Source organism: Dama dama, chromosome 10 (genome assembly GCF_033118175.1).
Source record: "Dama dama isolate Ldn47 chromosome 10, ASM3311817v1, whole genome shotgun sequence".
Classification (NCBI taxonomy): Eukaryota; Metazoa; Chordata; class Mammalia; order Artiodactyla; family Cervidae; genus Dama; species Dama dama.
In genome coordinates this window covers 5,761,922-5,903,239 of record NC_083690.1, presented here as the reverse complement: position 1 = coordinate 5,903,239, position 141,318 = coordinate 5,761,922, and the positions used below count along the sequence as shown (strand labels likewise).

General features: G+C 49.6%; 5 protein-coding genes and 1 pseudogene across 6 annotated transcripts; 5 read left to right on the top strand and 1 right to left on the bottom strand.

Annotated features, from left to right (window-relative positions):
- The first annotated feature begins 43,839 nt into the window (after nt 1–43,839).
- On the top strand, nt 43,840–79,711 carry LOC133063426 (ectonucleotide pyrophosphatase/phosphodiesterase family member 7-like). Its single transcript, XM_061152790.1, has 6 exons — nt 43,840–44,138; nt 62,857–63,002; nt 71,168–71,794; nt 75,949–76,186; nt 77,564–77,687; nt 79,463–79,711. The coding sequence occupies exons 1-6, from the start codon at nt 43,889–43,891 to the stop codon at nt 79,515–79,517; spliced, it is 1,440 nt and encodes a 479-aa protein (XP_061008773.1). The 5' UTR covers nt 43,840–43,888; the 3' UTR covers nt 79,518–79,711.
- Nucleotides 79,712–82,132: 2,421 nt separating this feature from the next.
- On the top strand, nt 82,133–93,707 carry EEF2KMT (eukaryotic elongation factor 2 lysine methyltransferase). Its single transcript, XM_061152788.1, has 8 exons — nt 82,133–82,242; nt 84,240–84,302; nt 85,644–85,724; nt 86,309–86,410; nt 89,553–89,686; nt 89,771–90,066; nt 91,234–91,383; nt 93,445–93,707. The coding sequence occupies exons 1-8, from the start codon at nt 82,147–82,149 to the stop codon at nt 93,543–93,545; spliced, it is 1,023 nt and encodes a 340-aa protein (XP_061008771.1). The 5' UTR covers nt 82,133–82,146; the 3' UTR covers nt 93,546–93,707.
- ALG1 (ALG1 chitobiosyldiphosphodolichol beta-mannosyltransferase) lies at nt 92,878–106,860 on the bottom strand. 2 transcript variants are annotated; one of them, XM_061152787.1, is made up of 13 exons: nt 106,631–106,860; nt 105,591–105,668; nt 105,151–105,254; nt 103,794–103,942; nt 101,552–101,641; nt 100,811–100,921; nt 99,947–100,068; nt 99,756–99,794; nt 99,388–99,447; nt 98,140–98,250; nt 96,533–96,647; nt 95,558–95,676; nt 92,878–94,466 (listed from the first exon to the last, which is right to left on the bottom strand). In XM_061152787.1, exons 1-13 carry the CDS (start codon nt 106,839–106,841, stop codon nt 94,378–94,380), a joined length of 1,398 nt encoding a protein of 465 aa, XP_061008770.1. In that variant the 5' UTR covers nt 106,842–106,860; the 3' UTR covers nt 92,878–94,377. The 2 variants fall into 2 exon arrangements, with proteins under 2 accessions (XP_061008770.1, XP_061008769.1); XM_061152786.1 differs by having other exon boundaries at nt 95,601–95,676.
- LOC133063425 (large ribosomal subunit protein eL33-like) lies at nt 102,806–103,779 on the top strand (annotated as a pseudogene).
- Nucleotides 106,861–110,531: 3,671 nt separating the features above from the next.
- On the top strand, nt 110,532–125,029 carry C10H16orf89 (chromosome 10 C16orf89 homolog). Its single transcript, XM_061153948.1, has 8 exons — nt 110,532–110,739; nt 114,374–114,523; nt 115,668–115,818; nt 117,538–117,655; nt 119,964–120,099; nt 121,106–121,210; nt 121,809–121,895; nt 124,562–125,029. Exons 1-8 carry the CDS (start codon nt 110,532–110,534, stop codon nt 124,690–124,692), a joined length of 1,086 nt encoding a protein of 361 aa, XP_061009931.1. The 3' UTR covers nt 124,693–125,029.
- Nucleotides 125,030–125,697: 668 nt separating this feature from the next.
- Nucleotides 125,698–134,398, top strand: NAGPA (N-acetylglucosamine-1-phosphodiester alpha-N-acetylglucosaminidase). The gene is made up of 11 exons (XM_061152785.1): nt 125,698–125,851; nt 125,954–126,409; nt 127,368–127,507; nt 128,465–128,573; nt 129,619–129,747; nt 130,199–130,404; nt 130,509–130,556; nt 131,606–131,734; nt 131,895–132,026; nt 132,113–132,176; nt 133,598–134,398. Exons 1-11 carry the CDS (start codon nt 125,766–125,768, stop codon nt 133,806–133,808), a joined length of 1,710 nt encoding a protein of 569 aa, XP_061008768.1. The 5' UTR covers nt 125,698–125,765; the 3' UTR covers nt 133,809–134,398.
- Nucleotides 134,399–141,318: the final 6,920 nt, after the last annotated feature.

The window sequence follows — 141,318 nt, the reverse complement described above, 5'->3', positions numbered from 1 at the left end:
AATTACTAGTTGAATAACTGAGTGAATAAGTGGATGCTTGAATAAATGAGTGAATGACAACAACAATAAAAGCCTTTGTTTGTCCTCCTTCCTCTCTCCTCCAACTCCTGACTTGGAGAGGCTGAGTCTCATAATAGCTAAGAGGGCGTCCTGTGACCCTGCGAGGGTTCAAACCCCAGCTCTACCATGTACTAACCGTGTGACCCTGAGCAAGTAACCTAGCCCCTCTGCGCCTCTGTCTCCCCATCTGAGGATACCCATATGAGGGTATTAATTGTGACTTCCTAGTGAGACTGTGAGATCTAGATGAATTCATATGTATAAAGCACTTGGAAGTGTCTGGCACACAGCAAGCACTCAAAACAAGTATTAGCTGTTATTACCATACTGGCTTTTCTCTGTATGTTTATTATTTTCAGCCTTTATTTGATTTGCCTCTTGCTATAAGCTTTCTTGAGCCCTTTTGGGGAAGAAGCAGAACACAAATCAATTTAATAAATGAACTACTCAAATATAACATTTACAGGGTGGACTTAATCTAACAGATTTTCTCCTAATAAGACACACTTGCAAATTAAACTGTCTAATTTGGTAATATCTTTCAAAATGTTAAATGCTCATACCCTCTGCCCCAGAAATCTCACTTCCAGGGACTGATCTTGGAGATACATTCACTTGAGTGAGCCAAGGTGGCGTACAAGGAAATTCACTGCAGCATCATTTGAGAAAGCAAACAGCCAGAAACAGCCTACATGTCCATGCATGGAAGATTGGCTAAATGAATTTATGGTGTAGCCTAAAGCAGGATGTATGCTGCTACTAAAAAATGGAGCAAAGTTTTATGCACTGACATGGAAAGATCTCCAAGATATATTGTTTATGAAAAAAAAAAACGTTTCAGAATGTTGGAGAGAGCTTGACTTCATTTGTGTCTCTAAGCACACACACATACACAGACACACAGACATGTACACAAACAGATGTGCGTACACACACACATACACCAGTCATTATGCACATTTTAAAGATGAAGAAACTGAGGGACTTCCCTGGTGGTCAGTGGCGAAGACTCCTCGCTTCTAATGCAGAGAGCCCAAGTTCGATCCCTGGTCAGGGAACTGGATCCCATATGGTGATGACAGTTTAGTTGCTAAGTTGTGTCCAACTTTTGCAATGCCTTGCGTTGCAGCCCACTAGGCTCCTCTGTCCATGGGATCTCCCAGGCAAGAATACAGGAATGGGTTGCCATTTCCTTCTCCAGAGGATCTTTCTGAGCCAGGGATCCTGAGGTCTCCTGCCTTGCAGGCGGATTCTTTACTGACTGAGCCACCAGGGATGCCCCTAGATCCTGCATGTCACAACTAAAAAAGATTCCAAATGCTGTAACTAAAAGATTCTGCATGATGCAATAAAGAATAAAGATCCCACGTGTGGCAGCTAAGACCTGGCACAGTCAAATAAATAATTTTTTTTAAATGATGAAGTAACTGAGTCTCAGAACCCTAAGATTCCACAGCTGGGAGATGACAACCTACACTCTTTCCCTCTCTGCCTAGTGACAGAATCTCAGCACAGATCAGAGCACAGCAGCAAGAAGCCATCCTGGTAACAGATAAAAAGAAGCTGAAACAGCCAGAAGTGCTGACATTGAGCAGTGTGTGTGTGCTAAGTCACTTCAGTCATGTCTGACTCTTTGCAACCCCATGGACTGTAGCCCTCCAGGCTCCCCTGTCCATGGAATTCTCCAAGCAAGAATACTGGACAAGGTTGCTATGCCCTCCTCCAGAGGATCTTCCCAACCCAAGGATCAAACCCAAGTCTCTTTACATCTCCTGCATTGGCAGGTGAGTTCTGTACCACTAGCAGCACCTGAGAAGACTTCCCTGGTGGCTCAGATGGTAAAGAATGCAATGTGGGAGACCTGGGTTCGATCCTTGGGTTGGGAAGATCCCCTGGAGGAAGGCATGGCAACCCACTCCAGTACTCTTACTTGTAGAATCCCATGGACAGAGGAGCCTGGTGGGCTACAGTCCATGGGGTCACAAAGAGTCAGACATGACTGAGCGACTAAGTACAGCACAGCGCAGCGCCACCTGGGAAGCCCACTGAGCAGAGTCTGGAGGTAAGAACTGGCTCTTTTTTTCTCTGCTAGTTCCAGTGTCTTGCTATTTCTCTCTCTTTCTGACCTCAGCATTTTGGGATAACACTTTCTAAAAACTACCATTCCCCAATACAGAAATCAATAAAATAAAAAGGTAAAAATAAAAAACAAGCAAAATGTAGTATATGAACATATGAAATATTATTCAGTCTTAAAAAGAAAATAGAATTAACACATGCTACAACATGGATGAACCTTGGGGACATTATGCAGCAACATAAGCCAGACAGAAGAGGAAAATTGTTGCATGAACATACTTATATGAGGTTCTGAGAGCAGTCAAATTCCTAGAGTTAGAAAGTAGAACTGTGGAAAACTGGTCAACCACTTGTAAAAGAATGAAACTAGAACACTTTCTAACACCATACACAAAAATAAACTCAAAATGGATTAAAGATCTAAATGTAAGACCAGAAACTATAAAACTCCTAGAGGAGAACATAGGCAAAACACTCTCCGACATAATTCACAGCAAGATCCTCTATGACCCACCTCCCAGAATATTGGAAATAAAAGCAAAAATAAACAAATGGGACCTAATGAAACTTAAAAGCTTTTGCACTACAAAGGAAACTATAAGTAAGGTGAAAAGACAGCTCTCAGATTGGGAGAAAATAATAGCAAATGAAGCAACAGACAAAGGATTAATCTCAAAAATATACAAGCAACTCCTGCAGCTCAATTCCAGAAAAATAAATGACCCAATCAAAAAATGGGCCAAAGAACTAAACAGACATTTCTCCAAAGAAGACATACAGATGGCTAACAAACACATGAAAAGATGCTCAACCTCACTCATTATTAGAGAAATGCAAATCAAAACCACAATGAGGTACCATTACACGCCAGTCAGGATGGCTGCTATCCAAAAGTCTACAAGCAATAAATGCTGGAGAGGGTGTGGAGAAAAGGGAACCCTCTTACACTGTTGGTGGGAATGCAAACTAGTACAGCCGCTATGGCAAACAGTGTGGAGATTTCTTAAAAAACTGGAAATAGAACTGCCATATGACCCAGCAATCCCACTTCTGGGCATACACACTGAGGAAACCAGATCTGAAAGAGACACGTGCACCCCAATGTTCATCGCAGCACTGTTTATAATAGCCAGAACATGGAAGCAACCTAGATGCCCATCAGCAGATGAATGGATGAGGAAGCTGTGGTACATATACACCATGGAATATTACTCAGCCGTTAAAAAGAATTCATTTGAACCAGTCCTAATGAGATGGATGAAACTGGAGCCCCTTATACAGAGTGAAGTAAGCCAGAAAGATAAAGAACATTACAGCATACTAACACATATATATGGAATTTAGAAAGATGGTAACGATAACCCCATATGCAAAACAGAAAAAGAGGCACAGAAATACAGAACAGACTTTTGAACTCTGTGGGAGAATGTGAGGGTGGGATATTTCAAAAGAACAGCATGTATACTATCTATGGTGAAACAGATCACCAGCCCAGGTGGGATGCATGAGACAAGTGCTCGGACCTGGTGCACTGGGAAGACCCAGAGGAATTGGGTGGAGAGGGAGGTGGGAGGGGGGATCGGGATGGGGAATACGTGTAAATCTATGGCTGATTCATATCAATGTATGACCAAAAAAAAATTATAATAATTAAAAAAATAATTAAAAAAAATAAATAAACTAAAAATTTAAAAAAAAAAAGAAAGTAGAACTGTGATGGAGGGAGGGGAGAGTGGGAATTAGTGTTTGATGGATAAGGAATTTGGGAAGATGAAAAAATTCTGGAGATGGATGGTGGTGGTGGCCAAACAATGTGAACGTAATTAACGTCACTCAACTATACACTTAAAAATGATTAAAATGGTAAGTTTTATGTTACATCTATTTTACCACCCAGAAAAAAAAATTTGATTCTGCTATTCTCTTAAACCACATAGAAAACCTATATGGGAAAAAACCTGAGGGAGATGAGTAGGATCAGAGTTGGCGACAGGGCTCAGCTGTGAGAACCACTGGCTCACCCCTCATCCCAGGTATCTCTACCCTCCCCACTGCCTTCAACCTAAACCAGTTGGTTGAAACCTTTGGTTTTGACTTTCTTCAAGAAAGCATCTCATCCTGAAATCAGTAGATCCATGACAATTATATGCTACTTTCAAATTTAGTCGATAAATCAGATAGATGGTGGAGCTGGTGGCTCTATGACAACACCCACAGGTCCCAAATTGACACTTTGCGGCTCTGAGCATATTTCCCACATGACAGGAATTTCCACCCAGCTATGGGGCCTGGTTCGGGGTAGCTTGAAGGATGTGTAGCTTCCCCTCATGACGTCACCCTCAAAAGTTTCAGGCCCTGCCCCCCAGCCCACTCAGCCTCACTCAGTGACTCATGAGGTAGACCCATCCAGTCTCCTTGAAGCTTGTGTTAGTTAGATTGCTTTTGGAGTCAAGTAACAAGAAAATCTGGACTTGAGCTGGTTTGCCCAGTAAAGAAATGTATTTTCTCATACAGGTGGCAGGCCAGAGGGAGGGCAGGGTTCAGCTGCTTTATACATCTGGATAATTCCATCAAGATCTAGGCTCTTTCCGTTTGTCTCCTCTGTTGTTGTTTGTTGTTGTTTAGTCACTAAGTTGTATCTGACTCTTTACAGCCCCATGGACTGCAGCATGCCAGGCTTCCCTGACCTTCACCATCTCCCAGAGTTTGCTCACATTCATGTTCATTGAGTCGGTGACGCTATCCAACCATCTCATCCTCTGCCGCCCTCTTCTCCTTTTGCCTCTACCAACCTCAATCTGCACTTCCTCCTGAGGCTGGTTCCCATCCTGGTCAATAAAAAAATTAAATAACCAAAATGCTATTGACTTATGTACCCAGGAAGCTTGAGGGAATGATCCTAGCTTCAATGCTCAGCTGGATCCAGGTTCAAACAGTGTCATCGGGGCTATCTGTATCTCTCTCTTCTTATCCCTCACCTCTGCTGCTGCTGCTGCTGCTAAGTCGCTTCAGTCGTGTCCAACTCTGTGTGGCCCCATAGGCGGCAGCCCATGAGGGTCCCCCGTCCCCGGGATTCTCCAGGCAAGAACACTGGAGTGGGTTGCCATTTCCTTCTCCAATGCATGAAAGTGAAAAGTGAAAGTGACGATGTTCAGTCGTGTCCGACTCTTCGTGACCCCAAGGACTGCAGCCCACCAGGATCCTCCATCCAGGGGATTTTCCAGGCAAGAGTCCTGGAGTGGGGTGCCATTGCCTTCTCCGATCCCTCACCTCAGCTCTGCTTTATCAGATGAGCTCGACCCAGGTGGACACAAGATGGCAGTTCACAGCCTCCAGCCTACATCCCAGATACAGCTCCCAGTGCCAATTCATGAAGAAGTGTCTTTCCCCAAACCTCTAAGAAAAGATTTGTGGGACCCCATGATGGGCCCCATTCTTATAATATGCCATTCCTGAACCCATCAATAGCTGTCAGGATCAAGCCTTCTTGTTGGACAAGCTTGAGTCACATGACTACTTTGGACCAGAGGAACTCCAGCCAGGGTAGAGGTGCTGACCTATCTTTCACACCCAGAGGCCGACAAGCATGATCTGAAGAAGTCAGGAGACCATGAAGGGCTCTAAGATAAGCATCAAGTTATGCTCCAGGACCCCAAAACCACAGCTGTTCCCAAAATCCAAAATGACAGACAGTAGGGTGAGCCGCTGGTTTGTTCATCGGTTTTGATTCAGTAAAGAAAGATGTGAGCTCCAGGATCTCTTGGGAGGCTGCCAGACAAAGAACTATGTGGTTTTTAAAACTCTCTCTTGGAGCTCACACTCATGACAAATGCAATCATGGTTCTATATGTCTGGCATCAAGAGACAGTAATCTTTCAGCAAGTTTGAAATCTCACTTGGTGTATTTTTTCTCAGCCTTATCACTAGAATTTCAAAGTTAACCCAAAGATACTCCCGAGTTAGTAGGAAGCTCAGCAGTATTTCTTTCCTGACAGATCTTTGAGCTCCAGCTCCAGCAATCTCCGGGAATGCAAGGTGACTCCTCGTTGGGAAAATACTGCATTTGTCCCTTCCATAGGAAGGGCTGTTGCTCACCATATGGAGTGAGGCTTTTCCAAATCCAAGAAAGAAATATGTCCCCTTTGCTCCATAACCCAAGAAGAAAATAAAACACAGATTCTCACAAATAGGAGAGGGTTGAATTGTGTTTGTTATTCTCAGCTTCGAGGCAGCATTGATTACTTCTAAACAACAACAACAAAAAAAAAGTTCCATTTCTAATATACAGTCACTCCACATCAGATTTATATACTTGAGCTTAAAGGAAGCCAAGTAAGTTATCTGTTCTTGTTGTACCTGATTAACCTCAATACACAAATCCTACAAATCAATAGTTAATTAAAAATGTGGCACTGCCTCTGTAGTTCAGTTACCTCATCCCTCTGCAAACACTACCCACCTTGTATATTATGAAGCTAAAAGCCACATGGGCCACTTCTAGGGCAATGTAGAATTGTACAAACAAGAAAATAAACATATTTCCAAAACATTTCTACTCAGGGACTTCAGATGTCATTTTTGGGCTGTATTCGCAACTCGAGGCTTCCCATAGAAGCTGCTTCAGGCGTTCTGCAGAGCTGCCCAAGCCTTAGAATCACCCTCATATGGACATGAAGCCCATATTCTCTGCACAGTCAGGGTTTGTAAAGATGCTCCCATGGCGATTTGAAGTCCTGGGTTTCCATTTTTCAAGCTGTCTCCAGGCTGAGAGCCTAAGAACTCACCCGCACCTCATATTCACCCACGCCTTCTAAGCTAAAAATAATCAAGAACAATAAGGCAGACCTGATTTATTTGTCATTTCCTGGTTACTGGTAACTCTTTGTTGGGTTTGTTTTTCACTTCACACTCTTTTTTGCTATAACTAAATCATCTATTTTTTTTTTTTTTTTTTTATAAATGCATGGGTGCCCTACCGTATTCCAAAGGGGAATTGGAATGGCTAAGAAAACAGTGCAGCGGAAATAGCTTTGCCAGGACCACCCACTGAAGTAGACTCAAGTCACACACTGATTTCACAAATGATTTCTTCTGGGGGTCTTGCCTGTGCTCCCCCACAACCCCCACCAGCCTTCTGGTAACAGGCGTATCCACTGCCCCTGGACTCAAGTCGAGCCAACCATAGTATCTCAAACCCCTGGTCTACAGGTGGACAAGCGACCCAGTAGAGTCCATCACAACCCTTTCCTGGGAGTTTTCATACTGGAGCTGGAAAGAAGCAGCCAATTTTCTTCTTGGTGACAAAGCCGTCAGAACGAATGGCCAAGACACATCTGCCAAGATCCCCATCAAACACAAAAACTCCATCTACGGTAGGAGGACAGAAGCTAAGATATAAAAGGGAGAGATGGAAAGACAATGGACAAGAGAGAGATGCTCCATGGCCTGGTTATTTCAACCAACACGTTCCCTTTTCAGCTTCAGTGAGTCAAATGCTTAAGCCTGGGAAAAATACCCCATGAGGAGATGAAGACAAGACACCCGCCCCTCTGGCCTTTACTGCAGTTGATGTTTATATACTTTAACCTCAATTCCCAACATAGGTGACAGAATCCAAAAGACCAAGAACCTCAGCAGCCAAGAGCAGAGGCTGGGACTTCCCTGGTGGTCCAGTGGCTAAGATTCCACACTCCCAATGCAGGGAGCCCAGGTCCAATCCCTGCTCAGGGAACTAGATCCCACACGCTGCAACTAAAGAGCCCACATACCACAATGAACATCGAAGATCCCACGTGCCACAGCTAAGATAGACAAATAAATACATAAAAAATATTTTTAAAAAAGAGCAAAAGCTGTTGGTTCCTCCTATTGTTCCTTCTGTTGTCCATCCTCCTGGGTTGCAGGAACTGGAAAAGATTTCACTCGTTTTTATAAACCAACCCCCACCCAGGATCTGGCAGTGAGGGGGACCTGGCCACTCCTCTTGGGTTGCCTGGGGTTAGACTTTCAAGAACAGGAACTTGGCACTTGGTGGGCACCCTTAGCCAACAGGCTACCTAAACAGAAGCAAAACGGTGGGAGGCAGGGAAACAAATTGGGTCTCCAAAGAGTCTAGGCAGAAGGAAGGGATCTGAGGATCCAGGGCAGGGGCGGGGGGAGTATCAAAGAGAAATGGGGGGCTGTCCATGGAGATGAGATAGTGGTTGTAGCCATTTTACAGGAAGCCTGCAGCCTCAGAATGGGCACTGGAGGTGTCAATGCAGTTTGGACAAATGAGCTCAGATTATCAGCAGTGGTTCCTGGAAGCCACCTTGCAGATGGAGAGTTAACTGTAGTGGTCCTGAGATAAGCCAAGAGCATCCACTTTCATGCCCAGCAAGTGACAGCCTTCTCAGTCTTTACTAACAATAATTAACATGTTTTGAGCACTTTCTAGGCACCAGGAACCATGGTAAGAGTTTAGCAGGCATCATATTGATTATTTCTTGCAATAAGCCTATCAGGTAAAGATTCCACTTTTATCTCCATTTTACAGGTGAGGAGAATTTATAGTCTTACAATTCAAAGAAATTAAGTCAGTTTCACCAAGTCAATGGCACAGCCAGGATTCTGAATGAATTCTTTCTGACTCCAAAACTAAGATGCCAGGGTGCTCTTCTGCCTGACCTTCCCTGTTCTCCTCCAAGACACCGATCTCTACCGCTGACACCCACACCTTCAAGCCCTGGACAGCACCTTTGCTCCAATTCTCAGGCCACCAAAATTGGATCAAGGATCGGCACTGATTCAGAATTGCAATTGCTGGCTCTATGCCCATCGCTGGACCACTTTGGATCGCATCAAGCCCCACAAAAGCCTGCCTACATCCCCCACCCTCTCTTTACATAGTAATGAGAATAATGGGGTTCACAGCCCACTCATTAAAGTTGACTCAGTTCCCCCAGTCCCACTCTGCTCAATCTCCCTGCCCTTCCCCATCAACCCACCCCAGGGAGGCCCAGAACACCTCATGGTCAAATCCACCTATGTATTGACAAAGGGTCACAATTCTCCATCTTAAGTTCAGAGCCAAGGCCTGTGCACTGGGCACAAAGGAGAGAACGCTTTGGATTATTTCCAACGAAATGAAAGTAAAGAGCAGAGAAGCAATGAGGGAGACCAGGCCTGACACTGCACTGAGTCCCATAAAATGACAAATGCTGTACACTCATGTCAGGAAGCCAAGGCTATAAAAGTCACAAGTGAATTAGGAAGGAGTCCAAAGCAGTGATGTCATGTGAGAACACTGCTGCCTTGCAACAAGGCTGGTGCTCACTTCCTGGTCAGACAAGTTCTCAGACCCTGACGGTGCCACTCGTCAGGAGAAGGTGGGGGAAAGGCAGAAATGCATCCCGAATAAATTCTGGAGTCACTGCTTCCCTCAGGGAAGCCAGGGTGACCAGGGGGACAGCCACCCTCTCCTCCATGAAAAGCATTCCAAGAGAGATGTGAGAGTGGACATTTGTCAGTCTGTGGCCAACATCCCCATGAGCATCCTGTCTGTCATTGTGTACAGCCCAGTTGTTGTCATTCAGTCATGTCTGGCTCTGTGACCCCACGGACTGCAGCACACCAGGCTTCCCTGTCCTTCACTATATCCTAGAGTTTGCTCAAACTCATGGCATCATCATGAGTCAGTGATGCCATCCAACCATCTCGTCCTCTGCCACCCTCTTCTCCTTTTGATTTCAATCTCCCAGCACCAGGGTCTTTTCCAATGAGTCGGCTCTTTGCATCAGGTGGCCAAAGTATTGATGTTTTAGCTTCAGCATCAGTCCTTCCAATGAATATTCAGGGTTGATTTCCTTTAGGATGGACTGGTTGGATCTCCTTGCAGTCCAAGGGACTCTCAAGAGTCTTCTCCAGCACCACAATTCGAAAGCATCAATTCTTCAGGGCTCAGGCTTAAAAAACCACATAATTTGTTCAGAGCTCCAAAAGGCTTATTTCTACTCTTCACAGTATCAGCTGGGATGACTTCAGTGGGAGTGGAGGGGCCATTCTCAAGACAGCTCATTCTGTGGCTGGAGAGTTGATGCCAATGTCAGCTAAGAGCCCAGATGGCGCTGTGAGCCAGAGGCCCCAGCTCTTCCACGTGGGCCTTGCCGTGGGCTGCTTGGTGGCTGGGTTCCAATTGTGAATTTGCAGAGAACTTGGGCTCCAAAGTCACAGAGAGCTACTACCACTGTGTCCTATTTGTGGAAACAGATTCAAAGGTACTCCACCTCCCCGTGGAGGTGTGACAGGTTTCTAGAAGAATCCCTACGATGGGAGATAGCATTGATGTTACAATCCGCCACAGCCAACAGGGTATTTCATGACTTCACCAGGCTGTCCTAACTTACAAAGTGAAAATGAAAGTATTAGTCATTCAGTTGTACCTGACTTTTTGCGACCCCATGGACTGTCGACCACCAGGCAAGCCAGTAACTTACAAACCAGACTTTAAAATAACCACTTCAACCAACCACCCACAAAGACCCCAACTAAGAGTTTTAGAAAACCACTGGACTCAAAGAAAGGAAACCAGAGACAGTAAAAGTCACTCATGAAGCAGACTTAGAGAAGGAAAACTTCCCCAAGATATTCACATATTTTCACTTCATTTCCCTACAATGCCTGAAGCTGTCCTCATTAGAAACTCATTTGAGATAACTAGTAACCAATTAAAAAATGCAAACACCTCGGGGTCTAGCCTGAGTCCTCCAAACTGTCCTGTAATTGGGATTCATCAAGGATTTCATCCTGCCCCCCACTGAGAGGTAGCTACAAGGGGAGACTGGAGAAGGGCAACTGTTGCTGAAAGCCCTTACAGACAGAGACCTAGGGTAAAGGAGCACGTGAAGCTCAGCAGAGGATGTAGGGAGGTAAGTTTTGTTATGCATCGGAACAAGCACCCTGGTTTGGGGCTCTACAACTGATGCTTTCGAACTGCTGGGCTGGAGAAGACTCTTGAGAGCTCACTGGACGGCAAGAAGATCAAACCAGTCCCTCCTAAAGGAAACCAACCCTGAATACTCATTGGAAGGACTGATGCTGAAGCTGAAGCTCTAATACTTTTGCCACCTGATACGAAGAACCGGCTCATTGGAAAAGACCCTGATGCTGGGAAAAATTGATAGCAGGAGGAGAACGGGATGACAGAGGATGAGATGATCAGATGGCGTCATCAACTCAATGGACATGAGTTTGAGCAAACCCTGGGAGACTGAAGAACAGAGAAGCCTGGCGTGCTGCAGTTCATGGGGTCACAAAGAGTCGGACACAAACGAGCAGCTGAGCAACAAAATCTAGCCCCATCAGGCTGCGAGATCCGTCGCTCCTGGTAGGTCAAGTCACTTTTCAAAACCCCCTTGCACAGCTCTGCTGATGGCCAGCTCCACTGGCAGCTGGTGGAGCCATGACTCACGCTGGCACCACTCTCCCCAAACCTCTCCTGTGAGCACGTTGAATCAACCCAACAGGAATGGACTTTTGCTGCAAATTGGCGTGTGCTGCCAAGAGCATGGTTCCTCTCTGCTCAGAAAGGAACACCCTCTAGAAGTTCACACATACAAGAGACCACCAGAAAATATTTTTATTCTGCTATAGCCGTTAGGCTGGACACATTTTCTCCAGGGGGTGCGTTTCTCTCTCAAGAGTTAATTTGCACTCTGAGGTACCATCTGTCTGTTCTCCAGTTGACTTTTCAAGGCATCACTTCTCCCTAAATGGTCACCAGCCCTGCCCTGCAAGCCCCCAGGTGATGCTGAACTTAGGTGAGAAAGGAGGAGGTTTCAGGGAAATTCCATTAGGCATCTTAGAATCTCAGTATGCGATGAATTTTTTTTTTCCCCAAGCTCTGGGCCAAACCAGAGGTTGGGAAAAATTACTTACAAAGATTATTTGTTTGTAATCTGCTTTGGTTGTTGGAAAGTGCTAGGGTAAGGATCTGCACAGGCAGTGGAAAGGGGCCCCTAATTGAGTATCAGGTGGTTTTCTGAAATACTTCCCCCATCAGACAACCCTTAAGTTAAAAACTAGAATGTGATACACGAGTTATCTAGGTGATGAGGCAGATGGTGGAAGATTCTTCCAAGCAGAGAACCAGCAAAGACTGAGAGGTGAAAAAGTGTTTGAGGAGCTGAAAGAAGTTCAGATAATTGTTGGAATAAGGGGTGAGGGATGTAGAAGTAAGCTGGACCCAAACCAAAAAGGTTCTTACCAGACATGTTCATCATGTGGACAAAGGGAGCCAGAAGGTGCCCTTAAGCAGAGGAGTAAAATCCTCTTTGTACTATAAAAAGAAGAATCTGGGAGCTCCCCTGGCAGTCTAGTGGTTAAGACTCTGTGCTTCCACTGCAGGGGGCCCAGATTCAATCCCTGGTCAGGCAAGTAAGATCCCACATGCTGGGGTGCAGCCAAAAAAAATTAAAAAAGCAAAAATCTAAGAGAAATCTCAGACTCCCCTGGTGATCCAGTAATTGAGAGTCTGCCTGCCAATGTAGACAGTCTTCCCTGGTCTGGGAAGATTCCACAGGCTATGGGGCAACTAAGCCCTCACACAGCAACTAATGAAGCCCATGAGATGCAGCACATGCTCTTCAACAAGAGAAGCCACCACAATGAAAAGCCCATGCACTGCAACTAGAGAGCAGCTCTGCTCGTCACAACTAGAAAAAGCCTGTGCACAGCAGTGAAGACCCAGAACAGCCAAAAATAAAAGTAAATAAATAATAAAAAGTTTTTAAGAAGAGAAATCTTGCTAGAGTATGGAGAGGAAGGCAGGATACCAGGTGGGAGGCTGCAATAATCCAAGTGAGATGAGATAGTTGGCCAAACCAAGGTAGCAAGGTAGATGGAGGGAAGAAGGTGGATTAACTTGACAGAGGTGGAGTTGAAGGAAGAACGTAGGATGGTGTCTAAGCTTTCTGGAAGCGTGATGAATGGTGGGGTGAGTTGGACCTGATGAACCCAAGCATAAAAGGATGTCAGGAAAGGAAGGGTAAGCTGAGGTTGGTGCAAGAGGGACATTCAAGTGGAGGTGACTCAAGTACTGTTTGATACACAGAGTGGGGTCATGTGGAAAGTTCCAGAAGGTAAATGAAGAACCTTCCCTACCTATTAGGGAACTGTTGACCAAAACCACCCACCTTGGCCAGGCACAATGATAACCACTTATGTGAGCTTTCTCGCAAGGGGTTCCAACAGGAAACACCGTACTGCAAGAACTAACATGGAGAATTCAGGAGTGGGGGCAGACACCAGGCTGTATGTTCTACCAGCTTCCCAGGATCCTTCTCCCTGGAATCTGTCTAGGCTAAGAGATGCCCTCACCACCAGAAAGGACCCTGAGTCAGACCAAAGGTGTAACTAGCAAGATAACTGGCAAGAGACAACCCAGAAACTAGCACCATTACAATAAAACAAACAAACAAAACAACCTGAGGCTGTGAGCCCGCTGGCAGAGCAGTTCCCCTGGTTTCCCTTACGCTGCTGCCCTCCCCCAGACCCTTCCCAATAAGGTCTTTTTTTGGTCAATGGTTGTTTATCCTCGGACAATTGATTACCAAGTGTTAGATAAGAGCCCACTCTCAGGCCCTGGAAGGGGTCCCTCTTCCTGCAACAGAAGGACCCTGGGAGTAGGTGATCCCCCAGAATAAGGTTCAGAGGAATAAGAATAGAACCCAGGGGACAAGTGAAGGGACCTGTGATTAAAACCAACCAACCTTCAGACACCGTCCCCAAAAGACCCACTGATTGTTGGTTTCCTCAGTATGAATTATTCAGGACCATATTTAAATATCACATTCAAAATAACTCAAAACATCTAATCCTGCCTTTTTTAAAATTAAATCTAAAAAACAGGAGTTCAACTTATTGCACAGACCCTGAAGCAATTTTCTGGCAAGTGTCTATCAAACAAAAATCTGATCTGACTCAAGAGGGTGTCACATCAAGTGTAAGAATCCAATTCCATTGTCTATAAGAGCCTTTCTGCCAGGTACAAGACCCTAATCCAGTTGAAGTGATTTTCCATTGATTAACAGGCTGGGAATACACACATTGTTGGTTTTTTGAGATTCCTTCCCTCTGTCTTGATGCAAGCTGTGTATAATTTTCACAGTCAAAAAGCTCCCAAACGTCAAAATAAAAATGACACTTGGTCACTGGGGAGGCAGAATATAGGTCAATAACCTTGATTATTTTTTAACTGTAAGAAGCCATTAATGTTAGTGAATAAGCAAATCTGTTTGCATAACCAGATTTTTATAGGCTACTGGGAATAAAGGTTTTCCTAAGTGGATGATTTGTACAACGATAGCCTTTGGGTCTCTGATGGTACAGCTCTGATGAGGAAATGTTCCTTTAATTATGTGGAAGGCCAATTACCATGTTATAGCCACATTGTTTTGCAGATTGCATACAATTTCACCATTTCCTTAGCTTCAGCACTATAATTCTAGAGAAAATGCAGGCACCAAGAAGACACTTGAGGCACATTATGCTGGAGATGAAGATGTTTTAGCGAATTCAATTTAAGCTACAGCATTAAAGTTATTTTGTTGAATAAAACATAACGCAATAATGAGCTTGTGTATGTCAACTCTATAGTGGAGGTAATAATAGCTCAAGAGAGAGAGCGTCCTCTCTCTCCTTTTTCATGCTCATTAGAGTAATAGATAATGCTATGGAGAGAACCTTGCTCTAATATGTGCTTCATCTCAGGTTAAGTGTGTTTCTTGCAACTACACTTCATGGGGGGGAAAAAAACAGTAAAGGGACTAATTTGGGAGCCATTCACATAAGTGCTACAACTTGGTATTTTTTATCCACTGAGATTTCTTGTTCCTGAGGCCAACTAGTAACGGACTTTCTTTAGAAGCGCAGATTAATCACTGTCTTACTACTCAGTATTGGGAGGTCTGCAGAGGGAAATTTAAGAACTCAGTAGAGTGGAGATGGGGAAGAAGATGACGGCAGAAGGGTGAAATGATTGCAGCCTTGATCTCCGTCCTGCCACTAAGCAGTGGAACCAATGACTTCCCTTCTCAAACCCAGTTGTTCTTGTCTGTGAAATGGAGGAGTAGGAGGGTCTTCAAGGCTCCCTTCAAGTGCTACCATTCCATGATCACATCCTGAACATGCAGGAAGACTACATTTCCCAGCAGCCCTTGTGATTACCATGTGACTGCATTTCCACCAACAGGAATGTAAGAGATCCCATGTTGCTTTTGAGCCAAGGTAACTAAAGGCAAGTGTGGGCTCTCCATGGTTCCTCTCTCTCCCATCCACATGGCCACAAGAGATGGCAGACTTACAGGATGGAAACCCCCCAGATCCCTGAAACACTGTTGGAGGAGGGCCACCAAAAGGCCCCTGACTTGCACTGGACTGTTATATCAGTGATATTAAATGGTTATTGTGGGAAACCTCCGACTTTCCAGGATTTCTTTGTCACAACAGTACTGTCTAGTGTTATCCTGACTATCACATAAGGTTCTGAGAGATCTAACGACAGAGAAAGAAGTTAGACTTCAATTATACTGCTAATCTTGACTACATATTTAAAAATTAAACAGATCGTCCTATAAAACAGATCATCCATATTCCTTTTAAGCATGCCTGGCACATATGCAAAATATTAAGCACATATAAAGCCATAAGAGAAATCCCAACCAAACCCCCATAACTGGCATCATACAGATGACATTTTCTGACTATAATGCAGCAAAATTAGAAACTGACAGTAAAAAGACAGTTAAAACACAAGCATACATTTGGAAAGTTAAAGATACTCTTCTGAATAATCTGTAAGTTAAAGAAGAAATCACAATAGAAATTACTAAATATCTATAACTGAAAGACAACAAAACTATATATTTATGTCTTTTTTCACATGGACTCATTCAGCTACTTGGCTTTCACTTTCATCATGTCATTCTAGGAGGCAGTGGTGGCTTTATTTCAACCCTACCTACTTTTATAGCAACTTGTAATTGATAAGAACATTCTTATTTCTTCCAGAGAGCTAAACACTGAGCTGGATTGTGCAGCAATACAACCATGGAAGGAGCAATTATGTGTTACTGGCGGGCAGGACAGCAGGGGCAGGGGCGGGGGGCAGTAAGCATGCACATACTTGCAAACTTGTGCAGTGACAGACACAGATAAGCCCCTTGGCAGCTCTTTTGCTATGTTGAGCATCCAGACAGAAACTAAAAATCAATCACTGAGCTATCTCAACACTCATTTTAACTTTCGGCAGCAAGTTGCAACTAAGAAGATAGGAAAGAGACACGAGTTAAAACAATGTATGTGTGTTCATGCATGCTCAGTCGCTTGGGTCAGATCCAACTCTTTGCACCCCTAGGGACTGTAGCCCTCCAGGTTCCTCTGTCCATGGGATTCTCCGGGCAGTTCTACTGGAATGGGTTGCCATGCCCTCCTCCAGGGGATTCTCCCAACCCAGGGATGGAAACAGCGTCTCCCGCATCATTCTTTACCCACTGAGCCACCTGGGAAGCCCAAAATAATGTACACACATGTGTAAAAGAAAATGATGAAACCAACTGTATATTTATATCTTTTTAGCTCTCAGGTCAGTTGTCCCATCATATACCAAGGGGCCACATACAAACTTGTTGCTGGGGCAGTGTCCTTGCTAGAAGTCACCACACGGGTTAGCCTGTGGGGCAAGCATGTGCTTGTGGAATCATGTGCAGGAAGGAGCTTTTCAGAAGGTGGTTCCCTCCGGGAAGGAGAGATACAGGATCAGGTGAGATGGCTTGACTGTATCTGTGATGTTGTTTCTTAAGAAACCAGAAAAGGTCTGAACCAAATATTGCAAAGTTGTATTGTTAATGAGGGTATTATTTCCTTATTGTCTGGGGTTTTTTCCTACATGGGCTTATTACTCTCAGAAAAAATGATGCGAAAATTTGATAAGGCAAGATACCAAAGTTCTGGTGTGTAACAGGGAGGGCTCTCTCTTGCTGATAACATGTGGACACAGCAGGTCAAAAGTACTTTTTTATTGTTCCGGAGTCGCTCAGTGTCAGAGTTCCACAGCAGCGGGCTGAGTCAGCTCGTTCTCAGCCACTCCACCTTCCAGAATATCATCTCTGCAAATCTGCAGTGCAACGCTGATTTCTGAGATCACCCTCTGGGTGAAAATGAACCATCTCTGGGGGTGGGATGGGATGGGATGGGCCACCATCTCCACAACAAGCAGCAACAACAGGAAATGCCCAGGCTTTCCCAGGTGGGGCGGGGGGTGGGGAACTGTCCTAGGAACACAGGTGTTCCAAATGTAACACCTGTGAAGGATTCTCTTCTCTGTTCCATCCCACACAGGAATCTCATTAACAGATGTTCCCATCTTTTACTGTATACAGTGAGGCAAGTCAAGAAGAGGAAAACAAATACCGTATATTAACGCATATGTATGGAATCTAGGAAGACGGTACTGACAAACCTATTTGCAGGGCAGCAATGGAGGTGCAGGCATAGAACAGACTTATGTCATGGGGTCGGGAGCGGCGGAGGTGCGTGCCAAGGAGAAGGTGGGGCTAATGGAGAGAGTAGCATGGAAATACATACACTAACATATGTCAGAGAGAGAGCCAGTGGGAACTTGCTGTGTGAACCAAGAAACTCAATTCAGGGCTATGTGAAAACCTAGAGGGGTGGGATGGGGTGGGAGGTGGGAGGGAGGTTCCAGAGGGATGGGACATATGTACAACTATGGCTAATTCACATTGATGTATGGCAGAAACCAACACGATATTGTAATTATCCTTCAATTAAAAAATAAATTAAGGAAAAAGAAAAAAATGCTACCATGTTTAAAACTTTAAAATCTCTCCTTTGGCATATATGATGTCTGGGTTTTACTTCTGTATGATAGAGGCTACAGGGGTGGGAGTGGGGGTGCAGATAAAACAAGGTTGGCCACAAGCTAGGAATTGTTGGATGGCATCACGGATACACAGCAGGCATTAAGCTACTCTACTTTCTAGATATTTGAAATTTTCTGGAATAGATTTTTAAACATTTTAGAGCAATTTGGCAATATCTAATAAAATTACATTCCCTTTGACACAGCAATTCCACCTCTTGAAATTCACCAGATACACTAGCGAAAGTGCCAAATAAAGTGTTATTCCTTGTAGCACTGGTTCTAAGAGCAAGACGCTGGAAACAAGTTGTGTTCTTCAGGAGAGGATTGGTTAGGGACTTCTCTGGTAGTCCAGTGGCTAAAACTCCATGCTGTCAATGCGGAGGGCCCAGGTTCGGTCTCTGGCCAGGAAACTAGGTTCTGAATGCTGCAACTAATAATTCGAATGCCAAAACTAAAAAAATTCCGTGGGCCAAAACTAAAAGACCTCGAATACCACAACAAAGACCTACAGCAACCAAATAAATAAAATATTCAAAAAAAGAGGGGGTTAATTAAATTATAGCCCATCAAACAATGGGATAGATCTGTGCAGCAGATAAAAAGAAAAGAACTTTCTAGGTCCTAACATGAGACAAACTCCAAGATAAAAGGTAATGGGCAGAATAACGTGCCCCCCCAAAAAAAGTCTATGTTTTATTCCTGGAACCTGAAAATATGTCCCCTCACACGGTAAAAGGGATTTTACACATAGGATTAAGTTAAGGATTTTGTGATCAGGAGATTATTTTGGATTATCCAGGTGAGTCCAGTGCATCTTCAGAGACCTTAAAATAGGGAAAAAGAAGGGTCAGTGGCAGAGAGGGATCTGAGGATGTTGCACTGCTGAGTTTGAAGGGGCCCCGAGACAAGGAACACAGGCATGTCTAGAAGCTGCATAAGGCAAGGCAGCAACTTGGTTTTAACCCAGGGAGACCCATTGGGGATTTCGGGCCTCCAGAGTACACAAAAAATAATTGGTGCTGTTTTAAGTACTAAGCTTGCAGTGATTTGTTATAGCGGAAGGAGGAAATCAACAAATCATGGAAAAAATAAGATGCAAAACAGGTTTATAGCTTCATTTATAGGAGACGGTATGTAGAGGTGTAGATATAGTTATAAATATACTTTCTGGAAGGAGACAAGAAACTGATTGTCTGTGGGGAGAACTGGAGGCAGAATAAAAGGGGTGGAAGTGGGCCCTTCCATGTGTCCCCCTGTCTAAGTCCGTTCAGACTGCCACAACAGGATCCATAGGCTGCGTGCCTTACAAAGAATAGAATTTCTTTCTCACAGTTCTGGAGGCTAGGAAGTCCATGGACAAGGCGCCAGGATATCTGGTGTCTCCTGGCTCACAGACAGGTGTCTTCTGGCCGTATCCTCAAATGGCAGAAAGAGGTGAGGGGCTCTCCGGGGTCTGCTTCGTAAGAGCACTAGTTCCATTCAGCAGAGGTCCACCCTTATGACCTGATCACCTCTCAAAGGCCCCACCTCCTAATACCGTCACATTAGGGGGTAGGATTTCAACAAAAGAATTTGAGGGGTGGTGGTGCAGGACAGGACACACACATTCAGCCCTTTGTATTAATACCTTTTTGAGTTTTGTACCATTTGAATGTTCTGGCTAGGGAAAACAATAAAATTTCAATTAAAATAAACTTCCCTAGGGAATTCCCTGGTGGCCCAGTGGCTAAGACTCCACACTCCCAGCACAGGGGACCCTGGTTCAATCCCTAGTCAGGAAATGAGATCCCACAGGCCACAACTAAGACCTGGTGCAGCCAAACAAATAAATAAATTTTTTAAAAAGAACAAAAAATTTAAAACCCTCCCTCCATTACCATGACATGCAGATTTTCAAGGTTTGGATTATTTTTACATGTATAATAAACTCAAGAAGCATGGAAATGAGTGATCATTACTCAATGGGAGGGGCTCCTGACTGAGAAACAGACAGAAGTAGGAGGAAAATCTGACCAGATTTCATTGACTACAGGGCATTCACCAACTCACAAAGGGAGTTGGTCAGTGGCCCCTTTCAGGGCTGACTTGGGATATTTCTCCCAAATAATAAATAAGCCCACACTACAGACCTTCTCCAGTCTCCTCAGGGCTCCTCTCCCTCCCCCAGCACATCCCAAAATGGTAGAAGGAACAAGGCCGAAGACACCTTTCCTGGAGTCTGGTCTGTTCTTCCTTGCTCCACGTGGGCCACAGCTAGACTCTGAAACACCCCTTGTTCTACCTAAAAAAATCCTCAATTCCCCTGATTTTATACATCAGCTAGGAGGCTTCCCAGGTGGCACAGCGGTAAAGAATCTGCCTGCCAATGCAGGAGACGCAAGAGACAAAATTTCTATCCCTGAGTCAAGGAAGATCACTTGGAATAGGAAATGGCAACCCCCTCTAGTACTCCTGCCTGGAAAATTCCACGGACAGAGAAGCCCAGTGGGTTAAAGTCCACGGGGTCACAAAGGGACATGACTGAGTGAGCGCGTACGCACACACACACACACACAGAGGGAACCAGTGGAAGACTGTAATAGTCCCAGGCAAAAATGCTTCCAGACCTAAAATGATTAGCTTTATGGAAGTTATTATGCAAATAGATGGCCATTTCAAAGCTATTCAGCCTTGTAAAGGCCTAGCAGAGAAAGGGGAGTCGAGGTGGATTCAAAAGTTTTTGATTATCCAAGTTCACTCCAATGCTAATCTGAATATTAATGTTAAAACGCACTACAATTATTATGTGACCCCGTACCCTCAGATCTCATCGAGCCTCACTTTTATCGTGCTTGGAATCAGGGTGGTGGAGAGCTGACTGGAGAACAAAGGTTGGCCTAGTGCTATCAGGCCCTGGAGGTTTTCTCTCCCCTCCCCTTTGCACCTGGCCCGCAGCATCAGCCTGATCTCCTGGACCACTGAGAGGAGGCAGCTGCAGGCACGCCCAAGCTCAAAGACTACAAGCCAGGTCCAGACTGGAGCTCCTCACAACCCAGAAACAGACAGGAGAAAATTGACTCAGCACTTGCTACCAGCCGGACACACTTCAGAATATATTACTTGTGTTAGCTCACTTATTCCTCTGGGCAACCCTATGAGACTGATATTATTACTAACCACTCTGCCAAATGGGGAAACTGAGGCACCGCTGATGCTTGGCATCGCTGGACCTTCATTCAGTGATTCAACCACTCATCCCATCATCTCCTGGACCCATGTATGTTTCCCCTCTAAAGCAAATAAATCTAGTAATTTGGGGTTTCCTAGGTATGACATGAACATATCCCACGTGGATGGACAAAGATTTGGACAGAATTAGACTGGACCCTTGAAATAACCTGAGGTCAGCCTTGGCCTGGGCTTCCCTGGTGGCTCAGATGGTAAAAAAATCTGCCTACAATGTAGGAGACAAAGGTTTGATCCCTGGGTCAGGAAGATTCCCCTGGAAAAGGGAATGGCAACCCATTCCAATATTCCAATATTCTCCTACCTGGAGAATTCCATGGACAGAGAAGCCAGGCAGACTATAGTCCTGGGGTTGCAAGGAGTCAGACATGACTGAGCTACTAACACTGTCACTTTCTTCACTTCAGTCTTGGCCCTGACAATGACAAAGTCAAGATTTTCCTGGATGAGTCCAAACCCGGCCAGATGAGTCCTGGACCACACACCCAGCAAACGGCTTGGATGTGATGGTCTCATTACTTTTGGAGTAAAGTTGCCTCAAAACTAGCAGGACCAGCCAGCTGCTCACTTTCCACCCTCACGTGCTGCTCTTGGCAGACAAGAAGGAATTTTTAAAGACTAATTACACATTCTTTTTTATTGGTGCCATGTTTGTAGTATTTGCTGTCCCCAGCTGGTGCCACAGTAGGTGATATAAAAAGATGTATGAATAATGTACACAACAGCTTCAAAGTCATCAGAGAACCTTGCTGCCAAAACAGGGAAGGCACGCCGGGGCTGAGATAATGGTTTTGAGAGGGAAGTAAGAGACATGCATATTCCTGCTTGGTTTTCCCTGAAAACTGCGGGCTACCGTCAGCTTGAGGATGAGTAAGTGGGATCTGCATCTAGCCCTAGAGAAGCTCCCATCAAGACAGTACAGGGTATTCAGCACAGCAATCCCACATCCGGAAATGCAACCTACCAAAATACAATCGCTGGTGTACAAATATTTATGGACAAGGATATGCATTTCAACACTGTCCTAATTGTGCAGGGAAAAAACAACTAAAGTTATTGATTTAATGGGGTTTCTCCAGAAAGACCCCCTCTTGGGACAGAAGCCCTCCAAACAGAGGCTGCCTTGTAATGAAACAACCCCTGATGTGAGGAGATGCCCGTAGGTTTTGAGAGATAACAAGATGATAGCGCTTTCCTGCACCGGGGAAACTGAATATAGTGAAACAGAAGAGAATAATGTGTCAGTTGGAAATTTATTTGGAAGAGTTGTGGTGTGGGGTTGTTGGTCCATGGGTAGAGGCCCCTCCTCCACTCTTTCTCTCTTAGCTTCATCGACAGAGGTTGAGCAAGAGAGATGTTTGCTTTCCCAGCCTCCCTTACAGCTAGGGGCAGCCACGTGACCCAGTCTTGACCAATGAGATGCGAAGGGAAGTCTCCTGTGAAAGCTGTCTCCCCCTTCATAAGAAAACTAATCTCATTTCGTCTTCTCCTTCTCCTTCCTCCTCCTCCTCTCCTTCCTCCTCCTTTTTCTCCTTCCCCTTCTTCCTCCTTCTCCCTCTCCAGCCCTTTTCCTCCTCCGCCTCCATCTCCTCCGCCTCCTTCTTCTCCTCTCTCTCTTCCCAGACCTTTGAATGGAGCTCTATAACAGGTTTCCTGCTTGAGCCACAGCAGCTATCTTATAACCATGAGGGAAAGGCCAAGAGAATTGCAGAACCCCCAACCCAGAGCCCATACATCATGAAATGTCCGAACCATCCCTAGAAACACCAACCTCCAGGCTTCCTGTGGATCTTCCCCATCACGTGCTAGGCTCTTGGTTGCTTCAGGGTGAATGTGTCTTAACCGCTCTGTGGCCTGGCTGCCACAGAAGCACCCAGTCAGCCTCAGAAAAGTCCTAGCCTTTTGCCTGGGCACTTGAAATACCAGGACAATCCATGTGGTAGGCTGCTGAAGAGTAACTCCTCACCCCACCCCCCGCAAAATAATCACATTTACCCCAAACCTCAGAATATGACCTTATATGGAAATAAAGTCTTTGTATACATAATTAAGGTAAGAACTGAGATAAGATTTTAGGGTGGGCCATAAATCTAATGACAGTGTCCCTATAAGAAAAGGACACACAGGTATTCAAGAAAGAAGGTCATATGAAGAGGGCGCAGGGATTGGGGTGATGCAGCCACAAGCCAGGGAATGCCAGGAGCCATCGGAACCTAGAAGAGGCATGAAAGAATTCTCCCCTAGAGCCTTCCAAGGGGGCAGGACCCTGCCAAAACCTGATTCCATATTTCTGGACTTCAGGACCATGAGAATATATTTCTGTTGTTTTAAGCCCCTCAACTGTGGTGATTTGAGGCAGCAGCCCCGGGAAGCTACAACATCCCAACCTGTTCCGTGTCCCTAACACCTGCTGGGACCCACTGGTGAAAGTGCTGTGCCTCCCTGCCCAGGCCAGGGGTACCGCCACCTCACCGCCACCCACAGCCGGCAAACCTCCTCCCCTTCCCGCCTGGCTCAGACTCACTCCTGCCTCCCCACTGGGCCTGGGATGGCAAGAGGCAGCAACACGGTGAGCCTTCGTTTTACGCAAGTCCGGAGAGTCTGAGTCCTCAGCATAAGGGCCCCTTCAAAGGAGGAAAAAACACCTTTCATTTAATTCACACAACTAGAAAATGCGCCTTTACCTAGATTAAACAGAACTGAAAAACCTGTTGATGGGAGACACGATAAATAAGTGGCACTGTATTTACCAGTGAATAATACACTATAGTTAAAAAGGAGTAAGGTATAGTGAAATATTTATGAATTCAGTAGTATGACATTTGGGATTTTCTTTAAAATATATGAGAAGGGGGGAAGCAGATGGAAGGGACATCTAGATGAAATGTTTGGCCAAGAGTTGATCATTGTTGACTTGCGCAAAGGAGGATTTATCTTACTATTCTTTCTACTTTTGCATATGTTTAAAAGTCTCTGTCATAAGGACTTCTTTAAAGGAGGCAGTCTTTCTGCATTGTCTTGGAAAGAGGTTGATGACATATTCTAAATTAAAAGAAGCAGCAAACTGAAGAATAATATATGCAGTACAACCCTACTTATTTGTGTGTGTGTGTGCTTTATATGACTAAGTGTGGAGAATCATCTATAATCATTATTACAGGTAATAATTACAAGATGTATAATGATTTAATTATGAAATTTATAAATTCTATAATAATCTATATGACAAACCCAGTAACAGTGATAAAATTTGGCCCGCTGTTATTCTCTCTCAAATCACCGTTTCTTTTCCACAACAGCACATCTCGACTCTATGATGACACAAAGGCCTGTGCATATTAATACTCCATAGATATTTGCCAGGTGAGTATGTGGCCTCACTGCCTCATACCTGTGGAGCCCGAGAACTTGCTGAATTCATCAAATGAGTAAGTGAGAGACAGGACCTCAGGAGACTCTGAAAGTTTATTACCATTCTGGAGCGGTTGATTATTTACTTTTTTTAAAAAAATAGAAATTCTGCTCTTGGCAGAATAGCCTGTGGGCTCAAGTGCAAAATTATAACATGAAGGCAGACCTTGGGAACCACCCAGACAGCCGCAAACAAGATCACAGACTCAAAATCGATCAACACAAAACCCCTGCAAGCCTTCCCACCAGGAAAAGTAGGTTTTAACAGAAGCATTTTGCTGGTACCCAGAGGTCAGCTCACAGGGGTGGCAGAGGGGAGGAGGAAGGAAGGCAATACTTAGGTCAAGAGCAGTGGGGAGTGGGGGCGCTCCACCAGAAAGGGTCTGTTTTGCCAGGGGGTTGCTCTGCATTCAGCCCAAGTCATTATCAAAAGACCTGGACACAAGTAAGCCAGGCTCCAGGCAGGCACACTGGTCCAACACAGGCCATGGTGCCTGATGTCAGCGTTCTTCCCTTCCCCACCTGTATCGTGAATTTAAAGATGCACACCCTCTCAGTTGGAGGGGTGAGGGGCGGGGCGTGGCAAGAGAAAACCAGAACTCGCCCAACCCAATACACACCATGCACCACCCACCACTTACCCAAAAACTCCACCATACAAAGTACAAGCTGAGAGCTTGGGCCTTGGAGCCAACAGACCTGGGTCCCAGTCCTGGCTTAGCTCAAGTAGCTTTCATTCTCTAAGCCTCCACTTCATCTATAAAGTGGGGCATGATGATTCCTACTGGGCAAGGCTGATGTGAAGATTAAATGAGACAATATGCTTAAAATTAAATGAGATGATGTCCCAGAAGCAGACCCCTTGAGATAAGGGTTTGGCAGAGCACTGAAGAATTGATGCTTTTGAACTATGGTGCTGGAGAAGACCCTTAAGAGTCCTTTGGACTGCAAGGAGGTCAAACCAGTCAATCCTAAACAAGATCAACCCTGAATACTCTTCAGAAGGACCGATGCTGAAGCTGAAGCTCCAATACTTTGGCCACCTGATGTGAACAGCTGACTCATTGGAAAAGACCCTGATGCTGGGGAAAATTGAAGGCAGAAGGAGAAGAGGGCGACAGAGGATGAGATGGTTGGATGGGATCACCAATTCATTGGACATGAACTTGGGCAAACTCCGGGAGATGGTGAAGGACAGAGAAAGCTGGTGTGCTGTGGTCCATGGGGTCATGAAGAGTCAGACACGACTTGGCAACTAAACAACAACATAAGTAGCTAATCTGGGAGATGATCTTCAGAAGCACTGAATGGGGAGTGGGGATGCAAGACAGTGGGGAAGCCAATACAGGAGGTGTGATGAGCTGGTGCCTGTCATGGGCAACATGAGCTCAGACACAGTGGGAAACTGAGGAAAACAACCTGGAGTAAGTCTTCACACCTTCTCTGCTGAAGGGGAAGGAAGCTGGGTTGTGGAAAGAAGCTGCCTGTGTTTGGCTTGAGGATGTTCCCGGTGTGATAACTGTCTGGTGTATCTGGTCTACCCCCTGCATGGCTGAGCAAGCAGGTGGTCATGGGAGCAGGAAGAAGCTCTGTGATCACAGGAGTGTCTGCAAAGCCACATGCTATAGTGGACAAGAGAGCAGACTTCGAAGCCAGGCTGCCTATGGTGGATTCCTGACTCTACCACCTGCAAACTGCAGGGCCTTGAGGGAGTAGGGGAGACAAGAGACCCCAGCTGGTGACCAGGGCTGGTGATGGAACATGAGGACATGAAGGTGAGCAGCAAAGATCACTCCACTGGGCCACGGTGTTCGTTTAAAAATGTCAACCCAGTGATCCTTGAGAAACATGAGTGCTTGGTAATGTAAAATACAAGCCTAAGCAAGACAACAACCCCACAGACATGCAGAAAGGATCCTGTGAGTCACCTACAGCACTGATTCTCTAGATTCTGTGCACCAGGGACACTAGAGAGGGTTGACAAAATGCAGGTTCCTGGGCTCTGGCACCAGAGATTCTAATACAGCCAGTCCCTGGTGGGGCCCAGGAATCTGTATTTTTAAGAAGTTCTCCTGGTGATTCAATACAGGTAGAACACAGGACCCCATTTTGAGAGGAAAGGTGCTAACAAAACAAAAGTTTTCAGATCTCCTGGCAACACTACGTGGGTAACAGACACTTCCAAGAAGAGATCATTACTCAGCTTTTAAAATGAGCACGTACATGTGACCAGTCAATCCTAAAGGAAATCAACCCTAAATATTCATTGGAAGGACTGATGCTGAAGCTGAAGCTCCAATACTTTGGCCACCTGATGTGAAAAGCCAACTGGGAAAGATTGAGGGCAGGAGCAGAAGAGGACAGCAGAGGATGAGATGGTTACAGAGCATCACCGACTCAGTGAACATGAATCGGAGCAAACTCCGGGAGACAGTGAAGGACAGGGAAGTCTGATGTGCTGCAGTTCACAGGGTCACAAAGAGTCGGACACAGCTGAGTGACTGAACAACAACATGTACACGTGAACTCACATGATATACATGCACACATCAACACCACCAACAAACAGGACTTGGAACACCAGTTGTGTTGACTCAACAAAATAAATGACTGTGTTCCTGACATACACAGGAATTACCAAAGAATAATTCATGTTCCTCCACCACCACAACCACCACCAATTCTACCCTCCCATTAAAAAAAAAACATTGAGAATGAACCAGGGTTAATGAGGCTGGTGGTTATCTCCTGAGTAAGTGCTGGCCATGCAAGTTGTACTTCCTGAAGGTGGATCCAATTTTTCCAGGAATGCAAAGAAAAATGTTTTCATGAGAAGAACAGCCAGATGCCACAGGCCAGGGTGAGAAAGAAAGACAGCAGCGTTCCACCAGGAGGAACTTGGAATTTGGTCTGTGGAAGGTAACCAGCTCTCCAGATGCCTTTGTTCGCTGTCTCAGATTCACTCTTTTCCCACTCCATCTCCTAAGCCAAAGGCAGCAAGAGGAACTTCTCCAAACCTTTCTGTCACCTTGAGCGATGACACTCCCTAGCCCTTGCTTCTGAGAGTGAAAGTAGTTCCCACCTTGCCTGCTTATCCCCCATCCATCTCCAGACAGTGGCAGACAGGCTACATTCAGTGCACGTCAGAGCTGAGGAATTTCTCCTCTGATGTGCACACAGCCTTGAAAACTTTGGTGCTCTGGCCAGCAGCAGCATCAACAGCACCTACTCAGGATCTCGCCAGAAATGCAGAACCTCAGCCCCTGCCCGCCAACCTCCCCCAACCCCCACCACAGACGCACTATATCAGAATCTGCATTTTAGCAAGATCCTCATGTGACTTGTAGGCACACGTTAAAGTCTGAGGTCCTCGCTGTCCTCGGAATAAGGCCTGGAGTCCTCTCCATGTTCAGTGACCCTGCCTCAGAAAGTTTAGGGGTCGGGGGGTAAGGACCTAACGTCTCCATGAGATTCACTCTAGGTCTCCCTGGAGACCACACCCAGCTCTTCTTCAGTATATATTTTCCATATTAATGGGAAATCAGTCATTTTTATACTGTCCCCAAACAAACAGAGCTGTGTTTGGCAATTTACATAGATGATTTCACTCACTTTTTTTTAAGCTCCTTTTAATTGTATTGCATTTATCTATTTCTCGGGCTGCGTTGGGTCTTAGCTGCAGCACGCAGGATCTTTGTTGCATCATGCAGGATCTTTCGTTGCTGCTTACAGACTCACTAGTTGCCGCTCGTGGCCTGACTTGTTCCTAGGCATGTGGGAATCTTAGTTCCCTGACCAGGGGTCAAATCTGCATCCCCTTCCTTGCAAGGTGGATTTCTCACCACTGGACCACCAGGGAAGTCCTGATTTCACTTACTTTTAAACTTCTGTCGTGAGGTCTCAGATAGTTAGACCACAGTCCAAAGCAGGGCTGCATACCTGTTGGGTTTTGCCTCCACAGTGGTCTTTCATTTTGGTTAGCTAGCTGCCAATACTTTTAAATGAGGATTTCCACGTGCTTTTAAAAAGTCTGACTTCTAACTTCTACTGAAAAACCAGACTACGTGGCACAATCAGACGAAGCTGAGGGGTGGCCATCGCTCTAGGTTGGGCCTCTGTTTGCCCCCAGCCCCACCAAACCCCCGAGGGCAACAATGTCATCAACTCCCCATATCACATTTCTGATGTTCATATGGCTCTCCTTCTCGGGGGAAACTGGAGGAACAGGTCTACCCCCTTACACATTCCACCCCTCTCTTTTAGTTTTCCACGGCTGCTATAACAAACAAGTTGGCTTAAGACAACAGAAACTTTTTCTATCACGTTTCTGCAGGCAGAAGTCTGAAATCCAGGTGTCAGTAGGGCTGTGCTCCCCTCTGAAGACTCTAGGAAAGACTCCTTCCTCACCTCTTCCAGCTGCTGGTGGCTCCAGCAAGCCCCGGTGTCCTCAGCCTGTAGCTGCATGGCTCCAGTCTCTGCCTCCATTGCACATTCCCTTCTCCGTGTGTCTCTGTGTCTCCAGACCTAAACCTCCCTCTCCTTTGCCTTCGAGGACACAGCTCATTAGATTAGAATTCCCCGCTCCCAATCCAGTGAGATCTCATCTTAACTTGATTGTTTGGTCACTAAGTCGTGTCTGATTCTTTGCGACCCATGGACTGCAGCACACCAGGCTCCCCTGTACTTCACTATCTCCCAGAGTTTGCTCAAATCCACATCCACTGAATCAGTGATGCTATCTAACCATCTCGTCCTCTGCCATCCCCTTCTCCTTTTGCCTTCAATCTTTCCCAGCATCAGTGTCTTTTCCAATAAGTCAACTCTTCGCATCAGGTGGCCAAAGTATTGGAGCTTTGGCTTCAGCATCAGTTCTTCCAATGAATATTCAGGGTTGACTGCACCTGCAAAGACCCTATTTCCAAATAAGGCCACATTCATGAGTGCCAGGTGTTAGGACTCAGACATATCTTTTCTGGTTAGTGCTCACCACTAATCACACTCCCCTCCACCTCAGTTCTTACCCTTCCCCCTGCCCACCCCAGCTGCCCACTACAACCCTCAGAAGCTCTGCTCTGTCCCCTGAACCTTCTCGGAGATGCTTTTCAGCAATCCTCCTCCTGGCCCCCGTCTCAGTCTCAGCCCAGCCATCACTTCTCCTGGGAAGCCTTCTCACCCCCAGTCCCCCTTTAAGGGGCCCTTGTTTTTTCCCAAGTCACACACCATGTCTTTAAGTTGCATTTTACAGTATCTCTCCCAGCACAGTCTGTAAACTCCCAGAACAAGTTTGTCCACTATTTTCACTCTAGTATGCAGCACCCTGTGAATGTGTAGTAGTTACTCAGACGTTTGTTAAATGAATGAATAAGAAACAGAATGAACGGAAGGGAGAGCGTGGGGAAGAAGAGGGGCTGACAATAACATGTATCACAGCTCAGATTTACAAGGATGGATGCTGTGGCACAAGAATCTTTAAACAAGATGCCTAGATTGTCAGGAGCTGCTCGGCACTTTTTATTTCCTCTCTTGATCAATACTGCCCCATCTCAGTGCTTGATCCTGTCTCATTAACATTTATCAACAAGCTCAATGATAACATGGGCCTTTGTGATTGTTTCCCAGCTCCGAATTTTAGTTCACTTCGCAGGCAGCCCATTTAGCATCGGGCGAGGACAAACGCTTCTTCCAATCTGTATCCCACGAGCGACACGGGATTTATCACTGTCATTCCCACCCCAGGCTGGCCCTCCCTCCTCCTTTGGAATTATATCGATCCGAAGAATCCTTCATAATCCAAGCTGACGCTCCATCTTACTCTGTCATGCCACCTTTTTTGTTGAGAGAGGGAGGGTCCCCCTCCATCCTGCCTGGCAGTGATGTACAAGCGAGCGATTCCTGTCCCTTCTGTGGGACAGACGTTGCCAGGTACTGAGTGCATTTCAAAGAGCAGAAGGAGCTGCATTTGCAGAGGGAAGGGAGGGGGGCTCTGGAGACAATCAAGACTTCCCCAGGGGTTTCCTCCCCTGCAGTTCCATTAGTGGAGCTGTGAGCATCTGCCACAGGCCCAAAGGGGTCTCGGGGTGACCATCTCGGCTTGCTCCCTGGCGACGACCTCATTACACTCAAGCTTTCACTGAGAAGGATCTAAAGACCTCAGGGTGAGTGGCTTTTTGTGTCTAGCCGACCTTGACTTCTATATGGCTTGTTATCGAGTGTACCCCATGGCCCTATGAGCACAAAGAGACTGTTTTTCTGCACAGGTGGTTGATAATTTGGTTCTCAGCACCTCACACCAGCTTCTGTGAGCCTCCTTCTGTGGAACTGAGACAGCATTTGTGTTGTTTCAGAGAGCCTCTGACATCTGGTAGATTAAAAAAAAAAAAAACAAAAACCACCACTTAAAATTCATCTTCTCTCTGGGTTTTATTCCATCCGAGACTTATTTCCCTTGGCCTGCACACTGCGGAGCCATTGGGAAGAAGCATCATGGGTGCTGCTCTATTCCTGTGGCCCCAGCTCTTCCTCAGCTGCATCTCTGATCATGGCACCTCGTGATTCCAACTCATGGCTGCTAGGTCTTAGAATAGGGAGGGGGAGGGCTGGGGGGGGGCAGACACTGCCTCAGGAGGAAGAGAGAAAAAAGATTCTAAATGACCAGGTCTTACCTCGGTTGTGGCTGGATGGGAGAGTGTAGTCCCGACAAAGCTGGACAAAGTTCTCACACTTGCCTCTCAGCCTCCATCCCAGCCCGACACCAGGCTCCCTCGAACTCTAGGAGGCACTTATCTGTTTTAATCCCTCCTCCCCACCCACATCTGCTCATCTGGGAGGAAGGAAGCTGTGGTAGGCAGAATTCTAAGACGGCCCCCAAGATTCCCACACTCTCGTGTCCATGGCCCGTATAATCTCTCCTTGAGGGTGGTCAGACTCCGCGATTAGGTTACACGGTAAAGGGGAAGGGATTTTCTGATGCAATTGAGGACCCTAATCAGTTGACCTGGAGCTAAAAGAGAGATCATGATGGGGTGGGTCTGATCTAATCAGGGAAGCCCTTTAGAGCAGGTGAAATTTTATAGAGATCTACCCCCTTGACCTTCAAGGAGAAGCAGAGAGTGATGCTGCGAGCTGCCTGTGGAGAGGAGCAGCCTCTAGGAGCTGAGGGCCTCAGACCCACAACCACAAGAAACTGAATCTGGCCCACAAACTGAAAACACTTAGAGGAATAGCCCAGGCCTCAGATGAGACCCTGGCCTCAGCTCACACACTGACTATAGCCTGTGTGACCCAGTTGGGTCCTGCCCAGACTCTTGACCCATGGAAATAGTAAGGTAAAAAAAATTGGTGCTATTTTAAGCTGCCGAGTTTGTGTTAATGTGTTGAACAGTAGTAGAAATTTAATACAGAAGTAACTACAGAAGTAACTACAGTAATACAGAAGTAAATTGTTAGTTTAATACAAAACTAACCCTTTTGACCATCGGTGGAAGTTACTTCCACTCCCTCTTAATCATCTTTATCTCAGCTCTGAAAAATGGATGCTGTTAACTCCATTTGTTGCAGATAAGTCTGAAGCCCAGGAAAGCGATGGAATTTACTGAAGTCTGCCTTGCTATCTGGCACTTGAGCTAGAACTGATTCCCAAGTCCAACAAATAAAGTCCACAATCTTTAAGACACCCACTAAGCTTTGCCCCTCCCCCTCAGCCTTGCTCTTCAGAAACCTGTTCCTTCAATGAGAAATCCCAACCAAGAGTTTCAAGATATTGTACTCTTAATTCTGACAAAATTGGGTAACTAACCCCCAGATCAACAAAAATAATAATAAACAGTATTTTGAGCCCAAATGTCTCCATTACTGGGCTATCCCCTTAGGAATAGATGACATTACTACTGTTGTTGTTGTTACCTCCACTTTACTGATGATGCATAAAAAGGTAAAGGCACTTGCCAAAGGTCACACAACCAACAAGCAGTAGAAATGGCACCTGAACCCAAGCTACTTTAACCATCACACCAAACTGTCCTCCAGCAAACCTCTGAAGTCTGACATTCTGACACATGAACGTGCCTGATCATAGCTTGGAAATACACATATCTTCTGAAGGCTAGTGGGTCACAGTTTGCTTCAGACTTGTAACTCTGCTCAGTGTTAACATGAAGGCCTGGATGGGAGAATGGATACACGTACATGTAGGACTGAGTCGCCCTGCTCTGCACCTGAAATTACCGCAACGTTGTTAATCAGCTACACTCCAATATACTCCAATATAAAATAAAAATTAAAGAAAAAAAACTTGAGGGGAATCAAAAATAAGTAACCATATTTAAGTGAGTTCTTCTGTGTAACTGAAGAGCAGTCAGTGAGGCTGTTCACAAATATTTTGGCTCTCCTTCCAGGCACATGGAAGTTGGGCATGACCATGTGATTTTTTTGTCCAATAAAACAAAAGCAGATGTAACGTGTATCATTTCCAAGTGGAAGACTAGTCCCCTGCACTAGTGATCAAGGAGACATATACAGATGGACCTTCCATCAGCCTGCAACCCTGAGTGTCTAAGAATGGACAGCTGCTACTGCTGCTAAGTCACTTCAGTCGTGTCCGACTCTGTGCAACCCTAAAGATGGCAGCCCAGCAGGCTCCCCCATCCCTGAAATTCTCCAAGCAAGAACACTGGAGTGGGTTGCCATTTCCTTCTCCAATGCACGCAAGTGAAAAATGAAAGTGAAGTCGCTCGGTCATGTCCGACTCTTAGCGACTCCATGGACTGCAGCCTATCAGGCTCCTCCATCCATGGGATTTTCCAGGAAAGAGTACTGGAGTAGGGTGCCATTGCCTTCTCCAAAGAATGGACAGATTACCCCCCTAAAATGCCTAGATATACACCAGACATGTAACATGACCGAGAATAAAGCTTGGTACACTGAGCCACTATGATTTGGGGATTGTTGTTACAACAGCATAAACCAAACCATCCTGACTAATACACTGCCCTAACTAGGGCTTCTTACCAAAGACTAAGACAATTTTTAAGTTGATGACATTGTGAATAACAGAGTAAATACCAATAAAATCTGTTCCTTTGTCAGGCTAATGAACCCAAACGAAGCCAACAGCCATAAAAGCAACAAATCATTAGATTGGAAACAGAACTGTCAAAAGAGGCACAACTGACTAATTAAGCGGTTGATGAAGAACATCAGGCAAGACACAGATGTTGTCATCATCATCATTTACTGTATCCCCAACTGCACATAATGTCTGACTAAGGAAAACATAAAGTGTTTAATCTCATTATCTATAGTTCAGAGAAGTAGCTCTCCTTTTTTTTTTTTTTACTCTTTCACTCTAGATTTCTTTATCGAGCAACTATCATGTGTAAGGCACTGTGCTGGGTGCTCATGATAAAACAATGAACAAGGTAGGTGTGCCCCCACCCTTGAGAAGCCTATGGGCTATTGGGGGAGACAAATGAAAAATAAGAAAGTCCATGAAGAGTAGCAAGAGTCTGAGGTGGAGAATAAGAGGAAGTCCGTTTTATAAAGGGAGTCAGGAAAGACCCCTCTATGGAGTGGACATTTTTTTTAAACATTTATTTACTTATTTGGCTGGGCTAGGTTTTAGTTGCAGTACATGGGATCTTCGTTGCCACATGTGGGATCTTTAGTTGCGACATGCAGGATTTAGCTCCCTGACCAGGAATCAAACCTGGGCACCCTGCATTAGAAGCATGGAGCCTTAACCACTAGATCTCCAGAGAAGCCCCTGGAGCAGATACTTAAGCTAACACTTAAAGATGATCAGAGGCTAGTTTAGAGAGGAGCAGAGGAAAATCATTCCAGGCTAAAACAACAGGTCCTGGGGTGGGAAAAATTTGTTGAGTCCAAAGAACCTAAAGGAGGTCAGTGTGACTGAAAGAAAGTAGGAAAAGGGGAGGAGGCAGGAGGAGGTGGGGAGCTGGGCAGGAGCCTGCAGGAGACCAAAGGTTTGGATTTTATTCTCCACACAGTGGGAAGCCAAAGCAGGAACCCAAATATCCCATTAGCTTCCAGGTGGGAAATGGATTGCTGAGGGTTGTGAGCAGAGGCAGGAAGACCGGTTCCAAGGCTGCTGCTGTAGCCCAGCTGAGATATGATGTCCTGGGCTGAGACAGTGGCAGCAAAGATGGAGAGAATAGGCAAGTTGAGATCACGTTCAGAATCCCAGGACTTGCTGATGGTGGGGAGAGGGGAAAAGAGGACAATGCCTGGTTTACTGCCTTGAACAGCCTATGTGCCATTTAAGGAATGGGAGACACGGCTGGGGCACAGGGCTGGAGGGGGAGGAAAAGCAAGGGTATAGCTTTGGTGACTTTGGATGTGTTAAGCATGAGATGTCGACTGCTGACAAGGGGGAAAAAAGCAAGAAAAACATTGGATGCATAAGCTGGTGTTTGAAGGAGAAGTGTGAACTGGAAATGAACCTTTAGGAGTCATCGGCCAAGGAGTGGCAAATAAAGCAATGGAAGTGGATGGACCCACCTAGGAGCAAGTCCAGAGGGAGAAGGAGAGAGTGTCTGGACTAGGCTGTGAGAACAGCCAACATTTAAGGAGTGATTACGTTGGACAAGCAAAGACGTGATAGAATGCCATCCCCCTCCCTCTCAACCCTGCAACATGCCAAGATGCGGCTCAGCCTCTGTGGACTTCCAACGAGCCCCCAGGTATCTCTTTCTTCTGAGACCTTTTCCAAAACCTCCCTTCCATACTTAGTGAAACAGGATTCTCAATATACCTGCCTTCTCCTCTCCCATCCAGCCTAAGCAAAAACTTTTGAGTATGAGAGGAATAAAGAAGCTTTCAGCGTCTGTTCTGCACTGCTAATTCCATCAGATTTCTCGTTATTCACGCCTGGCAGTCTAATTTTCTTCATTTGACTCTCCCAGCACAGTCATGGCCTTAATTATTGACCTTTTCACTCTTCTCGCACCACCCCTTCCCTTGTCTTTGTTCTCAGAAAGTTCTGCTTGCACAGTTATCTGCTGGTTCCTCACCTGGGGATAGAAACTGTTTTCTGTGGATATGCCCTTCCCCCTTCAAATCTCAGACAAGTCAGAGATCTTTGTACATCAGATATTAAGTTCATGCTTGACAGGTCATGTCTCTGTTTTCTTTCCTACCAGCACGTGGGTGAATAGTTTTACATGCTTCTCAGAGATGTCTCACCAAATTTTCACGAGGTTGAAATTTACAAAGGTAACAGTTGCTCCTGCTCAAAACACAGCAGGAGAGAGTGTGACATCATCACATCTGTGGAGTATGCACCTTGTTCTCAGGGCCACATTTTAGGAGAGGTGGACAAACGAACAGGCATTCAGAATATGATTGCCACAATGGAGAAGAAAATCAAAGATACACCAAAGAAGCAATGGTCGAAAGAGTTAGAGATATTAAGTCTGGAGAGAACATGCTGGTGCAGGGGTCAGGAAAATTGCGAGCTACCATTTTCTTCCACAAATAAAACTTTACTGGAACTTAATAGCCACGTCCATTTGTTTACATATTGCCTATGGCTGCTTATCACGCTGCAGTGGCAGAACTGAGTAGTTGTGACAGAGACTGTCAGGCCTGCAAGGTGTATCTGGGTCATCATAGAAAAGGTCTGCCGATCCCTGCTCTGGAAAGGAAAGGGAATAAGAGAAGGAAGGAGAGAGGGAAGGAGGGAGGGAAGAGACAGAATATGGATGTACTCCAAAATCTATTGTAAGAAAGAGGAATTTGATTTCTTTAGCATGGCCCAAGATATCATAAAGAAGGCTGATCACCGAAGAATTGATGCTTTTGAATCGGACAGGACTCTTGAGAATCCCTTGGACTGGAAATCCAAGGAAATCAACCCTGAATATTCATTGGAAGGACTGCTGCTGAAGCTGAAGCTCCAATACTTTGGCCACCTGATGCAAAGAGCCGACTCTTTGGAAAAGACCCTGATGCTGGGAAAGATTGAGGGCAAAAGGAGAAGAGAGCAGCAGTGGATGAGATGGTGAGGGAGCATCACCGACTCAATGGACATGAGTCTGAGCAAACTCCAGGAGATAGTGAAGGACAGAGAAGCCTGGTGTGCTATAATCCATGGGGTCACAAAATGTTGGGGTGACTTAGCAACTGAAAAACAACAACAAAGATATCAAACAAGAAGCAATAAATTCAAAGCTACAGGACAAGAGTTCAGCTTGTCCTTGCTCATAAGGATGAGCTCTCCATCTGGCAGGACTCCACACCTGAAGGGCTGCCTGGAGCAGTGAAGATGATGTTGCTGGATGTCCACGTGTGTCAAGGGGACTAAGGTCCCACAGAGACATGCAGGTTTAGCTAGAGATTTTGCTAAAGGAAGCACACAAGCTGAAGAGGTTTGGAAAGGCAGGGTGAGGTTGGAGAAGGGGCTATGGCAACAGAGAGCAGAAGGGAGAAATTATGGGGAGCAGGGACAGTGATGTGGCCATAGAGAGGAACTTTACAAAAGATGGAGGCCTGACCATGTGATGTAGGACATAATCTCTTTGGGACCTCCCTGGTGGTCCAGTGGTTAAGAATCCGCCTTGCGATGCAGGGGATGAGGGTTTGATCCCTGGTCCAGGAACAAAGATCTCACAAGTCTTAAACCTGCATGCTCTAGAGTCCACAAGGCACAACGATGGAGCCCACATGGTGCAACAAAAGATCCTGCATGACACAGGAAAGATCCCACGTGCTGCCACTAAGACCTGGCACAGCCAAATTAATTAACTGATTTTTTAAAAAGATAATCTTTTCTGTGTTCTCCCAAAATCTTCAGTTAAAGGAATATTAATATTTTTTTCAATGCTTCTGGGGTTGTATTTGTGAAGATTTCAAGGAGTGGATGAAATGTGGCATTTGTCTTAAGGAAACAGCATATTAACCCAAAGAGCCCTGGGTCCCTTCCAGCTGAACCAACCCTTGCAGGTAAGTCACAGATGCTGGGAGGCCATTCGAATCCTGCCAACCCTGAGGCTGAAGGAGTCTTGGAAAACATGGTCTGGCTTAACACAAGCACTTCACTGAACACTCAACATGAATCTTGCCGAAGTGAAGCCACAGGAATACGTTTTTTTAAACTTTTCTTTCATTTCAGATCCTTCTTCGGAATTTCCAGGGCTCAACAATATGTGAAAGATTCTAGAAGGCAAAATAATTTCTGAGCTTTGGAATTTCCCTGAGGATGGTTCAAACCAGTGAAAATTTCACAGGAATTCACCCTAAACCCATACAATGGACAACCCTAAGAGTGAACTGTAAAATTATAGACTCTGGGGGACTATGATGTGCCAGTGCAGGTCCATCGAGTATAACAAATGTGCCACTCAGCAGGGATGCTGATCGTGGGGGAGGCATTTGTGGAGCAGAGAGCATATGGGAAATCTCTGTCCCTTCCTCCTGATTTTGCTGGGAGCCTAAAATTGCTCTAAAAATATTGTCTTCAAAGAAAATTTTCATACAAGTCTCAAACAAAAAGGACATTGAGGACATAAGTTGGCTCTGAGTTGAATCCTAGGAACGCATAGATCTTCATCAGATGGGATCTGCATACCCCACAAGCTCACACCCTCGTGGGCTATTTCTATAGCACCCAAAACTTAGTAGCTTTGAACCAGAACCATTTATTATCTCTTGTGATTCTGTGACTTGGCTGGGCATATCCTCTGCTGGTTTCATCTGGGCTTATATGTAGCTGGAGGTCCAGCTGGGCTGGAAGGTCAATAATGGCCTCACGGATGTGATCGGCAGATGGTGCTGCTAGTGGCCGGGAACTTGGTTTTTCTTCATGTGCCCTCTAGTCTTCCAGAGCCCGTCTCCACATGGCCCCTTGAGCAGGAGAGCCAGGGCTTACTTAGTGTTGGCTTCCGTGAGGGCAAAAATAAGGGAAGCTTCAAGGGTTCTCAAGACACCGGACCAAATGTCAGACACCATCACTTCAGCTGCATTCTGTTGATCAAAGCAAGTCATAGGCTAGCACAGGTTCAAAAAGAGGGAAATAAACTCCACCTCTTAATGAAGAATTTGCAATCATCGTGCAAAAAGGCATTTGAGGGATGTTGCACTCATCTTTGGAAAACAGCTAACACACCCACACACTCCTTTATGTGCAACCATCCCTATAGGTATGTCTGTTGCCAGCCATACCCTGAACTTGACAGTACTCAACGGAAGAAAGAAACGAGAGTGTCTGCATGCCAGCTCTCCTCTTGCTTGACTTCAGCCCCATCACAAGCAGACCCCATCAGAGTTTACATCCCTTGAGAAGCATTGTAATTGATCTTTGGATCAATCGCTAAGTATTTGAATCTGCAGCAACAGCCGGCCCATAGTAAGCAGTTCAGCCCGTGCTAGGTTTTTCCCTGCTGCTAAATCAAGCTGAGAGAACCACAGTGAGGCTTTATATTCAAAGAAATGTTCCAAGCCTCAATCATCAACAGGTTTAAAGGGATACATCTCCTAATCCTTTCCTTTCATCACAGATATCTCTTATTTTTTTTCAGCCTACCACCCTCCCTTCTATTGAGATTTGCGTCTCTTCCTACCACAGTCACATGGGTCTGGTGGGGTTCGCAAAGAGCTGGACACAACTGAAGCAACTTAGCACACACACCACATTCTTACCTGACTCCACCCTCCCCCACCCCCCACTTCCCCGCCCCCACACAGTTGATTGGTCCAGGGAGGCAATCTGACCCAAACAGGCCCATCAGAGTTCTTCCCTCAGGTTTGTTTTTCCTAGCTGGAACTGGGAAAAGACAGTCATACTCTGTGATGACAGGAACTACGGAGTGAGACAAAGAGGAACTTCTGTGGCCACACTCCTCACTTTTGGAGAAAGCCAGTCCCAAGCAAGAGAAAACTGAGGTAATATGCAGACAAAGTCAGACACAGAGATGGGGAGAGAGATCTGGGGTGTGAGTTCCTGGAGCCAAACTGCGACCCTGCCTTTCTGCAGAGTGACTTCCATGATCTGGGGAATCATGCCCAAAAAGGCCTCAAGCAGATGCCATGTCCGCAGCCCACTGGCAGTAACTGTTCTCGTACTACATACGCCCCAGACTGAAACTCCCCACGTTGACCTTCCTCCCTGCCGTGAGTCACTCCCCCACTCTCCCGTGGGTGCTCCCTGGGGATATGCCCAAATAAGCCACTTGCACTCCCATCCTTGTTTCAGGATCTGCTTTGAGGGAAAACAAGACTAGAGCATGGTCCCTTTTCTTACCTACCCTAGTAAGAGGTAGGTTTTTGTCATTTGCAACCAAGAGTTCTGACCATTACCCTCTGCTGGGATGATTCCTAAAATGTGCTTGCAAATTTGCTCATCTCCATTCCACTGACTATGTCATAAATATGTTAATTTCTTAACCAAGTTTAATGGGATTGCAACCAAAGTTCCACAAAATGCACTGCACTTCTATACAAATTCCCAGTGACTGATATAAATGTCATGCAAAAGAAAGTAAGAGTCAGAGATAGCTCTACTGGGCTAGCAAAGAAGAATCTAATCCAAGATGGCATGGGTGGGAGATGTTTCTGGAACTGGAGGACCCTCAAGCCTGCATGACCCACAGCTGAGTGCTAGAACAGCTTGAAAACATAGTGGCCAGGACAAGATTTGCCCTCTCCTCCATATCTCATCCTCCACCACATCCAAAGTGCTCAATAAATATTTGCTAAAACAGATGATGGATTTAAACCCTCCAAACCAGAGCTAAACAAAGAGAAAGCGAGATATCAGTGCTGTGACGATAAGCATCATGGTGGCCACCATTAGAACTCTCTCTAGTCAGCCACCTCTGCCAGTCTCTGCTGATTGCACCAAAGGCGGCACTTTGGGGAAGATTCAGGGGACATGGTGGGTTGCTGCATGACTGCTGGCTGTTTCTTACGTGTTTTCTGTATTTCCAGAATGTTAAGATGTATGTGGATTGCTCCTAAAAGGGCCTAAATGATTAACAAACAATTCTCAAAGGGCCAAACGACTTAGAACAAATATTCACATTCCCGCCAAGAATCTACAGACCAAGGACTCCTGGTTCTCTCTGAACCAAAGAACGCCTGGCCTGGGACAGTCCTGATCCCAGCGTCAACAGCAGCTCTCCTCCAGGCCTGGCTTTCCCAGAGCAGCATACACTGTTCTTTGCCACCAAGGATATCCAGGGACACAAACTAAAGATAATGATGCTTTATTGGCCCTCAGTCATCTGTCCTTTCCATGTGCTGGAGGGAGTGCCAAGTCCAACTTGTCCAAGCACAAAATAGCATCACTGGCATCATTAGATCAGATATGGAAGCAATCAGTGGCAATTTATTATTGTATAAAAAGTAAACAACATTTGCTGAACACTTAACCAGTACTAAGGACCAATGCATTAACAGGATAGACTAAGTTATACCATAGTAACAAATTATCCCAGAATCTCAGTGGCTTGGCAACAGAGGCTGACCTCTCACATTGCACATCCACCATGGGTTGGCTGGGAACTATGATGTATTTGATCACTCAGAAACCCAGCATGATAGAAATTCTACCATCTCAACACAAGGCTTCCACAGTCCCTGTGGCAGCAGTTGACAGGGTGAGGCGGTTATGCACCAGTTCTTAAAAGCTTCAGGCTGAAAGTCATACGTGCTGCTTCCATTCAAAACACAAGGGCCATGATTACAAGGGGGATGGAGAGTGGCAGGGGCGGGGGCGGAGGCAGGTGGATATCCCATGAGCAGTAAGCATTCATGTCAACATACATCATTTCATCGGAGGTTCATGACTTCAGGAAATATATCATTATTCCTTTTTTACAGAGAAGGGGAGAGATGCACAGAGAGGTTATAAGATTTTCCCCAAGTGTAAAATGTAAGCCCAGAGCAGAGTTGTGAGCCCAGCCTGCAGGCTGCAAAACACCCTCAACTCACTGCATACTCATCACAAAATTCTACAAAATTCCATCCTAGAACAAAACACCATGCTAATTAATAAGAGAGGCCAAGTTATGCAAATACAAAGTGGAGCTCTCCTGATGCTCCACATCCTCACCCCAAAAAGTCAACCTAAGCAAACACCTGGATCAAAATTCTCAGGCAGTTTCAGGAAGAGGGAAATGGGTCACCTCATCTGGGTCTGATATGCTACCTGCAGTCCACCCACATCAAGACAAAAACCTTCTAAAACTTCACCCAAAAACCTGAGCAGACTGTCACCTCCTGTCACTGGAAAGTCCACTGGTGACAGCTTTATACAACTCACAGATCCTTCAAAGCAGAAAAGGTAAATGTCATCCGTGTACTTGTAGAAAGCGGCCACAGGCAGGTCTGTTAGGAGATGGTTATCACATCCAGATGAGCACCGAGGTTAGATGCTACCAACAGGCTACTTCCTCCCAGCCTGCGAAACCCAAGTCTAGCAGCACCTCCTCCAGGGAAGCCTCCTCTGTCTGCCTCCCCAGGTGAGGCCCTGTCCCTGCGCTCCCATACCACCTCCAGTGTGCACCTGCGGCAGGATTCCCCTTTATCTTCCTGCCTGTTCCCTGGACTCTGAGCCACACAGGCAAACCCTGCATCTGAGCTTGTGTGTATCTGGCACCTAGCATCTATCATGTGCGTTCTCAGTCGCTAAGTTGTGTCCAACTCTTTGTGACCCTATGGACTGTAGCCCACCAGGCTTCTCTGTCCGTGGGATTTTCCAGACAAGAATACTGGAGTGGGTTGCTATTTCCTCCTCTAAGGGATCTTCCTGACCCAGGGATCGAGCCCACGCCTTCTGTGCCTCCTGCATTGGCAGGCAGATTCCTTATCACTGAGTCACTGGGAAAGCCCATAGCACATAGAACGTGTTCAATAAATGTGGGATGGAGGGATAGATGCTTAAGCCTGTTCACATCCATTTGTTCCCTTGGGGAATTTTATATTCCTGTGTGCAGCAGACATGTAGCCAAGTATTAAAATGACAGTCACAGCCTCACTTCTGCTGGGTGGACTTGGAGAGGTTCTATAGTCTCTCTGAGCTGCTTATTCGAGTACAAAGTAAAAACTGCCTCATAGATATGTTGTAAAAATTAAATGGAAAGTGGGGAGTATTCAAACAAAAGCTCATATGCAAATGTTCACAGCACCACTATTCACATCAGCCAAAACGTGGAAGCAAGCCAAATGTCCGTCAGCTGGTGAACGGACGTATAAAATGTGGAACATCCATACAATGGAATATTATTCAGCCATAAAATAGAGTGAAGTGCCGACACATGCTGCAGCACCACGAGACCCTGAAAACATGGTGCTCAGTAAACGAAGCCAGACACAAAAGCCCAGATGCTGTGTGACTCCACTTATATGAAACGTCCAGAATAAGTAAATCCAAACAGACAGAAAGCAGATCACTGGTTGCTGGGAACTGGGGGGAGGGAGGAATAAGAAGTGACTGCTAACATGCAAGGATGAAAACAGTCTGAAACTAGAGAGTGGTGAATGTGAGTGTACTAAATGTCAGCCTGTGAATGGACTAAATGTCGCTGAGACTGTCCTCTTTCAAATGGTTAAAATGGTGAATTTTATCTTCTGTGTATTGGACCACAGTGATTTTTTTTTTTTAATTCCTATGGGGAATGTTCAACTTAATAACCTTTCTAGAATTTCAAAAAAAATTAAATGGGAGAGAATAGATGATGTATGTATAGTTCCCAGACCTCGTGGGCATGCAATCCACGGTGGCTGTTTTCATAATGAACAATAATTTGTTCTCCCTATAAAAACAGGCTATATCAAAAAAAAAAAAAAAAACAGGCTATATCGAGTAAAGGAAAGCACCAATCTAATCTGTTCTCCAAATGTTCACAACAGTGGAATCTGTACGAGTTCAAAACATTTGACGTGGTCTGCCTTTTTATATCATGGTAAGATCCACATAGCACTGTTTCCACCATTTTAGCGTGCACGGGGCCGTGGCGTGAAGCGCATCAGTGTTGTACAGACACCACCACCACCCGCCCCCAGAACTCTTCCATCATGTCAGAGGTGTGCCATCTCATTCGGCTCCAGGTGTGTTCTGGTCCACAATGGAGCTGGGGCAGAATTATCAACGTGGACTTTGCTCATCCGCAGATAAAAAAGGGAGAAAACAGGAGCAGGCTGTGGCCCCGGTGGTGAGAGCGTGGGAGGCACTGAGACATGACAGGCCCCCGGGCCCTCATGCTGCTGCTGCCCGTCCTGCTGGGCTGGGCCAGCGGCCACCCCGTCCCCGGGACCAAGAGCTTCCGCAAGCTGCTGCTCATCTCCTTCGATGGGTTCCGCTGGGACTACGACCAGGACGTGGACACCCCCAACATGGACCGCCTGGCCCAGGAGGGCGTCAAAGCCAAGTACCTCACGCCACCCTTCGTGACTATGACCTCCCCATCCCACTTCACCACCATCTCGGGTAAGCTCTGCCCCGCAGCCAGGCCACTGTGCCGGCAGAAGCCTGGTGTCCACCACTCCCTGAAACAGAGAGCTGCTTCTCTGTCACCTCTTTGGGAGACTGAGGCAGCCCACGCTTCTTGGAATCATTCCCTGGAAGAAGTGCTAGCTTAGCATGCTCAGGGATGCACAGGGTTGTCTTTAGAACCCACAGCCTGCAGTCAGGATGGGGACCATGGCTGCAGCCTCCAAAGGCATCTCCCCGATGCCCCAGGCCCACCCTACCCTCCACCCTGCCTTTCATACCATGGCCGATGATCTTGTATACAGTAAATCATTAAAAGACTTTTATTGAGAATAATAAAATATTAAAGCCTAAAGTAATCAGTTAGATCAGGTAGCTTGCTTAATGCTGGTGCACTGGAGGGACATGTATGATCTTTGAAGAGAAGTTAAATTTTGTCTTTCAAAGACCCAGAAGGTCCCCACGGCCTGGCCCCTGACCCGCTCTCATCTCTCTTCCCCTCACAAGCTTCCCTCCAGATCACAAAGGCCCCCTGCACGTGCCTCCAACCAGCCCCCACCTGCCTCGGGGTCTTGCCCAAGCTGGTCCCTCCAGCTCACCTGGAGCACGTGGGTCAATGGGAGAGACAGACATCAGAGAAGTAAACACACTGATAGATGTCATTACAAGTCAGAAAGGCACCAAGATGGAAGAGGACAGCCTCTCTGGGAGAAGACAGCAAGGACAAATGGACTTGAAATCAGAGAGACAGGGAAGGGCTCTTGGAGGAAGGTGGTAGTTGAGCTGCCAGTGAAAGAGATGTTGGGGGACTTTTCTGGTAGTTCGGTGGCTAAGACTCAGTGCTCCCAAAGCAAAAAGGCCTGGCTTCAACCCCTCGTCAGGGAACTAAATCTCACATGCTGCGACTAAGAGTTTGTATGCCGCAATTAAAGATCCCGCATGCTGCAAGGAAGATCAGAGATCCCACGTGCTTCCCTGGTGGCTCAGTGGTAAAAAGTTTGCCGGCCAATGCAGGAGACACGGGTTCAATCCCGGGTCCAGGAAGACACCCCAGGCCGCAGAGCAACTAAGCCCATGCCCCACAACTACTGAGCCTGTGCTCTAGAGGCAGGGAGCCACAACTCCTGAGCCCACGTGCTGCAACCATTGAAGCCCGTGCGCCCTGGAGCCCGTGTGCCACCACAATGAGAAGCCTGCATAGCAATGAAGACTCAGCACAGCCAAACATAAATAAATAAAAAGAAAGAGACCTCGGGAGTCCAGAGGAAGGACAAGTGTCCCAGGCAGAGGGAACAGCATGTACAAGGTCTCTGTGACAAGAAGGAACGTGATGCACTCAGAATGCCAGCTGCCACTGAGCAAGGAGACTCCGGTCTAACTGAGAGGCAGAGGAGGGGGCAGTCAGGATGCGGAGGGCCCGCCTGTAACTAGACTAACAGCAGCTCCCGTCTCAAATGTGAGCCTGCTGCCAGGCTCTGCACCACAGGCTCTGCCGTGGGTATCTCCAGGACAACACTGCAAAGCAAGTGTTGTCCCCGGTCCACAGTGAGGAAATAACAACTCCACAAGGCTGAGTAACTGCTCAGCCACTTGGTCAGAAAGTGGGAAGGGAGAAGCCAGACGAGGGACCAGGGTGGCCCCAGACACACAGACTGGTTCTGCTCATTCTGAACTGGAAATCTGCAGACTCCTCTCACAGGGCAGGGAGGGGTGCTAGTAATGTGAACCTCACCCCGCAACACACAGCCAGAAAATCACTTTTTGGGGTCCAAGGGCAGCTCTGGGAACCTCTGACATGATGGGCAAACTGCTGGTGCCTTTTTGCGGGGACTTCCACCCAACTCTCAAAGGGACCCTTGAATCAGAAACTCGAAAAATAAAGCTGAGCAACCACTCAGAGGGAGATTTGCTGAGAGGGATTTTCCCTACATGTAAACTCTTCCAGACGCAAGTCATTTGGGAACTATTAGCACCAGGAAGCAGGAACGAAAGAGCACTTTTCTCTGCTTCCCAGCGGCATTAACTTCATAACACTTAAAAGATCTCCCATGGGCAGATTCTGGGTCCCTGAGCGCTGAGAATACAAGGGGCACAAAATATTGTAAGGCAATGCTCACCTTTTACTGATCCCCAGAAGGCTTCTGATGAGATGATACACACGGTGAGAGCAAATTTTTTTAAATTACAAAATCACCCCAACACTACTGCCAGCAGGAAATGGAAACCTTACAGCTTCAATGGAGGGTAATTTAGCAACATCTCATACATTACAAACACACAAACTTTCTTATTTGGTGATTCCACTTGTAGGGCTCTATCCTACCATTACTAATTTGCTTTGTGGAAAATCATACACATACAAAGTTATTCATTACATTAGTTTGCAACAGTGAAAGAAAATAGAAACAACCTATCCATCCAGAGGGGAGTGGCTAAATGAAATACTGGACATGGATAGAATGGCATGCTCTGTCACCTTTAGAAGAAAAACTGAAAGGGGTTTCCCTGGAGGTCCAATGGTTGGGACTCTACACTTCCACTACAAGGGGCGCAGGTTCAATCCCTGGTCAGGGAACTAAAGATCCCACAGGCTGTGCAGCACAGCCAAAAATATTTTTCTTTTTTTTTTAACTAAGAAAAACAGGAAGCTTTTTGTCCCTGGTAGGAAGTTATCTCCAAGATGGATTAAGTGACAAAAGCAAGATGCAAAGAATATGTGTAGCATGCATATTTGTGTGCATATGTGTGTGTATATGTGCATATAGTTGCCTATAGATGCACAGAGAACCTCTAAAGAAATAAACAAGGAACTGGTAACACTGGTTCCTCCAGGAAGGAGACAGAGTGGAAGGGAAACTTTGGATTGTACATTCTGTGTACCTTTTAGATCTTGGACCATGTATATGTATTGCCTATAAAGTACTATAGGTCTATAAAGTGCCTATATACATAAATTCATCCCTTTATAGAAAAAAGCATGTTATTCTGTCCTTCTTATTTATAACCAACCTGCCATCTATTGAGCTGGTCACTGCCTTAAAAAACAGGTTTTGAAGCCTCAGCACTATTGGCGTTTGGGACCAGATGGCCCTCTGTGGTGGGGACCATCCTGTGCAGTGTGAGATGTTGGGCAGATCCCTGGTCTCCACCATCTAGGTGCCAGGAATGTCCCTTCCTCCCGTCATGACAACCAAGAATGTCTCAGACATTGCCCAACACCCCCTGGGGGACAAATTGGCCCTCAGCTGAAAACCCCTGTCTTAAGTGACTGAACCACAACCTGGCTTACAAAAATGCTCAGCAAGTACCACAATCACCATATCCTTCGAGTCTCACAGCAGTGATAAGAAGTCAGAACAGGTGAGATATCCGAGGCCCATGAATGTACAAATCTTTCCTGAGGTCCCGCAGCAGACATTCTGCCGAGGGGCACAGCAGGACTTGAGCTCAGCCCTGGATGGTCCCAGACACTGGACCTCACTCCCTGCCTTTGGTATGCCTACAGCCGTCTGGTGTTCTTCCTTCTAATTAAGTGGTCATCCCAAACACCTTTGAAAGTTGCACATCCTCAGAGCTCCCAGGCAGCAGGGAGCCATCCCGAATATGCTGTATTAATGACACGGAGGCCACCGTGGACCCAGCAAAAGCACCAGCATTTGTCTTCGTGAGCTGGGCTCAAGCCGACCTCTGTCTGACTCCAATGTGGAAAAGCATCATCAGTAATAGAGAAAATAATGGCTAAAAATTGGTGCTGCCAGCACCCGAAGACCTCTTCAGATTCCAGGGGGTAGGCCTGACACAAAGTATGATGAAAGGGGCTCTCTGGGCCCAACGACTAATTAACTGGACTTCTTATGAACACCTCAGGGCCAGTTAACTCAGGAGAGGGGTGAGGAGATGACGCTGCTGTCCTGCTGCTCAGCTCAGCTGCACCAGGGGCTGCTCTCACAGGGGCTCCATGGAGCCCAAGGAGGCAAGCAACCACTCCTCCAAGCTTCCCAGACAGAGGCCGAGAGGTTAGGGGCCAGGCGGTCCCAGGCAGGGAGCACACGGCAGGGAGAGCCCATGGCCCAGGCATAAGACGTAGCTGACTTGGCTGGTGAGGTCAGAACTCTGAGCAGCACGGCCTCCTCGTGCCTGGGGGCTGTCAGATGTGCGGTATTTGGGCCCTCATCCCAGACGGAGGATCCCTCATCAGTTGTCCTGATGCTGGTGAAGAAAGTCTTGGAGAGTTTGTTAGGACTCTGTTCATCCTTTCAACTGACAAATACCGTTGGAGCATCCCTGTGGAGCCGGGCAGTGTAGATGGTGGCCAGCTTCCCACTAATGGGTCTCCAGGGTCTGGCCATCTTTGTAGGGCTTGACACACAGCCTCAGGCTCCCGCCCGCTCTGCTCCCAAACCCCACACATCTTTTGGGAGGTTTCGCTTCCTTCTCACTGCCACTCCACCAGGGTCAAGGACAAGGAGCCCCTTCCTTGGTGATCTTTCTGCCTCTGGGCTTCCTTTCTCAGGGAATCAGACGGGAGAGATTTGTTCTTACTCCCGTGTGTCCCCCCCCCCCAAGCCTTTCTCTACACCCCAACTCCTCTATGGCTCCCATAAGAGGCTTAGTATGTGAAACCCCAAAGCCAAAGGCAGTCTCTGATTTCTCCACTTTCTCCCATGGGGTCCTTTCCTCGGAACATGGAAACAGAAATCCTGACTGCTTGAATGAAGGAAAGACTAAAGGAGAGAAGTTGTTTGTTTGTTTGTTTTTTAATATTTATTTGACTGCGTCGGGTCTCAGTTGAAGCACATGGAATCTTTGATTCTCATTGAGGCATGCAGGATGTTTTGTGGCAGCATGCGAACTCTTGGATACAGCATGTGGGACCTAGTTCCCTAACCAGGGATTGAACTCAGGCCCCCTGAGCTGGGTGCATGGAGCCTTAGCCACTGGACCACCAGGAAAGTCCCAGGAGAGAGTATTTTAAAAATAAAGCTATTAATTTAAAATATCCCACCTCATCATCATTCCACATCAGAAAATCTTTGCATCCTTACAAAGGGTGTGTTTTTCCTCCAAGTATTTGCCCCCAGTACCGCCTGCAAGTGGGACTTCTGGGCAGGATGGAGGCTCCTAAGACCTGGGTAACATTCTCCCTCCAGTCCCGCAGGGCCGGGCACTGGGCAGGGCTGCATGTTGATCAAGCTGTTTCCCTCATTCAAAGGGCTATTACTTCCTCCAAGGGCAGTTTTCTTCTTCCCATCTGGCTCTACCCTGCTCCTCTCATCACCCCCACCTCCTTGAACACACACACACACACACCCAGCAGTCTTGGCCACAGCACCTGACCATTCCTTTAAATGGAATGCCGCATTCGTTTTCTGTGGCTGCATAACAGCCACACAAACTCAGCAGCTTAGGACAACACCCATTTATTTTCTCTCAGATCCCATGGTCAGGACTCTGAGCATGGTTGACTTTAGTCCTCTGCTCAGGGTCTCACAAGGCTGCAGTCAAGATGCCAGCTGGGGTGGTCTCATCTGAGGCTCTGGGTCCTCTCCCAAGGTTATGCAATTGTTAGAAGACTTCCTTTCCCCACAGCTGCAGAACCCGGGCAGCTTGCTTCTTCAAGACCGGCAGGAAAGGATCTCCTCCAGAGTCTCTGCTAAGAGAACACCTGCTGAGGTCAGGTCCAGCAAGGATAATCACCTCTGGATTAACTCAGAGTCAACTGGTTAGGGCCCTTAGTTACCTCTGCAAAATCCCTTCAACTTTTCCATGTCCACTGGTTGGAAGCCAGGTGCAGGTCCCACCCATGTGCAGGGGAAGGGAATTCTAACAAGCGTGTATATCTGGGGCATCAATCCTGAGACCGTCTTAATCCTGCCTATCATGATTACGTCATGGATGGGGCTCAAACAGCCAGAGGGGGAGCATTGGTCTTTGCAGAAAGGTGACAGGTAATAGGGGATGGTGCCCCAGCATGGCCCCAGAAAACCCCAGAATCAAGGCCCAACCCCTAAGGCCAAAGAGCACACTGACTGACCGTGGAGGCTGGACTTCCCCACATCACAGTCTCCACATCCATAGGAGACCCTCTCTGTTGCTTAGATAAAGGTGGTGATGATGATTCTGAAGGAGGAAGACTGCTAATTTGTAAATACTTTTACTAATCTCCTAGGGCTGCCATAACAAAGCACCACCAAACCATGTGGCTTAAAACAACAGAAATTCATTGTCTCATGGCACTAGAGGCCAGAAGTTTGAAATCAAGGAGTCAGTAGAACAATAAAGCTATGGTTTTTTTTCCAGTAGTCATGTACATATATGAGTTGGACCATAAAGAAGGCTGAGAGCCAAAGAATTGATACTTTCGAACTGTGGTTCTGGACAAGACTCTTGAGAGTCCCTTGGTCTGCTAGGAGATCAAACCAGTCAATCCTAAAGGGAATCAACCCTGAATATTCATTGGAAGGACTGATGCTGAGCTGAAGCTCCAATATTTTGGCCACCTGATGCAAAGAGCCAACTCGCTAGGAATGACCCTGATGCTGGGAAAGGTTGAAGGCAAAAAAAGACGGGGACGGTAGAGGATGAGGTGGTTAGATATAGCATCACCAACTCAATGAACATGAATTTGAGCAAACCAGGTGATAGTGAAGAGCAGGCATGCTGCAGCCCACAGGGTCACAAAGAGTTGGACACAATTTACAACCGAACAACAAACAAGAGTGATACTTTCTCTGAAAGCAGTAGGAATCCTTTGTCTTCTCCAAGCTTCTCGGGGTTTGCCAGTGATCTTTGGCATTCCTTGACATGTAGGTATATCCCTCCAGCCCTTCATCCAGCCCAGGGAGTCCTTCCTATGTCTCTGTCTTCACGTGGCTGTCTTATTAGGACACGAGTCACTTGGATTAGGGGCCCACCCTACTCTCTAATGACCTCACCTCTGCAATGACCCTGTTTCCAAATAAGGTCACATTCTGAAGCTCTGGGGGTTAGGACTCCAAAATATCTTTTTTGAGGAGCACAGTCCAAACCCATATTCCCAAGATTGACTCTCCCTGGACCGGTTTGCTTCTTCAGAACCAACTTCTGTGGCCAGGGGGATGGAATGATGCTAATCACGTGCTCACACCCAGGTCAGGGTGGGGAATGGCAAGCTTGACACAAACCATGTCACCCATGGGGGACTGATGGGTCCCCAGTGGAAAGTCAGGGACTGTCATCAGAGGGAGAAGCAACAGAAGAAGGACTGGCATGAACCTCAGGGATCTACCACCCAGCCTGGGCCCCATGGTGTGGGGATGTGGGGTTGCAGTCAGTGACCCAAGACCGAGTCCCAAGAAATCCCAACTCCGTCCATGGGTCGGTCCACAGGGCAGGAGTGCCCAGTGGATTCAGTGACCACCCCTCCCAGCTCTGTCCCTCTGTGTCCCTGAACTATGCCATAGTTTCCCTCAGACCTTGCTGAAATGAAAAGCTGTTCTCTGGGGGCGAGCAGCTCATTCCGCTAGTTTAAATCACACAATTCCCTCTCTCTCTCCAGAAGCCTGTACTTACTGCTCCATCACTGGTAATGACAATGAACATTTTCTGCAATCTCAGTTTTTATTGCAAAGTGATTGAGGACCAGCAAGATTAAGTTATGCTGCTGAAACTAAGGAAATCCCGCCAAGCAAACAGTGGGTGGATAGGAAGTCTTATGGCAGCATGTATTTCCTCTCCCAAGGAACTGACTGAAAATAAGAAGCTATCACCACCACATTTCAGATGAAAGCCACAATACTGTAATCTGACCATTTTAGATCTAGTCAAATGGACATGGCCCAGGGGCGAAAGAAGATGCTCTATAATGAGGTGAAAGTGAGAAAGTGGAAGTGTTAGTCTCTCAGTCATGTACGACTCTTTGCAACCCCGTAAACATTAGCCCGCCAGACGACTCTGTCCATGGAATTCTCCAGGAAAGAATACTGAAGTGGGCAGCCATTCCCTTCTTCAGGGGATCTTCCTGACCCAAGGATCAAACCCAGGTCACCTGCATTGCAGGCAGATTCTTTACTGTCTGAACCACCAGGAATGAAGGTCTAAAATAAAGCAAGTGAGGTCCTCACAGTTCCACATTTCCTCTTTTCTTGAAAGGACACTCAACAGCATTCCCAGGGCCTCTGGCGGCCAGAATAAAAAGTCTCTCTCGGTTTCAGAACCACCAAGGCAACCCCAAAACTGGAGCAACCACTTATGGCTGTGTCGACTCCGTGCTGCACAATTTTGAGGGGGTTGTTTTCATTAACATTATATGGATGGAGCCCCCTGGAGGTGTGCAGGACACCGCTTGCACAAATGAACAATCACATTCTATCCCAAAATCAACCTATGAGTAAATATTCCTCACTGATACTGCAGTCAATCGTGAGTCCACCTCTCCTTCATGAGACAAAGCAAAAAAGTGTGGCCAAAGGCACTTGGATGATTTCTTTTTTTTTTTTTTTGGTGTGCCAAGTCTTTGCTGAGACTTGTAGTTCTCTGCCCAGGGATCGAACCCAGGTCCTCTGCATTGGTAGTGCAGAATCTTAACCACTGGATCACCAGTAAAGTCCCCACTTGGATGATCTTTAAGACTTGATCAGGGTTTCTCATTGTCCTGCTATTGATATCTGAGGCCAGATCACTGTCTTGGGGGGTGGCCTGTCCTGTGCATTGTAGAGGGTTTAGCAGCATCCCTGGCCTCTACTCACTAGATTCCAGCAGCATCCCTCTCCTAGTTGTGCCTGATGTTTCTTAGGAGGTAAAACAACCCCCCTAATTGAGAACCTGTGAACTAGAAGTATAATATGCAAATCACATGTAAATCAGAGGCCCAAAGGTCATATACATGATATTCTAGCCAGTGGACAAAAAAGACTGAATGAAAGAGGTAGGAGAGGTAGGGAAAGAGAAACGAAATCAAATTCCTGCTGCCAGTAACAACACAAGCCCAGCAGATGTTGTTGGAAACCCAGTCAGATGATGCCATAAACCTTCATCAGCTCCCATCCTGCTCCCCCGGAAATAATGCTCTGACGAAAACGTCCTGAAAGCCAGCAAAACCCACAAACACGAAGAAGCAAAGCAAAGAAAACCACAGACTGAGATAGAAAAGGTGTCCCTCCAACACCAGCCATTTCCATAAGAGGATGAAAATGGATTCATGGGGAAAAAACTAAAGATAAAGGATGGCTGGGAAAACAAGGCATTTCCTAACTTTTCATTGTGGAAATTTCCAACTTGCAGAAAAAGTAGAGAGAATTTCACAATGAAGCTCTGTGTACCCGGCACCGAGCTGCAAAAATGTGTCCACATTTCACCTCACCTGGCCTCCACTGTCCCCACCCAAGGCCCTTTCTTTCCTCCTTCCTTCTTTCCTTCCTTGAATCTTTTACAGCAAGTTTCAGACATCATGCCACTGCATGCATAACACATTGGCGTGCCATTCTATCCTAAGCATTTGGTTTGTATCTACAAAACTTCCACTTCATATTTAACAGGTTTGACATGAATAAACTAGGATCCTTGCAGGTAAAGAAGAGATTTAATTGTCACCGTACAGTTTATCCTACTAGAGCTTCTCAAATTTAAACGTGTATATGAATCATCTAGGCTTCCTAGGTGGTTCAGGGGTAAAGAACACGCCTGCCAATTCAGGAGACACAGTTTCGATCCCTGGGTCAGGAAGATCCCCTGGAGAAGTAAATGGCAACCCACTCCAGTATTCTTGCCTGGGAAATCCCATAGACAGAGGAGCCTGGCAGGCTACAGCCCCTGGGTTCGCAAAGAGTCAGACATGACTTAGCAACTACACAACAACAAGCTCCCAGGTGCTGCCAGTGCCGCAGATCCATGCATCGCCCAGAAGAAGGATTAACCCAAAACACCAGAGCAGTGAAGCAAAAAATCATGACTGCTCGGGATCCCAAGGCCTTGAGTGAGAGAAGAAGCTGGGACCACTTGAGACTGAGGACTCAGGTGTATTGGTTTCCTGCAGCTGCTGCAACAAAGTACTGTAAACTGGGTGGCTTAAAGCAACAGAAAGTCTGAAGGCCAGAAGTCCAAAATCAGGGTGCCAATGGGCCAGGCCCTCTCCAGAGGCTCTAAGGGAGAAGGCTTCCTTGCCTCTTCCACTTCTAATAGCTGTCTGCATTCCTGGGTGTGTGGCCACATCACTCCAATCTCTGCCTCTGTGGTCACATTGCCTCCTCCTTTTCTTTTCTTTTTTTTTTTTTTTTTGCCTCCTCCTTTTCTATCTGTGCCTTTTCTGCCTCTCATAAGGACACTTGCTTTTGCATTTACAGCCTATGCAGATTGTTTTTGTTGTTCAGTCACTAAGTCCTGCCCAACTCTTTTCAACACCATGGACTGTACCATGCAGTCTTCCCTGTCCTTCGCTATCTCCTAGAGTTTGCTCAAACTCAAGTCCATTGAATCAGTGATGCCCTCCAACCATCTCATCCTCTGTCATCTCCTTCTCCTCCTGCCCTCAATCTTTCCCAGCATCAGGGTCTTTTCCAATGAGTTGGCTCTTCCCATCAGGTGGCCAAAGTATTGTAGCTTCAGCATCAGTCCTTTCAATGAATATTCAGGGTTGATTTCCTTTAGAATTGGCTAGTTTGAGCTCTTTGCTGTTCAAGAGACTCTCAAGAGTCTTCTCCAGCACCACAATTTGAAAGCATCAACTTTTCGGTGCTCAGCCTTCTTTATAGTCCAACTCTCCCATCCGTACGTGACTACTGGAAAAACCACAGCTTTGACTGTATAGACCTTTATTGACAAAGTAATATCTCTACTTTTTAATATGCTGTCTAGGTTTGTCATAGCTTCCCTTTCAAGGAGCAAGCATCTTTTTAATTTTGTGGCTACAGTTCACCATCCACAATGACTTTGGAGCCCAAGAAAAGAAAATCTGCCACTCTTTCCATTTTTTACCTATCTATGTGCCATGTAGTGATGGGACCAGATGCCATGATCTCAGTTTTTTTAATCTCCTCATCTCAAAATCCTGAACTGAATTACATCTGCAGAAACTCTATTCCCAAATAAGGCAACACTCATAGGTTCTGACTGAGAAGGCAATGGCACCCCACTTCAGCACTCTTGCCTGGAAAATCCCATGGACGGAGGAGCCCGGTAGGCTGCAGTCCACGGGGTCGCTAAGGGTCAGACACGACTGAGCAACTTCACTTTCACTTTTCACTTTCATGCATTTGAGAAGGAAATGGCAACCAACTCCAGTGTTCTTGCCTGTAGAATCCCAGGGACGGGGGAGCCTGGTGGGCTGCCGTCTATGGGGTCGCACAGAGTCGGACACGACTGAAACGACTTAGCAGCAGCAGCAGCAGCATAGGTTCTAAGAATAAGAATATGGACATATCCTTGAGGAGGGGTGGGGGGCACCATTCAGGCCACTCCACCAGTAAGAAGGGAAAATTAATTGAGAAAAAATGCAGAACAGAGGACAGATCCCGTTTCTGTGACAGTGGCCAGTAAGACAGGTCAAGGGTAGAATTGGGTGCTAACAGGGTTCCCAGATGAAACGCAAGTGCAGCTGTCCGCTTCCAGCTTCTTGAAGAGAGAATGTTTCTGTTTCTGACAGAGGATTAAAGGAAGAGGTGGAGAGTGAGAAAGCTGTTCTCTGCTGGCCTAGTTCCTGAGGAATCGTGCATCTGCCTTCAGGCCATTCTCAAGTCCTGTTCAGGGATAGAATGATTTATTGATGGTCATAATTAAAAAGCAATGCCAGAAAAAGAAGCAGTCAGCACTTTTCATCTGCAGTTTCACATGAGAAAGAGCAGTTTACTAAAATGGACGCTAGGGTCTTACTTCCCTGTCCAGAAAAGGGCTGCCATTGTGGGGTGCCTTGCTGGGGTCAAGCCTCATGACTGCAGCAGGAGTGATGAGGTTTTAAATTTCAAATGGTACACTGAGCCACCCGTTCTCATCCCCAGCACTTTTATTACAGGTCCAGTGGATCATCCATGTGGCACTCTGGGTTTTTAGACTTGGGGAGAATGTGGTTTTGAGCCCCACTGAGGGCTGTTTATCCACCAGTGTCTTGGCTGTAGGTCTGACTGAGCTTGTTTGCTCCAGACTGGAGCACTGGGTTGATTTAAGGTGGTTGGTTGACTTCATTTAAAGGCTGTTCTTCCTCATTGATTTCATATCAGCTGGTTAAGAAGACCTTTCTTCTTTGGTTTGGGGAATGTGAACTTAACGAAACACTGGACCCCACGAATTGGGAGGAAAATGAAGATATGTTTATAGCTTAATATGGTAGGTTGGTTCAAAGGAATTACTGACTGATACACAGTAGGTCCTTAAAGTGAAAGTTGCTCAGTCGTGTCCAACTCTATGCAACCCAATGGATTATACAGTCCATGGAATTCTCCAGGCCAGAATACTGCAGTGGGTAGCCTTTCCCTTTTCCAAGGGATCTTCCCAACCCAGGGATTGAACCCAGGTCTCCCACATTGCAGGCGGATTCTTTACCAGCTGAGCCACAAGGGAAGCCCAAGAATACTAGAGTGGGTAGCCTATCCCTTCTCCAAGGGATCTTCCCTATCCAGGAATCAAACCAGGGTCTCCTGTATTGCAGGCAGATTCTTTACCAACTGAGCTATCCAGGGAAGCCCAGTAGGTCCTTAAAATATTGTTAAATAAATGAATACACGACAAAGTGTATCTATGCCCATATAATCTATTAGCAGATAGTTACTATTGCACCTGAAAAGTTGTGGTAGGAATTGAGCAAATGTTTGGGGGCATGCATGTATGATGAATCCCTTCAGTTGTGTCCAACTCTTTGCAACTGTAGCCTGCCAGTCTCCTCTGTCCAGGGCATTCTCCAGGCAAGAACACTGGAGTGGGTTGCCATGCCCTCCTCCAGGGGATTTTCCTGACCCAGGGATTGAACCCACATCTCTTATGTCTCCTGCAATGGCAGAAGGGTTCTTCACCACTAGCGCCACCTGGGAAGCCCCTTGGGGGCAGGGGGATGCTCTTATTGAATATATTAAGTTATGCATTTTACTTTAATTCCACTAAAGGTTTATTTTATAGGCTTATTTAATGATTTTAACTATTCTTTATAGGCTTATTTTCATCCCACTACAGTAATTTTTTTCCCCAAATTGAGTTTGGACTAAATCAAGGTCTGCTCTCTACTTGTTCACTGGCTGTCTACTATTGGGGCAGAGGGTGGGAGGGAATTTGTTCGATCAAATCGAACAAACATTTGTTGAATGCCTACTATGGGCAAAGGTCTACACTTTGTGCCAGGGAGACACCAAAATAAATGAGGCACAGCCCTATTCTCAACCACATCAGGAAGTAACAGCTGTAAGAAACAGAAATCCATTCACACCAGCACAAGGAAAAGGACTGCAAGGCAAGGCTCTTCAGAGGCAAACTCATGATCATGGGAACCAAATGCGAGGCAACTGGGGAATAGAAGCTGCAGTTATAGAGACCAAACTTCCTCCTCTGGCTCTCGGAAGCCCTGTGGTCTCTCTTATCTGCCCCGTGGGCTTTCTTGTCTCTGCTTCCCTCACTCGTGACCACTTTTCTCTTTTCACTTCTGGTTCAGTGTGGGAGACAGCAGAGCCTACCAGCAGCTGATTAGTTATTGTGTCTTTTGGTTCAAATTTTAAGAAAGAGAGAATTGGGTTTCTGGCCAACCAACTGAACAAAGGGAGACTTGGGACAAACATGGCATACCTAGACATGTCTGTTAGCAGGGCCTATTAGTAGAGGAATTCCAAGAAAAAAAAAAAAAATAGCTGTGAGTATTAGAAGCACCCAGAACACATTCTATTTTTAACTCTCTCCCGCCCCCTAGAGTATAAATACCATGAGACAGTCTACCACAGTACTTAGTTCAAAATATCTGAGAAGGGGAGAAAAGAAGGGATAGAATTCAACTCTGGTTTCCTAAACCATATTTGAGAAATAAATACACATCAGTCCCTGAGAACCAGGGGAAGGAGTTGAATCTAGCTGGGTTTGCTCCCAGACCTGAAACGCTCAGCTGGGTGAATTACATGCACCTTGCCATAACTGATACAGTGTGGGAGTCTGCATTGTACCCTAATTAAAGTGTAATTAGCAAGCAGCAGGAATCCCATTCACTAGAAGAGCTCATCCTACTTCCTGTTTCACTTGCATAATTACCCTCCTCTCCAGATACTGAAATGACAGCGATGACAGACTCTCAGAATGATGGAGCCTGGAAGGCCCTTGGAAACCATTAACCCCACTGGTTCTACAGACAGGAAAACTGAGGTCCGGAGAGAGATCAAGGGCTTACAAACCCAGCCATCCGCCCCACACACACTCCGCTTGTGCAGCATCATGTGAAACCAGCAGGCTCTGGAAGTCTAGGCACCGATAACTGCGTTTATTGCCTTCACGCAGTATTCCCAGCCAGGTCCTCCCAATTGTCTCCAGAGAGTGTATTGCATGCTCAGTCACTCCATCATATCCAACTCTGCGGCCCCATGGACTATAGCCCACCAGACTCCTCTGCCCATGGGAGTCTCCAGGCAAGAATACTGGAGCAGGTTGCCATTTCCTATTCCAGGGGATCTTCCCAATCCAGGGATCAAACCTGTGTCTCTTGCATCTCCTGCATTGTCAGGCGGATTCTTTACAACTGCGACACCTGGGAAGCCCCAGAGTATAATGCAGAGAAAATGCAATTCAAGTAAAACCGTGCTGGCTGCTCCCAGCAGTGGCATGTTTCCTAGCTTCCCCTCTCCTCTGTCTCGTTTTGCTCCTGTTCCAGAATTGGCCTTTGACAAGGATGAAGAGGTCTGAACAGAAAGAAGGAGGAACTGACAGGGCAATGGAAACCTCTGCTGGGTGATGAGTGGTCCCCGGCCACTGGCTGGGTTGCCTTTAAGTGTCAGGGTGGGAATAACCCAAACACCACGGAGCCGATTCCTTTTGTACAATTACTGGAATGAGCCATGCCACAGAATGGAAGGGTCATGCTCCCCAAGCTCATTTTAGGGTAGTTGTTTGAAACTCAGGTAATATTATTTTGAGGGAGAAATGGATGCTGTGATTGGTTAGCCTACTTAACCTATGTTATAACTGACTTCTGGGTCCCAGGGCATGGAAGCCAGAATGTGTAGGATGCAGGAGGAGAAAGCTTCTGTGCCTGCAGTGTGTGTGCATGCTAAGTCGCTTTAGTCGTATCCGACTCTCCGACTCTATGGACTCTAGCCCACCAGGTTCCTCTGTCCATGGGATTTTCCAGGCAAGAATACTGCAGTGGATTGCTATGCTCTCCTCCAGGGAAATCTTCCTGACCCAGGGATCAACCTGCGTCACTTGCATCTCCTGCACTGGCTTCCTCCAATCCCTCCTCCCATGTCCTCCTAGTGGCCCTGGACACCCCCACCCCCACATTTCCCCAGACACCAGAGTGATCCAGGGTCTGAGGGCTCCCTGGTCCCTTAGGGAAGAGGGTGTGGGACTACAGTCAACCCAGATTTTGGAGCAAGGGGCAGTCTGCTGGAACTAATCCACATGCCTGTGTGAAGGACTAACAGTCCCTGAACCAGTGGTTCCGACATATCAGTGTGCACTCAAACCACCCAGAGAGGTTGTTAAAATGCAGACTCCTGGCCCCCACCCACAGCTCTATATTCAGCAAGGATTAGAATGGGGACCCGGGAATCTGTGTTTATAACAAGCAACTCAATTGATTCGAATGTTGATGGTAGTCAATACCATGGAGAAACACTAGAATGGGTGAAATGGTAGGCATTTGTAATTCCACGTGATTTGCTCTTTCCTGGGTGAAGAGAGTCACATAGAACAGGATTCAGGATATTATAGGTTTCTTTACAAAATAAAGGCAAAAGAGAGATCCCTGGCTGTCTATGTCTGTGCTTCCATGTCGTCTGCTGCGATGACATGGCTCAGTCATCAGGAAGCTGTAACAAGAAGGCTCCTGATAGATTTCAGAAGCCTTCTGTTATTTATTTGTGAGGCTCCAAAGATTCTTGCCCATGAAACCTCTACCTGCTTCTAACAGAGTACTCTCACTCACAGTATTCACAGGCTGCAAAGCTCAACATTGTCAGGCAATAGGGAAATGCAATTCAGAACCACAGTGAGTTACTCACACCTGCTATGCTGGACATAATCAAAAAGAGGAAAATAGCAAGTGTTGAACATTGCTAACGGGAAGGTAAAACGATGCAGCCACTGTGGAAAACAGCTTGGTGGTTCCTCAAAAAGTTAAACATAGAGTTACTGTATGACCCAGCAATTGTACTCCTAGGTATTTACCCAAGAGAATTGAGAGCAAGGACTCAAACAGAGACTTGTACATGAATGTTCATAGCAGCATTATTCACAGCAGCCAGAAAGTAGAAACAACCCGAATGTGTACCAACTGACGGATGGATGAATAAACAAATTCTGGTCTGTCCAGACAATGAAATATTATGCAGCCATTAAAAGGAATGGAGTATACATCCATGCTACAACAGGGATGAAGCCAGGAAACATGAAGCTCAGTGAAAGAAGCGAGACACAAAACACCACATACTGAATGAGTCCACTTCTATGAAATGTCCAGAATAAATAAATCCATAGAGGTAGAAAGCAGATTAGGGGCCACCAGGAGGTGTGGAATGGAGCGCTGCAGAGTGACTGCTAATAGGCAGGGTCCCTTTCTGGGGTGATGAAAATGTACTCGAACTAGAAAGAGGTCCTGGTTGCACAACATCGTGAATGCACTAAAAGCTGCAGAATTGTTCACTTTAAAATGTTAATGGTTAGTTTTATGTCACTGCTGTCAATGCTAAGTCATTTCAGTTGTGTCAGATTCTTTGCAATCCCATGGACTGTAACCTACCAGGCTCCTCTGTCCATGGGATTCTTCAGGCAAGGATACTGGAGTGGGTTGCCATGTCCTCCTCCAGGGGATCTTCCCGACCTAGGAAGAATTCCACCCCGGGATCAAATTCATGCCTCGTACATCTCCTGTATTGGAAGGTGGCTTCTTCATCACTCGTGTTTTATGTGAATTTTACCTCAGGTAGGGGGAGCAGGGAGTTGTAATTAAACCTCGCAGGTTCCACCCCCAGCTCTGCCACATGACCTTGAACAAACTCTGTGCCTCCATACCCAGCAAAGAGGGAAAGCTCTAATCAGGGATATAATAGTTCACACCTTGCAGGGCTATTGGGAGCTTCACATGAGCTAATGTTCCTGAAGTACTCTGAAAAAGTGTGTTGGTATATGGTGTGACGGTGAACGTGTGCCGTGATTCCTTCACACAGACCCTACCCTTGTTACACATGCAAACCAAGGCTTGTTCACGTGCACACAGCAAGTTCAGAAGCCAAGTCAGGAGGGGAACCCAGCTCTCATGGATTCAAAGTCCACGCTCTTCACCTGTCAACTGTCTGACCTTATCCCTGACCAGGAATCTTGACACCTCCAGGCCCGAGTCCCTAGCAGCAGCACAACTTATTTCTGGTGACCCCACGCCTGGCTGGCTGTCAGGCCTGCCTGCAAGGCAGAAACGATAAAGCCACAACTGGTTTTGCTTCTTCCCCATAGAAAGCCTTGGCCTTGGCCACCCTAGGGGGACTTTACCCACCAGCAGTCTGGCAGTGACTCTGACCCAACAGAGAGCATTTCCCTTCTCTGTGCCCATGACCACAAGTCCCAGTCACAGACTGTCCTTCTTACTGTGGACATGGGAGGAATCATTGCTGTCTTATGATCAGCAGGGTTACCCAGAGGCTTCATCGTCCCAGTAGGAGAGGGGCATGGACCCTCAGCTCTCCCCTTGAAACTTTCAACCCCCCTTTAGACTGGCCCTCATGTGCAGTCCCCTTTTCCATAGTACAAAGTAACATCACAGGGTTTTTTTTTTTCCCATATCTGGTTCAGTCCCTATGTTTTCAACAACAACCTAGCTTACTCACATTCCTCAGTACCTGCCTTCCTCCCTTAAACAGAGAGAAATAAGTCTGCCTCCATCTACTGACAAGTCTAGAAACCCTTCCTGGGATTTCCCTGGCAGTTCAATGGTCAAGACTCCGTGCTTCCAATGCAGGGGGCATGGGTCCAATTCCTGGTCAGGAAACTAAGATCCCATGTGCCATGTGGCAAAAAAAAAAACAATTTTTTTTTAAACAAACCAAAAAAATCAAATCCTTCCTGATTCCCTTGGTTCCCTCAAACAGCCAAGCCTGTGGGAATCCTGGGAGAAACCCTGGGATGTTTGCATGGATTCAAGCCCACTGGAGATTTCATATAAAATCAGGTCATCACAAGCCAATGAGGAAAACCATCCCACAGGAAGTGTCCCAATCCCAGACTCTTAGTTTCTGGACACAGAATAACCCGAGGAACTTGGCCTTCCTGTGCCCTGCTTCCCGCCTCCCTCATCAGCTTCCACAGCCAACACCAGCTTCCCCCAGGACTGTGAGGTATGTTCCAGGAAGCAGATCCAATCTGGCAGGTCTGAGATATAATGACCCTTCCTTTGTGGCTGCCAACATTTGCACTCCAGAGAAACAAGTCTGAAGCCCACAGGGTCAGCCCTTGAATTAAGTAGGCCAACCAGAAGGATGTTGGGAAGAGCCATCTTAAGAACACGTGGACACCCCTGGCAGCAGCATTCACAGAACTTACCTATACTTTCCCTCCTTTATTCACTCCCAAGGTCGCTGGATCGAAGATCACGGAGTCATTCACAACATGATGTTCAACACAGAGACACTCTCGAAGTACTCCTTCAAGACCACACAGAACAAGACTGAGTGGTGGGACAATGGCGTTCTCCCCCTCTGGATCACAGCCCAGAGACAGGTATCGCCAGAAACCCTGGGCTGACTTCCTGGGACGTCACCTCTCATTCCTAGGCATGTTGGGGGTGGGGGTGGGGGTAGAAACTGCGTGGTCTTGAGCAAGGGTCTTAATCTCTCTAAGCACCTGTTTCCCTAAATGTGGCACAGGCATTGTGATAATGTGCTCATTTAATGGAGTTGGTGTAAGGATTAAATGCAATGTGTACTTTATGCATATCTCAGCAAGTTTTAGCTATTATGGATGGATAAGTCCCCATGAGGGCAGAGTTGGCATGATCTCGACTGTACCTCCAGGGTTCATAGGGTCTGGACCCAGCCGCTCTTTAATAAATATCTCCTCTTTTGCCTCTGGCTTAGGCATGAAAGTCCTTAGAAGCGAAGCTGACCACTCAATTCATGAAAAGCTCTAAGGAGAACATTCCCTTGAAAGTATTACTATCCCAGCACCCATTCACTATTGCTTCGAAAAGGCAGAAATCAGTCGCACATTGAACTCCAAGCCCCATGCCTATTGCCAGCTTTGTGTTTCTCTGTGAGCTTCCAAAGTCATCACTCCAGAACAGATCCTCCTCCTCTTCCCCCAAGACATCAGCCTTGGCTCCAAGCTTCCCTGGGTCCTGACCCTTCCTCTCTGTGCTCCCAGCCCACACTGTGCACTCTACACGGCCAAGGGCTGTGACTGCAGCAGCTCAGAACACAGGCTGTGGACTCTGACTCCCAGAGCAGGATCCAGCCAGCCCCACCCTTCTCCCGCAGCCTCACCTCGGGCAATGACCTCTGCTCTCTGCTTCATTTGCTCCCACCCTTAGAATGAAGGCTGTCCGAGTTCGTGCTTCACAGGCTCATTGGGAGGACTAACTGTAATAACCCACGTGAGTTGCTTAGCGCTCACTGCTCAAAATGTATGAATGGAAGCTGAGGCATTTTAGCAGGACTTCAGCTGGTCACTAGAGCTTTAGGCCAAAACTATCCAATAGAACATTCAGTGATGATGGACATGTTCTATGCCGCATGGTCCAATACGGACGCCACGAGCCACAGGTGGTAATTGAGCCCTTGAAATGTGGCGAGTGAGACTGAGGGACTGAATGTTTTGTTGTGTTTCATTTTCATTAGTTTCAACTTAAATCTAGATACTACACAGGAGGGACTCCCATACGGGACAACACAGCTCTAGAAGAACCACAGAAGGCTGGCCATAACGCTTTTCTACCTCAGGTTCATTTTCTCCCCCTAATGGTTGTGCTCTAGCTTCCTTCCCCAATCTGTCACATTTTTAAATTTTGAGGAATAGACCACGCAAATAAACTGTGTCCTTCCAATAAAAATAACATCCGTAATAGTCATTATGTGCCGGGGGCTGATTTAAGAGCTTTACATATATTAATTTATCACAACCCTGAGGTAATGGCAAGCCATTGCAGTGTTCTTGCCCGGAGAATCCCAGGGACAGCAGAGCCTGGTGGGCTGCCGTCTATGGGGTCACATAGAGTCGGACATGACTGAAGTGATTTAGCAGCAGCAGAGGTAGTGCTAAGGTTATGCCCCTTTAACAGATGAGTAAACCGAAGCACCAAGTGACACCATAACTTCTCAAAGTCACAAAACTAGTGAGAGGCAGGGCTGGGATTGGAACTCACTCTGGGTTCAGCAACTCTTTAACTCTCACCATGACATATTTCTTCTGTGGCCAAAGCATTTAGTCATGGACTTCAGAGTGATTCTTGTATCTGCCTGACTGCTAAGAATGTCTGTATAGCCCTGATTAATTCACTATTCAAAACCCAGAGCCTCTCTTGCTACAGAATTTGTTCACCGGCATGAGGCTTCTGGTGGCATTCTCCCTTCCTGGCACTTTCTTATGCATGGTTCTTGTCTTCTTGTCATTTATTTGCAGGACTTTTTTCCTCCTGCTCAATTCATAATCAGAGTGCTTTTCCTCTTTGCTGAATTATAAGTGGCTGTGCAAAATGAGGATCTGGTGCAGGGCCAGGCAGCTGACAACACACCACTTGCTTGGCAAGCAAATGTCAAGTTGGTGTATCGCATCCTGCCCAAGAAGGCCATTCAGCCAACTCCCTGAGGAGCTGGCACAAAATCTCCTGTAATCAGAGCAAACCTGTGGTCCCAGGTCAGCACCCCCTCCCCAAAACAGGGTGACAAATGCCAAATGCCATTGGGTGGGCACATTTGCATTGCCAGGCAGGGTTGCAGGAGGGCAGCCCACCCTGTATCCATCACTGGGAAAATCCATCCCTCTTCTGAGTCTCTTCCAGGCAGGCTCTGTGGATACTGATGCATTAACCTTTAATAGGACTAAAATGTTTTTCTTCAGTGATATTAACACTGCCAGAGTCCACCAAGATTCATGAGAATCAGCGTCTCTTGGCAGATGATGCCTATGAGATGGGATTCTCAACTACCTTTGCATCCAATCTCCACAGTCCACAAGTATATCCTCACACCATCGGGACTTCCCTAACGGTCAGGCTATGAATGGAGAGGCTCCACTGAAAGCAAGGTGGGACTTTTTTTGGCCTGCACTGGGTCTTAGTTGTGGCATGCATGATCTTCACTGCCGTGTGCAGGACCTGCGTTGAAGTATGCAGGATCTTTAGTTGCAGCATGCTGGATCTAGCTCCCTGACCAGAGATTGAACCCAGGTCCTCCTGCACTGGGAGTGTTAACCACTGGACCACTGGGGAAGTTCCAGAGAGCAGGCTGGGATTTTAAACAAGCTTCTGGGATAATGGAACCTGATCAATGACTGAGGTGTTTCACCAAGTTCAGAAGTCCTAATTCTCAGAGAAAGGCAGGCAGCTATATCTGTGAGACCCAGGAAAGTGAAAGTGTTAGTCACTCAGTCGTGTCCAACTCTTTGTAACCCCATGGCTGTAGTCCACCAGGTTCCTCTGTCCATGGGATTCTCCAGGCAAGAATACTGGAGTGGGTTGCCCTTCCGTTCTCCAGGGTATCTTCCTGACCCAGGGATCGAACCTGGGTCTCCTGTATTGCAGGTGGGTTCTTTACCACTGTACCACCTGAGAAGCCATGAAAACCTAGGGGCATGTTTCTCCTCTTATGGAGGAGACACAGAGAGTATTAAGATGTGAAATGGTGTGGGTGAGATACTCATGTCTGCCAAGAGTCTGTAACAGGACCACGGTAGGCTGCCACCAGGAGGGGATTTGGAGAGACGGTGGGGAGGGCAGCTAAGGTTCTCAGTGTCAGCCAGATCTCCTAGACAAAAGCTTCCAAACTTGGAAAAGCTGTGAGAAAGAGGGTGCCAGCAGTTTTTGCTTAGAAGAGCATTAATAGAAACATAATGCATCCCAGTACTGGTGCAAATTGTGTCTCCATCACACATCATAAAGGTTCTAAGAATAATACTCTGACCTCCAAAAGGGCATGGGAGGGGGTAAAACACAGACTCTTGGCCCTCTCTATTCCTGTTCAGTGACACCTCCAGAACACAGAAGAGCAATGAAATCACTCAGAACCAACTTCTGATTTCAAATATTGGATTGGTCAAAAAGTCTGTTTGGGTTTTTCCATAAGATATTACAGAAAACCCAAATTTTTTGACCAACTCAATACATGGAGTCCATCTCTTTCCAGTCAGTCATTCTGGAGAACGTGTAACTAACTCCTTTCCCTAAACCACTAAACATACTCTCCACCAAAGTACAATGGGATGAACACTTCAGGGGCCTTCCTAAAACCTATACACCTTGGTGATATTAATTCTGTCCAATAAGATAAGAGACAAGACAAAACAGAAAACCAAACTAAAACTCCGTCACTAATGATTGATTCTGAAGAGTTCTGCGAAGTGTTTGCTGCTCAGTCGTGGCCAACTCTTTGCGACCCTGTGGCCTATAGTCTCCCAGGTTCCTCTGTTCACAGAATTCTCTAGACAAGAATACTGGAGTGGGTAGCCATTTCCTTTTCCAGGGGATCTTCCCGACCCAGGGATCGAACCCAGGCCTCCTGCATTGCAGGCAGATTCTTTACTGTCTGAGCCACCAGGGAAGCCCTGAAGAGTTCTGTAGATTCTATACAAAGCCCAACACTCAGGCTTTGCCCTAAGAAGTATCAACTCTTGTTTTAAAGCAGCAGCTTAAGAGTAATAGCCACACTGATGCAATAGTACACTAAGGAAGAATAATGCACCTAATAAAACTAGCAATTTTCCAATTGCTATTGCTTCTGGAAACACTGATTATGCTAATTAAAGGGTAGAATAGTAAATACCCACTCTTTTGCATCCAATTAAGTGCTCAGATTGTTTCTCAGAAGTATTTGTTGAAAATAGCACTTTTGATTATCGTAGATCCCAAATAAACAGTCAAGTGTGTGTGTATGTATGTGTGTGTGTGCACATGCTACATATATATTTCTCTCTGGAGTTCATTTCACAAAGCATCATAAATCCTACAATCTCTATGGGACCAAGTGAGAAAAACCATAGCTTCCTAAGACTACAGTCTGGACACCTTTAAAGAAAGAGTATGTGTTAAGAACATAGCACGAGAAAATAATTTCAATTGGGAACATCTGAGATTTAACAGGCAAATACCTAGGAACTTAACTAATATGCAGTGCTGCCTAAGTCCCTCACAATGTCAATGTCAGCTTATTCTAAATAATAAAAATAGCCAAACTGTGTTCTACAAAACGTTAGAAGTTTCATCCTTCCAGTCAATCCATGCTTGAGAGAAAAGTCAATTTACACTTAGAGTTAAACAAACTACCATCACTAAAAACTGAGAATTATGTCTAATGCCAATCAGAAATGCAATAAATAAATATTAGAGGATTTGCAAGTTAAAGCAACCATAGAAATTCTATTATCAGAAAGGAAAATGTGTTACCTGTAGAGGTTACAAATAAGATACTAGAACCCAAAAGAGAAAGCATTTCTGAAACTATTTCCATAAGTTAATCAAGAGAGAAGAAGGTGTGTTTTCTGCCCCTAAAAGAAGATGTGATTCATGTATTCATTCAGCATGTACTTAATCAGCAGTCAGCACTTAAGTCTGAGCCAGGCCTGTCCTAGGTCCCAGGAAAAATGCGTTCAACAAGAACAGCCACACTTTCTAGAGGAGGGAACTAGATAGTTTTCAAAGCAAGCAAAGTAAGGTAATTTCAGGTTGGGGAAAATGCTTTAGAGAAAATAAAACCGGATCCCAAAATAGGAAATGAATGCTGGAGGGCAGAAGGGACAATATTTCACCTACAGCTATGGACAGTAGAGCTTCTGGAACTGTGCAAAGCGCTTAGTGTTAGGACTTCTGTCTTGGGTCAAGCCTCCTAAAAGCAGAGCCTGAGGCAGTGATGCAGTGCATGTAACAGAGAGAGAGAGAGAGCTCTCAGGAGATGGGAGTAAGGAAAATTGACGTAGCGAGAGAAGGAGCTAAGTGAGATGTGGCCTCTGCTGAACACCAGCTTCAGCCTGATCCCCCAGGAGCACAGGAACATGAATTTCACCCCCATGTTATCCCACCCTGAAGCCAGGGAGCTGGCTTTATGTCCTGCTGCCGGTCACTGGCCGTGGGCTGCTGAGGATAAAGGAGCAGTAAAGGCTACCTACTCAGGTGAGGCAGGTCTGGCCACTTGGCAAAGGGATTTTTCAGAACATGGAGGAATAGTGAGACATTAGCAGCCACTCTCACAGAAATGGATGTGGGTGCACAGGCCTAATAAGGGGATGTGGGTGGGGCTCCAATGGCATCCCTTCCAACTTCCAAATAGCTTACCTGCTTCTATCTCTCAAACAGTACATGGTAAGTTTGATATTATGCTTGGTTATACTTTTCTGCCCAGTTGTAGGCCACATAGCCATGACCCAGGTGCAATATCCCACAATTCGTCCCATAATTTATTCTCTATACCAGATTGACACCATTACACCAGCATCCTCTCCTGGCTCTACTAAAGCCATTGAACTGTAGAGAGTTTTTCAGAATATCTAAATCTTGGGTGATACAAGAAGAGTCACAGTGCTCGCTTCGGCAACACATATACTAAAATTAGAAGAGTCACAGAACAGCCCTCAAGTTAACAGCCAAGATGAAGGAAAGTACTTGCTCCCCAAATAAGCAGGTCAGTCATTTATGGAACCAGAAATCTATCAAGTGCCTACTATGTGCCCAGTCCTTGTTGAGGAGCTGCTTTGCAACAGCCTATTTAGTGAGATGGGTCCATCTTACTGTTAACTCATTGGCAAGTGTACATAAAACTATTTTCTTTTCCTAACAATTTTACCAGCCTTTGTCAAAAAACAAAAACACCTTTCTGCTGAGGAGCATTATCACTTAATATTTTCATGACTTTGAAATTACTTGTGTTGTTAACACAGCCTCATTTTCAGTCTGAAGACTCAGTTCTGCTCATGGTAAAACCTTCATCTCAGATCCGAGTCAAAGCTCTGATCCCCAGCATGCTCCCTACCCCACCACAGACTCTCTGGTGGCCCCAGCTGCCTGAAAAAGAAGGAACGTGACCCATGGTCCACTCTCTTGAGCCCCCACCCCACCCCTCTTTCCCCGATTTACCCACTGGAGACAAGGACAGGGAAGAGACAAGCAGCTCCTCCCATGACGGCTTTTAAGGAGGCCAGGGCTCTTTTTCTGTTGGCTGTAATCTAGTGCCCTGCCTGGTTTCCCACAACATGACAGAGAGGGTGAAGGTGGCTGGGCCACTGACAACAGATTCAAAGTCAAGCAGCAAGGTCAGGCCTTGCAAGATTCAGCAGAATTTCATGGATCACCCACCACCTTCCTCAGAGGTGAGGAATCCCACACTCCCTGCTGCAGCCATTCCTGCCATGACCAGTCTCAGCTTCCTTCTGCAGACTCCAACCATGGGGTCTACAGGCACATTTCAATTCCACCTTCAATGCCCCTCAGGAGACAGAAACTGGAGGAAATAATCACTGCCCCTCTTCACCTGGCCGTGCGGTTGAGCCCAGTGCTCTTTGTTCCTCTCCAGGAAAGATAAAAGTTGAGCTCACTGAATGCTTACCAATGTACTCTACGTGCATTTAGTCCCTGCAACCACCCCATGAGGTGGCGTTAACAACCCCACTTTACAGATGAGGTAACAGAGGTGAAGAGCATTTGGGTAACACAATCCAAATGAAAGAGAAAAGATAAACCCAGGCAATCCAGCAATAAGCACACCTTTAACTGTTCTGTTGTCTGCCTCTGGGTCTGGCATCAAGCAGACATCTGCACAGGGAATAAGATGACAGCCTCCGCTTTTGTAAACACCCCAAATTCTATAAACATTAGAGATGGGGACAGCTAGGTAGATTCTTTCATCTCTAACAGCCCCAGGAGGAGTCCCCAAGTCTCATTGACTCTGGCTGGGACACAGGCCCAAGGCTCAACCAACTGCTGTGGCCAGGGGACACAGTGTTCCCTGACTGGCCAGCCCAGAGCCACACCCCACTTCCGGAGCCTGATGTGGAACCAACACACCCCAAACCAGGCATGGAGCAAGAGCAGGGAGGAGAGCCTCCAGGGGATGTCAGATGCTCCAAACCTGCAGACAGTGGAGTGGGTGCTGGGCAGGCAAACATATTTACTGTCCACTGCACACACTGGACACACTGGGGAAGGCCTGTGGTGGCTTGTCAGGTCTAGAGGCAATGAAAAGAGTGCCTGCCAAGTGCCAAAACACAATGCCCAACACTTTATCTCAAAGCTACCTGGATTAATCCTCAAGAAAGTCCCATCAGCTTCTTGGCATTTTACAGGGAGAAATACTGAAGCACTACGAGATTAAAGAACTCACTCACTATCACCAGTTTAGAAAGTACCATTTCTCCTCCAATCTAAGGAACTTTTTTTTTTTCATTTTTCCATCCCAAAATTGGAATGCATCTTCGTCATTGAAGTGTCAGCGGTTTTACTGGAAGCATTTTTCTTCATAGAAGTGCATAAAATAAGGGCACGTCTCACAGTTATCAGTGTTTTAGATTCCAGGAGATCCTGGTGATGCCAGGAATGAAGCCCAACCCCATTTGCCTCCAAACATGGGCCCACATGTTTTCTATGAATGTTTCTGGACTGGGACAGGGCTGCCGACATGCTGGGCTTTGCACATGATGAGAAAGAGAGAAGAAACGGCTCTAACAGACTTTTATTCTTGCACTTGCAGGGGAGGAAAACAGCGTCATTCCACTATCCCGGGGGAGGCGCCAAGTACCAAGGGGAGGCTGTCCAGCGGTCCCTGGTGGAGTCATACACCCACCCAAATGGCAATGAGACAGAGTGGAGACAGAACATCGACATTGTCATGAACTGGTTCACCAAGGAAGACTTTGACTTTGTGACCCTGTACTATGGAGAGCCGGATAGCGTGGGACACCTCTATGGACCTGACACGGAGAAAAGGAGGGCAATGATTCAGCAAATCGACAGAACCATCGGGTACCTATTGGAAGCCATTGGGAGCCACAGCTTGACTGAGCACCTCAATGTCATCATCACCTCAGACCATGGCATGACCACCATGAAAAAGAAGCCCAACATCACCGAGATCCTCCTGAGCAACTACATCAGCTTCAAGGACTTGGTCCAGTTTGACATTGTGGACTACGGCGGCTTTGGGATGCTCCTGCCCAAACTGGGGCAAGAGGAAGCGGTTTACCAAGCACTGAAGAATGCTCATCCTCACCTCAATGTGTACAAGAAGGAGGAATTTCCAGAACGCTTCCATTTTGCCAAACATGAGCGGGTCCTGCCAATCGTGATGTACGCTGACTCTGGTTATAGCATCAGCGGGGTGAGTGGATTCTAAAATAGAGTCCATCTTGGATCTGGAAGGCAGCCAATAGGGAAGGACTGTTCTGAAAAAAATTAAAACATAAGTGTATGCATGATGAGTTAGTTGTAACCCACTGTTTTCTGAGTGTTCCCCACCTCCCCACATCCCACCCTACCCACCCTGCTCCATGTTACCATTATGCAACAATAATGATATATATCTCTGGCCAAGGTTGTGTCTAGGGCTGTGTTAAAATTTTAACATTAATTATTTCATGTTTGGGCTTCCCTGGTTGCTCAGTGATCTACCTCAATGCAGGAATCATAGGAGATGTGGGTTTGATCCCTGAGTCGGGAAGATCCCCTGGAGGAGGAAATGGCAACCTGCTTCAGTATTCTTGCCTAGAGAATCCCATGGACACAGAAGCCTGGCAGGCTATAGTCCGTAGGACCATTAAAAAGTCAGAAACAACTGAGCGACTGAGCACGCACACACACAAACATTTTATTTTTTGTTTTCCTAACAGAGAAGGCAATGGCAACCCACTCCAGTACTCTTGCCTGGAAAATCCCATGGACAGAGGAGCCTGGTAGGCTGCAGTCCATGGGGTCGCTAAGTGTCGGACATGACTGAGCGACTTCACTTTCACTTTTCACTTTCATGCATTGGAGAAGGAAATGGCAACCCACTCCAGTGTTCTTGCCTGGAGAATCCCAGGGACGGGCGAACCTGGTGGGCTGCCATCTATAGGGTTGCAGAGTCAGACACGACTGAAGCGACTTAGCAGCAGCAGCAGCAACAACCCTAAAGGTTAATTCTCTTATCTTTCCTTTATAATGAGGAAGAAACCAAAGCTGAAGAGGAGTGATTTGGTATTAGAAATGTAAGGCTGATGTACAAACCCAAGCCTATGTGCTGGATTATTATGCAGAGATTAACAAGAAGTTAACAGCCCTCCCCCCTCAAAAAAAAACACCTTCTAGTTCCTATTTGCATATAGTCAAAAGAAAAAAGGCAATCCTGATCACATAAAAATTTATACACAGATGCCCATGGCAGCATTATTCATAATAAACAAAAGGTGGAAACAACCAAAATGCCCATCAACTGATGAATGGATAAACAAAACAGGGTCTAGCCATACAGTGGAATACTATGTAGCCATTAAAAGGAAATGAAGTACTGATACACGTTATCATTTGAATGAACCTTGAGAACATAAGGCTCAGTGAAAGAAGTCAAATAGGAGAGACCACATATTGTATGATTCCATTTATTTTTTTTTAGAATTTTTTTATTTTTTTATTTTTTTTCCATTTATTTTTATTAGTTGGAGGCTAATTACTTTACAATATTGTAGTGGTTTTTGCCATACATTGACATGAATCAGCCATGGATTTACATGTATTCCCCATCCCGATCCCCCCCTCCCACCTCCCTCTCCACCCGATCCCTCTGGGTCTTCCCAATGCACCAGCCCCGAGCACTTGTCTCATGCACCCAACCTGGGCTGGTGATCTGTTTCACCCTTGATAATACACATGTTTCGATGCTGTTCTCTCGAAATATCCCACCCTTGCCTTCTCCCACAGAGTCCAAAACTCTGTTCTGTACATCTGTGTCTCTTTTTCTGTTTTGCATATAGGGTTATCATTACCATCTTTCTAAATTCCATACATATGCGTTAGTACACTGTATTGGTCTTTATCTTTCTGGCTTACTTCACTCTGTATAATGGGCTCCAGTTTCATCCATCTCATTAGAACTGATTCAAATGAATTCTTTTTAATGGCTGATTAATATTCCATGGTGTATATGTACCACAGCTTCTTTATCCATTCGTCTGCTGATGGACATGTATGATTCCATTTAAATGAAATGTCCAGAATACACAAATCTATAGATACGGAGCATAGATTGGTAGTTGTCTACGACCAAGGGAAGTTGTAGGGAGATTGGGGAGTAACTGCTAAAGGGTATAGGCTTTCTTTTTGGGGTGATGGAAGTATTCTAAAATTGATTGTGATGATAGTTTCACAACTCTGTGAATATACTAGATACCATTGAATCGTATACTTTAAATGGATACATTGCATTGTATATGAATTATATCTCAACACAGTTGTTAAGAAAAAAATAAGAAGCCTAAAGAAGAAAATACCAAAATCAATGCTAATTTTGAGACATACATGAGGTCTTTTTTTTTTAAACTACCAACCAATAATTCATGACAGAACAAAGTTTAAGTGATGCTTCAATATCACATGTACCATCTTAGGTACAACCTGAAGAATCCTTGTCTAAGGCTGTGAACGGAAGCCAAACATCATAATTATGCTTGCAATCTGTATACTCTTAGGTTGCTGAAAGTCTAGAGTATAACAGGTCTGGGAAAGCTCATAAGGTTATTGTTTAATATTGGTGGAAACATTTACAGTAAAATACAAAACTTAATTGGTATTTTGTAAGCCCCCACGTGGCCTGGAGCAAAGGCCCTGCCAAGAAGTTTACATAGCACTGACCTCTTTGTAAACCTGGTTAATGATGTCACAGTTTGAGAGGGACGATAAGACATTTAATTGGACAGTCATATTCCCAGCATGACCAACCAGATAGTTTGAGGGATGGGATGCAGTGATCAGTTTAATCTTCTGGCAAACTGTCTGTTAGACAGAAAATCTTTTGTGTCTCAATGCTCTAAATTGAGTCCACTGCTCATATTCCCACCCACCTGCCTGCCTTGATGTGCAGAGCAGAGTGGGTGTGACCCTTCTCTTTTAGGATTAGGGAGCTTGCAAAGAACATGAGGCCATTCCTGGGATCACTTAACTGTTCTTAACAGGCAGTGGTAAAGAATCCGCCTGCCAATGCAGGAGACACAAGACATGGATTTGGTCCCTGGGTGGGGAAGATCCCCTAGAGTAGGAAATGGCAACCCTGCTCCAGTATTCTTGTCTGGGAAATCCCATGGACAGAGGAGCCTAGAGGGCTACAGTCCATGGGGTTGCAAAGTTGGACATAACTGAGTGACTGAGCACCAGAGCACAGCATGGCCTCAAATGCCTTTGGACTGGTTTCTTTAGCCAGGGGAGGGAGCCTGAGCTGAGCAGACAGGAAGCAAGGCAACCATGAGACCAACCTTTCAGTACACAGAGACCACGTGTCTGACACGCCAGAGTATCTGCTGGTCCTCAGAAAATAAGGAAATACAAACAGTGCTGTGGTGTGACTGATGCTACTTTGTCACTTGAAAGGGGTCAGACAAAAGTCTATCTAGTACTCATTAAACAATTACCTACAGTCCTGATACCCTCCTCTTTAATCCTCCTCTTCCCCCACCCCCAAAAAAATATATACGCAATTTTGCACCATAAGCAACAATATACCTGAGGACTTTCCTGTTGGTTCAGTGGCTAAGACTCTGAGCTCCCCATGCAGGGGGCCCAAACTCAATCCTCGATCCCACAAGCCCCAACTAGGAGTGTGCCACAACTAAGACCTGGCGAAGCCAAATAAATAAATAAATATTTTTGAAAAAGAAAATAAATGCTCCTAGCTATAGAACCAGTCGGGGTTCAAATACCTACTCCAGCATTGGCTACTTCATGACTCAGGATAGTTTATTCATCTGTACAATGGCAGTGATGAGGATAGAGCCTTCACTTTATAAAACATTCAGAACAGTTCATGGTGCACAGTGAGCCCTCTATATTTGAGTCTGTTAGGACTGTCAGTATTACTATCTTATTACTGCTTCTAACAGGTGTGATTTTCTTTGAAAAAGAAAGTGTTAGTCTCTCAGTAGTGTCTGACTCCTTGTGACCCCACACACCGGCTCCTCTGTCCACAGAATTCTCCAGGCAAGAATACTGGAGTGGGTTGCCATTTCCCACTCCAGGGTATCTTCCTGACCCAGGGACTGAACCCAGGAATCCCGAATTGTGGGTAGCTTCTTTATCATCTGTGCCACCAGGGAAGTTGTGAGCTTTATTCTCTCCCTTAAAGATCTTCCATTCCTACTCCTCTCTGCCACTGCAGAGAGCAGTGTCCTTCCTTGTCATTTAAGTGCTCAAAGATTTCCTGGATCTAACAACTATGGAATTAGCTAAGGGAAAATTTTCTTTCAGAGGACTGGAACCTTAAATGACTGTTTCATTGTTATTATTTTTCAGCGATTTATACTATATTTCAACAAAGGAGATCATGGTTTTGATAATGTCTACATGGACATGAAGACCATATTCAGAGCTTTCGGGCCTGATTTCAAGAAGAACCACCTGGCCGAGCCTTTTGACAGCATCCACATTTACCCCCTCATGTGTAAGCTCCTGGGGGTCACCCCTGAGCCCCACAACGGCTCCCTGGCCGTCACCCAGGAAATGCTGGTAGACACTTATGACCAGCACACAGGTAAGACACAAAAGCCACCGCCAAGAGACTGGTAGTGTGGTCTGTTCTGTCCTGAGATAGAAAAGATTCAAAAAGGGGTTTTCTGAATGAGGGAAACATCAAGCAGAACAATCCTGTTTCCTGGCAGCTTCAGTGCCCCCAGCCCAAGATTATCAGCAGTGGCTGTGAACAGGTAGCATATGAAGGAGGAAATCCCTCACTGTGTTGGTGACATTTTATACAGTGCCTACGGGGCAAAAAGGAAGGCTCTCCATAGAGGAAATCAGGCAGTAATCCTTCTGAGCCTCAGAAAGCATGGAGAGTCTGCCCCCCGCCCCTCCACCAGATACCCCTTGTAGATTCTGAAAAGCAGCCTTCCTTCAGCAACTCTGTGCATGCTGGTGCCCAGAGGAAAGCCGCTCACAGGAGAGGAACAAAGCTTTAGCGCTCTTCTCATGGCTAGACATGGGGGCGGGGGTTCCTGTAAATGAGGCTGAGAATCCTTAAGACTTCAAAAAACTAAATCTCGGTGATATAAAGGAAGCATCTCTGGGAATTCAGCTGTTTACAAACACTCACCAGCATTTCTTCTGTGGGGAGACTTAGTGCCCAGTGATTTATCAGATGCTTAGAGCAACCACACTCAATCGAAATGGAGTACAAGGAACAGCTCCCTGCACTCTTCCCTTCTGCCAAGCCACTACCCACAATCTTCCCTGTGGCTCAGACAGTAAAGAATCTGCCTGCAATGTGGGAGACCTGGGTTTGGTCCCTGGGTTGGGAAGATCCCCTGTAGATGGAAATAGTTACCCACTCCAGTATTCTTGCCTGGAGAATACCATGGACAGAGAAGCCTCGCAGACTACAGTCCATGAGGGTCACAGAGTCGGGGACACAACTGAGCAACTAAAAACTAGACCCACAACCTTCATGTGAATTTACTAGAAACAGGATGTTCTGCAGAAAACTAAATGAATGGCAATTCTCTAAGTTATTGAGAATTTCTTTTTAAGTTTTAGAATTTTGCTACAACCCTTTGGCCCCTACACCTGCCCCATATGTAATCCTGGGAGGCTGGGGTGAGGTGTGTTTGATCATCCGTTATTGATAAGCAGGACATCCCACCAACTGATTTTCAGTGAATTGGCTTTTAGCAAATTGGTCATTTGGCAAAGTGGTCGTTAGGCAAATGGGTCATTTGGCGAATAGGTCATTTAGTAAATCGGCTTTCAATGACTTGCCCTATGAGATTTCTCTACAGTGAGCACTTTCTTGGGTTAAATGTACATTTCGTTTCCATAATTAATATTCACCAGTGCCTGGATAGGAAACTTCCCAGAGACCCAGGAGCAGCCTCTTAATCAGATCATTTAAAAACATCTGATTTTTTATTAACAGGAGCAGAGATGAAGAGGGCATCTGCTCTCCAAAATACAGCGATCGGTCTCACAGTTGTCACAGGAGTCCTTGTGGTTCTGTTTGTCGCTGGTGTGACATTCACAGTCTTTTGTCGGAAAAAGACGTGAGTAGTCTGAGAGTTTTCTGTGGTTGATCAGTTCACACTGTAATAACCCATTTCAACCACTTTCTGAGTGTGTTGGGGTCCAACACTTTGAGGACCCAGCAACCAGGATATCTTTGTGAACTTGCAGTCTGGGCAATGATACAGAGACCAGGACTCAGAAGAGCCCCCAGCTTGGTTTGATCTCAAAAATCTTGATTTTTAACAAAGGCCCCATTTTCACTTTGCATTGGGCACCAAAAACTACATTTCAGTTGCATTCGTTTCCCAGCACTGCTATAACAAAGTACCACATACTGGGGTGGCTTACAACAATAGAAACTTGTCTTGTGGAACTGGAGGCTAGAAGTATGAGATCAAGGTATTCACTTGATCCCTCTAAAATGTGTAGGGGAGAAGTCTTCCTGGCATCTACTAGCTTCTGGTGGTTGCCAGCAATCCTTGGCATTCCTTGGCTTGTAGACACAATCTCTGCGTCCACCATCACATGGGCAACTTCGCTCTGAATCTCTGTCTTCACATGGCATTCTCTCCTCTTAAAGGGACACCAATCATGGAATTCACAGCCGCCTGTATTCCAGTATGATCTCCTCCTAACTTAATTACACCTGCAGAGACCCTATTTCCAAATGAGGTCACGTTCCTAAGTACCAGGGGTCATGACTTCCAACACATCCTTTCAGGGGAACACAGTTCAACCCGTAACACTGGTCCTGCATTCAACAAAAGCACTCAGTGGTCCAAGAACACTGCTTTCTACATCTCCATAGTTACATCAGAAGACTGAGCCTCTCACATCCCTTGTGACACTCAATCCTGACCATGCCTCTGCTTTCAAAGAGCTCCTGTCTCAACAGCATGGAGGCCTCCTGAACACCATAAACAGCCTAAGGAAAGTCAGAACTTTACTTAACCTTAACTCCATTACAAAGCCCACATTTAATGTAATTTATATTTGAACTATAAAATTTTCCTATAAGTTGAAACATGACCTATAAAAGTCTCTATACCCTGAAGCAACATTTTAGAAAGAAATCAATTGGTCCTTTTCTGCAGAAACCATTAGCCATAGAAGAGAGAAAGAAAAAACCTCAAGGTACTGATTGAATGGCCATTCCCACAGCATAATTTCTAAGAGATAACCATTTCATATAGTTAAAATGTATTAGTTTTTCATCATCCACCATCACCATCATCACCATTATTAAAGAAAGCCTCAAATCCAGCAGTTGAATCTTTACTATAGTATGTGCATATATGCATGTCTTCTGCCACTGAAAGGACTGTTTAGATATATCCTAAAGCTTCTCTCCACATCAATACCACTGGAATTTTCACTTTCTATGTTAAACAGCAGTCCTAATCTTCACTAACACCTGAACACACCACATCTGTGAGGTCCATGGGCCATTACAAATCCCTTCAATGCCTTGATCCTTCCAAGTTTAGGTGTGAGATATATTACCTATGACCTTCGTCCCTCCCAAGAGCCCACACACAAAGATAAAAGTATCGTCTGTGTGCAGGTCAGTGGTGTGGCCCACTCAGGGCCTTCCGCAATCTGCCTCCCATCTATGGCATCAGGAAGGCTAGACAAGCCTAGATTTATTAATATCTTAGTATAGTATCATGCAGCATCACTTACTCTGGTATTGACCCTGTATGCCCTTTGGTTCCTCAGAGGAAAGGTAATTAATAGCTATTATGTGTGTTAATAGAAAGCTTGGTATTCATGAGTTTGACCCATTTCCATTGGTTTTCACTCTCCACTGCAGGCAGAGAGCTGACCAAAACAGCACAAGTAAGCCAGTACACCTGACTGAGCTCTAACATCGTTCCTTCAGGACCAAGATCCAACCATATCTTACATCAGATGTTTCTACCCCAGGATGCTGTGACTCAGAGGATTTATGCAACATCTCAGACCCAGAAACTTTTAATTCCTTGTAAAAACACAGCAATAACCACAGTTCACACTCTCTACTTTAATCAACTGTTGATGGAATAAAAGAATTTTTGTCAGATCCTGTGCTCACTTGGTTCTTGTAGAAGAACATATATAAGAGAACAAATGCACTCAATTAGAATTAATTTTCCTCTCTTGTTCTCATAGCTGAGCAGGGCTCAAGTGTTTCTCATCTGAAAGGGGTAATAAGACTCATCTGTCCCCATCAACTGCATTGTGCAAGCATATTTAACAAATTAGCTCCCAAGATGCTTCCAAATAGAGTTATTTCAAGAGATATATGAAGGTAAACTTATTAGACTCTGAACACAGTTCAAACTCCAGGGGTAGCACCAGTGCCTTTCACTGTTCTGCTTTTTACTCAAGACATAATAAGGTCAAATGGAAGTAACTTTTTTTCTTTTCTTCCCCATCCCCACCTGTGTACCATTCTGACTCTTCTTCCAGATTCCTTTCCCTGCAGAGTCAAAGCTTCCACTGTAAGCCCTAATAGTTCCATGTGCTTACTGACACTGTATATATTGCCATTGTGCTTCTATATTTATTTGTGTGATAATTAGTTCAATACCTATTTACCCCATGAAACCCTGAGCCTCTGGAGGGCAGGGAACCACTCCTGGTTCTTCTCACTGTTGCATCCTCAGTGCCTGATAGTACCAGGCACATGAGGTGAGGTATTAGTTGCTCAGTCGTGTCCGACTCTTTGTGACACCATTGACTGTAGCCTGCCAGGCTCTTCTGTTCATGGAATTCTCCAGGCAAGAATAATGGAGTGGGTTGCCATTCCCTTCTCCAGGGGATCTTCCCAACCCAGGAATCAAACCCAGGTCTCCTGCATTGTAGGCAGATTCTTTACTACTGAACCACCAGGGAAGCCCTACCAGGAATGTAGTTTATGCTTAAAAAGTATTTGGTGAACTCTGTGGGTTAGAGACAGACCCTAACTGGGATATGGGGAAGCAAGGGTTCCTATCTGTTAGGAGAAATCAATGAAATCAGAGTAATCATGGTTAAACCCATCACACCTATAGTCTGCCTTCACTGTTCAGTTTATTTGTTGTTACAAATGACTTTCACGTCCCCCCAAGCCTAAACAATAAGATGTTCACCCAAGTTGTTTTCCAGGAAGTTGGAGTCAGCTGTGTCTAGTTCTAGCCGGTTAAGACTGATTAGGACCACCAACCCTCCAACTGGGCATGCGGGAGCTTGGTGACCTTTGACGTCAGAGGGTCAAAAACTCCATCAGAACCTGCTGTTTTCTGAACAATGAAGAAGCCTATAGTTTAGTTGCCCCTGCATGAAACTATGACCTCACCTTTTACTTATTTCCAATCACCTCACTCCACGCCCACCTTGGTGCCAGACCATCCTGCTTCTTTAGCCCATAAACACCCCACAGCCCCTCGCCCACCTGTCCACAGGGAGGCAGGTTTGAGGTTTGTTTCCTCATGTTGAGTGGCTGCTCATGAATAAATCCCTTCTCTGCCTCAAACTTCAGCGTCTCAGCATCTGGCAAATGAATTTGGTTGGGTAATGAGGCGAGCCTCCTAGCTGCATCCAGGCAACCAGGGCCTCCTCATCGCTCTCCCGCCATTAGAAGTATGGCCTGCCCATGGTTCCCACAGTAGAAGCTGTTTCAGGAATGCAGCCTTGAGAGAGCGAGGCGCTGAGGAGACACTGGATCGTGTGCTGACTGGACCCTGTGAAGGCCTCCACATACAGTTAGGGTTCTGCCAGGAGGCTGTGAGGGTCTATTCACCTTGCGTGCCCAACACAAGCCTCTTAAGCAAGCTCCCTCACGTATTAAAACTGCCACCGACCAACCTGGAGGGGCCTGCTCTTCTCCTCGGTCTCTCCTCGCCCTCTGTGTACGGGGCAGGGCTGAGGTAAAGATGCAAACCAACACCTTCACCTCAGCGCCCTTGGCCACGGAGAGAAAGGGCAGCCGCGGGCTGAGCCCACAGGCCCTGAGGCGACCCTCGCACCCGAGGCTGGGCTTGAGGCCACAGTCCCAGAGGAGTCGGGGGAGGGCTAGGATAAGGCTCAAGGGACGACGCTTCTACCCGTAGGGGTCTTGCCAAAAAGACAGTCGAAAAAGTGCTGGAACAACGAGAAGGATTACCTGGCCCTCGGCCTGACTGAACGCTCTCCCGGGAGCCCTCGGTGCCCCGCCCAGCGAAACTTGGCGCCAAAGTCTGACTCCGCCCTCATCGAAGCCATGGCCCCGCCCCCTTCTGCCGTGGCCCCACCTCCAACTTCCCCTCGACGCCCCGCCCACCACCGCACGAACCACCTGCTGAACTGCACCGCCTCCTGAACAGGTTCCTTCCTTAAGCCCCGCCTCCTGAGCTCTGAGCCCCGCCTCCCAGGGCCGGAGCGGCTCTTGGCCCCGCCCCGAGCCCCACCCCGGCCCCGCGCGCCGCCCTGGGCCGCCTCGAATCACAGCCCTGCTCCCGCCTAGTCTCCGGGGCAACGCCGCGGCCCCGCCCCGCCATGGCGCCGGAGGAGAGAGCGGATGCCGCGCGCCTGCTGCGGGGTTTCGAGCGCCGCTTCTTGGCGGCGCGCGCACTGCGCTCCTTCCCCTGGCAGGTGGGCGGCAAGGGGCTCGGAAGGTGGGTGGGGAGCGCCGGGGGTTCGCGGTGAGCGGGGCTGCGGACTCACACCCCCGCCCTCTCTGCCACGTGATGGCCTCTGCTGCCTCGCTGGTCCGAGCAGCACGTCCGGTCCCCCGGGATCGCCGGGGCCGCGCGGACTGCCGGCGAGGGGGCAGGCGCTCCACCGGTGCGCCCTTGGGTTCACCCTGCTCTCAGCCCTCAGCACCGTCTTCCCCTGGACCCTCGCCGCCCTTCACCGCCTTTGCAGACAGAGCCCCACGAATCGGAGGAATGTGAGATTTCCTCCCAGCTCTCCTTTTCTTTGGGTTTTTTAGGGTCATGTACAGTTGGTTAAAAAAAAAAGGTTTTTTAGCCTGTTATCCTAGCCATTGGGTAACAGCTGCTGCTTCTCGTTTAAGCAGCCAGCATGCTCAGGACAGCGGGAGATCTCGCTGTGTTGAGTTCAGTGACCAGGTCACAGGCCCTCTCGGGCCTCCAGCTTTTCATGTGTATCAGCAGCTTTGGACAGGTCCTCTCAGAGGCAGCTGATGGAAGAGGCAGGGAGGTACAAAACAGTCCCGAAAAGAGACAGAAGAGCTCACCTCCCTGCCCTAGGGACCTGCCATTTGCACACAGGCTCAGGGCCGGGGTAGAAGCTTTATTCTGCCAAGGCAGGGGCTCTAATGACACTGCGTCCTTCATAATTTACGTGCGGTGAGCTCACTGGGATGACTCAGTTTGGACACAGAGCCCTCCCCAGGTCTGCCCCATCTTAAGAGGGGAGATCAGTCATCTGTGTTCTTTCACTGACATAAATCATTTGGCATCCTAGGAGATCATTTCCCGTCAGAAAGGAATATGTACATTTTTTAACCCAAAATTTAAACCTTCATAACAGCATCTGTGAGGCCCATGCGTATCGCCTATAATTGTTTACGTGAAATGAGTGCTTACTCTTCACCAGGCCCATGCTAAGTGCTGGCATAGGCTCACCCACAGCACCCATGTGGTGGGGACTATTGCTGTCATTGGTTTGACTGCAAAAGTCAGAGCTCAGATCTGGGAGACAGCCTGCCAGCTTTGAATCCTGGGCCGACTCTCCACAAGCCGTGTGACCCTGGACAAGTGACTTTGTCTCTCTGTACCTTCATATTTTTATTAGTAAAATGGAGTTATAATGATATAACCTCATAGGACTGTTGTCATGATTACATGAATATGTGGGGGTGGGGGGGCGGTTGTTTGTTTTTTGGCCTCATCACCAGCAGGCAGGATCTTAGTTCTCTGACCAGGGATCAAACCCGTGCCCTCTGCAGTGGAAGCTTGGATTCTTAACCACTGGACCACCAGGAAGTCCCAGGATTACATGAATATGGGTTAGCTCGTGATTTCATTCTGTCACCACATGTTTACAGAATGCCTTGCATAAGCCAGGCACCAGGATCAGCAGTGTACAGACAAGGCCCTGCCCAGATGGGAGAGCCAGAGGATAAACAAGTAAATGAATAAGCAAGAAAGCACGGGGAGATGACATTGGCTGTAAAGTCAATAAAACAAATGTATCAAATTGGGGGTCAGGAAGGCCTTCCAAGGAGATGACGCAGGAGCTGGGACCTGCGGAGTAAAGCAGCCCGCCTGCCACGGGGAGGTCTCGGGGAGCCCGTCAGGTGTTAAGGCCATGGCCCCCCCGTAATTCCTGGCTGACCAGTTCAGCCACAGAGCTGGTCTGTGAGACCCAGGTGAGACTAAGCTGCCATGGCTAATGCAAACCAGCAGCCTGTCTTCTGACATTTTCTGTGACTCATCCAGGTGTAACTCAGGACTTCTCAAGGTCAGGCTTTCAGCTGCCTGTGGCTTCTGCATCATTTGGCCCCAGGTCCCTGGGGAGAGATCACTTAGCACTTTGCCAACATGTCCTATTGCATGTTTAATGTTCCTGTGATAACGCCCTTGAGATTTCTCTCTCTTAAGCACCTCTCTTTCTTTGGATAGAGCCTAGAAGAGAAACTAAGGGACTCTTCAGGCTCTGAGCTGCTGCTGGATATTTTGCAGAAGGTAAGAATCACAGAATCCCTGGAACGCATCACTGGCCTGATTTCCCCATGAAGAGGTAACAGAAGCACCCTGGGTGCGCGTGTATCCTTTAAAATGAAAGACATTACATCTGGCGTGAGCGCCTCAGACAACTCAGGCTCTTTTGTTTTCTTAGATAAAGACATCAGAATACACAATATGCTGCATGAGAGGAGGGAATCTGGGGGATGTTTTTTAAAAGCGTCCACAGAGGAAATGGGGATGACAGCTGTAGGTACATCTAGCCTTTGCTCGCTGCTCAGAGACTTTCGTCTTTACTTTTAAAGGGAAAATAAGCAGGCACATCTTGTCCACCGGGTCTTTTTCTAGTTGTGGGTGGGCCCCTGCTTTTTGGAGGTGGGGTTTGGACATACTGAGGGGTATCTTAGTCTTGGTATAACAGAACACGACACACTGCATGGTTTATAAACAACAGGAATTTCTCTCTCTCAGTTCTGAAGGCTGGGAGGTCCAAGATCAAGACGCCAGCAGATTCAGTGTCTTTTGAGGGCCCACAGCCCTCATTCATGGAGGGCTGTCTTCTTGCCATGTCCTCACATGGCTCAGGGGGCAGAGGGAACTCTCTGAGGTCTCTTTTAAAAGGGCACTAATTCCACTTATGGAGGTTTTACCCTTATAACATAATCACACCCCAAAGGCCCCTCCTGATAGCATCACCTTGGGTATTAGAGTCAACATGTCGATTTGGGGTAGACACAGATATTCAGTCTATAGCAGGGTGTTAGCTTGGGTCCATATGCTCCATGTTCCTGCCCAGAAAGAGCATTAGAAACACTGCCGTGGTCTGTGCCAGCATTGTCATTCAATCACTCAGTTGTGTCCAACTCTTTGCAGCTGCATGGACTGCAGCACGCCAGACTTCTCTGTCCTCCAGTATCTCCTGGAGTTTGCTGAAATTCGTGTCCATTGAGTCAGTGATGCCATCCAACCATCTCATCCTCTGTCATCCCCTTCTCCTCCCGCCTTCAGTCTTTCCCAGCATCAGGGTCTTTTCCGATGAGCCAGCTCTTCACATCAGGTGGCCAAAGTATTGGAGCTTCAGCTTCAACGTCAATCCTTTCAGTGAATATTCAGGGTTGATTTCCTTTAGGATTGACTGGTTTGATCTCCTTGTGCCACTATAGTGGAGAAATATTTTTAGGAAAGGGCTGATATCTTAAACTCTTTCAGTTGCATGAGGATCACTCAGGGCCAGAAATCCAGGGATCGGGTAACTGGGGTTTGCCCTGTATTTCACTCGAAGCCCGTGGAAGACTTAAGATAAAGTCTCACCTGCAACCCACACTGTGTTCCTTCTCACAGACTGTGAAGCACCCTCTGTGTGTGAAGCACCCACCATCAGTGAAGTATGTCCGGAGCTTTCTCTCCGAGCTCATCAGAAAGGTCAGTGACAGGCACTGTCCACCCAGTAGGCAACGTCTGGGACCCAGCCGGCTCTTCAGAGGTGGACTTAGCCTGTTGCAGCTCAGATCCACCCCGTTCTCTTTTCCTGCTCTGCAGACACCCGTAGAGCAGGGGGCTCCCTGGGCAGCTGCTCCCAGCGGGCTTCCATCAGTGAGACACTGTGGAGAGTGGGAGGAAGGGAGAGGCCAGGGTCCTTCCTGTCTGCTTCCAGGGGTCTCTAGCAGTGGCAGCATCTCCTCTGTGGTCCTGGTTCCCCCCACCCCACGGAACCTTCCCAGTCCTACCCAGGCAGCCCCTGAGTGTGGGAAACCCCACCTGCTTCCTGCTGCCCTACACCACACCTCACCTGCACCCTCTCTACCCTTCTCGGAGATCCCCCCAGCTCCCCCCCACCAAGTGACCTGTATTCAGTCAATCACATCCCGAATCTCCCCTCCAAATGTGGTGAAAATCCTCCAGCCATTTTTACAAGTCAGAGTAAAAGCGAAGAGGTGGAACCTTGGTTTGAATCACAAGGATCGACTTAACCGTCCCGCGAATGCTCTGTCCCTGCCCGCCCCCAGCACGAGGCTGCCCACACAGAACCATCGGATGAGCTATACCAGGCACTGGCGGAGGTCCTGACGGCTGAGGAGCCCACCCACTGCCACCGGAGCTATCTGCTGGTAGGAGACGTGCACCCTCCACACACGGTTAATTCAGGGTCCCGTCAGCCTTGTGTGGGTTCAGTCCCTGACTCTTCCGCTCTGTGGTCTTAGACGAGGTCAGTTAACCTTCCTGGGCCTTGGTTTCCCCACGTATAAACCAAGCCTTTCCGCAGAAAACACCTGTCTTATTGGGTGCCTGGGGTTAAATTAGGTAACACACGTGAATTGCACAGCAGCGACCTGGTGCTCAGACTTCAATAAATATTTGATGGATAGATGTGGGCTTCCCAGGTGGCTCAGTGGTAAAGAACGCGCCTGCCAGTGCAGGGGACATAAGAGACACAGGTTCGATTCCTGGGTCTGGAAGATCCCCTGGAGGAGGGCATGGCAATCCACTCCAGTATTCTTGCCTGAAGAATCCCATGGACAGAGGAGCCTGGTGGGCTACAGTCCATGGGGTCACAAAGAGTCGGGACACAACTGAAGCGAAGTAGCATGCATACATTCCTACTACTGTTGCAGGATGGCAGTCTTTTCCTGCTGTCCACTGCCACGATCACCAGCCTGATAAATGCTGTGGCCTCCTGGCTGGTCGTCTGACTTCCTGTCCCACAAACATCCATTTTGCACACAACAATTTTTGTTTGTTCTTTAACCTTTTATTATAAAACACAGATACAAAAAGCCATGCAAAGAATTAGATTATCAAGTTGCTGCAAGGCGGCCACCATGGTAATTGCCAGTCTAGCCGAGGACTTTGGCAGCCAGCCCACAAGGCCCCCCTCTGACCCACCTCCATCCCAGCCCACCCTCCCTCCCTTTCAGAGTCATCACTCGGAGGTCTTATCACTGTCCCGTGCACTCAACTCTAGACGCCTGCACTTAGTCTTGTCCATTAACAAGGTCTGGCTCAAAACCTCCCTTCATCCACGGTTCCCCCAGCTCCTCCTCTCCCTGGCGGTTTGGGCTGGACAGCTCTGTGCAGGCTGGCCTTCATTGCACACATGTGATGCTGTTCAGCTTGTTCCTCTGTCCTCTGTTCCCCACAAACTGGAGGCTGGATTCGGAGGCTCACTGGGACGCTTGTCTGTTTGATCCCTTAGCAAGAACACTGCATAGGTCCCAGAAGGCTAATCACCTGTTTTTATCTGCTTCGTAGTAGCACTTACGGATGCCTAAAGCTTAGACCCATTAATTTATTGGAGGATGTAAAAGAGTGACTTTCTGAATCATTTTGTTTTCATTAGCTGGAGAGATTTTTGTAAGGCAATGCCTCCTTTTGTCTGTACTTGGTTGTGGAAGAAAGGCAGGATACAGACTTGACTCTTCCCTTTAAAGAGGGTGAACTGGTCTCCTGTCATTCCAGTAGGACTTCAATCCGTTGCAGATCATGTCACTTTGGTGTTGTTCAGTTGTTCAGTTGTGTCCGACTCTTTGCAACCCCATGGACTGCAGCACACTGTCCTGTCCTTCACTATCTCCTGGAGCTTGCTCAAACTCATGTCCATTGAGTCAATGATGCCATCCAACCATCTCATGCTCTGTCGTCCACTTCTCCTGCCTTCAGTCTTTCCCAGCACCAGGGTATTTTCCAGTGAGTTGGCTCTTCCCATCAGGTGGCCAAAGGATTGGAGCTTCAGCATTAGTCCTTGCAATGAATTTTCAGGGTTGATTTCCTTTAGGACTGACTGGTTTGATCTTGCAGTCCAAGGGACCTTAAAGAGTCTTCTCCAGCACTGCAATCCAGAAGCATCAATTCTTCGGTGCTCAGCCTTCTTTATGGTCTAATTCTCACACCTGAACATGACTTCATGTCCATATAGTCAAAGGTCAGTATAGTCAAAGCTATTGGAGAAACCATAGCTTTGACTATAGGGACCTTTGTTGGCAAAGTGATGTCTCTGCTTTTTAATATGCTGTCTAGGTTTGTCATAGCTTTCCTTCCAGGGAGCAAGCATCTTTTAATTTCATGGCTGCAGTCACTGTTCTCAGTGATTTTGGAGCCCAAGAAAAAATCTGTCAGTGCTTCCACTTTTTCCCCTTCTATTTGCCATGAAGTGATGGGACCAGATGCCATAATCTTAGTTTTCTGAATGTTGATCTGGAAGCTGTAAGTCCAAAATCAGGGGTGTCAGCAGGGCTGATTCTGAGACTGAGAGAGAGGGATGTGCTCCAGGCCTGTCTCCTGGGCCTCAGACGACCGTCTTCTCCTTGCATGTGTGTCCTTACGCCCTCATTTTAACTTGATTCCCTCCATAAAGACCCCATCTCCAGGAGTTCCCTGACAGTCCAGTGGTTAAGACTCTGCGCTTTCCCTGCCGAGGGCCCAGGGTTCAGTCCCCCGGCAGGGAACTTCAGACCCCACAAGTCACACAGCATCGCCAAAAAAAAGGCCCCATCTCCAAAAACAGGTCATATTCTGAGGTGCCAGAGGTTAGGACTTCACCATACAAATTTGGGGAGGAAATGATTGAACCTGTGACAATGTCTTAACTTCACTGCTTTTCATGTCCTCTCTTAAGGGTTTCCCCGGTGGCTCAGACAGTAAAGAATCTACCCGCAATACGGGAGACCCAGGTTTGATCCCTGAGTTGGAAGGATCCCGTGGAGAAAGGAATGGCTACTCACTCTAGTACTCTTGCCTGGAGAATCCCTTGGACAAAGGAGCCTGGCAGGCTACAATCCATGGGGTCACAAAGAGTCAGACACGACTGAGCAATTATACTTAAGGGTTTATCTCCTTTTACCTTTTATTTTTATTCTTGCCTTCCTTCGAGCAGCCTTTATTTCTGAAATGCTGATTTCTGTCATTTATCACACATTTCTGAGTGTTTCTAGTGGCCTTACAGGCCTCTCCCCAGGTGTCTCACTGCCCCCGCTACCAGAGCAGGCCAATTCCCTGCTAGGTGGGCCCCTGGGCTTTTCCAGAAAATGCCTGTTGGCTTGGGTCCTCCTCGAGCCACATTGCCTCCCTCTTCTGTCCACCGACACGCTGAGCACATGAGGGTTGTATCACCCGCCTGCTCAGAACCTGCCAGCGGCTCCGTGATGTCTAATGTGATGGTTTAGACTCCAATCCTACTTTCTTACGTGGTCCCCGAGGCCCCCAGACCCGCCCTGATTGCTGGATTAGTAATTCTTTGTCCTGGTTTCCACCCAGCCTTCAGGTGACTCAGTCACCCTCTGCGAGAGCACCGCCATCGTGTCCCATGGGACCACTGGCCTGATCACGTGGAACGCCGCACTCTACCTGGCTGAGTGGGCCGTGGAGAACCCAGCGGTGTTCGCTCACAGGTGAGCTGGGGGCGCAGGGCCGGGCCCCCAGGCGGGTCTGTTGCCCCGCACCCGTGGCCACAGCGCCTTCTCCCCACCTCCCAGGACAGCCTTAGAGCTGGGCAGCGGGGCCGGCCTCACGGGCCTGGCCATTTGCAAGGCATGCCAGCCCAGTGCGTACGTCTTCAGCGACTGTCACAGCCGCGTCCTGGAGCAGCTGCGAGGGAACGTCCTTCTCAACGGCTTCTCGTTGGCGCCAGGCACAGATGCCCGGGCGCAGCACCCGGGACCCCGTACCCCCAAGGCAGAGCGCCCCCGGGTGACGGTGGCCCAGCTGGACTGGGACACAGTGACGGCGCCGCAGCTCGCAGCCTTCCAGCCGGATGTCGTCCTTGCCGCAGGTACCGCCCAGCTCCCAGCAGGGACACGGGCAGTGGACGCTGCCTGGCGGGAGGAATGGTGGGACCTGGGTTGTAAGGGCCTCCAGGGTGACCCCACAGCACAGGGCGTGCCTCCTGGGTGCCCCGAGGCTGCAGCCGCCCCGTCTGAGACAGAGGCCACGCGCCCTCCCACGCGAATGGTCCGTCCTATGGAGGAACCAGCTCTGCCTGGCAAGGTGTGCAATGAACAGAACAGGCCCCAGGGCACCAGACCAGTGGGACCAGTCTTAGCCAGGCCACAGCCCAGCGGCCAGAGTTCACGTCCCTCTCCAGCAGCCTGAGGGAGGCCTCTCAGTCTCTTCCAGAACAAAGATGAGAAAGCCAGAGTAGCCCCAGGGGGCCGGCCCCACCTACACCCCTGTCTTCAGATGGGGACGGAAGTGGCCACTGCAGCCACATCTTTCTAGGACCATGGACAACGACCTGATCCCGACACCTCTCTGTGCCCTGGGCCAGGCCGCGGGTCGGGGAAGGGGTTCTTGGGGCCCCACGTCCGTTCCGTGCACACCTGTGCGTCTCTGATGCCTAGGGCGCTGCCTGTATGCCTCTGTCCTGGGTCCACAAAAGAGCCCCACAAGCAGGGCCCACCCACTTCTGGGGCAAGGACGGGGCCCTTGAGGAAAGTGGCGTGTGGCCTGGCCACCAACAGGCCCGTCCTCCTCCGCCGAGGTCACCCAGCCCGTCTGGCCAGTGGTGCTGCACTCAGGCCCCGGCACGGCCCTGAAACCCAGACTGAGGGCAGCAGAGCACGGAGTCTAAGCAGCGGCCCCCACGGGCCCAGCTGGTGGGCGGGAGGGGGCCTGTCCCCACAGGAAGGAAACCAGAAGCCTGGGGCAGACTCAGCTTTGCTTCATTAAGCATCTTCTAAACAGGCCACGGGCAAAGAATGGATTTTTTTTCTTGTAAAGGAATGCCAGTGAGTCCTGGATATTTTTCATGTGTTGTAGTGTCTTTCAGCAGCCTTTTTGCTTTGCTCTAAGGTTTTCTGTTTTTACCCAATGTAATTTTCTTACCGTCCAAGAGCACAAACCTAATTAAACCACTGCTTTCCGGGCCTTCATCTCCCGAGTGTCAGCACGGAGGCCCTCATCCCGAGAGCCCTTCCAGTAACCTGGGTTTCCATCACAGACGTGCTGTATTGTCCTGAAACGGTCCTCTCCCTGGTCGGGGTCCTGCGGAAGCTCTCGGCCTGCCGGAAGGACCAGCGGGCTCCTGATGCCTACATTGCCTTCACCATCCGCAACCCGGAGACATGCCAGCTATTCACCACGGAGCTGGGTGAGCCCCGGGCCCCAGGCCAGGCTGCTGTCTCTGAGAGGCCTGCAGCATCACTGCACTGGCCCCACACAGTACTCCAGGGAGGGCAGAAACCAGGAAAGTAAGAGAAGGGTGGGGGGTAACCTGGAGACAAATCAGGAAGCCCCAGACCATGGTGTGCTGGACAGACACCCCCACCCTCCACCTAGGTCAGCGGGGGAGGAGAGAGGCAGCTTATGCAGTGTCCTCGGAGGTCTGAGAGCAGCAGTCCTACTGCGTGTTTAGGGGTTCTGAGAGCCTTTAGTCTTTCTTTGTCTGTGAAACGGACAGGGCGGTGGACGCCAGCCGGTATCAGGGTAGACAGGAGCTGGGCCACTCTCTCCGGGTCCTCACTGTACAGCAGAAACATCCCCCTCGGAGGTGGGACAGGGCTGGCAGGCAGGGGGCCCTTGGGGAAGCGACGGTCACCATCGCTGGATCAAGCACACAGTAAATGGAAGAGTCGGGGTGCTTCAGAGAAAGGGGGTCTGCCTGACTCGGCTGCGGGGGCAGGGGTGCTGTCCTTAGACCTGACCTGTGTCAGCCCCTCTAGTACCTGGTGGAGGCATAAGGCTGCTGTCATCCTGTCTCACCCAGAAAAACATGGGTACAGGGTGACTAAGTAATCATCCAGGCACCCAGGGACTAGACCCAGGCACCCAGCTCACAGTCTCCACCCGCCACCCCACAACCCCCGCCCTGCGATCCCCAACCACGTGCCAGGTGTCATTAGGGCTTCCCACACAGACCAGACAGCCGTGTAGAGCCCTGCACCAGCCCCAAGCCCACCCCCAAACCAAGCAAAGCCCTCCCACGGCTGCCTCTGCCGAGAGAGATGACCAGCACCCACCCCCCTGTCCCACTGACAGGGTGTTTGGCCTCAAAGAATAATGAAGGTTTTTTTCAGATGCTTACAAGAAAAAATATCCATGCTGTATTTTTGAATACAGCTTTTTAATATGTATTTGGCTGCTCCAAGTCTTAGTTGCAGCACGCAAGATCTCTAGTTGTGGTGTGTGGGATCCAGTTCCCTGACCAGGGGTGGAACCTGGGCCCCCTGCATTGGGAGCGCAGAGTCTTAGCCACTGGACCACCAGGGAAGTCCCCTCCAGGCTGCATTTTAAGTGAAGAAATCTGAGTACTAAACAGCATATAGAGTATATACATATACTGTATGTGCTGTATATGTATACGTATGTATGCAGCATATGGGAGAAGGAAATGGCAACCCACTCCAGTGTTCTTGCCTGGAGAATCCCATGGACAGAGGAACATGGTAGGCTACAGTCTGTGGGGTCTCAAGAGTTGGACACAACTTAGCGACTAAACTACTACTAAAATTCACACTGGAGAAGGAAATGGCAACCCACTCCAGTGTTCTTGCCTGGAGAATTCCATGGACAGAGGGCCTGGCGGGCTGCAGTCCACAGGGTCACAGAGAGTCAGACACGACAGAGTGACTAACACACACACACGCAGCATATACAGCCCATTTTTATTTTTAAAAATGACATTATTAATACACACGGGGGACTTTCATACAGGCTATTTAACATTAACATGTTATACCTGGACAGCAGGATCATGAGACTTAACAGTGTGTCTAGTATTTCCTTTTTATAAATACTGATTTTTCATTCATAAAAAACTGATGACAAAACCACCCATGCCAGGGACTTGTCAGACATCCGTGCTTACAGAGGACGTAAGCCCCTCTGACGCAGGCCCAGCCTCTGAAGGCACCAGGCTGAGTGGTCAGGCAGACGTGCCTTCAGACCTCGGCTCCTACTGAGCTGTGCTCGGTGAGAGGGTGGAGCAGAGAGGCAGAGAGCGACGGGGAACCAACAGGCCGTGACCTCCGAGGGACGCACACGGCCCAGTGGGCAGACACAGGAAACCTCGCTGCTGTGAGCTGCTTACCTAGGGGGTTCCTGGTCCCACCCTGGAGGCTGGTTCCGGGTGTCTGTCCCAAAGCCCCATCCTGACAGGGTGGCATCCCGCCCCCAACCCCAGAACCCTGAGATGTATCTGTTCTGTTTCCAGGCCGGGCTGGGATCCCGTGGGAAGAGGTGCCTCATCACGACCAGAAACTGTTTCCCTACGAAGAGCACTCAGAGATGGCAATTCTGAAACTAACGCTGTAGTTTTTACAGATGGTTCTGAAGGGCAACCTGAAAATCAAATCACTGTCCTGGAAAGAATCTGATAAAACTTCCACTGGACTTGAATGTTCAAAAGATGTTAAATTCTGAATCCGGAGCCATAAAGTGTTCTAACAAAATATAAACTGCTGGAGTGTGTGGGTACCCTCTCTCTGCCAGCTGGCTTATTTCTTAAGCAAATCGCCGTTAAGTCAGAAGTGAAATTTTTGGCTAAGACAGAAGCATTTCATTTGTGCAGATAAAAACATCTACCAAGTGTGTTTTCCCCAACCTGGACACACGTCCCTCACAGAGCCATGCTGCATGTGGGATACATCCTAGGGTCCCTTCCCGGGGCCAGGGTGGGGCGGGGGTGGCCTACGGTGCCTGTTTTCAAGGCAGGAATCAAAATATCAGGGACATGACTTGGCAAATGCAGGAGACAAAACGGATCTTGAAGATGCCACAAGCAAATAACGGGAAAGTTATTCCCACCCGCCTCAGTTTATGGGGGGGGGGGGGGGGGGGAGAGACTCACAGAAGACAGAAGAAAAGAGAGAAGGAATTCAGAGCCTCCAAAGAAGAAAGGAGGCTGAGCCTGCTTCCTGGGCCACCAACCCCTGGTTAACGTGAGCTTTATTCCCCAGGCAGTGCCCACTGCTGTCTTTCCAGCAGCCGTCCACCAGGCGGCGCCACTCCACGGCATCCAGCCAGCAGCGCCAGCCGCGAGGACAGGAGCGGGCGGGCTGCTGGGGAGGAAGAGGAAAGGCGAGGCGGGGGGTACAGGACACCTCACGTGGCCGAAATCAAAGGGAGCACCGTCCGCTCCCAGCTCTCATCCCAGCGGAGCTGCTCTGACTCCCGGAGGCTCTCGCGGAACTGGTGCAGTTTGCCAGCAGGATCGGGAAACCTCGAGAAAAGTGTCTGGAAGAATGAGATGAGAACTTACCTCGTCACGGCTTCCCGGTCCCACCCCAGGTCCCCACCCCCTGAGCTGCCCCTCCTCCCCCTTCCCAGCCGCACCCCAAACCCAGCTGCCAGACACCCCCCCCACCCCCCGTCATCCTACTGAAACCCTCCCTCCTCCCCAACACCTGCAGAACCACCCGCGTCCCGGGGTTTCCAGCGAAACTCCCGCTCTGGCCCAGCTTCCCCACCAAACCTGATGATAACCCTTCTCATCACCTCTGACCCCCATCCCCGACCCAGCAAGCCCCCCCCTTCCCACAGGACACAGGGGAGCCCTCCGGCCCCAGCCCACTCCACCCCCTGCGGTTCCGACCTGACGGCGGCGGCGTTCACACCCACACCGTCCGCATCCCGTGACCTGCAGCAGCCCCCACCCCTGCTCCGCCAGGCTCTGCGGTTCTTCCCACCAGGAGCACCACCCCCTCGCCGTCTGCCGAGCACCGTCCTGCCCACGTGCTGAGATCCAGGCGATGCCTGTGTTCTCGCCAACCTTGCTAAACTAAGGTGTCTGCAGATGCCAGCCTGTGGGACACCTGCGGCCCTCACTTGTCCAATAAAACTTGTAAACAAAGTTTTACTGGAACATGGCCACGCCCCTTCATTCACAGACTGGATGCTTTCACATGACAACAGAGTTGAGCTGTTCTGACAGAGACTATAGCAAAGTCTAAAATTCTTTCTGGGCCTTTCCAAAGTTTCTTGCCTTTGGGCTCAACTGTCAAGAATGACGACGTATTACTTTTTGTAATTTGTAGTAAGAAATAAGTACCCTTTGAAGACACCCACCCATCTCGCAAGGCTGGTCCACGAAGCACCCCTCACGCCTCCCTCTCCCTCCTCCATCCAGTACCCCTTAAATAGCACAGTCCACTCAGCTCTAGCATCATCTGTGTGGTGTGAGCTCCATACACCCAGATGGCAGGTGGGGCGAGCCCTGATTGCCCAGGCCCACTGGGGCCAGCGTCTGAGACTGCTGCTCCCTCAGCCAGACCGAGCCCAGGCCCGCCCACCCGCCCACCCGCCCAGCGGCAAGAACAACAAATCACCGAAGCCTGCGAGCCCCGGTGTGCAGCAGACAGACAAGGCCACCTGTAGCTGAGCTGCCAGCTCCTCCGAGTCCTCGAAGACCAGCCCATTGTCCCCGTGTTTCACAAGCTCGTGTAAGCTGTAGAGAGAATGGCGGGGGGCATGAGAGCTCTCAGGAGGAGAACAGAACCCACCCCACCCACGGGCTAAGCCGGGGGTCAGGAACAGTCAGTCTGTCCTTCCCTTCAGGGCGCCTGTCCTTAGACTCCTGCGTCTGAACTGAAGAACAACCTGGAAGGACACGTGTTAAGAATGCACACTGATCTGGGGAAGGAGAGGCAGTGAAGGGGCATCTGGGCTTTTTGTGCTGTGTGCGCTCTTCTTGATGAGTTCTGTTTGTTTGTTTTTCTCTTAATCCCACAGCAGAGAAATCAGGTAAAAGGCAACCACACTGGAGGCAGGCTCAGAACTGATCAGGGGCTGATCCCAACGTGATGTGAACCCAGAGTCTAACATCCTGGCTTTCCCATTTAGAAGCTGGCCCTTCTGCTCATGGTGGGGCCACTGCACCTAAACCTCTTCTAACACTACCCTCTCCTGCCCATCTTTTCCAAGAAGAGCGGAGACAGAAATAGACACATTCAACTGACTCGAACCCAACTACGTGAGCTGAGACAAAAGGGACAGAGAAATAAGTCCCTGTGAGTGGGGTGGGCAATTCTGGCTACCATGCCACGCCCCCGAAGAGTATCTGATTCATCATTTTTACTCAGCATCAAAGTGGAAGGCACTCCGTTTGGTGGGGCACAGCCCACCCACGGGGACCACAGGGGCTCCTGTTCCCCGGGGATGGCTGAGCTGCACAGATCAGAAGCGGCACCCTCCCAGGAGGTTTCCCGGCAATTCTAACCACGCTGGTTCCCCGCCACCCCTGCCACCCCTCCAGCTGCTGATGTGAGAATATAACCCCGGGGGACTGGGTTTTTCGCTCCTACCACTGGAAGTTCACGGCACACACGGGCAGGCAGCATCCAAACATGTCCACCACCTTCATGGGCAGGTCCAGGCCGCTGGAGGACCGGTGCAGGCAGACGCCCAGGTCTGCAGACCCTGCAAGGTGAGGGTGAGGGTGAGGGCGAGGGCGAGGTCAGCGCCGGCTGCACGCCTGGTGACCACGCAGCCACAGGGCCGTGTACCGAGGCCTGCAGGGAGGAGAGGAAACGGGCCAATCACGCCCCCAAGCCCGCGTCCGGATGCCTGGAGCTGGCCGAGTGGCCTGGCCTGAGGCAGGGACACAGGGGTGCTTCCCACCTGCTGCTCCTGTCTGCTCTGCCCTGTCTGAGAACTCTGGGCCCGTCACCAACGTTTTTATATAAACGGACCCTCGTTTTCTCCTTAACCACAATTTGGTTTAGAAGTTGCAGCAATTATTGCTTACTGAGTTCAGAGTTTCTGCTCGGGGTGATGAAAATGTTTTGGCAAGACACAGTGGCAGTGATCACAAGAGACCGTGAATGTAATCAGTGCCAGTGAACTGCACACCATTAAAAAGTGGGAAAATGGCATGTATTTGTTTGTGTTTTATCACAGTAATTACAGAAAGAACCCAGAGCAGACCCAACAGAAAAACAGCTGTCACTGTGTAGACAGAACCAAGGATGCACCCTCGTATCACTCAGCGCTCTGGGAGCTCCTGCCTGCAGAGGGACGGCCCGCCCGAGATGATGATGCTGAGATCGATCAGCACGGAGCCAACAAACTCTCCCCGAGGGGTCAAGATGGCAAGAGGCGGGCGGCTGTCCTCACTAGCCAAGTCCGCACTGTTGAACTCTTGGTCTCTGCACCTCCCTGACGGGAAGTGGCCCTAACCCAGCCCAGCCCCGCCCTTCTGCCCATGGGAACAGCAGGACTGAGCTGGGTGGCGTGGAGCCCCAGAGCACTCAGACGGGACCTTGGCAAACAGACAGGGAGGAGCAGGCGCACCAGGAAACTGCCTTGCCTCCAGGAGTCAAGCCAGGACCCATCCCAGCCTGAGGCCTGCGTGTGGAGGGCCCCCAAGCAGAGAATGGCTTTAAATCTTTAGAGTTATAAAAACAGGGAATATGCAAAAGAAGCTGGTAAAACGTTTACCATCTGGCCCTTTTCAGAAAAACTGTCCCCTGCCCTCGGATTGGGAGAAGGAAATGGCAACCCACTCCAGTGTTCTTGCCTGGAGAATCCTGTGGGCAGAGGAGCCTGGTGGGCTGCCGTCTATGGGGTCGCACAGAGTCGGACACGACTGAAGCGACTTTGCAGCAGCAGCAGCAGCCGCCCTTGGGTTGTTTGTTGCTGTTTAGTTGCTAAGTCGGGTCTCTTTTGTGACCCCATGGACTGCAGCCCACCAGGCTCCTCTGGAAATGTCCATGCATTTCCCAGGCAAGAATACTGGAGTGGGTGTCCGTTTCCTTCTCTAGGGGATCTTCCCGGATCAGGCATCAAACCTCTGTCTCCTGCATTGGTAGGCAGGTTCTTTACCACTGAGCCCCCAGGAGGCCCGCTGCTCTCGGGTATTCCCCTGTAAAGCCCTCCCTTCTCTGGCAGGCCTCCCACCAGACACTCTTACCCAGAAGCAAGGGGTAGTCCTCAGCCTCCAGCCACGGGGTGCAGACCTGGATGTGCTGGAAACGCTTCTGATGGATGAGGCGGCTGTAATAGTCCTTCAGAGGCCCTTTGCCTGGCAGGGGAGATGCAGTCACCCACTGGGCGCCCCTCCACCCCGACCCACAGCCCCAGGCCTGGGAAGCCCCTGCGAGGGTGTGAGAAGGCGGCCCACACTCAGCAGCTCCCCATCAGGCCCCCAGCCAGGCGCCCTCCAGAAACACCCCCCCAGGGGTGTGCACCCTGACCGCTAACACCACGGCCCTTCCCCCAGCAACCTGTGCCCAGGGGACCTCAGGCTGGGACTGTGTCTGGGACAAACTCTGGCCAGTCATCAGAGTTTGTCACCGAGACAGCTTCTCACACAGGCTGCCCTGTGCCCTACCGAGGACCCCCAGGCAGCACGGCCTGAGCAGTGGGCCCCTGCCACCCCTGGGGGTCCAGGGGGCCAGGAGGAGAGGGGTGTTCAAGGCAGGGCTGCTGGCCCAGGGCCCTCCTCCTCCAACCAAACCTCCTCTGCTTCTCTCTCTGCACTGGAAACAGGTTTACATTGGACAGCAGACGCTCATTTAAAAATGAAAACAAAAGAGGGTTTCCCTAGTGTCTCAGTGGTAAAGAATCCGCCTGCCAATGCAGGAGACATGGGTTAGTTCTCTGATCCAGGAAGATCCCAAGTGCTGTGTAGCTACTAAGCTCGTGTGCCACAGCTACTGAGCCTGTGCCCCAGGGCCTGGGGGGCCGGAACTACTCAGCCCTCACGCTGCAGCCACTGAAGCCCACATGCCCTAGAGCCCGCGCTCTGCAATGAGAGATGCTGCCACGATGAGAAGCCTGCACACCGCAGCTGCAGAGCGGCCCCCACCCCCTGCCACCAGAGAAAAGTCTGCACAGCAACGCAGACCCACCACAGCCAGAAAAAAAGAAAGAGAATTATTTTCTAAGAGAAGAGGCTCGAAAACCACTGTGTAGTAGAAAAGCTCAGTATCTCTGAGGTCACCTGATCTGAGGTTCAAATCTAGACTCTGTGCCCTGCCATGAAGACCCTGTGAACTTCAGCCTGCCCCTCTGTTAAGCTGGCAGAGAGAACCACGCATCGGAGAGTTAGGGTGAGGATCAACCAGACAGCAAACATCACAGGCCTGACGTGGGGAGGGCCTTCTGTCCCCTCTAGCACCCCATCTAATACAGAACAGGGGTGCTCCCTGGTGGGTACCTGTTATGACACAAACCAGAGAAGGAAGGCTTTCCCCACTGTCGATCAACTGTTCAAATTCTGCATTTAAAAAAAAATAAATACGTGAAATCAAGACCAGGTAGTCGGGTGAGAAAGGGGCTAATGGGAGGGGTGGAGGGCAGGGCACTGCTCCCAGCCACACAATCCTGGAGGGGATGCTTCAAGGCCAGGCGGGTCACTCACTGACCCAAAGAGGGACTCGGGCCCACCACCACCCTGTGTCCTCAGGCTGGCCTGCCCAGTGGCCCTGGAACACTCTGCCGAGGGCACCACGCAAGGCCAAGAGAGCATCCCGCAGCTGAGGACACCCCGGCAAGCCCAGCTCCTGACCACAGCCACACACCTACTTTCTAGTGCCGCCAGCAAGATGGAGAAGTCTTCGTCCTCTACGAGAAAAGAGAACTGAGTGTCATGAGTTGGTTTCTAGGTTCTTCCCCACCCAGCTCAGCGCGCTCCCCTTCTCATCGGGGCCCTGAATACGTAGGGGCGCAGGACTGATGCTCATAGGAGCCCCACATGCCCGGGAGGGTCCTGAGACCTGTCCAGCTCGTGCTGCTGACCAACAGGGCCGGCCGCCCGCAGAGATGGGTCACCGCTCCACTCAAGGCATCCTGCTCCGTGAAGGCTGACCGCTCCGTGCCCGGGTCCGAGGATTCTGAGCTGAAGGAGCAGACAGGGCCCGTGAGCTGCCACAGAGCAGGCTCTCGGGCCCTGGGACAGCCGTCTCCCACCAGCGAGGCCCACAGGCAGCGGTCGGGGTATGGCCACATCCAAGTCACCAGGTGGCCCGACCACCCAGGGCCTGGGCGCCGACCTGCACCTGCCTTCTCTCTTTATCCCTATTACTTATATGTCACCAGATGCTGAGCCCACAGCAGCAGACAAGACCGACTCAGCCCTGCCTTCAGGGGGCTTACTGTTCTAATCACCCCCTCGACTTAAGACGAGGGTGCTGTGACCCCCTCTAAAGGCCCCCAGGTTACTGAACAAAGACCAGATGTGCAGAGGGCTGTTCACAGAGGCTCTCCTCACCCCCCAGGAGGTGCCCAGAGAACACACAGGTGCACACACCCTGCCACAGGGTCAGGAACCCCGGCAGGAGGGTAAGGACACCCACAGACTAGTGCAGGGCAAACACCGCCTTAAAGGGCCAAGGAGTAGACCCTGTAGGCTGTGGAGGCCACATGGGCTCTGCTGCCGAGCTCAGCTATGCTCTCGCAGTGCGGAACCAGCCACGCACAATATGTAAATGAATGCACGCATTGCATTCCAATAAAACTTTATTTATAAAAATAAACAGAGCAGGCCTGCAGTCCTAGTTTGCCAACCCCTGGTCTGATGGATCCCCAAGTCAGCAGCGAACATAAAACAAGATCCTGAAAGCCGAAGATAGCAGACTTACCGGGCCCTGAACACAGGGTAGGTGCGGCTCAGCTTCATAAAGAGCTGATGCTGCAGGTCCAAGGGCGTCTCTTTAAAGAAAGATGCCGGCTTGTCATACACGGTCACAGCTCTGCAATGAGATCGTTGGGGTGGCTCTGCTGATGCTGCTAAGTCGCTTCAGTCGTGTCCGACTCTGTGCGACCCTATAGATGGCAGCCCACCAGGCTCCCCGATCCCTGGGATTCTCCAGGCGAGAGTACTGGAGTGAGCTGCCATTGCCTTCTCCGTGGGGTGGCTCTAGGGAGGGGCAAAGAAAGGCCTAAAGAAAATAAAACCCAGAAGGATCCAGAAGAAGGGTGCTTGGAGATCCAAGTCTCAACAGTAAACTTCAGAATGACTTGGAGAGGGACTCCTCCGGCGGTCCAGTGGTTAGGGCACTGCACTTCCAACACAGGGGCCCTGCATTCAATCCCTGGTTGGGGAACTAACATCCCACCTGCCACATGGCGTGACCAGACAAAACAAAAAACCCAAAGTTTAAAAAAATCCAATTAAAAAAGAATTACTTGGGAGAAGCACAGAGAGGAGGTTCAACACCAAAACTGCCTGGACCGCCTGGCTGGCTGGCAAAAAAAACTCCAGCCTCCTCCCTGCTCAGCTCCCCCAAACGAGCAACCACTCCCCGGACCCCCGGGAACTCCCAATGCCTTGCCAACAGGACACAGCAGCTGGGAGTCACGGCGCTGGAAGGGACCCCTACTTGATGCCCCAGTTCTCAGCCAGGTCTTCCTGCATCGCGTTGGTCACACACAGGTTCAGGTGGGACAGGCGTCCGCAAAGCTTCTCGTACCTGAAGAGAAGTATCAGTGTTCAACCTGGAGCCCTGGGCCAAGCACCACCACCAGCCGCAGGTATTGAAACCTTCTGATATCGAAGAGGCTGCAGAGCTGGGGTCTCTCAAATCAGGTCACTGGCAAGGTGCCTTCCCAGTGTTGGCACTGAGTTCCACCACCTGTACTATTATTTCCTTCACATCTTTCTTTAAATCAGATTGCTTTTCAGCTTAAACACAATTACTTTCGAGGGAAATCATATTACCACTATGGAAGGGAAAATCCAGTCTCTCCTGCCATAAAATGAAGGAGAAATACAATAAAGGCCTCATCATTAAATCTCAGCCACATTGCACTGTTCCCTGCAAAGGCTGTGGGGCTGAGGCTCGCTCCCACTGTGTCACAAAGGGAGCTGAGCAAATGTTGCGCGTGCGGCGTGCTATGTCGCTTCAGTCCTGTCTGACTATTCGCGATGCCATGGACTGTAGCCGACCAGGCTCCTCTGTCCATGGAGCTTCTCCAGTCAAGAATACTGGAGTGGGTTGCCATGCCCTCCTTCAGGGAATCTTCCCAACCCACGGATCAAACCCACGTCTCTTAGGTCTCCTGCACTGGCAGGTGGGTTCTTTACCACTAGTGCAACCTGGGAAGCCCTAGCAAATGTCAGAAAGGCGATATCCACAGATTAGCTCCATACTGAGACACGAGCTCTAGTGACCAGAAGAACTGAAAAAGAACTGGAAATAAGCAGGGTTGTTGAATGTGTGGGTGAACCAAGGCCTGGTCCTCACTCAGGATGCAGGGAAAGCTCCAGAGGAAGTCCGTCCCAGGCATGGAAGGCTGGCACTCACACTTATCAGCTGTGTGGCATGTGACATATGGGCCCCCGGCCCCAGTTTCCTGGTTTGTAAAAGGAGAGTGGTCACAGGACGCCCTCCCTGGGCGGCAGTGCAGTCTGGACGGGCTGAGGCTGGGCATGCAGCCAGTGCGCTGACAGCCGCCGTGACTTCCACCCACAAGTGACCCACCAGGGGAAAGGCTGCAGCCGGCCGATGGCTCAAGGCCACAAGTCCGTGCCGAGGCAGGCGGTAGAACTCGGGCTCAGAACCCGGCACTGGCTCTTTCAGCCATCCTGGACCCTGTGGAAGCCTGCTGGGAACAGGACTTCTAAAGTGACCAGTATGTCTGGCAGGCTGTGGTGGTCCAAGGCCATTTTTGCAGGCTGTAAGCGGGGTCTACAGAACCAGAGGGAGCACACAGCTATCCTGAAAACTGAAGGTGTATGTGCTTGAGATGAAGCTGAATTCTATCCAGGCAAGAGATGTGCTTGTGTGTATAAAGCAAAGAACAAGTGACGCCTGGTGGAGAACCTCACAAAACCAGAGTAATCTGGGGAAAGACAACTCACGCTCATAGAAACATGAGTGGCATGGTTTCTGCCAAATTCTGAAGCAAGCTTCCTGCTAAGAACACTGGACACAGAATCTGTGTGACACTGTACCCTTCAAGGACTTAAACTTACTGAAAAGTAAATAAATAAAAGTGTGGATTTGTTAAAGAAAAGAACACGGCACTGCTTCCTCCTGCAAGCACAACCTGCTCCCGAGGCCCTTCTTCCCTCCCCCCAGCTCACAGACTGTGGCCCACACCCCCAGCTGTCAACAGCAGCCCCCACTTTGCATCTGGGGATCCGGTGTGCGTGCACCAGGGACCCCAGCTCTCCGGCTGAGCACTTGTCCCGAGCCTGAGACCACAGGGTCCTGAAGCGTCCCAGGCTCAGTGGGGGTCAGAGGACACCAGGTGAGCAGGAGTCAGGCTTGCTCTCCCCACAGAGTTGAATGGAATGCGGATGGGAGCAAGGGGCTCCCAGAACCTGAGAAATACCTCCAGAAGGAAGTGTGGAAAGAGAGAGATGAACAGGGCCCTGATGACTCCCTTTCTGTGCTCAAAGTCCATTTCTCAAGACTTCTCAGTTTCACGGGCCAACAAACGCCCTCCTTTGCTCAGGCCTGTTTTTATCACTGGTTATGAGCAGTTATGGGCAATACCCCAGCCTTGCCCTCGCCCCTACAGGGCACACAGGGGACCAGCTTCCCCAGGTCTCTGCACTGGCCCTTCCTCCCACTGCAGTTTGGGGTCAGTGTCTGCGCCCTCCTTCCAGACCCTCACCACTTGGCCAGCAGAACGAGGGGGTGGCTGGGGCCATGCACCAGACCCATAATGGAGTAGCCGTAGTTGTGCCAGTCGACAACAAGCTTGCTCCCGCAGAGGCAGCCCGCGAACCAGCAGACAGCAATGGCAGGCAGGCCCGGAGGGTTCTGGGAAAGAGAGACTCGAATGAAAAGGAGGAACCAGACCACGGTTGAGAATAAACCAAGTGAAAATAACATACATGGCAGAGAGTCGATTATGTTTACAGAACTCTTGAAAATCGATAAGCAGAAGACCCTCTTCTTCACCAAAAAGTATAAAAAGTCGTAAAAAAGAAAGCTGATCAGATAGTTGTCCGTGATGGTCCAGTGGCCAAGACTACATTCCCAATGCAGGTAGGCTTGGTTCAATCCCTGGTCATGGAACTAGATCCTACATGCCACAACTAAGGCTCAGCACAGCCAAATAAATATTTAAAAAGAAAGAAAGAAAAGAAAATTGATCAACATAAAAAGTACAAGAGCACTGATACGCAAGGAGATGAAAAATGGAACAAGGAGGTACCATTTTTCATCTGTCAGAATGGAAACTCATAACACTTATGATAGCCGGTGGTGGTGAGGATGAGGGGGGAAAGGCCTCCCTGTTGGGTGGGGGATAAAATGACCCAACCTTACTCTAGGACTATCCAGTAATCACATTTTAAAGTATATGGACTCTGACCAAACACTTCCCTTACTAGGAATTTATCCTAAAAGAGAAACTGGACCCATGCAAAAGACATATGTTCACTGACGCTCTTAGCCACTTTGCCAGATATGTTAAAAAAAAAGGAAGAATCTGAGTGTTTATTAAGATGATACTAAATAAATACAGCAGTGTATATATCACATTGGGATACGATACAGTCAATTAAAAGAAGAAACTTTTCTGTTAAAAAGCAGTGACAGTAAGAGGCTAAGACCATAACTTCAGAACTAGAATGAAGACCTAGTTCAAATCACTTCACCACTTCCCAGCTGTATGACAATCTGTTATTTACAGAACCTCTCTGGGTTCGGGTTTTCTCATCTCTATGTGTACATAACACAAGAACCTATTTCTTAAGATTGTTGTGAGAAATTAAATGAGATAATGCATGTAAAACATTTAGATATGTGATAAGTAACTATCTGCAATGACACTGAAAAACAGAAAGGATGGATATCAAACAGGATGGACACAGACCACAGGCTCCTACTCAAGTGTTTAAAAGTTTACATACACACACATGAATATGCAATTCATTTACCAGTTTGTACATTGTTAAAAGACTAGAAAGTAAAGAAAACTATCAACAGTGGTTCTCACAGTGGGAGGCGGGGCTGACACATACCTGGAGAAAGATGTAGGCTGCTGGCTCCACGCACATCAACTTCCATAGCAGGTGCACTGCCTGGAATACAACTTTGACTCCATACTGGAGAATGTGGGGCCCGACTGCAAGACAGAAAAGAGCTGTCACTAGTAAAGGCTGTTGGTGTTTAGTTGCTAAGTTGTGTCTGACTCTTTGTGACGCCAGGGACTGTAGCCCACCAGGCTCCTCTGCCCGTGGGGTTTCCCAGGCAAGAATACTGGAATGGGTTGCCATTTCCTTCTCCATGGGATCTTCCCCAACCAGGGACTGAATCCGCATCTCCTCCCTTACCAGGCAGATTCTCTACCAGTGAGCCACCTGGGAAGCCCCACTAATAAAGGGGCTTCTTGGTAATTTGCAGATTCCCCCCCACCAAGACACACACACACACACAGAATCTAGAATTGAGTGCTTCCTACCTGCAAGTCTCTGAAGGTCTGTCAGACTCACAATCTGAATTCTGTCGCTTTGCAAGAGCTCATCGTGGGGTTTGGAGTCTGAAAAGAATGTCCTCTTTAATATGCTGGACAAGACAACCTAATTTAAAGTCTGATGATCCTGCCCCACCCCTCACCCCCTCCCCAGTCTGAATAAGGAAGAGCGTTTTGGAAAGTAAGACTTTCCCCAAACCTCTCTATTCCTCAGTAGCTAAAACAGAGAATGAGGCCAGTTCTTGTCCAGACTTCTCTAGACCAACCACAGGAGGAGGGTCGGAATCTTATCCACTTAACACAATGCCAGGCACACGGCAGGCACTCAAGCTGACCTAGGTTTCCTGGATGATGGAATTATCACGTCACAGGGAGACCTCTAGGAAGTTCCACTCCCACGCCTCACCCTGGGGTAGCAGACTCTAAACAAGGACCTGAGGCAACCGGTACTATTCCTGCTTTCCCCTGATATGGGGTATGTTTAGAGCTACCTTCTGAAAATGTCAGCGTGGGGGAAGATGGAGGAGCAGACACCTCTGCCCCCTCACACTAAGGGGAAAAGCTCAACATGCTGAGAAAATGAAACATCTCCTGCCTGCAGAGCTCTGCAATGAGGGTGAGGAATGGAGATAAGTTGCCGGTCGGCTCAGACACAGCCTCAGAGATGTGCTTACCAGCACTGGCCCTGGGGTCACACCCATCTGGGTTCCAGTCCCATCTTTCCACTTACTAGGAGGAATAAGTAAGACTATGCACTGAGTTCATCTAGCTTAGCACAGTCCTGGCATATGGCAGGCGCTCGGTTAATGCTGACTGTTCCTAGGTCTCTAGCAACATCCAGGCTGGGGCGGGGGTGGAGATGCAGAAACCTCGCAACAGCTGTCCAGGCCATAACAGTCTCGGAGGGCTGCCCGAGGGAGGAGAGAGAGAAAGCGGGCGCCCCCGCCGCGGCCCGCCCCCTGGGATGGTCAAAGCCGAGGGTCAGGGGCTGACAGAGCAGCCTCCCTCCCGGAGCCCCGGGCACTCACTGCAGAACCCCAAGAGGGTCACGGAAAAGCCGCTCTTGGCCAGTGACAACGCGTGGTACTGCATGCGGGGGCTGCGGCCCAAGTCGCCCAGCACCACGACAATAACGTGGCGGGCCGCGCGCTCCCACCGCCAGTGCTTCCACGCCACCAGCAGCAGCAGCAGCGGCAGGAACACCGACAGCGCCAGGAGCGCCACGTAGGAGGCCGCCATCTTGGCGGGTCGGCGCCCGTCACGTGACCGCGCTCCCGCCGGCCGGGCGTGCAGTGCGCAGCCGCAGACCGAGCCTCCGAGGTGGGCGGAGACAAGAGGGGCGTAAACCTGGTTCCCTAAACCCGGACCCGCGGAACCTCCGAGGAGCCCCAGGGAGCCAAGCTTTAGTGGGATTAGGGTAAAGTTGTTATTATGTAGGGAGCTAGGAACATTTTTTCTTTCTTCAAATTTCTAAGATAATTTACAGTATAGTGAAATAACAGTTCGTTAGAACCTTGTATAATGTTAAGAAAAGGGGCAAGATGCCAGAATGCATAGCAGCTGGTTCTATCATATAAAAATTAAAACGACTCTTTATTGTATGAAGTCAGGGGGTGATCTGCTTTGGAGGATCGGGGAGTGAGTTGGGGTGGGGGCAGTTGGGAGCTGGTGGGGAGGCGTGTCGTGGTCGGTTTCTCGATCTGAGTGCTTGTAAGGTGGGTGGGGTCCATCTGGGAAAATTCTTCAAGCAGCGAGCTTACTCATTTTTCAGGATGTACGTTGTACTTGAGGTGACACTCGTGGTAAAGAGCCTGCCTGCCAATGCAGGGGTCTTTAGAGATGCAGATCCTATCCCTGGGTCGGGAAGATTCCCTAGAGGAGTGCAAGGCAACCCACTCCAGTATTGTTGCCTGGAGAAGCACATAGACAGAGGAGCCTGGTGGGCCACAGTCCATAGGGTCGCAAAGAGTCGGACACGACTGAAATGGCAGCACAGCACATGTTGTAGGGAAGTCCCTGGAGGTCCAGTGGTTGGGACTTCGCCCTTTCGCTGCTGAGAGCTGAGGGTTCAATCCCTGGTGGGGGAACTAAGATTCCACAAGCAGCATAGCATATCCAAAAAAATAAGAAGAAGAAAAATAAATATATATATATAGAGAGAAAAAGGACAAGGAAGGAAAAAAAACCATAATGATGTTAAGTATCCATTGAAACGACCCTGATGTTGGGAGGGATTGGGGGCAGGAGGAGAAGGGGATGACAGAGGATGAGATGGTTGGATGGCATCACTGACTCAATGGACATGAGTTTGAGTAAACTCCGGGAGTTGGTGATGGATAGGGAGGCCTGGCGTGCTGCAGTTCATGGGGTCGCAAAGAGTCGGACACGACTGAGCAACAGAACTGATCCACTGTAACAAGGGAAAGTTTCACTAACCCTCCTGTCTCACCTCCCAAGGTAACCACACTAAAGAGTTTTGTGTGGGTCTCTGTGACAGCGTTTTGACTTTAAAAGGGGTCCCCTTGAAGTCACCCCACTGCCCTCACCTTGGGAGCTGCCCCAGAATGCGCAGAGCCAGGCACAGGGACCACCTGCTCCAGGCGTCCCCCACCCACCCACTCACGTGTTGGACAAAAAATCAACACTGCACCTCCTCCCTCAATGAAAACCCAGACAGAGCAGCACAAGGGACCCTAAAACCCAGCTCAGGACATGGCACGTAGCTCATTTGCTTCTCCCAAAAGCTCTGTGACTCCTGAAGGTCACACCCTTAGTGAGTGTGTGGCTGAGGCAGGGCTTGAAACCCAAGCAGAAGAGGGTGAGGAAGGAGGAGTAAATATGTGTAGATGGAGGGATGGGCTGTCTGTGGGCAGCCTCAACCCCCCAATTTCCAGGGAGGCCCCACCTTCAGTTGTCTTGCTGGGGTCATGAGACCAGAACACAGACCCCGCCCCTCCAGGCACCGTCTGTGGTGGGACCGGGCTGGGATCCAGAGACCCGCGCCTCACAGGCTCCTTGATCAGGGGATCAAGCACATCCCTCTCTGTCAGCTGGCTTTCCCGACCTGTGAACTAAGGGAGGGGACTTCACATCTGAGAGGCCCCCTCTTGTTCTGATGATCTAAGAGGTTAAGGACCAGCCACCCCGGCAAATGCCTTGTCCTGGAAGAGTAAACCCCCCATTGGGGAAGGCGTTGGGATCGTTTCTCTAGGGAGAGAGGAACAAGATGCCACACCAGCCAGGCCTGCTTGTCCTGCTTGCCTACTTGGCCAACATGACACGTGAAATTCAATCCTTCCGTAGATCAAGAGAGTATTGTTTCCCTTCCAGATACCAAGGCTGGACCCTGGCGGGATTTCCCAATGGTTACGGGGACTCCAGCGTGAACCCCTGTACCACCCTAGCTGTGAGACAGTGGGTCGTAATAAGTCATTTACCCCCCAGAGCCTCAGACTTTACGGTATAAAAGAGGACAAGAATAACACCCATGTCAGGAGTTTGTTGTAAGGATTAACAGGTGATGATGGTGACAAGCTTCTCCCGGAAAATTGTGCTCAATGGCACACCCAAGGGAGGAAATACTGGTTCTTGAGGAATAAAGAAATACTTATGCTTTTTTTTTTAAGCTTTTTCTACATGAAGCACAGATACAGGGACCTCGCTGATGGTCCAGTGGCTAAGACTCTGTGTTCCCAATGCAGGGGGACCTGGTTCGATCCCTGGTCAGAGAACTAGAGCCCACGTGCCGCAACTAAGACCTGGAGCAGCCAAAGAAGTCAATAAATATGTGATGTGTGCATGCTCAGTGGCTGTCTTGTCTGACTCTTTGTGACCCCATGGACTGCAGCACTATCCTTCCCTGTCCTTCACTATCTCCCAGAGTTTGCGCAAACTCATGTCCATTGAGTCAATGACGCCATCTAACCATCTCATCCTCTGTCACCCTCTTCTCCTCCTGCCTTCAGTCTTTCCCAGCATCAGAGTCTTTTCCAACGAGTCAGTTCTTCACATCAGGTGGCCAAAGTATTGGAGCTTCAGCTTCTGCATCAGTCCTTCCGATAAATATTCAGGGTTGATTTCCTTTAGGATTGACTGGTTTGATCTCCTTTCAGTCCAAAGAACTCTCAAGAGTCTTCTTCAACACCACAGTTGGAAAGCATCAATTCTTCAGCACTCAGCTTTCTTTATGGTCCAACTCTCACATCTGTACATGACTACCAGGAAAACCATAGCTTTGACTATATTCATCACTTTGTCAGCAAAGTGATGTCTCTGCTTTTTAATACACTGTCTAGGTTTGTCAGGGATTCCCAGGTGGCACTAGTGTTAGAGAACCTGACTGCCAATGCAGAAGATGTAAAAGACCCAGGTTCCATCCCTGGGTGGGGAAGATCTCCTGGAGAAGAAAATTGCAACATACCCCAGTATTCTTCCCCGGAAAATCCCATGTAGCCTGGCGGGCTACAGTCCACAGGGGTTGCAAAGAATTGGCTTTCCTTCCAAGGGGCAAACATCTTTTCATTTCAAACTTATTTCAAACAAAGCAAAATAAATCCAAACCAACTTTGCAGTTGATCGATCAGAGATGTAACCTGTGAACCTGGAGAGTAAGGGGTGAGAAGGAAAGGATGGCCCCTCTCCCCAGCCTGCAGCCAGCTGGCTCCATGTGCAGGGCTGGCTGGCCTGACTGCGAGGCTCCGACCCCTGCCTCCCCCACCCCACCCCACCCCACCCCCATCCCCACAATTCGTTCCTGGCAGCCGCCCTTTCCAACCCCTCTGCCCAGGCCATTCTAGGCTGCAGGATCAGCCCCGCCTGGCCACTCCTCTACTTCTCTGCGGGTGGAGGGGGAGGAGGTGGGAGGCGGGCGCATGGGGCGGGCCGGCCCGGGGCTGAAGCGCTCCAGCAGCCTCTGTCAGAAGACCAGCCATGTCCAGCCCAGGGCTCCCGCTCCTGCTCTTGCTCCTGGCGGCCCCGCCACTGCAGCCCTCCTGGCTGCCACCACCAGACACCCCAGAGGGCAAGGCCACCATCACGGGCTTCATCCTCTCCGCGCTGGACAGAGCCACGTCCTTCCTGAAGAAGAGGCTGCCCGAAATCAACCTGGACGGCGTGCTGGGGTTCCGGATGCTAGAAGGTGGGTGCACTCTGGTTGCCCTGGACTGGCCACCGAGAAGGCAGTTCTCAGCCTGTCACCTGCCCGCTCTGCACCCCGGGACCAGCCCACCTTCTGGTCCCCGAATACGATGCTCTGATTAAGGAAAGAGGGGCAGAGGGCGGCTGGCCCCTTTGAGGTTGTCTAGAGACCCTCTATGATCAATTACTTTCTTTTTTTAGAAGCAGGAAGGATTCAGAGGCCACTCAAGAAAAGATTTGGAAATTATTATTTTCCAGGGAGGAAATGATTCATTTGTCAATCCCTCCCTCCTGACTTGCCAGGGATGGCTCAGCAGGTAAAGAACCCACCTGCCAATGCAGGAGACACAGGAGACGTGGGTTTGGTCCCTGGGTCGGGAAGATCCCCTAGAGTAGGAAGTGGCCACCCACTCCAGTATTCTTGCCTGGAGAATCCTGTAGACACAGGACTTTGGCAGGCTACAGTATTTGGGGTCACAACTGGGCTATTAAGCACACCCCCTCCAGACATGCCAGGACCGAAGCTAGCAGTGGGAGTGTGCCCATGAGTGTGCCTGCCCTGGCTCCCCCTGCATCCAGCCAGAGCCGCCTGAAGGCTCTGAGAAAACAGCCAAGTGTTTGTTCAGCTTTGAAGGATATAAGATCTCCGAGGAGGGGGCTGGAGATAGGCCAAGGCAAACACTCACCAAGGGTTTCAGGGAGCCCCTCCCTGACCCCAGCGACAAATCCCAGGCTCTGGCTGGCCCCATTCCTGTGTCACCCCATCTGTGTTGCCACGACAACTTTTCACACACCAGATCCCAGCAGGAGGTGGGGCTCTGGGACCTTCTGCACTGTGTCCTTGTGGCCTCACTGCCTCTGGCTTCCTTGTGTCCTCCCCATGCCCCTGACCCCCACCCCCAGGCTGCATCCTCAAGACCCTGGTCCCCTCCCCTCCAGGACAGGATCAGGGTGCAGGTCTCCTTCATGTAACCCTCGTCCCGTCTTATAACTCCTCTTTGTTGTTGTTTAGTCACTAAGTCCTGTCCGTCTCTTTGTGACCCTATGAACTGCAGCCCACCAGTCTCCTCTATCCATGGAGTTTCCCAAGTAAAATACTGGAATGGGTTGCCATTTCCTTCTCCAGGGGATTTTCCCAACCCAGGGATCAAACCTGCATCTCTGGTGTCCCCTGCATTGGCATGTGTGCGTACTAAGTCACATCAGTCGTGTCTGACTCTGCAACCCTATGGACTGTAGCCCACCAGGCTCCTCTGTCCACGGGATTCTCCAGGCAGGAATACTGGGGTGGATCGCCATTTCCTACTACAGGGGATGTTCCCAACCCGGGGATCGAACCTTCATCTCCTGCATTGGCAGGTGGATTCTTTACCTCTAGCACCACCTGGGAAGCCCTGCAATAACCTATTGCTGCACAAACTGCCCCAGGATTTGGCTGCTTGAAACAACAATTATCTCCTGGCTTCTGTTCGTCAGGAATCCAGGAGCAGTTTGGCTGGGAGGGTCTGACTCGGGGTCTCGCATGAGGTTCCCATCCAGATGGTGGCCAGCACTGTGATCATCTGAGGCTTCCCTCGTGCTGGCAGAGATGCCCCATTCACCCACAGGCCTGGTGGGTTGGCGCTGGCTGGCGGCTGGAGGCCCCTGTTCCCCACCACGTGGGCTCTTCCAGGGACTGCTTGAGCATCCTCATAGCTCAACAGCCGCTTCACCCAGAGCAAGTGGCCCAAGAGAGAGCCGAGCGGAAGCCTTGGTGTCTCTTACAACCTAATGTTGGAAGTCACAGGGGCCCCCCAGGTGGCTCAGTGGTAAAGAATCCACCTGCCAATGCAGGAGACGCAAGAGATGCAGGTTTGATCCCTGGGTCAGGAAGATCCCCTGGAGGAGGACATGGCAACCCACTCCAGTATTCTTGCCTGGAGACTCCCATGGACAGAGGAGCCTGGCAAAGAGTCAAAGACGACTGAGAGACTGAGCACACACTTGGAAGTCGCATGTCGCCATTTCCCCAGTTTCATGTTGGTTTCACAGATTGGCCCCATCCCAAGCGGGAGGGGGCCGAAAGGATGGGAAATGAGCTGGCTACCACAGCCCTCCTTCTAAGGATCCTGCCTATATTCTCAATCTTCCTGGGAGAGAGAGGAGGGTTCACATTCTGGGAGGGGTCCAGTAAGAAGAGATTGCCCATCCATTTCCCGGGTCATCTCTGCTTGGGGCTGGACAGGCAGACACTGACCTAAGAGAGCAAAGGGTCCCTCCAGCTGCTTCCAGCTGCCTCAAGGGGGTTCCAGAATGCGGCAGCAGCTGCCACACATGCAGGGAGAAACAGGAGCAAGCTCAAGGACCTAGGATCACCATGAGGTCAGGTTGGGCTCACCTGGTCTCTTTGATGATCAGCAACCCTCCTGGGACTCTCTATCCACAGGTTCAGCCAAACGATCTAGAATAAGGCTTCAGAACTAGACTGCCTGGTTCCAGTTCAGAGAGGAGCGGGGTCGGGGGAGGGGTGTTACAGAGCCCATCATCCTGCCAGACTTGCCCAGCACCCTCCTCAAACCTTGTCCACTCTCCCCCACGCAGTGCCCAACCTGACAGCAGCTGCCCTACCGCATCTCACTTCTCAGCTCTGCACTGATGCTCCCTCTCATATCTCCTCTCTTTCTGGCTACCCCATGACCTTCTCTTCCAGCCACCCCATCCTCTCCCATCCCTCCTGGGCCACTGCTAGTCCACAGGGCACCTCTGTGAGAATTAGAAAAAGGTACCACCCTTCTGGAGTCACTTGACTGACATCTGCTGGAAAATTGTCTTAAAACATGTACAAACCCATGATAAGAATGTGTGTTGCCCTTGTGCAGTGTACAACCTGCTCAATTGTACACAGCAGCCTTCCACTCTGCAATCTGAGTCTCTCCCTCATTTTTTCCTCCTGGACCACAAAGCCCAAGTCTCTATAACTAATAATAATCACTAAACATTATTAAGTGTTTTCTTTGCACTCTGGACAATGCCAAGTCCTCTATATGCATTAGGGCTAAGTTGCTTCGGTCATGTCCAGCTCTTTGCAACCCCATGGACCTCAGGCCACCAGGCTCCTCTGTCCATGGGATTTTCTAGGCAAGAATGCTAAAGTGTGTTGCCATTTCCTTCTAGAGGGGATCTTCCCAACTCAGGGATTGAACCTGCATTTCTTAACGTCTCCTGCACTGGCAGGCAGGTTCTTTACCACTAGTGCCATGCCTTTGCTTATTTAATCTTTATAACCCCATCCTCCAAGAAGGAAGGAATATCACGACTCCCATTTTACAGATGGAGAAAGTGAAGCAGAGAGAAATTAAATGACTTCCTCAGGTCACCCAATGAGAAAGCATTAGAGCCAGGACCTGAACCCTGGCCCCCCTCCAGAAATCAAGCTCTTAGCCACCACCTTCCCTCACTCTGACCACCACTCCCCGCCCTGCCAGTACCCAGCTGAGCTCCCCAGAGGCCTAGTTTCCAATAAACTCAGCAAATATTTTCCCCTCAAGAGCTGGAAGAAGCAGAGAGCTCGGTATGCATTATAACTGGGGGTATATTTTCCTGTCCATGTGGTTCATCCAGTGTTGGGATGAATGAACTCTGCTTCCCCCTTGCAGTGCAGCTCAAAGGCGTTCAGGAGAAGTGGGCGCAGGACTCCCAGCTGCAGCCGCTCGGCCTGCGTGTGGGCAAGCTGGTGGAGAAGTTGGCTCCTCTCCTCCACGATTCCATCTTCTACCTCAACCTGAGTGACCCCAAGTACCTAAGAGGTAAGAGCGTGGGTGGAGTCCCATTTCTTCAGGAGCACAGACAGCTTCTGGGGGCGCCCACTGAAACCACCTGCTGCAGCTTCAGTTGGCGTCAGGGAGGGCCTGGGAGGACCTGTAACCAGCTGCCCCTGCGGGTGTTCGGTCATCCTTGACTTCAGCTTGAGATGGCCTCTCCCACCCACGGAGGGCAGGTGGAAGGTAGGGAGTGGCTCTCCCTCACTTTTTCAGCTCATGTCCAGGCTTGGGGGCAAAGGACCATCCCAGACCAGAGGAGAGGGAGGGTCGAGATCTAAAAGGTAATCTGGCCCTTTGCATGGCAAACATTAGCATCTTGCCACTATCTTTCTTCTCGCCCTAGAATGCAGAGCCTCTGTCTCCTCGTCAGCCTGGAGTCATCCTACCAAGGGGCCCCACCCTAGAAGCCCTGGCCTGAGTTGTTCCTGGGTGGGGGCGGTGGGGGGTATAAACCAGCCCCGTGTGGTCCAGTCCTGCCTCCCAGGCTCCCCTTCCCAGGTCCATGAGGGTAAGTGGGGAGATAACTGGCCAGACAGCATGAGAGACCCCAGCTCTCCCCAGCATTGGCCTGCTTCTCTGTATGTGGAGTGCTCCACACTCTCCCCTGGAGAAGGAAATGGCAACACACCCCAGCATTCTTGCCTGAGAGATCCCATGGACAGAGGAGCCTGGCTGGCTGCAGTCCATGGGGTCTCAAAGAGTCAGACACAACTTAGCGACTGAGCATACACCCTCTCCCAGGCCTGGTCCCTGAGACCATCCCAGCCTGGCTCATCCTGGGGTTGGTTCTGCAGGAGCTCCATGTTCTAACAGAACCAAAAGAGGCAACTAACCCTGTCTAGATGTCTCAAGCTTCCATGGGGTGCAGTAGATTTACTCAGAGCCTGTCCCAACATTGTTCCTAGTGATTTTTTTTTTATTTTTCAGATAAAGAGCTTTGTGAATATTTCAAATGCAGTACTCAACCCTCAGGCAATGCTCAGAGCCCTGAAGGCACCTGAGTGCAGTCAGGGCTGCCAGGGGAGGGACAGCCAGTTCCTGGGCTCAGAACCACAGGAGCCTGGGGGGTGGTTAACCATGGCATGACTCACTGCTCCTGTGTCTCCCCCCACTCCCTCTTCTCCACCAGAGTTCCAGCTGACCATTGAACCTGGGTTTTGGAAGCTTCCACGTGCCTGGACCCGCACCGAGGCCTCCATGGTCTACCCCACTTTTGAGCAGGAGGACTCCTTCTCAGAGGAGCTCAGTGACTTGTGCCTGGTGCAGCTGCTGGGAACCGGGTGGGTCCCCTGGACCTGCCTCACTTCCTGAAGACCCCAAAGCGCCTGCCTTCCGCCAGGCCTCCGGTCCCACCTGCTTCCCAAAGCCCCAGTGCTGTGCCGTGCCAAGTCACTTCAGTCGTATCCAACTTTGTGACCCCATGGACTGTAGCCCACCAGGCTCCTCTGTCCATGGGATTCTCCAGGCAAAAACACTGGAGTGGATTGCCATGCCCTGCTCCAGGGGATCTTCCTGACCCAGGGATCGAACTTGCGTCTCTTATGTCTTCTGCAGGTTCTTTACCATTAGCACCACCTGGGAAGCCCCCAAAACCCCAGGGGTTTGGGCAAAACTAGGTGCCAGCTCCCCTGAGAGCTGTTCCTCATCCCATCCCCATCTCTGATTCGGCCCCCTGCCTCCATCAAAGGCTTCCGGCCCACTCTAGACACCCACCTCCATGCCCTGCAACCCCCCACTGACTGGTCTCCCACACTGGAGGGGTCTTTCCAAAAAGCACATCTGAACACCCCACTCCAGTGTGAAGCTTCCTTGTTCGCAGATAAAGCCTCGACTCCTCTGCCCTCCCTTGGTGGCTCAGACGGTAAAGAATCCGCCTGCAATGCAGGAGACCCGGGTTCAATCCCTGGGCCGGGAAGATCCCCAGGAGGAGGAAATGGCAACTCACTGCAGTATTCTTGCCTGGAGAATCCCATGGACAGAGGAGCCTGGCGGGCTGCAGTCCATGGGGGTCGCAGAGAGTTGGACATGACTGAGTGACTAGCACTTCCTCTGCCCTCCAGGTCCCCAGGCTCCTCTGGTCCAGCCCCTGTGGCCTCTTTTCAGACCCTCAGAGGCCCCTGTTCCCTCCCACTGCAGGCCTTTGCCCATGCCCAGCAGTCGCCTCTGTGGTATCTCTTCCCTTCCCCCTTGCCTCACCCCAGCCCCTGTGCTTAAGTAACCGCTCACACTTTAGGCCAGCTCCAGTATCTTGCTTCCAGAACCTTCCCTGACCCCATAGCAGGAAGCTGACCTCCCACGGTGGCTAGTTCTCCTAGCCGGGTCCAGTTCACGCTTGTTTCATGGTTCCACAGAACAAATGTGAACTGCATCCAGCTAGGAGAACTGGTTCCAAAAAGCAGCACAGGGCTGTAAGTCCCAGAAAGAAGGACCCAGCCTTGTTGAGCTCACCATTTTATCCTGCTGTGCATTGGGCTTGGAGGAAACCCTCCAGGGCCAGTGCTAGGTGCAGGGATCCATGGAACCCATGAGCAAAAGAGGCAGCAGGTGCCCAGGCCCCCACCGTCTCAGCATCCTTCATAGAGGTGTTTGGGCCAGGACACAGTTGGGCTTGCAGAGGGGCTCTGCTGCAATGAGGGACCTGCCCCATCCCTTCTATGGGGCAGGCCTGGCACGGGGGTTGTGGGGGACAGACCGGGCCTAGGGGTCTGCTGTTTAGGGCAATTCTGAGAAAGATGGTACTGGGGAGTCCCATGGAGAAATGGGATGTCACAGCCCCTGGTGCCTCCCCCAACCTAGGACAGCTCCAGTGTCACCTCCCCTGTGACGGAGGGACCGATTCAGCCAGTCCAGAAAAGGACACGTGTTTATCTGGCTCAGCTGCGGGCCTGACCCTGCTGGGGGCTGTAGTAACTAGATTGGGAATCAGGACCCGGGAAGGCTCCAGGCTCCCAGGCTTCATTTAGGACACTCTTAACAGCCTGGAACCACTTCTCTCGCAGGACAAACAGCAGCCAGCCCTGCCGGCTCTCCAATTTCTGCAGGACCTTCATGACCAGGCCAGGCTGCTCTGGCTACTGCCTGTCCCATCAGCTACTCTTCTTCCTCTCGGCCAGAATGGTAAGTGCCCGGTGTGGGCCCAGCCACAGCTGGAGGAGGAGAAAGAATGACTGGAAGGCACTCTCGACAGTGTGGTTTTGCATATTCACACCAGGAAAACACGCGGGTTTTAAACCTGTGCTTCAGACATCAGGAGTGGGAAATAGCATGCCATTCATCAGCCGTGAAATCCAACCAAAGTGGTGGAGAGGTTGGGGGTGGTAGTGTTGAGGTTCTGTTGGACAAAGAGCTTTGCATGCTGAACTGGATCACAGGGCATCAGGGAAACAGAGAGGGGTTGGGAGAGGAGCCGCAGAAGTAGCTCAGTAAACAACAGATGGAAAAGGTCTTAGAACAAAGTCAGTCACTAGCTGCTTCCAGAAAACCAAGCCAAGACCAAAAGAGACCCACCATCACCTCCCTGTGCCCAACACTCTTTCAATCCCAAGCACTCAGATTTTGCTAAATACTCATTTTAATTTATTTTATTTTGGCCTCACCACATGACTTGCAGGATCTCTGTTCCCTGACCAGGGTCTGAGCCCCGGTCACAGCAGTAAAATCACAGAATCCTAACCATTAGACTGCCAGGGAACTCTCGCTAAATGCTCATTTTACACATATATTTATTTATATACAAAGCAGGGCTTGCTATCTCTATTCAAAAATGTTACTCAATGCCCAGAAATTCTTAATCAAGAAAGGACTTGTTGATTTTAATAGATTTTTTAATTATTATTTATTTGCAAATTGTCACAGCCCAGTGTTTTTGCAAATACAATAAAAGCCTAATTACAAGGGAAATTGTTGTGATTATTAGATTCAGCAGATAGAAAATTAGTCTGACATACTGCTATAGCAGTTTTTAAAGCCTGTTCTCATCACCCGTCCTTTTCTCCGTGTGGTGAGACCAATCCGCAGCCCAGGCTCTTTTTTTTTTTTTTAATTGGAGGATAATTGCTTTACAATGTTGTGTTGGTTTCTGCTGCAAAACAACACGAATCAGTCATAATTATATATATATGTCCCCTCCCACTTGAGCCTTCCTCCCCTCCCGCCAGCCCACCCCTCTAGGTCATCACTGAATGCCAGGCTGGGCTCCCTGTGTTATACACAGCTTCCTACCAGCTATTTATTTTACACACGATAGCATATATATGTAAATGCTACTCTCTCAGTTTGTCCCACCCTCTCCTTCCCCAGCTGAGTACACAAGTCCATTCTCTATGCCTGCATCTCTATGCCTGCCCTGCAAACAGGTTGATCAGTGTTATTTTTCTAGATTTCCATATGTATACATTAATATATGATATTTGTTTTTCTCTTTCTGACTTACTTCACTCTGTATAACAGGCTCTAGGTTCGTCCACCTCACTACAACTGACTCACGTTCATTCCCTTTTGATGGCTGAGTACTATTCCACTGTATATTTTTACCACACCTTCTTCACCCATTCATCTGTCGATGGACACCTAGGTTGCTTCCATGTCCTGGCTACTGTAAATAGTGCTACGGTGACTGCTGGGGCACATGTGCATTTTTTGGATTGTGGGTTTCTCAGGGTGTACGCCCAAGTAGCGGGATTGCTGGGCCATATGGTAGTTTTTTTCCCTTGTGAAGCTCTGTAGCTGCCTGGGTAGGCTGGAATCAGCTTGCAGTGACAGCAGCTAACAGCTTGAGAGTGCCCCCTGGTGTCAGGCACTCCCACCCACACCAGCACCCCTCTGGTGCAGCTCCCAGCAGCATCACTTTCTTCTCCCCATGAAGACCCTTGAGGCTCATAATAGGTTAACTTAGGTGGTAGAGGTCGCACAGCTCCTAAGTGGCTGAGTCAGAACTTGAACCCAGGTCTCTCGGTCCCCCGGTGACTAAGCCTCCTATGGGCTGGGAGCGCAGATGGGGAAGAAATTTGGGGAGAAAAGGAGAAAGATCTGCTGTCAAAGGCTGCTGCTGCTGCTGCTGCTGCTGAGTCGCTTCAGTCGTGTCCGACTCTGTGCGACCCCATAGACGGCAGCCCACCAGGCTCCTCCGTCCCTGGGATTCTCCAGGCAAGAACACTGGAGTGGGCTGCCATTTCCTCCTCCAAGGCATGCATGCATGCTAAGTCACTTCAGTCGTGTCCGACTCTGTGTGACCCTATGGACAGCAGCCCACCAGGCTCCTCTGTCCACATGATTCTCTAGGCAAGAATACTGGAGTGGGTTGCCATTTCCTTCTCCAGCTGTCAAAGGCAGCCACTTGCAAAACCATTTCAGAAAAGCAGGTATTTCCCTGTAACAGAGCATGCATCTGCCACCCACTCTCTGACTTGTCTCTCTGTTCCCCCAGAGGGGATGCACCAAAGGGCTGTTCCGCCAGAGCCAGCACTACATGAACATCTTCTGTGCCAACATGATGGACCTGAACCGGAGAGCTGATGCCATCGGATATGCCTACCCGACCCGGGATGTCTTCATGGAAAACAGTGGGCCCCGCATTCTACTCTAGCAACAGAGCTGCAGGGTGTCCCTGATTTCAGGCAGACACACACACACAAACACAGAGTAGGGCTGCCAGGCTCAGCAAATGAAAATACAGGACGCCCAGGCAAATTTGGACTTCAGATAAACAATGAATATACTCTTGGTATAAGTATATCCCCAACATTGCATGGGCTATACTTTTTTTTAAATTCATCGTTCTTTTGAAACTCAAATTTAAGTGCGCATTCTGTATTTTTTCTGCCACTGTTTTGACTGCTTCCTGCCCCCAAAAGCTGACCCAGTGGTGGAACTCTGGACAGACTGACTAACTATGTGACTGGCAAACAGACCCTTAAAGCCTGAGAGAGGAGACTGAAAGAGGAATCCCTGGGTGACTGCTCCTTTGCTTGGGTGTCCAGGCCCCCGTACTGACCCTGACTCTTGAGCAGCCCTGACTGAGACCCTAAGTGGAAGCAGAACTCAGGTCTGAGGGCCCCTGCTCACTAAGGCAGGCCCTCAGGGCCTCCTTCCAGCCACTGTGGGGTTTGTTCATTTTTGTTTTATGGCTCCACTGGGTCTTCACTCATTTTTTTTTTTAATTTTGGCAAGGGCTTTCTCTAGTTGCAGTCAGCTGGGGCTACTCTTCATTGCAGTTTGCAGACTTCTCATTGCAGTGGCTTCTCTTGTTGCAGAGCACGGGCTCTGGGGACGGGCTTCAGTAGTTGCAGCTCGCAGGCTCTCGAGCCCAGGCTCAGCAGTTGTGGCACACAGCCTTAGTTGCTCTGAGGCATGTGGACCCTTCCTGGACCAGGGGTTGAACCGGTGTCCCCTGCATTGGCAGGCGGACTCCAATCCACTGCACCACCAGGGAAGTCCCAGCCACGGTGTTGAGTGCCCACCTTCTGGTGCTGCTTCTCTCTAGCAGATGGCACCATGGTGGCCTTGGGGAGGGGGAGGAGGTGGGCCTGAGAGGCAGGCCTGCAGAGGGTCCCCTGTCTTTGCTTCCAGTCGTGTTGTGTGGGATGAGTGGCTTCTCTGACTTCTACAAGCTCCGGTGGCTGCAGGCCATTCTCAGCTGGCAGAAGCCGCGGGAAGGATGCTTCGGGGAGCCAGGTGAGCTGCAATTCCTCCCTCACTGGGAGTGGGCGTGGGGCGGGAGGGTGCTAGGCTTCCACGCCAGGTGGGGAAAGGATGCGTGGTGTTAGGGGTGTGGAGAGGGACGTGCACCATGCCTGTCCATGCACACAAGTGCACACAGGCACACACAGATGTTGGGGACGTGGCAGCAGACAGGTGCTCGTGGAAACTTCCGGTAGTGCCTCCAGATTCAGGAGACGTGTGTTGCTTGAGGTGTTGTGAAGAGGAGGGGGCTTAGCCAGTACCTTTTCAGAGTTTATTTATTTAGCTGCACCTGGTCTTATTTGCCACACACGGGATCTTAAGTTGCAGTATGCAGATCTTTAAGTTGTGGCAGGTGGGACCTAGTTTCCTGACCAGGGATGGAACCCAGGCCCCCTGCGCTGGGAGCTCAAAGTCTTAGCCACTGGACCACCAGGAAAGTCCCAGCCAGTAATGTTTAAAACCCATTGCCTCATTGTACAGCAGAAACTAACACAACATCGGAAAGCAATCATACCCCAATTGAAAAAAGGAAAAACAGAAATACAAAAAAAATCCATCTTGAGAAGTTCACCTTGTACTCTTCTCCCAGCTGCTGAAGATGAAGAATTACCTGAAGCCATTCAGTACCAACAGCATTTTTTGAGAAGAGTGAAGAGGCGAGAAAAACAATTTGCAGGTAATGAAAATACCCAAGGGACCTTCTTCTTGTCAAGAGGGCCTAAAAGAGATACACACAGCTCACCCTCAAGGGTCACTGAGGGTGCCAGCATCACTGAGGGGCCGGACTGGAATGTCTTTGTGTTTGGGAGCTGAAGGGAAGGGTAGGAATCGCTGATGCCCTCCTCTTTGAAAGTGGGGAGTCCAGAGATGCTGTCTCCAGTGAAGGGAACATAAAAGAGATGTTTAAGCGTATTTCACTCTGAACGTCACTGAGGTAACCCTCTCAGTCAAAGTCTAGTCAGGAAAACAGACCCTTAACTGGGAATTTCAGCAGAGGGAACTGAATACAGGGAACTCATCTCAGAGATGCTGCAAGAGCTGAAAACAGAAAAGGTAAGAAAACACAGAGGTTAGCCACTGCAGGACGCCCCCATCCTCCCTGGAGGCAGAACTGGAGGGACCGTGGGAGGAGCGGAGCCTGTGGAGGCTGGATGCAAAGAAGATGGGGGCGGGGGGAGAGACACCCAGCTTCTCCCCTCATCCCACCTGTGCCTGCCTGTGGTGGGCAAGGCAGACTGGTGAACGTATTGAATAGTTTGGAGGGGTTGGTGCACTGGGATTTGGAGCAAAGAAGGGCAGAAGCGGGATCCTTGAACCAGTGGACAAGGGACAAGCACAGTCCTGGTGTTCCCAGTTTACATGTCATCCTGGAGCTCTTTTTTTTTTTTTTTTTTTTCCTTTGGCTGTGCCACATGGCTTATGGGATTTTAGTTCCCTGACCAGGGCTCCAATCAGGGCTCCTGGCAGTGAAAGCCTAGAGTCCTAACCCACTGGACCTCCAGAGAATTTCCCTGGAGCCACTGTGAACAGCGCCCCCTTCCCTGCCAAATGTGTCCTAATTGAGATGAGTTTGCTATGTAGCCAGTGCATCAGTGTAGAGAAACAGAGAACGGGCTATGACTATTAATGCATTCCAGGTGGTGCTAGTGGTAGAGAACCTGCCTGCCAATTCAGGAGACAGAAGAGATGCAGGTTAGATCCCTGGGTCGGGAAGATCCCTGAAGGAGGGCATGGCAAGCCACTCTAGCGTGCTTGCCTGGAGAATCCCATGGACAGAGGAGCCTGGCGGACTACAGTCCATAGGCTCACAAAGAGTTGGACATGACTGAAGCCACTGAGCACAAAAAAGATTTCTTTTATGATTATTAATAAAAATTAAAATAACTGCAAGGCAAGAGCAGGAAGGGAGGTGAGCCGGCCAGCACAGAGATGTCCAGCACACACTGGGGAATGATTCCAACAACTAAACGTCTCCCCAGGAACCCCACCACGGCTTCATCATCTACCTGCAAGTAACAAGAGAGGAGAGTGATGATGGGTTTGTTTCATAGCTGCCACCAAAGGCTGGGAGGGGTGGGGGGGAGAGTTCTCAGGAGACCTCCAGGGCCCCCTGCCTTGGCAAGGTCTGCCTGACCCAGGGGCTGGGGCTGCCTGTAGCCAGTGGTAGGGGACCCGCTGTGCACTTCCGGAGATCTGGCTACTCCCTTGAGACTGACACCTGAAAACTAGGACCGCCCTGAGGACTGGAGAGGGAGCTGCAGAAATCTCACAGCCTGAGGTCCTTCCTGGGGCCCCTGCAGGTTGACCAGCAGTCCGGGAAGCTGGGAGAGGCATGTTCCTTCTTTCATTTATGACATGCACACCTGTTGACTAAGGGCACCGGATTCGAAGTCAGACTGTCTGGGTTCAAATCAGCTTCTGCCTTTCTTTGCTGTGGGAGTTGCTCAATCTATCTGAACCTCAGTTTCACCATCTGTAAAATGGGAACCAAGCCATGCCTCATTCATAGGGGTTTTGGGGGGTTAATTTCAGATCATCATGCAATGTGCTTCCCACATTTTTCCTATAAAGGTCACCAGTAAGCATGGATTGCCAGGGTTAGTAATTAGGCTCCTTGAAGTTTGCATTATCGCTCCCTCGGAGGGGCCTTCCTTTCTCCAGAGGAGAGGAAAATCATGGCTCCCTCCAACCTGCTCAGAAACTAAAGGTGGACAGCTCATTTTGAGCTCAGAGGACTCATATAAATGACATTTATATTAATTAAATGACTCATTATAAATGATGTCAAAGGAGCTCCTGGCCCAGGTTGCTGTTTGGGCAAACATGGGACCAGGTGGGCCCCAGGCAGGACTGAGGGAGGCTGTCAAGTAGAAGAAATGAGCTATAGAGTCTCCAGGGTTGGGATCTCAGCTCTGCTCCCAGTCTCTCAGTTTCCCCATCTGTGAAATGGGGCCATTGGGTGCTGTTCTAGAAGGTCTCACGCAGGTCCTGAGCATAGGGGAAGGTGGAAAGAATTGGACCAGGGTGTGGCCTCCAGGAAGGGGCTCTGGAACGTGAATCACAACATAGAGCCACCCCTGCCCACGTAAGGAAGTCTTTCAGACAAAATATAACCTCCCAGATGAGGAGGTTCCAACTGGCTGAAGACATTTCTTCCCAGGGGGGAGACTTTAGCAGTCAACATTCACAGAGGTTGGCAGGTGGGTGCCCAGCCCTGCAAGGGAGATCTGGGGACACCAGGCTGGCCGAGAGAGTATCTGAGAAGTCCTCACAATGGATCAGTGGCTGCCTGCTGCGCCCCCCTCCCAGGACTCACAACGGGACCTCTGTCTGTCTCCCCAGACGGCTGCTCCTCCCACAACACAGCCATGGCTGTTGCAGCACTGGGTGGCTTCCTCTATGTCCTGGCGGAATACCCCCCAGCAGAGGGGAAGCTGCGGCCACCCACAATGACACCGCCCGCCGGCCACTGACACAGTTTCACGCCTGCCACCACCAGGAAGATGAAGCCCACACCTTTAGTCCATCTTATTCTTAAGTCCTGGGGTGCAGGTCACATCCTAAGGCGGAAGCAGCTGAAGCAAAGAACCCAGGGTCAACGCTGTCCCCCTCGCCCCGGGGAGCCGGGCTGGGGAGGTGGGGCCGGGATGGACCCAGGTGTGAGAGCAGATGAATAAACGTAGAGTGCAGTTGAGCTGGGCGTTGGGTCTTGGTTCTCAGCCTTTCAGACTTCTAGGGCTCCAATTCGGAAACAACTGAAGTGACAGCACGCATGCACATTGCACTTACAACAACTTGGCAATGGAGCGACAGACATCTAAGTAGGGGGAAAAGGAAAAGTCAGAAACTTGCCAAAGACTGCCTGCCACCCGCAACTCCTGGTTCATTGAGAACAGAGGGTTTCCGGGAAGTTGGCAGCAGACCAACTTGTCTGCTGATGAATTTTTGGCACCTGAACACTTGTGCTGGCTCCTGGATGGCTTGTGCGTCACAGAGGCACCAAAAGGCCACCTAACCCGGGACGCTGCCTTTGGCTAGCTATATAGGACATTGCGTGGACAACTGGAGATATTTAAAGGTGACCTGTGGATTAGTTAATAGAATTTTATTGGTAGGAACCATCCTAATTTTACTTGACCCGTGCTTATGTAAGAAAATCCTCACAGAGGATACATAAAGTGTTAAGGTGCGGTACATAGACGTGTCTACACTTCATGGTGTCCACAGCTTGGCTGAAATGGTTCCAAAAATGTGTATTATGGATAAAGCGCAAACGGTAACAATAGGTAAAGACAAGTAAAAAGTACACAGAGGTTCTTTACACTACTTTGTCAACTTTCCCGTAGACCTCAATATTGCAACAACGTAAAACGTTCCCGCCACCCCAGAACCCCGCCCCCTCTAAAAAAATTAACACAGCAAGTTATCAGGAGTACATCTCGCGATATCCGAAGAAGTACAAATGCTTCAGAGCGAAGCGCTGTCAACCGTGCGTGGCCCTGGGTCACGTGTGGTAGGCTCACGTGACCGGAGGTCCGACTCCAACATGGCGTCCTCCATGGGTCGCTTCCTTCTCTTCTTCATTGGGCTGCGCGGCTGCCTACTGGAGGCATCCGGCGACTTCGGCTCGGGGTGAGTAACAGCTTTCGCGGGGGCAAGTCCGATTGTGGGGGGGTTCCCCCAGCCCGAGGCACAGCACTCCGAACTCTCGTGTGCCCCCCCCCCTCCCCGCAGGGCCTCCCGCGACGACGACGTGCTCCTGCCCTACTCCCGCGCGCGCGCGCGCCTCCCCCGGGACTGCACAAGAGTCCACGCCGGCCGCCTGGAGCACGAGAGCTGGCCGCCGGCCGCCCCGACCGCCAGCGCCCACCGCCCCTCCGTGCGCACCTTCGTCTCGTACTTCGCAGACCGCGCGGTGCCAGGTCATCTGACGCGAGCGCCCGAGCCCCTGCGCACCTTCTCGGTCCTGGAACCCGGAGGACCCGGCGGCTGCGAGTCGAGGCGCCGCGCCACTGTGGAGGAGACGGCGCGGCCGGCCGGCTGCACCGTCGCCCAGAACGGCGGCTTCTTCCGCATGGAGACGGGCGAGTGCCTGGGCAACGTGGTGAGCGGAGGGCGGCGGGTGAGCAGCGCCGGGGGGCTGCAGAACGCGCAGTTCGGGATCCGCCGCGACGGGACTCTGGTCACCGGGTGAGGAGGCAGGGTGTCCGGTAACTGTTGAGGGCAGAGGGCCTGAGAGTCGAGATGTAGCCGTGCCGCTGTGTTCAAGTCGCCTAACCACGCTGAGCCTCCGTTTCCGCATCTCCAGGAAGGGGAAGGTAGTACCTTCCTCGTAGAGTTTATTGTCTTTCAGTTTGGTATGTTGCTTGCTTTGTGTCGGTCTGTGTGCTGTGCAGCGGGGGTATGGCTGTGAACAAGCAAACAGTCTTTGCCTTCAAAAGAGGACACACATAGCCCCCATTACTGATGAAAAATTCAACAAAATCCAGAGAGATAATTAAGTTAATTTACATTGTATATAAGCAGTGAAGCAATGAACAGGATGAAGTGACTGTAAATAGAGCGTTGAGTTTAGAGAAGGTAATCAGGAAGGACTGGTCTGAGAAGGTGACCTTAATCACATGAGAAAATTAATGTGAAATTTAATCAGAGGTCAACCAGGGTCAAAACTGGAGGAAGAGCATTGCTGTCAGAAGGGACAGCAGGTGCTGAGGCTCAGAGGTGCAGAGGGGCTTGGTGTGTGAGGGACGGAAGGAAGGAGGAAAGTATCAGAGGAGGACAGAACTGATTTTGGTCACTTAAGAGCTTGATCTGATCCTGCCAGACACTAAACAGGCTGAGCCATAGTGGAAAGCAAGGAGGCCAGTTAAGAGGCTGTTGCAGGTGTCAGATGGTAATTTGACTGGGGTGATGGCCTGAGAGGTTGAGGGCTATAGGTGGACTTGAGATCTATTGGGGTTGGTTGTTTTTGTTAAATGAAGTGTGGACTGGGATATGTGGACTGTTTTCAAAGATTGCTTCTAGGACCAGGCAGGTTCCTGGGCATCAGGAGGAATCCAGTAGCCAGGCAGGGGGCGGGGATGGGGACCCCCACTACCCACAGTTTGCCACTGCTGTTGACTGAATCTCACTGCTTCCCTATTTCCAGATACCTGTCTGAAGAGGAGGTGCTGGACACTGAGAATCCGTTTGTGCAGCTGCTGAGTGGGGTCGTGTGGCTGATTCGCAGTGGCAGCATCTACATTAATGAGAGTCAGGCGGCTGAGTGTGAGGATACTCAAGAGACAGGTGGGCAGGGGGCGCCGAGTACCAGAAGATGTGGGTGATGAGTGGGGGTGTTGGCAATAAGTCTTTTGAAAACCTGGATAGGTGGGGTGGTAGGGGAAGTCTTTCCACAAGTTCCAGTCTAGGTATTGGGAATCAGTGGGGATTCCGGCTTCATGAAATGTGTAAGAAAGGAAATAAATATATAGTATACTAAAAAGAGGTGGTTAGTGCTAAGACAGAAGTTGAAGGAATGGAGCTATGAACAAGGCACAGTAGAGGAGTGTTCCTAAAGTGTCTGTGGACCAGCAGCATCAGCGTCACCCAGGATCTTGTTGTAAACTCAGAACTTCAGTCCCTCCTGCTCTGCCTTGAAGCCACAGCATCAGAATCCCTGGGGTGAGGCCCAAGAGTGTGTGTTCTAAGGAGCTCCCTGGGTGATTCTGATTGACATTGGATTTTGAGAACCACTGAGATGTGAATACTGGGACAGGGAAGGTCTGCCATGGCCTAGATGTTTAAACAGGCTGTTTTAGATTATACGGTCAGGGAAGGCCTCGTGGAGGAGGTGACGTAGCTCAGAAGGAGCAAGCCATGGGAAGAGCTGGGGAGAAGCCCAGTCAGCCAGAAGGAACAGAAAGTGTCTGCATGGAATTGCGGGGAGACTGCCAGGAGATGGGGTAGAGTAAGCAGTCCAGGGAAGTCATGCCAGGCTTCGGTAAGGCATTTGGATTTTGAACTTGGGACAGTGGAGGCCGTTGGAGTGTTTTCACCTGGAGGTTGATCTTGCTTGGTTTACAGTGAAGAACAACTCTTTGCCTGCCCTGTGGAGATGGACTGGGACGGGGTTAGGGGGCAGGCAGATAGCTGGGTGCACAGACCCAGAGGTGGAGAGTGGTGTCGGGCTGGCAGGAAGTGGCAGGCAGAGCCCAGAAGGCCTCCCGAAGGGCCAGGCAATCAGCCAGGCTGCCTCTCCTTCAGGTTCCTTCAGCAGATTTGTGAACGTGATCTCAGCCAGGACAGCCGTGGGCCACGACCGGAAGGGGCAGCTGGTGCTCTTGCACGTGGATGGGCAGACGGAGCAGCGGGGGTGAGTCCTGCTCTGAGGAGCCTCAGCCCACCATCAGCTGCCTTTCTGACCCTCAGGTGTTCCCTGGGGATCGTCACACCCACCTGTCCCCTGTCTTCCCACCAGCAGAGGGTCCCTAGGTCTGTCCTACTTCGACGAACTCATCACCTTCCTCACATTTGCTCTCAGTCTCCTTAGGGTCTCATCTCTCCTGAGCTCTGGTTGGGGTGAAACGAAATTATCACAAAGTATCTACTCACAAAGCCGGGAGTAGACTTTGGTTCCCATTCTAGCTCTGCCATATGCTGGCTCTGTGGCAGTGGACAAGTTACTTGACCTCTCTGGGCTCATTTCCTCCTCTGTAAAGTGAGTGTGCTGTGTAACAGATTAGCACAGGCGGCACTGATTTGTTAGATCGGAGCTCTGGAGGTCGGGAGTCAGCGGAGAGCGACCAGTGCTCAGCTAGGTTCTCCTGTTCAGGGTGTCCCACAGAAACCATCCAGTTCTTGGCCAGATGGGGGGCTTATCTGGAGCTTCTGGGAAAGAATTGTCTTGGCAGCCCACTCAGGTTGTTGGCAGAATGCAGTCCTTGGAGTTGTTGGACTGAGGTCTCTGCGTCATTGCTGTCTGGGGGCCTCCCCACTCATGAGGCCGCCCACGTTCCTCCTCACGTGTATACCCTCCTCTTGTGTATTTTCAAGGTGCAGAGGTGTGTCAAATCTATCTAACCCCCTCATATTCCAGTCTCCCTCACTTCGTCTTTTGCCTTAGCCTGAGAAAGCTCTCTGCTTTCAAGGACTCCTGTGATTCCGTTGGGACCACCCAGATCATCCAGGACAGGGTCCCCACATGTGGACGGTTGTGCTGTGTATCCTGACCCAATCATGAGGATGATGTCTAGTTACAGTCATAGCTTCCAAGGATCGGGACAGGCCACTTGAGCTGGGGGAGCACTTAGAAACTTGCCTGCCATAGCGGGTGTGTGATACTGTCCACTGTGGAAAGTAAGGTGCACTAACCTGGAAGCAGATGCCACAAGGTCAGCAGCGCTCGTCTTGTGCCGCAGCATTAACCTGTGGGAGATGGCGGAGTTCCTGCTGAAACAGGACGTGGTCAACGCCATCAACCTGGATGGAGGAGGCTCTGCCACCTTCGTGCTCAACGGGACCTTGGCCAGTTACCCGTCTGATCACTGGTAAGCCCACCAGAGCCCCCTTGCTGAGGTCCAAGGCCAGGCCTGTCCCCGGCTGTCTCATTCAACAAATACTGAGTGCCTGTCATTTGCCAGGCTCCGGGGGTTCAGTAGAGAAGCAAGAGGAGCCGAGATGCCTGCTTCTTGCTGCTTACAGGAAGTGGTATACATAACGTACCAGCACTGCCCAGGGCCGATGGGAGGGGCGGGTGATGATGAGGAAAGACCTGAGGATAGAGAAGCATGAGCTGAGAGCTGGACGGTGCGGAGGTGACTGGGCGAGAGTGGGAGAGCCTTCTGGGCCCAGAACAGCGTGTGCAAAGGCCCTGGGGTGGGAAGAACCTATAAAGGCTGGAGAAGAGACGATGAGGAGAGGCAGCCCTCAGCCCTGCAGTGGGTGATCTGAGGGGTGGCCAGCACCTCAGCCTCTCTTGACGCTCCTGTCCCCCTGCAGCCAGGACAACATGTGGCGCTGTCCCCGCCGCGTGTCCACCGTGGTGTGTGTGCACGAGCCCCGCTGCCAGCCGCCAGACTGCAGCGGCCACGGGACCTGCGTGGAGGGGCGCTGCCAGTGCACCGGGCGCTTCTGGCGGGGTGCTGCCTGCGACGAGCTGGACTGTGGCCCCGCCAACTGTAGCCAGCACAGGCTCTGCACGGAGAGTGAGTGCAGGCTCTGCGGGAGGCAGCTCCAGCCCGGGTGCCCCTCTCTCACGGCCCCAGCCCAGCCCGGCCCTCACCTGGCTTTCTCGGTCTTGTCTTGGCAGCTGGCTGCCGCTGCGAAGCTGGATGGACAGGGTCCAACTGCAGTGAAGGTAAGAGCCCCCGGGCCAGCCTCCTCCCTGGCACCCCGTGGGGCTCTCGGCAGGGGCGATCCTGGGAGCTGCAAGCCTCAGCTGCCTTCATCCCCGCCTCCTGGTCCGCTAGTCTCTTCGCTCTTGTCTCACGCTTTCGCCCCACGTGTAAATCACCATGTCAGTATCCTGCGGCTGCTGCAGCAAGAGTCCGCTAACTCAGGATGGACACAGTCCTTTTTTCCTTCACAGTTCTGGAGGGCAGCACTCCATCTCAGCAGGGCCGCGCTGGCTCTGAAAGGTCTGGGGGAGGATCCTTCCTGCCTCTTCCAGCTCCTGGTGGCCCCCATGTTCCTTGGCTAGTGGCTGCCTCAGCCCAGTCTCTGTCTCTGACTTCACAGGCACAGCCTCCTCCCTTGTCCGGGTCCAGTCTCCTCCTCCGTTCTCTTACACGGACCCCAGGCTCCCCATTTCAAGATCCTTAATTGCATGTGCAGAGACCGTATTTCCAAATAAACTCAACGTTCACAGGTTCTGCAATTGGAACCTGTCTCTGGGAGGACACAGTTCAGATGTGTCCTACAGGACTACTGTCACCCATGGCTTAAATCCTTAGCGGCTTTCTTTGGCACTGAGTGAAAAATCTGAACTCCTCAGCATGACATGCCAGGCCCCAGGCGCTCCGGCCAGGCCCCCCTCCCCACCCCCCACCCTCCAGGCCTGCAGATAGGTCCTCAGAGGCCCCTCCACCCCCCTACCTCGGTGCTCGCTGCTGCTGCACCCGGTCCCCTCCCTCCAGCGCGTGTGTCCTCACTCATCCTGTGACACATGCCTTCTGGCTCACTGGCTGCCTAGACCAGAAGCCTCTCCCTAAACAGAGCAGAGGCTCCATGAGGGCGTGGCCTCAGGCCTGCCACGTGGCAAGCTGTCTGGAACCGCCTTTTGGACGGACACATGAGCCGACAGGGCTGCTTGGGGTGCTGAAGATGGGTTTGCAATCCCCTGGGCCCCAGCCTGGGATGGGAGGGCAGGGCCAGGTTTGACAGAGACCCCCCCTTCGCCCACCCCAGCTTGCACCAGTGGCTTCTTCGGGGAAGACTGTGCCCAGAAGTGTCAGTGTCATAATGGAGCCACCTGTGACCCAGTGCAGGGGACCTGCGCCTGTCCCCCTGGCTTCACTGGAGACACCTGTGTGCAGGGTAAGCAGGAAGGTCCCCTGAGTCAGCCTGGAGGGAGCCCCACCCAGGGGGTGCTTCTACGTCAGCCCGGCTCTGCCCACACCCGGGCACATCCTAGCAGTGCAGAGAGAGGCCTGGCCACCGAGGCCCCCACCGCTGTCCTCCTGGCTCCTCCCTGCAGAGTGTCCGCTCGGCTGGTACGGGCCAGGCTGCCAGAGCCCTTGCAAGTGTGAGCACCAGTGTCCTTGCGACCCCCAGACTGGCAACTGCAGTGTCAACTGGTCACCCACCCTGAGCAGCCTGTTCTCCCGAGGTAGGCACCTCCCAGGGCCCCGCCGGGAGCAGGAGAGGGCAGACCCCTCTTCTCCCAGCCTTCAGCCTCTCCCTGGCCTCTTGCAGTGAAGGAGTGTTTCCCACCTCCCGAGGTCACCGTGAGGGCAGGAGAACTCTCCCTTTTCACCAGGTAGGTGCTTCAGTTGGAACAGGGGCAGGGGAGGGAGGAAAGCGCCTCCTTCCACCTTCAGGGTGTGGCCTCTGCTCTGGGCCCAGGCAGGGCTAGGAGGTGGCCGCTGGGCACCAGGCGACGATTCTCCGGCTTAAGCTCAGGGAGAGTCCCAGCTGATGCAGCCCCCCGAGTGTCCAGGGAGACGCCGAGGACCCTGGCCACCCCCGCAGCGGAGTCCAGGGGGCCGGGTGTGGGCTTGCTTTCTCAGCTTTTGATGCAGAAGCTCTGAGCAATTCACGTCATTTCTCTGGCACCCGGGCGTGTTCACCCCTCGTGTGGGGCCTTTACTTTCTAGCGCAGGTCTTCAACTTGACGTCCAGGTAGGGGGCGTGTATTAGAAGACAGAGCTGGAATCAAGAACCAGTGCTGTCGGTCTGGGAGCCCCCCTTGAAGAACCTCTCTACATAGTTGTCGCCTCCCATGGCCCAGGGCAGTGCCTGGCCCACCCCCTCCAGGTGGAAACCAGGTGTGGGTGTGAATCAAAAACCCCCTGGCCTTGGCCTGGAGGCAGCACCTGGGAGCTCATCACAAAACTCAGATCCCAGGTCCTTCCTGGAGATCCTGACCTGGTGATCAGGTGAGGGCTGGGAGGACAGCCCGGGTGGTGTGCTGGGAAACACACCGGAGCAGGGACGGGGGCACTCAGGAGCCCTGCACCCCGAGCTCAGGTCTCAGGTATGAGATCATGGGGTCCCGCAGCAGTGGGCGGGAGCTGTGGGGGGATGAGGGACAGGCTGCAGGCCCCGCCCCCCGGGCAGTCAGCATGTGTCTGCTTCTGCGTTGAGGATTTCAGACCAAGATTCACACGAAGGAAGAAAGATCATTGGAGGACCGCCCCCCTCCCCCCACCCCTACCCTGCCACATCCCCACCAGCTCCCTGCCTGGGAAGAGGGGGTGTGGGTCCTCGCTGCTCTGTCTGCTTTGAGGATCCTGGAGAGAGCCCACCCTCTGTTGCCAACATCCTCGGGAACCCAGGATGCAGACCGCTGCCTCTTGGGGTGGATTAGGTCCTCAGCTGTGTTTTTTGTGGCATGTACAATGTAACATTTATTGGCAGCAGCTGAAACCCAGAGAGGAGCACATCAAAATCTTTGTTTTTCCCTACTCCTCTTGAAGTACCAGGCAAGGTGGGAGCCTGATATCAGGCAAGGTTTGTCCCACATAATAACTGTCCGCACTGCTCCGGCACGTGTGTGGGGTACGCTCCTCACCCCAGTAGGCCTGTTTGCTCCCCGCTGTGTGGTCCCCGGAGGCCCGTGATGCTGTGCACCTGTTCTGGGAGGAGGAGCAAAGTGGGGGGAAGGAGGGAGCCCCTCCAGCGCCGCCTCAGCCCGAATCGCATCCAGCATCCCTGTTCCGGGTTGTCTCCCACCCGCAGGACCACCTGGCTGGCCATCACCTTGGCCCTGGCTTTCCTCCTGCTGCTCAGCACGGTGGCGAATGTGTCCTTGTTCCTGGGGTCGAGGGCCGCGCGGAGCCGGCACCTGGACGGGGCCTACGTCTACCACCCGCTGCAGGAGGTGAACGGGGAGCCCCCGGCCGCAGAGAAGGAGCAGCTGGGTGACTCCTGTAACCCCTTCAAGGACTGAAGCCTCCCGCTGCTGGTCATGTCCTGTTCCCGAGGCTCATCTCCAGGAGCTCTGACTTCTGCAAGAGGAAGTCCCAAGGCCACCGACCCATCCGGGTAGTCGCGACCTGGGTGCTAAGCCAGGCTTCCGACAGCAACGTGCCTCAGCCCCGCCTGGCCACCTGCCGTGGCAGATGCAATCCAGCACTCCCAGAGGGCCAGCCTCTGTCCCCGCCTGCCTGTGTCTGCTGCTCACGGGGCCTGCCCCCCGCCCCAGGGCCTGCCCGCTGCTGCCAAAGAGCCTCCGCCTCCCGGGGCCGGAGCTGCTGCGAATGGAGCTCGAGATGACCATGCCGCAGCCAAGTGGCAGGGTCCAGCCGTTCCCCTCGGACAAGGGGTGGATTGAAAAGACAACAGGCACGTCACGGGGCCCTTTTTTACAGACCTCACCACTGAACTTGCCCACTGGAATGGTGTTTCCTGTCACGGGAAGCTCCTTAGAAGGGAGGAGGGGTGAAATCATGTTTACAGGCTCTCTATTTTGCCCTGCCGCTGAGTGGGTTTTTCTACCACTTGAATAAATTGATAAATTGATATAACAAAAGAACCTTATCTGAATTAGCAGTTGTGGACTTGAGGGGCTCCTAGGCTTTAACACGTGGGGGACTGCTTAACCAGAGTCAGAGTCAGGATGTGCCCACGGCACGTCCAGCTCCCTGATCTATTTTGTTTAATCCAGAGGTTTCCCAGGTGGCGCTAGTGGTCCCACCTGTCAATGCAGGAGACATAAGAGATGCGGGTTCTATCCCAGGGTCAGGAAGATCCCCTGGAGGACGGTATGGCGACCCACTCCAGTATTCTTGGCTAGAGAATTCCATGGACGGAGGAGCCTGGCGGGCTACAGACCATAGGGTTGCAGAATCAGACACGACTGAAGCGACTTACCACACACGCAGAGGGGTTCTCACTTTCAAGTATATGTAATCACCTGGTGGCTGAGCTGGTAAAGAATCCGCCTGCAATGTGGGAGGCCTGGGTTTGATCCCTGGGTTGGGAAGATCCCCTGGAGAAGAGAAAGGCTACCCACTCCAGGATTCCGGTCTGGAGAATTCCATGAACTGTATAGTCCATGGGGTCGCAAAGAGTCAGACACAACTAAGTGACGTTGACTTTCACTGAGTCACCTGGAAAGAGCTCCAGACTCTGCTGCTCTCACCCAGCTCCCAGGTGATGGCTGTGGGCGTCTGGACTGCGCTCTGTGACTTTGCTCTGTGTTTTTTAGTAAAATTTAGTTACCAACAGTTACAAGTCAAGAGAGCAACAACTCCAGAATTCTGGTTTCTGGTTTCTCTTTGAAAAGAGTGAGAGAAGGACTTGCAGTGGTTAAGAATCCACCTGGCAATGCAGGGGACGCAGGCTCAGGCCCCGGTCAGGGAACTAAGACCCCAGATGCAGCCAAATAAGCAAATATTTTTAAAAAAGCTTGACGTCCCAGCATCGGAGGACGCCCTCAGAGGCAACGAGATAAGTTGTCCAAGCCAAGAGTGGCCGGTCCCCATCTGAGTGTGTCCTCTCCAGCTCATCGCAGCCCCAGCGGTTGGCTTCCCTTGCCTGTGACCTGCATCCTTGTGAGATTAGTTTGTAACCTGTGGCCTCTAAGGGTCTTTAGGAAGTGCCTTGCAACACCCTGCCTCGTAATACACCCACTGTGTGCTTAGCAGCCTTATGCGGAGGGTACATGGGGGGAGCTGCTGCTGCTTCCAGCAGGACCTCAAGTAGATCCAGGCACCTGGTGGATTGAGGGTTTGCATGTTTGTATGTTGAAACCCTGACCTGCTGTGCAATGGTGTTAAGAGGTGGGGTGTTTGGTTTCATTAAATGAGGTTTAGATGAGATCATGAGGGTGGTGACCTTATAAGAGGAGACGAGAGCACCCTCTGCAACGCGACACGAGAACAAGGCCACGTGAGCTCGTGGCAGAGGGTGGCCGTCGACAAGCCAGGCAGCAGGCCCTCACCAAATGTGCTGTCACTTGAGTCGTGTCTAACTCTTTGCAACTATATGGACTACCTTCCATGTTCCTCTGTCCATGGGATTCTCCAGGTAAGAATACTGGACTGTGTTGTCATATCCTCCTCCAGAGGATCTTCCCAGGGATCAAACCTGTGTCTCATGTCTCCTGCGTTGGCAGGCAGGTTCTCTACCGCCTGGGAAGCCCCAGCAACAGTAGTGGTCATTTACGGCTGCACCACAAACAAGCCTCAAACTGGTGGCTTAAAATAACAACCAGTCATTGCTTCTCACAAAAAAACAGTAGTTGTTCGTGCTTCTAGGGTTAGCTGGGTGATTCTCTTGACCTGGACTAGAATCAGTGAGTCCAGCTGGGCTCACTCAGGTCTCTGCCATCTGCTAATGGGCCAGTGTGGGCCCTGGTCTAGAGTGACCACAGCTGCGGACATAGCTCTGATGCCTCATCCTCCAGGATCAAGTTCAGGCTTGGGATCAAGGTGGAGACAGGGATCCAGGCAGAGATGTAAAGCTGCTTCTTGAAGCTTCACCCCTTGATGAAAAGCTGCAAAGGGGCATGAAAGCGGGAAACTGACTGAGGCCATCACTGTAGCTGAGTTACTGTAGTATGGGTCTAGTTTCATTTTTTTGTTTTTTTGTTTTGTTTTTGGACCATGCTGCATAGCTTGCAGGATCTTAGTTCACCAGTCAGGGATCAAAATCTGGGCCCACAGCAGTGAAAGCACCCAGTCGTAACCACTGGACTGCCAGGGAATTCCCTAGTTTCACTTTAGAAAGGAAGAATTTGGTTCAGAGAAGTGGGATGTCAAGGCCAGCTCCCAACCTCTGAGTTCCTGCAGGGAGGTGTCTGTGGTTCTGTGTGTCTTTGTCTCCCCACTGAAGACAGCAGATGGACAGCTGCCGTGCCAGCCTGTGATGTTCCCTACAGGGAGCAGGACGCTTGGGTCCCACAGTGGGTGCTGCAGGCCAAAGCGATGGAAGTGGGGGTGATGGAAGACCCCTGGACACAGATCATGAAAGGTGGACTAGAAGTCCTGGGGGTCTGACTGGGAACCTGGAAAATGCTGTGTGCTGGGCAGTTGCCATGGTGACAGGTATCTCAGCCGCTGAGCTGCTCCGTATACAATCTGAGCATCTGGAAAGACCCCAAAGAAAGATTCCGATCCTAGAGTCGATGGGTGGGTTCTGGGGCCCTGATGCTGCTGCTTTCATCAGATTGTCGAGGGGTCTGTGTCCTGCCTCCAGAACTCAGGGGTTTCAAAGGGTGCTTTTCGGTGACCCAAATTTCTCAGCAGAGCCTTGGTGGGCACTGAAGGGAGGGGAAGGAAGTGGCCTGGGGAGAAGTTAGAGAGCCGCCCAGCACCTTTCCTTCCAGCTCTTTCCAACTTCTTCCAAGCTCTGCCCAAACTCTCACAGGAGCCCCTTGCACCAAAAGGCCCGCCTCCTCTGTGGAGGCCCCTGGCCTTGGGGGAAGAATTGGTCCCAGAGGCAGCCCTCAGGCCACAGGGAGGCGGGTTGTGTTGCTCTCTGCTGTCTCCAGACCCAAACCCCAGGGGCCTTCCCGGGAGAAGACCAACGTCACCAGGGCCTGCGGCCCAAACCTGACCCCAGCTTGCCGGCTGCAGGGAGCTCTTTCTGAGCACCTACCAGGCCCACAGGTGCTGGCAGTTCCTTGGAGAGCACCTGCCACAGTGCCAGGACAGCATGGAGAAGCAGGAGGGGTGAATGCGGCAAGGGCTGCTCCCCCTCCCTCAGTTAGAAGCGCTGGGCCCGGCTGGTAACCGCAGCCAAGGTGGGCAGGGAGCCCATCAGGGCCACAGGAAGCACACCTCCTCTGCACCCCCAGCTGATGGTCCTTGGCCTCCCGCTCCAAAACAAGGGACCCTTTCCAGAATCCCGTGATGCCTGGTGGCCCCCAGGACCCACCTCTGAGTCCCAGGGGAGCTCGCAGGAAGGATGGGCGGCACCCCAGACAGGCGCCGCCTACTCCTGACAGAGGACTTGGCGTCCTCTGGTGCATCTCTGGGACTTGGGCAAAACCCAAGGGGAGGGGAGAGTGGCCTGGGAAGGTGGACAGCAGGGCCCTCGCCTTCACCTGGGCACCTGGCCAGGAGACCGCTGCATGACTCAGACCCAAGACTCGGGGCTGAGTGGGGCCCTGGGGCCGTATTTAATACTCTGATAAACTGCCCATGTCTGTTTTTGCACCATGTGTATATGCAGGGGGTTGAACAGTGTCACCTGAGAATTCATGTCCACCCAGGACCGCAGAGTGTAACTTTACGTGGAAGTAGGGTCCTTGCCAGTGAGTTCTTGCCAGTGTGCTTGCTTCAGGATCTTGAGAGGAAATCATTCTGGATTTAGACTGAGCCCTAGATCCAATCACTGGGGTCCTCATTAAAGAGACACACAAAGGAGAAGCCACGTAAAGACAGAGGCAAAGGGATTTCCCTGGTGGTCCAGTGGCTGAGACTCTGTGCTCCCAGCGTACGGGGCCCGGGTCCAATCCCTGGTCAGGGATCTGGATCCCACGTGCTGCAGCTGAGTTTGCACACTGCAACTAAAGACCCCGAACCACAACTAAGACCTTCTGCAGTCAAAAAACTAAATACATATTTTTTAAAAAATTACAGAAGCAGAGACAGGAGTGATGTGGCCACAAGCCAAGGAATACCAGGCACCCGCAGAAGCTGGAAGGATCCTCTCTACAGCCATAGGAGGGAGCACGACCCTGCCAACACATTTATCTCAGACTTCCAGCCTCCAGACTGTGAGAGAATCCATTTCTGTTGTTTTAAGCTACCAAGTTTGTGGTAATTTAGTTTGGCAGCACTAGGAAACTCATACAGTATGTCTGTGCTTCTATATTAAATATGGGATTTCTTTGTGTTCCCCTAATCTCCTCAATCTACTTCCCTGGTAGCTCAGACGGTAAAGTGTCTGCCTACAATGCAGGAGACCTGGGTTCGATCCCTGGGTCAGGAAGATCCCCTGGAAAAGGAAATGGCAACCCACTCCAGTATTCGTGCCTGGAAAATCCCATGAACCAAGGAGCCTGGGGGGCTACAGTCCATGGGGTTGCAAAGAATTGGACACGACTGAGCAACTTAACTTTCACTTTCAATCTCTCCAAAAACCAATCTGCAACCCCTTGAGGGTGGTGTGGTCCCTGTTAAACATGCTCTTGAGTCTTTTAAACAACAGCTGAGTTATTCTTGAACAAACCCAGGGAAACCTCCTAGGCAACAGACAACAGAGGGGTATCCAAATCTAAAACATTTAATGCTTCTGGTCGGAGAAAACAATCAGGTGAATTTAATGCTTTCAGTTGGAGCAAACGATCAGGTGAACAAGAAATGCCGTGTTTTCCTGGCTGAGACAGAATGTGTGATCAGTTCATTTTACATGGGGAGAAATTCCAGACACAGGCTGGGGTGGGGTAGGGGGGTAGTCTCAAATCCCCCTTATTTCAACCTGTGGGGAGACCATTGTATAGCCAGTTGAGGGAAACACCACTCGGAATGAGGCCCTTCTAGATGAGTGGACGTGCCCAGAGAATGCAGTTTCTGCAAAGGAAAAGTCAGAGGGAAACAGCATCCACGCTTCTCTCCAGATGCATGGTGTGTTCGATAGTGATGGGCGTCCTCACAGGATGGAGTCTGGGGTCTTTGGATGAGAAGCATTAAACTATCAGAATAACCACCGACTTTTATTAAGAGCTTTCCGTGTGTTGGGCACCGGGCCCAGAACTTCACATCCACTCTCATTTCGTCCCACTACAACCCAGAGAATGAGGTAGGCACTATTCTATCCCCATTTTACAGATGAGGATGTTGAGGCACAGAGAGGTTAAGTCACCTGCTGAAGGTCACACAGCTCATGTGAAAGGATGGCTGGGGCTTAAACCCCACCTTGTTGAAATTTTAAGACTCAGGCTCCTAAACTCAGTGCCTAGGCAGGTCCTATTGCTAACAGGTCATTTGTGTCCTGGCCACAAAAGGCTAATGAACAAGATGGAGAAAGAAGCCATACCCAGGGGGCTTCCAGCCCTGAGGCTTGGGGAAATTGAGAAGCCAAGAGCTCAGCATCTCCTTCCTTGGATTTTTAATCCCAAGCCTCTCAAGGGTTGAGGAGAGTAGCTGTTGGTTGCTGATGCTCCAGCGTGGGCCCCAGGGACCTCCAGCACGGGAGGGGAACCGTAGCAGATGACACAGTGGTCATCTGCTGCTCCCATGGCCCAGCTCTCTTTGTCTGTTGGGTCACTGGCCCTCCTCCACCCCTCTGTTGCTTCTGGAAGAAATGTCAATCACAGGGCTCCCAGTTGCTTAGCCAATATGTCCACAGGAGTGAGCACTGCCCAGGGCCACAGGAGTGAGTGACTGCCCAGGGCCAGTCAGAGCCTTCCCTGGGATTTGAGATGGAGAGTCTCTTCCTGCCTTAGAAACTGAGAGCCCTGTGGTTGTAGGCTAGGGACCGCCAGCAGTCACCGTTCCCTCCAGGTGAGGAGAGGACAAGGTCAGCGTGCAAACTGACACAGATCCAAGAGGCCTAGGTGAGGCTGAGGATGGGCACCGGAGTCTGAGGACACTGGGCTCCTGGATGCAGCCGTACCTGAAGCAAGACCCACCCTGGGCATCCCAGTTACTGCAGACAGGGAATTCCTGTTCTTGCTTAAGCCTGTTTGAGCTGGGGCTTTCCTGAGGGAGATGAAGACAGCGGGCTCTCAAAAAGATAGGCATAAGGCTCCTCATTGCTCCTGTTAAGGCAAAACCCAAAAACACTAAAGGCAGGTCAGATCTGACTGCAGGATGCCACTGGTGACCTCTGACCTGTTACCTGTTTGCAGGCCCAGGAAGTGAAAGGAGAAATGTCCTCAGACCCATCCCCCTCCCATGCAGGAACTTAAAGTCTTTCAATATTGCAGCTGGTACTGAAGATCAGATTTGCCCCCAGTGCAACGGCGACAAAGTCATAGATCCTACCCCACAGGGGAGTCCTGGTGCATATTGAGAGCCTGGATCCAGCCTTAGCTGAAGCAAGACCTTTTAGACTGGTCAGTTACAAGTGCCCATGAATGGTTACCCTTTTTTGTTTAAGCTGCTGGGAGGTGACTTACAACCCCAAAAAGGCATAATTAAACAGGAGATTCCCAGGAGACAAAGGGACCTTCAGAGAATATAAAGATAGTGAGAACTGCTTTATCATTGCCTGGAATTCAGCAAAAACTCTGGGCCTTCCACTGTCTTCAAGTCAAGGGTGGTCAGGATTAGACCTTTCAGCCACATGCTGTGAAAATGCATTTCACATCCACGGTGGGTGGCTCCCCACAGAAAGTGGAGCCTATAACTTATATAACTGTTTGCCAGCATATCCTGGGACCCAGGGCATCACTGTAGGCTTAGATGATAGGGTGTATACCCATCATTTCTGCTTCTTAGGGAGGGGAACCCTAAGAGTCTTGGGAGCACCCACCTTGTGCTTTTCAGACCAGGGGGTGGGGACAA

Coding starts and splice junctions, on each gene's coding strand:
- LOC133063426 (XM_061152790.1), top strand. CDS start 43,889: ATGACAGGCCCCCGGGCCCTCATGCTGCTGCTGCCCGTCCTGCTGGGC. Junction 76,187..77,563: donor CACTTATGACCAGCACACAG/GTAAGACACAAA, acceptor TTTTATTAACAG/GAGCAGAGATGAAGAGGGCA. Junction 77,688..79,462: donor GTCTTTTGTCGGAAAAAGAC/GTGAGTAGTCTG, acceptor TCTCCACTGCAG/GCAGAGAGCTGACCAAAACA.
- EEF2KMT (XM_061152788.1), top strand. CDS start 82,147: ATGGCGCCGGAGGAGAGAGCGGATGCCGCGCGCCTGCTGCGGGGTTTC. Junction 84,303..85,643: donor TGCTGGATATTTTGCAGAAG/GTAAGAATCACA, acceptor TCCTTCTCACAG/ACTGTGAAGCACCCTCTGTG. Junction 86,411..89,552: donor GCCACCGGAGCTATCTGCTG/GTAGGAGACGTG, acceptor GTTTCCACCCAG/CCTTCAGGTGACTCAGTCAC.
- ALG1 (XM_061152787.1), bottom strand. CDS start 106,841: ATGGCGGCCTCCTACGTGGCGCTCCTGGCGCTGTCGGTGTTCCTGCCG. Junction 99,795..99,946: donor CAGCAGCACGAGCTGGACAG/GTCTCAGGACCC, acceptor CTTTTCTCGTAG/AGGACGAAGACTTCTCCATC. Junction 98,251..99,387: donor TCTGGTTTGTGTCATAACAG/GTACCCACCAGG, acceptor CTCCCCTGCCAG/GCAAAGGGCCTCTGAAGGAC.
- C10H16orf89 (XM_061153948.1), top strand. CDS start 110,532: ATGTCCAGCCCAGGGCTCCCGCTCCTGCTCTTGCTCCTGGCGGCCCCG. Junction 117,656..119,963: donor TCTTCCTCTCGGCCAGAATG/GTAAGTGCCCGG, acceptor CTGTTCCCCCAG/AGGGGATGCACCAAAGGGCT. Junction 120,100..121,105: donor GGATGTCTTCATGGAAAACA/GTGGGCCCCGCA, acceptor CTTTGCTTCCAG/TCGTGTTGTGTGGGATGAGT.
- NAGPA (XM_061152785.1), top strand. CDS start 125,766: ATGGCGTCCTCCATGGGTCGCTTCCTTCTCTTCTTCATTGGGCTGCGC. Junction 128,574..129,618: donor GGGCAGACGGAGCAGCGGGG/GTGAGTCCTGCT, acceptor CTTGTGCCGCAG/CATTAACCTGTGGGAGATGG. Junction 130,557..131,605: donor AGGGTCCAACTGCAGTGAAG/GTAAGAGCCCCC, acceptor CGCCCACCCCAG/CTTGCACCAGTGGCTTCTTC.